Genomic DNA, 144179 nt, shown 5'->3' with positions numbered 1-144179 from the left:
GAAGATGTGGGATATATATACAATGGAATACTACTCAGACATGAGAAAAGACAAAATCGTCCCATTTGCAACATCATACATGGACCTTGAGAGTATGATGCTAAGTGAAATAAGCCAGACAGAGAAAGACGAATGCTGCATGATGTCACTCATATGTGGAAGATAACAAATACATGGATAAAGAGAACAGATTAGTGGTTACCAGAGAGGAAGGGGGTTCGGGAGTGAGTGAAAGGGGTAAAGGGGTACCTGTGTACAATGACGGACAAAAATGAGACTACTGGTGTTGAACATGATGAAGTATATTCAGAAATTAATAAATAATATTGTACAACAGAAATTACACAGTTATAAAAGATTATGATCTCAATAAAATTACTGAGAAAAAATCAATAAAACCGAGAGTTGGTTTTTTGAAAGGATAAACAAAATTACCAAACTTTTTCCAGACTAGGAGCAAAAGAGAAAAGACAATATTATAAATGAAACAGGAGACATTAAAGGAGATATCACAGAAATACAAAGAATTGTAACAGAGTACTATGAACAATTATACATCAACAAATTCAATAACCTAGAAGAAATGGATAAATTTTTAGAAACATACAACCTACCAAGAATGAATCATGAATAAAGAGAAAAGTTGAACAAAACAATAATGAGTAAGGATACTGAATCAGTAATCAAAGTTCTCTCAGCAAAGAAAAGTCCATGGCCAGATGGCTTTCCTGGTGACTTCTTCGAAACATTTAAGGAAGAATTAATGCCAATCTTGCTCAAACTCTTCCAAAAAATTGAAGAGGAATAAACACTTCCAAACTGATTTTAAGAGGCCAGCATTACACTGATTCCAAAGCCAAACAAGGATACTATAAGAAAAGAAAATTACAGGCCAAGATCCCTGGTAAACATAGATGCAAAAATTCTCAACCAAATAGTAACAATTTGAATTTAACAGCACATTAAAAGGATTATACACCATGATCAAGTGGGATTTATCCTTAGGATGCAAGGACGTTTCGTTTCAACATACACAAATCAACAAATGTGATACACCACATTAATAGAATGAAAGAGAAAAACCATCTGATCATCAAATAAATGCAAAAAAAAAGCATTTGGCAAAATTCAACATCATTTCACAATAAGAACTCTTAACAAATTAGGTATAGAAGTGTACCTTAATATAATAAAAGCCATATATGAAAAGCCCATAGCTCATATCATACACGAGTTTGAAAAAAATTCAAAGATTTTCCTCTAACATTAGGAACAAGGCAAAGATACCCACTCTTGCCACTTCTATACAGCATAGTACTGGAAGTTCTAGCCAGAATAATAAGGCAAGAAAAAAAATGAATGTCACCCAAATTGGAAAAGAAGAATGAAAATTATCTCTGTTTGCAGATGGCATGACCTTATATATGGAAAACCCTATTACCTCTACAAAAAAAACTAAGATTAATACATGAATTCAGGGAAGTTGCAGGATATAAAATCGATACACAAGATCAGTCACATTTCTATATCCTAACAACAAATTATCCAAAACAGACAATAAGAAAACAATTCCATTTGCAATAGCATGTAAAAACATAAAATATCTAGGGATAAATTTAACCAAGGAGGTAAAAGATCTTTACACAGAAAGCTATAAAACATTGATGAAAGAAATTAAAGAAGACACAAACAAATGAAAAGTTATCCTGTGTTCATGGATTAGAAGAATTAATATTGTTAAAATGTCCATCCTACCCAAATCCATCTACAGATTAAATGCAATCCCTATAAAAATCCCAATGGCATTCTTCACTGAAATAGGAAAAAACATTCCTAAAATTCATATGGAACCACAAAAGACACCCAATAGCTAAAATTGTCTTGACCAAGAAGAACAAGGCTGGAAGCACCACGCTTCCTGACTTCAAACTATACTAAAAATCTATAGTAATCAAACCATATGGTATTGGCATATTAACAGATACATAGATCAATGGATCAGAATAGAGAGCCCAGAAATAAACCCACATGTATACACTAAACTATTTTTTGGCAGAGTTGCCAAAAATATACAATGGGAAAAGAATGGTCTCTTCAACAAACGGTGTTGGAAAAACTGGATATCCACATTCAAAAGAATGAAATTGGACACTTATTTTACACCATACACAAAAATAAACTCAAAATGGATTAAAGACTTAAACATAAGACATGAAACTTCTGGAAGTAACGTTGGGGGAAAGCTCCAAGACATTGGTCTTGGCAATGATATTTTTGGATATGAAATCAAAAGCACAGGTAACAAAGGTAAAAATAAACAAGTGTGAATACGTCAAACTAAAAATTTCTGCACAGCAAAAGAATAAATAAACAAAATGAAAAACAATTTATGGAATGGGAGAAAATATTTGCAAACTATATATCTGATAAAGGGTTAATATCTGAAACATACAAGGAACTCATGCAATTCAATAGTAAAAAACAAATAACCCGATTTTAAAAATGGGCAAAATACCTGACTGGACATTTTTCCGGAGAAGACATACAAATGTCCAACAGATATATGAAAAGATGTTCAGCATCTCTAATCATCAGGGAAATGCAAATTGAAACTAAAATTAGCTATCACCACGCATCTGTTAGGATGGCTATTATGAAAATGTCAAGAAGTAACAAGTGATAGCAAGAACATGGAGAAAAGGGACCCCTTGTGCACGATTGGTAGGGATGTAAATGGTACAGCCACTATGGAGAATAGTGTGGAGGGTTCTCAACAAATTACAAGGGTAATTTGGTATGGTAGTTCTATCTACCATATGATCTAGTAATCCCACTTCTGTGTATATATCCAAATGCAATAAAATCACTATCCCAAGGAGATATCTGCACACTCATGTTCATTGAGTGTTATTCACAGTAGTCAAAATCTGGAAACAACATAAATGTCCATTAACCGAAGAATGGACAAAGAAATGTGGTATATACATACAAGGGAATATTCAGCCATAAAAAAAAGGAAATCCTTCCTTTTGCGACAACATGGATAAACCTGGAGGACATCATGCTAAGTGAAACAAGCCAGACACAGAAAGACAAATATCACATGATCACACTTATAAGTAAAATTAACAAAAAAAGTTGTACTCATACTAATAGAGTATAGAATAGTGGTTACCTTAGTCTAATGGGTGAGGGAAATGGGGAAATGTTGATCAAAGGGTACAAAGTTCCAGTCAGATTAATAAATTCTGGAGACAATGTACAGCAGGGTAACGATAGTTAATAATAATATATTGTATTCTTGAAATTTGCTAAGAGTGTAGATTTCAAGTATTCTCCCCAGAAAAAAAAAAGGTAGCTATGGGATGGGATGTGATGGATTTGTTAGTTTGATTGTGACAATTATTTCACAATGTCTACATATTTCAAAACTTCACATTGTATACCTTAAATATATACAAGTTTTTATTTCTCAAAAAACCCCCAGAAAATATAAAGTCAGTTTCTTGTAGACAAAAACAAATAAAAAATAAACAAACAAAAATAACTTTAAAGCACCAGAGATGTGATTATGGCCTGAAAATAACTCTTATTATAAAATAAAGATTAAAGATTCAGGTGAGTTTAAAGATGGATTCTCCTCAGGTCTCAGGCTAAAATGAGGGTCATCATGTCTCCTTATTCTCTTTCAATTTGTGACAATCTTTCCTTGCTTTTAATGACTTTGACTATTTGGGAGAGTATTGGACAGTTATTTTGTAGACTATTGTTTATTATTTGTCTGATATTTCCTCATGGAAATGTCAATAACATAATGGTCACAATATCATTTTCTAAACTTCTATGGGGTATTGGACCATTTCAAGTAATCTTTTTCTTAGGTCATAGGGTTCCATATGTAGTGTTTATCGTTATATTTGTTAAAACACATAATTGTCCATGAGAGAATCCCCAAATTAACTGAAAGGAAGGAAGGAATGGAGAAAAGAAAGAAAGGAGGGAGGGAAGAGAGACAGACAACCGTAGAGAAAGGTAGAGAAAGGGAGAGAGAGAGAGAGATTCAACATAACACAAATTCTCAAGTTATCATTATTTTAGTCAACATGTGAATTCAAAATAATCACTGGTATTTTGCAAATGGACTATTCTTAAGGATGTCTTATTGCTTTGATTTTTGGAGTGAAAGAAGCTTTATAAATCTGCAGATTTTAATTGCAGATTGCTCATCTTAATCCCCTATACTTTAAGATTCATAACCATTCTGCATAGAATTATCTTTTAATTACTTGAGATAATATTAAGTATTAACATTGAAATGAACTAAGAAGTTGGATATTTAACTCCATGTGGGTTATATGGATTATCTGTATTCTTGGACTCTATTTATATCTGTCACTGATCTAAAATCAGTCTATGAGCACAACTTGATGAGCTCTCTTTTATTCAGGGAAACTAAGTGGTGTGTGACTTGTCAAATAAAAAGAAATCTAGACTTCAATAGGGAGTTACTTTATTCAGAAGAAAGTCTATTGCAACAGGAAAAAATTTCCAATCTCAGAAAGTTTCTCAAAATCAAACAGAAAAAGGTTTTTCTTTTATAGGGTAAGGATGGGTAAGCAAAGATTAGCAAAAATTTTTAAGGAAAATTCTGTCAAACCATAGGAAATAACCAGTGGGTTCTGACAGGAAAAGTGTCTTGCTGTAGTCAGCTGATTCTCAGGATAAACTGAAAAGGGAGAATATTGCACTTTTTAATGCTGGCTCAGCCTTGAGAGCAAGTAGAGTTTAGGAGCCTAAAAGAAAGAGAGACGACTGACTCGAGTTTGGCCAAGAAAAAGCAGAGGGTAAGAAATGGGCAATTGTGAACACTTGGTCTGTTCCCCTGTTGTTTAAGATGGGGGTTTGTCCTTAAACACTATTAGGGATGGAATAAGAGTCATTGCAAGTTTGAGGTTTGTCCAAATAGTTTTCAGGAGTGGACTGGTCTTCAAGTTCATATTGGCCCTAAAGGACTTGCTTTATTATCTGTTGAGTATGCTGTCAGTCTGACAGCTGGCAGAGAGTTTTAGATATCAGGCATTTAACGAGAAATACAACAAATACCTTGAAATACAACAAAAAGAGGAATTATTAAAGGTTGACTAAGGGAGTAAAACCAAGATTTGAGGTTTGAAGGAGCCAATTGAGGAGATTGCTGGACACTGGACTTGAAGCATCCTTACATCACCATGGAACGACAACAGCAGTGTTGATCTGATGAATTTCTTAGTTTGAGATCTAATGACTTTTGGTGATGGTATACACATCAGAGAGGTTTCAGGGAACATATGCACACCAGTCACTTCAGGCACTGTACAAGTGCCCCCACTGGAAACCAAAATCATGTCCAATGTTGGAGGATTGTAGAGAACTGGCCACTGCGATTTCTGTAGTTCTCTGGTGATGCTGTTGGTGGTTTGGCAAGATTGTCCACAGTCCTGGTTATTTCTAGAGCAGAACATGGAAATTGTGGGAGTTCTAGAGAAATTTTTATGTGTCACAGCAGCAGCTTTAAGCATAGAGGTTACCAGACATGATCTGCTGAATCAGTCAAATATTTTTGGTTTACTTCCAACATTTTAACCTCTTATTTAATGTTTCTTGAGAACTTTGTGAGAAATAAAGGCTGCAACCTGCTTCCTGGACTAGTAGTCTGCACCCAAACTTGTCCTAACATGCTTTATTGGAACTTTTGGATCATCTACTGCCTGAAAAACTTAAGTCAAAGTTAATAGAATAGTTAAGGTGAGAAAAAGAAGGCATTGAGTTAAAGATTTGATAAGGGCTAATAAGATATGTTAGAGAAAAGGATACAAACCAGTTAACAGGAAGATACCAATAACCATGGTTACCACATAGAAAATATGTTTCATTGGGGGCTAGCTAAGGTTTTAGAAATAATTGTCCCATTGATTTGTATTTTAGAGATTTTATGAACCTTTTTTTTGAAAAGTATTGAGGTTTAAGGAGGTCGCTTTTGAAGTCTATTGAGAAATGCAAAAGGGCCCCCAAGTGTTAACATAATGGTCTTCCTTAAATCTGAAATAGGTATTGAAACTTTGGGGAAACTGAAATCTTTCAAAGGAAAGGGAGTTCATAACCAGCAATCAAAAGTAGGGTTATTAAATTGCGCTATGAGATGAATGAAGGAATGTCATAGATTTGGGGGTCTTTGCAAGGATGAAAGAATCACTAAAGGCAAAACAGCTTGGATGAGGGGGAAAGATATAATACAAGTAATGCTCATTACAGGAGGCTACGGTTGCAATAGGGCAAATTAAGTGGATAGCAACGGAGATACTGGAGGAGATAGAGAAGAAGGAGGACACAGGAAAGAAGGATGGTATAAATGGTGAGGATGGAAGTAGACAAGGGTATCTTGGGGGTCTTGTTCCAATATCCTGTGCACAAACTGACTATCTTATCATTTCATCTGCTTGGTATGGAGTTCTTGGGAAAGCTGTCTACCTCATGGTGCCATTTACTTCTGGGGGATTTCTGGAAAGCCTCAGTTTAAGGTCTTCAATCGGGATGACTTCCATTCAGAGGAGCTTTTGTACCATTTTAGTTGAGAGACGTAAACCCAGGGTTGAATCTCCTGAGGTTTGGCAGCAAAGTCATTGGTAAATAGAATGACATAAAGTCACTTCCAATGAGTTTAACATTAGTTTTCTGCTGGTGTCACTTCCTGAGAACTAAGCCTGGAGGAAAAGCAGCTTCAGTTTGTTGATAAATATGGGTAAAATTAATGAGTCTCTTTCAGTATTTTAGGATTTCTGAATTGATCAGGTCAGAATCTTCAAGAGCCCAGACAAAATAGGCAATTCTTGGTGACTATGTCATATGGCTGGCTGGTGTGTCACCAGTAGGAGAGGACTAGAGGGCAACCAGTGCTAATGATAAAATCTTGGGCCATCAGAGATTCAGGTGTTTGTTGTTGTGGTTGTTGATTTAGCAAGCTTTAGTTTTAATGGCTTTCTCTATTATTTTAGATGACTTGGGATAAACAGGAAAATATCATTTTGGGGATAAAGGAAGAACTCACTGAATTTCTTGGATGATTTTACCATTGAAATTAGTCCCTCAATCATTCAAAAGAACTAAGGAATTTCTTCTCGTGGAGAACCCTCTTTCTGATCAAAGTTTAGCAACAGTAGTGGCAGTGGCCCTTTTATAAGACAAACTTTCAATTCAGTGAGAAACCATGTAAGAACATATTATAATCATGATATTTAGGGAGGTGAATAAAATGTAATTGTAAGTGAAGAAATGCTTCCAGATATGTATATACTAAGATTTTATAGGTAAGTGTTGTGAATCCCCAGTTTAAAACAATTGGTCCAGAATATACTGGATTTAAGTTAAAAAAAATTGTGACCAAGTAATCATTTAAAAAAATAATTGAAATTATGGCTGATAACATTGTACTGTTGCCTAATATCATTAAAGGCATCACCGTGACTTGTATGAACAGAAAAATATCATGAACATTGAAAAATTTCTAGGAAATTTATATAATTTTTTAAATATTCATGTTAATAAAATTTTAACCACACATATGTCATCCAAGAAAGAGTAAGCATGTTTTATTTGATGATGCTTCTCACACAATTTATATAACATAAAATAAACATTAATTTTTAGCACATCTCTTTTTACCAGACAAAAAATAAACATGTATTTTACGATTTTAGAAGCTATCTAAAAAATTCCATAGACAATTTGAGATTTAAAAACATCCTTAAGGATTTGATTTTGGGAAGGCAAAATGTCAAAATTTGTTAGGAGGTTTGAATGTGTGGTTAAGTAAGAACATAGGTCAGTGAGAAACAATACTTGGCTACTGAATTAACCAAAGTGAGAACAAAACATTTTAAAAGTAAATATGGGAGGTAACATGATTGTAAAAAAAAATAAAAATAAAAAACAAAACCTTAGCTCTTTGAAAAGTGAGAAGGCTTGGTTCTCTTAGATAATCAAGGATATGATAAAGTCAACATAAAGGACAGGAAATTATTCTGATAAAACATGGAATAATTGCCATCTAGGTGAATTACTCAGAAGGTAAAGAAAAACCTTTTACAACCTCTAATTAAAAATAGACCAATAATCCAAGAAAAATTTGTCATTTTAACAGAGAGAAAACCAAATTTTAGTTTTGTAACAGTATACTGTTTGATACTAAAGCTATTTTTTGTTTAATCTTATAAACAAAACCATCAAATTTTACCCAGCCTTGACAACAAGTAATGAAATTCCTTTTCTGTGAACCTTCTACTTTCTATATCCACTCAGCTTTTGTACTTCATTTTCCTCTTTCTCATTGTGGAACAAGAAGTCATTTTACCTTAGGAAAAAATTACTCTTTTCTTTAACAAAAACACATCCTGCATAACTTATATACTTAAATTAGCATAAGTCTAAGGTTTTAAGTTACCAATGTTAAAAAGAAACAACAGGCCCAAAATGGAGTCACTTATGCTAAGCCCCAGCAAGACTTAATACCTAACTTAATTGCCGATTCAGCCTCTCCAAGGAGTGGGATTTTATACCAATCAATCTGAAATTTCCTGATCAACACTAGTGAGGTAATCTGGCTGATAAAACGCCCTGCCTTCCCCTAAGAGAAGGTGACCTTGCCTGAGATAATCTACTCTTTTAACTTCTTTGTCTCATCCTATTTCTACCTATAGAAACTTTCCACTTTGTATAACTCCTCAGAGCTCCTACTTGTTGAATGGGATGCTGCCAGATTCACAAATCACTGAATAAAGCCAATTAGATCTTTAAATTTACTCAGTTGAATTTTTGTTCTTCAACACCAGAAAGATCTTGGAAACTGTCTTTAAACCGACTTATTATACAATTTTTTAATTTGTCAATTATACCTCAATAAAGATGGGGAAAAAACTTGTGTAACTAGAAATAAAGGAAGAGTAGATGAGAATTATTAAAAAATAAGCTGAAATATTATAAATCATAATTACCGTTGAATAAAGTTTGTCAGAATAATGACTCAATTTGGATAAATACACATACATTCACATATAGGCAGCCAGAAATAAAGAGCTTATAGCTTTAAGTTTTAAATTTCAGCCATGAGTCAGGCATACACCCAGGAATAGAAAATTCACTAATTTATATTTAAAAACTGACTCTCATCTTTTCCTCACTTTCATATTTTACTAAGATTGTGTACTAAACTGTCCTTATCAATATTTCTGAAGGAGACTTTTAAGACTTTCTTTGCCCTGATGTGTAATCTTATGGAGGCTGTGGGCTAAATTTTAGGAAAGTAAGGCTATACCAAGCAGTCATCTGGGTGTCTCTAAAACTTATAGGAGTGAACAAAATATCTAATGTGTTTCCAATTAGTATTTTCAGCCATACATCATTGCTTTTGGGATCCTTGAGAGCCCCCAAAAGGGATAGGGAGCCCTAAGGTTATAGTGACTACCGAGAGTAAGAAGGGAAAGGTTTGGCATTGGTATATTGAGAGGTGGAGAAGGTAGGGGTGTTGAAAAGGATAGATCAAAGGATTCAAGGGAGCTGGAGGGAAGGTTGAGGTTTCAGGTATAAGAGAATAAGGGGGAGAGGAAGTGATGGGAGAAAGAGTTAGATAAGCCAGTTTAGGGAGATCTGAAGTTTCTCAAATAGGGCATTGAAATTCCAAATTATTCTTTGTGAAATTTGCCATTTTTCAAGACATTGTACAGAATGAGTGCAATAGTGTCAGAGCATATAGTCAGTAAAGGAGGAGAAGGGTCACCCAGTAGATTGAGAGTTACCTATTGGAGGAGAAAAGTCAAGTAGAGAAAGAGGCCAGGCAGAAAAAACTCTCACTAGAAACTTTTATGCACAATACTCTTCTGGGCATCAAAGGATTGTCTCACTCAATTTTCACTGAGGATCTAATAGACCCACTCTGGATAATCCCTAGATGAGGAGTCAGGAAAAATAAGCAGGCCCAGATTTCCTGCTCAACAGTTAGGGAGTACATCCCCACTCAAAAAGAGCCAGGAAAACTTCCATCTAGGAACGTTCTTGTTTGTGTAGAAAAGAGCCAAAAAGTGTCATGCTTAATAGAAAAGAACTGGTAAGAGGCTTGTTTAGTATAATTAAAACGACTTCCAATCATGCTACAATGTCCAGAACACTGGATTAGAAGTTGTGAATAACCATTGTGGATCCCCATCTCCCCATCCAAAAACAACACAAAGTGTCTGAGTAGTTGCATGAATATGTGGGTGAACACAGTGGAGTCCAAGGGGTTGTCAGGACTTCTTAGAGTCTGGGTACCAGAAAACCACCCAATAAAAGTAATTCCTGACTTAGATAGGAAGAGATTGTATTCAGAAGCAAGACTGTTGCAATAGGGAGAAGGCTCCATCTCAAAAATCTGCAAGTGTCTCAAAATGTAACAGAAAAATAGACTTTTCTTTTATCAGGTAAGGAGAGGTAAGCAAAGATCACAAGAAATTTTTAAGGGCAAATTGGGCAAGAAAGGGGAAACGACCAGTGTAATTTGACAAAAAATGTCTCTCTGTGGTCAGCGTTGCCAGGAGAAACTAATAAAGGGGCACATTGCACTTTTTTTATTGATGTTTTCATGGTTTCTAACATTGTGAAATTTTGGGTTGTACATTTTTGTCCATCACCATGTATATGACTTCCCTCACCCGTTGTGACCACCCCCCATCCCCACTGCCCCTGGTAACCACAGTCCAGTTTTCTCTGTCCATGTGTTGGTTTATAATCCACATATGAGTGAGATCACACAGTGTTTGTCTTTCTCTTTCTGGCTTATTTCACTTAACATAATACGCTCCAGGCCCATCCATGTTGTTGCAAATGGGATTATTTTCTCTTTTTTTATGGCTGAGTAGTATTCCATTGTACATATATACCACATTTTCTTAATCCAATCGTCAGTCAAGGGACACTTAGGTTGCTTCCACTTCTTGGCTATGGTGAATAATGCTGCAATGAACATAGGGGTGCATAAGCCTCTTTGGATTGTTGATTTCAGGTTCGTTGGATAGATTCCCAGTAGTGGGATGGATGGATCATAGGGCATCTCTATTTTTAATTATTTGAGGAATCTCCATACTGTTTTCCATAGAGGCTGCACCAATTTGCATTCCCACCAGCTGTGTATGAAGGTTCCTGTTTCTCCACATCCTCTCCAACATTTGTTGTTTTTTGTCTTGGTGATTATAGCCATTCTAACGGGCGTGAGGTGGTATCTTAGTGTTGTTTTGATTTGCATTTCCCTGATGATTAGTGATGTTGAGCATCTTTTCATGTGCCTATTGGCCATCTGTATATCTTCCTTGGATAAGTGTCTGTTCATTTCCTCTGCCCATTTTTTGATCGGGTTGTTTGTTGTTTTGTTGTTCAGTTGTGTGAGTTCTTTATATATTATGGAGATCAACCCCTTGTCAGATGTATGTGTTGCAAATATTCTCTCCCAGCTGGTTGGTTTTCTGTTCATCTTGATTCTGGTTTCATTTGTCTTATAAAAGCTCTTTAATCTGATAAAGTCCCACTTCTTAATTTTTTCTTTAGTTTCCCTAGTCTGGGTAGGCATGTCATCCGAAAAGATTCCTTTAAAACCAATGTCAAATAGTGTGTTGCCTATATTTTCTTCTATGAGTTTTATAGTTTCAGGTCTCACCTTCAGGTCTTTGATCCATTTTGAGTTAATTTTTGTGAGTCGCAATAGCACATGGTCGACTATCATTCTTTTGCATGTGGCTGTCCAGTTTTCCCAACACCATTTATTGAAGAGACTTTCTTTTCTCCATTGCACATTCTTAGCACCTTTGTCGAAAATTAGCTGTCCGTATATGTGTGGTTTTATTTCTGGGCTTTCAATTCTGTTCCATTGATCTGTGTGTCTGTTTTTGTACCAGTACCATGCTGTTTTGATTACTATTGCTTTGTAGTATGTTTTGAAGTCAGGGATTGTTATGCCTCCTGCTTTCTTCTTTTTTCTTAGGATTTCTTTAGCTATTCAGGGTCTTTTGTTGCCCCATATAAATTTTAGTATTCTTTTTTCTATTTCTGTGAAGAATGTCATTGGGATTCTGATTGGGATTGCATTGAATCTGTAGATTGCTTTAGGTAATATAGACATTTTAACTATGTTTATTCTTCCAATCCACGTGCATGGGATATCTTTCCATTTCTTTATGTCATCTTGGATTTCTTTCAATAATGTCTTGTAGTTCTCATTGTATAGGTCCTTCACCTCCTGGGTAAGATTTATTCCTAGGTATTTTATTCTTTTTGATGCAATTGTAAATGGTATTATCTTTTTCAGCTCTCTTTCAGTTAGTTCATTATTAGCATACAGAAATGCAACTGATTTTTGTAGATTGATTTTGTACCCTGCAACTTTGCTGTAGTTGTTGATTGTTTCTAATAGTTTTCCAACAGATTCTTTAGGGTTTTCTATATATACAATCATGCCATCTGCAAATAGTGAGAGTTTCACTTCTTTGTTACCTATTTGGATTCCTTTTATTCCTTTTTCTTGCCTAATTGCTCTGGCCAAAACCTCCAGGACTATGTTGAACAGGAGTGGTGAGAGTGGGCAGCCCTGCCTCGTTCCTGTTCTCAGAGGAATGGCTTTCAGTCTTTCCCCGTTGAGTATGATGTTGGCTGTGGGTTTGTCATATATGGCCTTTATTATGTTGAGGTACTTTCCTTCTATTCCCATTTTATTGAGAGTTTTTATCATAAATGGATGTTGTATCTTGTCAAATGCCTTCTCTGCGTCTATTGAGATGATCATGTGGTTTTTATTCTTTGTTATATTGATGTGATGTATCACGTTGATTGATTTGCGGATGTTGAACCATCCCTGCGTCACTACTATAAATGCCACTTGATCATGATGTATGATCTTTTTAATGTATTGTTGTATTCGGTTTGCCAATATTTTGTTGAGGATTTTTGCATCAATGTTCATCAGCGATATTGGCCTGTAATTTTCTTTCTTTGTATTGTCTTTGGTTTTGGTATCAGGGTGATGTTGGCCTCGTAGAATGATTTCGGAAGGGTTCCATTTTCCTCTATTTTTTGGAATAGTTTGAGAAGGATGGGTATTAAATCTTCTTTGAATGTTTGGTAAAATTCACTGGAGAAGCCATCTGGTCCTGGACTTTTAATTTTTGGGAGGTTTTTGATTACTATTTCAATCTCTTTACTTGTTATTGGTCTATTCAGATTCTCCATTTCTTCTTGGCTCAATTTTGGGAGGTTGTATAAGTCTAAGAATTTATCCATTTCTTCTAGATTGTCCAATTTGTTGGCATATAATTTCTCATAGTATTCTCTTATAATCCTCTGTATTTCCGTGGTATCCGTTGTAATTTCTCCTCTTTCATTTCTAATTTTATTTACTTGAGCCTTTTCTCTTTTTTTCTTAGTAAGCCTGGCTAAGGGTTTGTCGATTTTGTTTATCTTCTCGAAGAACCAACTCTTTGTTTCATTAATCCTTTCTACTGTTTTTTTGGTCTCAATTTCATTTATTTCTGCTCTGATTTTTATTATTTCTCTCCTTCTGCTGGCTTTGGGCTTTGTTTGTTCTTCTTTTTCTACTTCTGTTAGGTGTAATTTAAGGTTGCCTATTTGGGCTTTTTCTTGTTTGTTAAGGTGGGCTTGTATCGTTATGAGTTTCCCTCTCAGGACAGCTTTTGCTGCATCCCATATGGTTTGATATGGCATATTATCATTTTCCTTTGTTTCCAGATAGTTTTTGATTTCTCCTTTAATTTCATCAATGATCCATTGGTTGTTCAGTGGCATGTTGTTTAATCTCCACATTTTTGTCACTTTCCCAGTTTTTTTTTCATGGTTCATTTCCAGTTTCATAGCCTTATTGTCTGAAAAGATGCTTGTTATGATTTCAATCTTCTTAAATTTATTGAGGCTTGCTTTGTTTCCCAACATATGGTCTATCTTAGAGAATGTTCCATCCACGCTTGAGAAGACTGTGTAATCAGCTGTTTTTGGATGGAGTGCTCTGCATATGTCTACTATGTCCATCTCGTCCAGTTTTTCATTTAAGTCTACTATTTCTTTATTGACTTTTTGTCTGGATGAATTATCCATTGTTGTAAGTGGGGTGTTAAGATCCCCTACTATTATTGTGTTGTTGTTGATGTCTCCTTTTAGGTTTGTTAATAGTTGCTTTATGTACATTGGTGTTCCTATGTTGGGTGCATATATATTTATAAGTGATATGTCTTCTTGATGGAGTATCCCTTTTATCATTATATATTTTGCTTCTTTGTCTTTCTTAAACTGTTTTATCTTGAAGTTTACTTTGTCGGATATGAGTATGGCAACACCTGCTTTCTTTTGTTTACCATTAGCTTGGAGTATTGTCTTCCATCCTTTCACTCTGAGCCTGTGCTTGTCTTTAGTGCTCAGATGTGTTTCCTGAAGTCAGCATATTGTTGGGTCTTGCTTTTTAATCCATCCTGCCACTCTGTATCTTTTGATTGGAGAGTTCAATCCATTTACATTTAGGGTAATTATTGATATATGAGGGCTTAATGTTGCTGTTTTGTCACTTATTTTCTGGTTCTTTTGCATTTCCTTTGTTTCTTGTCCCATTTGTTTTAGACTGCTAATTCAGTTTGGTTGTTCTGTCTTATGACTCTTCTAGTTTTCTCTTTGTTTAGCATATGTGGTTGTGTTTTGATTATTTTTTAGTGGTTACCTTGAGTTTTGGGCAAAAAATATTGTGTATGAGATAGTCCATTATCTGATGGCCTCCTATTTCCTTATTCTAAGTCAATTCAATCACTTTCCTCTTCCCCTTCTAAGTTGTTCTTGTTATACCTTATTCTATCTTGTGTTGTGGCTGTGTGTTTACAGTGATGAGGTTAAATTTATTTTTGGTGAGTTTCTTCCTTTGATCTTTGAGTTTAGTATTTAAGTGGTTGGTAACCTATTCCGGTAAAGATCTACTATTTCTCTGATTTTGTCTACCTACTTTTCTCCTTCCTCCAAGCTTTGTGTTCCCTTTCTCTTCTTGTTTTCAGGCCTGAGGGCCTTCTTGAGTATTTCTTGTAGTGGCTGTCTCATGGCCATGAACTCCCTTAGCTTTTGTTTATCTGGGAGAGTTACTATTTCTCTACCATATTTGAAGGATATTTTTGCTGGATAGAGTATTCTTGGCTGAAAGATTTTGTCTTTTAGTATTTTGAACATATCATTCCAGTCTCTTCTAGCCTGTAAAGTTTCTGTTGAGAAATCCGCTGAGAGCCTGATGGGAGTTCCTTTGTACGTTATTTTTTGTTTTTGTCTAGCTGCCCTTAATATTGTTTCTTTGTCGTTGACCCTGGCTAGCCTTACCACTAGGTGTCGTGGTGAAGGCCTTTGTCTGTTAATATATATAGGTGTCCTGTTGGCTTCGCTTACTGGTATTTCCTGCCCCTTCCCCAGATTTGGGAAATTCTCAGCTATTATTTCCTTGAATAGGCTCTCTTTTCCTCTTTCCCTCTCTTGTCCCTCAGGAATACCTATAATTCTTATGTTACATTTTCTAATCGAGTCAGATATTTCTCGAAGTCTTTCTTCATTTCTTTTTAGTCTTACTTTTCTCTCCTCTTCCATCTGGAGTATATCTGTATTCCTATTCTCTAAAGTGCTAATTCTTTCCTCCATGTTGTCAGCTCTGTTCTTTAAAGATTCCAGATTCTCCTTTATCTCCTCCATTGTGTTCTTCATCTCCATCAGCACTGATTGGTTTTTCTTTATGATTTCAATCTCTTTTGTGATGAAACTCCTAATCTCATTGAATTGTTTGTCTGTGTTGTCTCGTATTTCGTTGAGTGTTTTTATGATAGCTATTTTGAAATATCTGTCTTAGATTATGGATTTCTGTGTCTTCGTGGTTGATTTCTGGGTGCTTGTCATTTTGTTTCTGGTCTGGTGATTTCATATATTTTTGCATTGTGGTTCCTGTGTTGGTTTTGTTTTTCCTCATCCTGGAAATCTCTGGTTGCAATTTCCACCTGCCGCCACTGTCTGGTGGTAAAGGGCTGTGTAGTCTAAGTCCCCTGCACTCTGCCCTGGTTTTACTGCTGCGATCCGCAGTTTTTTTTTTTTTTTTTTTTTTTTTTCCTGCTGCTTCCACAGGTCCGGTCATTTGATCAGGTCTGCCGTGGATTGCTTGGTCTGGTCTGTCGCGGATCTGTTGGTCTGGTCTGCCGCGGATCGCTAGGTCTGGTCTGGTCGGTTGAGCTGCAGGGTCCGGTTTGCGGGGAGGGGGGAGGTCTCGTTTTTGCCCTCTGTGTCCCTGATGTGGGAGGCTTCTCGTTTTCCCCTCTTTATCTGCTCTCTTGGGTGCTCTGATGTTGATGGTAGCCCTGTGGCTCTTCTGAGTCCTCTGTGCAGGAGTTTCCCACTGGCTGAGAGAGTCTGAAGAGCTACCGTTTCCCCTCCGAGGGCCGCTCCTCCCCCCTCTCTGGGAGCCACGGGGACCTGGATCGCTGATCTGATGGGGAGGGAGAGGAGTTATCCTTACTTCTCCCCACTTCCTCCGGGGGCCCAGCACGTTCCCCTCTCAGATGTGTGGCAGTGTGGATCTTTCCGCTCTAGCTTTTCACTGTCTGGGATTCCGTTGTTGGTCTGTGACTGTTCCTTTTGTTGTATCTTGTCAGGGGAAGAGTTCACGGGAAAGCTCACTCCGCCATGACGCTGACGTCACTCCCACATTACACTTTTTAATGCCTGCTCAGGCTTGAGGGCATATAGAGTTCAAGGGCCTGAAGGAAGAGAGGCTTGTAGAAGGTAAGAAATGAAAAATTGTGAATACTTTGGTCAGATCAATATCATCACTACAGCTCAAGAATGAATATAGAAAATGGCCATATCAAGAGTGAGAAATAATTTCATAGGAATCTAGGATATCCTGTGTTAATGTAAATCATAGTGTATATGTTCATGTCATAAGTCATACAATATTTGAATTTCAAGCCACTGGCATTTTAGAGCAAGGATTCAGCGTTAACCAAAATTTTCTTGTACTATTAGCTGTATCCAAGACATCAGAATTTTCTTAGGTTGAGTGATTATATTTATCTAGAAGTAGAAGCAAAACATTAATTTCCTAATTAGTCTTCCTTTCTGCAAAGACAGAATCCATTCCTCAGCAACAATTTTTTCATTGGTGGGAACATTTTTTCTCCATAGCTTTCCATCACAAAACCTGTTTCTTCTTCTGAGAAGTAAACTGATAGACTTATGGCATTTCTTGTTTTGTAACTTGTTGCCTTTTTCTTGCAGCTTTTAGGATTCTGTCTTTATCTTAAATTCTTGACATTTTAATTATATGTCTTGGTGTTCATCTTGGGTTCATCTTGTTTGCTGCCCCAAACAAGGGGCACCTGAGCCTAGCAACCAGCCATGCTGGGGGCCTACTCACTTAACAGCACAATAGCAGCGGGTATGTGCTATTACACCTTGCAGTCAACTGTGCTGGGGCTCCCCTCACCCAATAAAGTGACTAAAGGGACCATAGCAGCCACCCGTAACTGAACCTTACAACCAGCCTGCCAGGGGGACATCCTAGACTTCCTGTGTACCTGCAGTAAGAGCAATCCCACCACAGAAGGACACATGTAGCCCACACAAGGGTCACTCCTAGAACATTTGGATCTGGTGACAAGAGGGAAGCGTATTGCTAGGACTCATAAGGCATCTCTTACATAAGGCCAATTCTCCAAGATTGGGAGATGTATCGAATCTACCTAATACATAGATATAAGCACAGAGATATAGACAAAATGAAGAGACAAAGGAATATGTTCCAAATAAGGGAATAAAACAAATCTTCAGAAAAAGAACTAAATGAAACAGAGATAAACAATCTACCTGATAAAGAGTACAAACTAATAGTCAAAAGGATGCTCACTGATCTTGGGAGAAGAATAGATGAACAAGATGAACACAGTGAGAACTTATACAAAGAATTGGAAAATATAAAAAAAGCAATAAGAACTGAAGAATAAAATAATGGAAATGAAATATTCACTAAAGGGGCCAGCCCAGTGGCACAGCAGTTGGGTTCACACATTCCGCTTTGGTGGCCCTGTGTTCACTGGTCTGGATCCTGGGCACGGGCCTACTCACTGCTGATTAAGCCATGCTGAGGTGACGTCTCTCATAGAAGAACTAGAGAAACCTGCAACTAGGATATGCAACTATGTACTGGGGCTTTAGGGAGAAAAGAAAAGAAAAAAAATTCACTAGAGGGAATGAATAGCAGAGTAGATGATACAGAAGACTTGGTCAGCGAGCTGGACAAAAGACTAGAGGAAAGCACCCAAGCTGAACAGAAAACGAATTAAAAAGAATGAGGTCAGTCTAAGTGACCTTTGGGACAACATCGCGCATAATAACATCTGTATTATAGGTGTTCCAGAAGGAGAAGAGAGAGAAAAATGTGCAGAGAACCGATTTTAAGAAATGATAGCTGAAAACTTTCTTAACCTAAAGAAAGAAACAGACATCCAGGTAGAGGGAGCACAAGGAGCACCAAACAAGATGAACCCAAGATGAACACCAAGAAAGAGGCCATTGGCCTCTGGCCTGTGAGGCTGTTGTCAGCTCTTTCAGGAGTGAAGCTGGGTGGAGCTGGCCCCAGGCATGGCAGTATACAATTGTTTCAGGCTTTGGGAGGTGGGGGGGATCCCCTATGTGGATGTTTGAGAAGCACAAGCCCCACTTCCCACAAGCCCCCACACCCTGTCCAAACAGTCCAGCCCCATGTGCACACCTAGCCCCATTGAAGTGGACCCAGTCACCCTGCTGCAGAGGTCTCACACACCCCACTTATGTGGGCCCACAAGTTGCCTGAGGGCTTGCTGGTGGTAAGGCCAGTCCCTAGGGCAGGCTGCTTGCCCTGGCTAAGTTGGAGTAAATTGGTGCTCTAGTGAGTGGGGCAAATCCTTGGGCTAACAGGCCAGGGGAAGAAATCCAATGGCATCTGCCAGTGTCTGTGTCAGCACGCTTGTACTACGTGACAATAATGGCTGCTGCCAATGTCTCAGCCCCTGTAGATGTGGTGCCATCCACCTCCTGCCTCCCTGAGATGTGCCCAGATCCTATCAAGTGAGTCTCTTTCACCAAAGGACTGTGCAACTTCCTTTCTGGTGATTTTTTGTTGCTTTCTGGAACGGGTGAATTTGTATGTGGGCTCTTTAAGAGCAGGCTTTTCTTTCTCTTATGTTTGATAGCTTTTCTGGGGGCATTCCCCATTGTTTTTAACAGCCAGCAAAGCCAGATATTATGACACTCATCTCAGTTGTGCTGAGTTCAAAAGCTGCTTATTGTGGCAAAGCACTCCTGCTCAGATCCCCCAGTCCTCCAGGAAAAGCTTCATACCTTAAGATTGCTCCCAGCCATGAAGTGCTGCTGTTAGAATGTGGCTTTTTCCTCTTCAGAAAGGTATTTATGCCTCTACCATCTCAGTCAGTGCTGTTGCTTGCTGTGGGGATTCTTTTTATCCAGTGTCTGGTTCTCTCTCAGGGGTAATTTTTCCAGGGGTAGTTGTAAAATTGTTGTGTCTGTGGGAGAAGGTGACTTCAGAGTCCTCCTACACCACCATATTCCAGCAACCTAAAGAAAAACTTGTTTCTTCTGGATGTCCATTCATCCACTGCTTTTTCACTGTTACTATTCTCTATTATGTCATATTTTTTCTTATTCACCAACTTGTATATCAGTATTTTTCAAATTGCGGTTTGCAGCCCTTTAGTTAGTCATTGCTGTAGGTAGAATTTTAAGATGACCCTCAAGATTCCTGGACCCCGTTTTACACACATCTTATCCTACTTATTCACTAAAACACTAATTTAGGTGATACTGTCAAGGGATCTTGTGTATATAATTAAGGCCTTAAATTAGTTCACCTTAAAATAGGGAAATTATCTTGGTTAGCCTGACTTAGTCAGTGAGCCCAACTGGAATCTTTCTGGTGAAGAGACTCAAAGCCAGAGATGTTCTCCTTCTGGCCTTGAAGGAGAAAATTGCCATTGTTTAAAAGAGTGCTACATAGCAGTTGTGGAAACTAATAAACAGAAACCTCATTAAAATGGAATTGGGAAGCCAAAATGGGGAGTTCTCATGCCCTATGTCAATAGCAGAGCACAATAGGAAGAAGAAAGGCTTCCTCTTCTTGACCAGCAAGAAGCTCAGACAATGAGAGACTGTCACAACTCAGCTAATGAAAAGTTACTACATTTTGAACACCTAGTCTTCTCCAATGGACTCTTTGTTTACAATAGCCCTCCCACCTTCTACTTCCCCTCTATAAAACAGTTTCTCCTCCCCTTGCTGGTTGGAAATTGTGCATGGCTCGCCATTGTTGCAGACCCCAAATTGCAATTCTTTGTGGACCCTTAACAAACCCATATTTTTTTGGCTGGAGAAATAACTATCTCTTTGTTTAAGGCCAACGTTTTTATGACCTGTACAGGGATCCAGAGAAGACCCCCAATGACTCTGAGGCTGATGAGCAAAGAGTTTCAGTATCCACAATAAAGCTCATTGAGTCCACTGCTTTTCCTGCTGACCCTGGAGTTTGAGGGTAAGTCTTTTCTCCTGGAGCCATCCTCTCTGTGCATCCACCTTCTTTGCATTTGAGGTTCTCCAGGCTTTATTTGAGATCTATTTTAAGATTTTGTCCTTCTCTGGTTAAGGCCTTGTTTGTCTGTGAGTACTTGGTTGGCACTTCAGTCTGTTTCATTTGAAATCAAGCTGTTTATGTGAGAACTGTGTTAAGGCTTTGGTCTGTTTCCTTTGGAAGCAGACTGTTCCTACTTTGAATGGAGCTGGCACTTTGGCCTGACTCTTTGAGAGCAGGCTGTTCCATTGTAACTGCATTGATCAAGCTTCAGTTCCAAGCTTCTGTTTGGAAACGGGCTGTTCCATTGGAAATGCATTGATTCAACCTTTGGTCCACCTCACTGAAATCAGACTGTTCCTTTTGGAACTGGCTGGTATTAAGTCTGCAGGCTCTTTGAGCTGTTCAAAATGTTTGATCTTTGAGCTATTTAGGCTGTATGAGAATTATTTTTTCCTCTAGAGAAAAACCTCTACGAAATGGGATTGCACTTATTTAAGTATTTTCAGGGTGTCTTCCATAGGGACACAGGCTGATTTTATTTGTAAAAACTGTGCTCAGACATCAGCACCATAGTAGAGTGAGTTGTTCCCTTTGTCTTTCTTCTCTAACTTACAACCAATCAGACAGCCATTGACCAATAGAAGATTCCCTACACAGCACAACAGAATGCATAAGAGATCCATGAATCTTTACATCTGACTTGGGTGGAATGGAACCCTGGCAGACAGTGGAACTAGGGAAACAGACCCCTCCACCTCCCCCAGCAGCAGAGATTCAGGGTGCAGATCTTTACATCAGCACACGAGCCTGTGAGCAGTCACTGAGAGTGGAGCAGAAATGACGGGCACAGTGGCTCACACAATTGTGAGTGGAGCAGAAATGGTGGATATTGTGGCTCACATGACTGCAAACAGACGTTGTGGGAGCAAAAACAATAGGTGTCCCTGCCTGTCTCCCAATGGATACAACATGTGTGCTCCCTTCCCCTCCCCAACAGTGGCCAGGTCTTTCCAACAGTGGGGAGAGTATAAAAAACTTGGATTTTCTCAGCTGGGGCAGAACACATTGACCTGAGTTTTCAAAACACACCAGCTAGCACCAGAGACCAAAGGCCACATGAGTGAGTAGCAAAAACAATCTCTCCTAGCTGAGCCCCTGTTCTCCACTCACAGTGGTGACAGGTGGAACCTGGGACCAGAGGCTTCAGGAACCACAGCAGAACTGGTGACCAAGCCAACAGTGGTAGCACCCCTACACCATCTCCACCAGAAGTAGGGGCTGCATACAAGTACATGGGTCCCTGAACCCCCAGCAGTGAAAGTGACACCCATAAACCCAGCACCCTTGGCAGTGATGCAACCAGCACCCCAAACAAGCCAGGAGTAGCAACACAGGTGGTGAATGGGGAAGCAGCATCCAAGCCCATGGAGAACCTGCAGAAAGCCAGAAGAGGAATACAAAACCCAGGTGACCCCAGAAGCAACAGAAGTGCTCACAGCCTGATGACCCCAGTGGTAACACCTGAGACTGCAGTGACATCATGAGCAGCAAAGCACAACCTCAGAGGCACAAGGAGCACCAGGAGGGCACTGATGACTAGCAAAGTCAGCAGAGGAAGAAAAGTGCAGACTCTCAAATAAAACCAGAAGTAGATCAGAACAAACATAACCATAGCTGTACCCAAATAAGAAAGGTGGTTACTACAACAAAGGCTCTGGCAGAGGATCAATTCATCAAATATCATGAAGAAATACAGTAACATGGCAGAAAGGAAAGAGAATGACAACTCTTGAGAAAACAAACTTGAAGTCACAGAAGACTACACTCTAACTTATGGAGAATTCAAAATAGCTGTCATAAAGAAACTCAATGAGGTACATGAAAACTCAGAAAGACAGTTCAATGAGCTCAAGTAATAAACTTAATGAATTGAAGGAGTACTTCACCAAAGAGAATGAAACTGTAAAAAAAAGCTAACAGATTCTGGAGATGAAGAACACAATTAATGAGATGAAAAATAATGTAAAAACCATTAAAAATAAAGCAGATCATATGGAAGAGAGAATTAGTTAGCTTGAAGATAGAGACCTAGAAATGATTCAGGTGGAGGAGAACAGAAAACTAAGATTTTTAAAAATTGAAGATATTCTGAAAGAAATATCCAACTCAATTGGAAAAATAACAAAGATAATATGTATCACAGAAGGAGAAGAGAGGGAGACAGGAACAGAGATCTTATTTAAAGAAATAATAGCTGAGAACTTCTAAAATTTTGGAAAGGAACTGGACATAAAAGTACATGAAGCTAAAAGAACTCCTAATTACCTCAATGCAAAAAGACCTTCTCCAAGGCATATAATTTTAAAACTGTCAAAATTCAATGACAAAAATAATATTCAGGGCAACAGGAAAGAAGAAAATAACATACAAAGGAACCCTCATCTGGCTTTCAGCAGACTTCTCAGCAGAAACCCTATAAGCTGGAAGAGAGTGTAATAATATATTCAAAATACTGACAGACAAAAACTATCAACAAAGAATACTCTATCCAGTGAAATTATCCTTCAGGTATGATGGAGAAATAAAAGCTCTCCTAGACAAACAAAAGCTGAGGAAGTTCAATGCCACTAGACCTGCCTTACAAGAAATGTTAAAAGGAGTTCTCCTACCTGGAACAGAAAGGCAACGGTTTACAAAGATTAGAGCAAGGAGATCAATAGACAGAATCAAAAAATTGCAGCTCTATATGAGAATAGGTTGGTAAACATTTAATTATAACATAAAGGTAAAGGGGAAAGAAAGCATTAAAAAATAATTATAACCACTTCAATTTGCTAATGAACTCAAAACATAAAAAAGGATAATTTGTGAACAACAAAAACATAGAAGGGGAAGCGGAAACAGATGGAAACTCCAGAGGCTAATGGATTCAAGAGGCTATAAGAAAAAGTACTATCTCATCTATGAGATCTTTTATACAAACCACACGGTAACCACCAAACAGAAAACCAGAGCAGAGTAAAAAATCATAAATAAAGAGAAAACTGAGAAAAACATCACAGCAAACCACCAAACTGAAATAGCAGACCGAAATACAAGGGAAAAGAAACAATGAAAATGTAGAACAATGAGAAAACAAAAGATAAAATGGCAGTATTAAGCCCTCATATATCAATAATCACTCTAAATGTAAATGGATTTAATTCACCAATCAAAAGACACAGAGTGGCTAGATGGATTAAAAAACAAGACCCAACAACATGCTGCCTCCAGCACACCCATCTCAGCTCTAAAGACAAACATGAGTTAAGAGCGAAGTGTTGGAAAATGCTTGGATACTCCAAGCAAATGGCAACCACAAGAAAGCAGGTATAGTCACTTATAGCCCTTTTTATATCAGAAAAAATAGACTTCAAGACAAAAATGATAACAAGAGACAAAAATAGACCATATATAATGAAAAAAGGGACCTTCTTCCAAGAAGGCATTACACTTATTAATATATATGCAGCTAACACAGGAACACCAAATTATAGAGAGAAACGATTATCAGACCTAAAGGGAGAAATTGACAGCAACACAATAATAGTAAGGGACATTAACACCCCACTTACATAAATGGATAGATTATCCAGATAGAAAGTCAACAAGGAAATAGTGGCCTTCAATGAAACACGGGACCAGCTAGACTTACTAGATATATATAGACCATTCTATCCAGGAATTCCATCAGCAGAGTACACATTCTTCTCAAGTGCACATGGAAATTTCTCAAAGATAGACCATATGTTGGGAAATAAAGCAAGCCTCAATGAATTTAAGATTGAAATCATATCAAGTATCATTTCTGACCAGAATGGTATGAAACTAGAAATGAACAACAAGTAAAAGAGCTGGAATAGTCAAAAATATGTGAAGACTAAACAAGATGTTATTAAACACTATTGAATCAATGAGGAAATCAAAAAATAACTGGAAAGAGATAAAAATGAAAACTCAACATACCAAAAATTATGGGGTGCAGCAGAAGCAGTACTGAGAGGGAAGCTTATAAAAATACAGGCCTTCCTTAGGAAACCAGAAAAATCTCAAACAATCTAAAACTATACCTAAAAGAACTAGAAAAAGGAGAATAAATCCCAAAGTCAGTAAAAGGAAGGAAATAATAAAAACCAGAGCGGAAATAAATGAAATAGGGACTACAAAAAATAATAGAAAGGATCAAAGTAAGAGTTTAAGAAGATAAACAAAATTGAGAAACCCTGAGCCAGATGTACTAAGAAAAAAAGAGAGAAGGCTCAAATAAATAAAATCAGAAATGAAAGAGGAGAAACTACAACAGGTACCACAGAACTACAAAGGACTATAACAGAATACTATGAAAAGCTATATGTCAAAAAATTGGATAACCTAGAAGAAATGGATAAATTCTTAGAAGCATACAACCTCTCAAAACCGAATCAAGAAGAAATAGAGAATCTGAATAGATCAATCACAAGTAAGGAGATTGAAACAGCAGTCAAAAACCTCCCAAAAAATCAAGACCCCAGGACCAAGTGGCTTCTCTGGTGAATTCTACCAAACTTCCAAAGAAGATTTTGTACCTATCCTTCTCAAATTCTTCTGAAAAATTGAAGAGTACAGGACGCTTCCTAACTCATTTTATGAGTCTGACATTACCCGGATACCATAACCAGACAAAGACAACACAAAAGCGGAAAATTACAGGCCAATATCCCTGATGAACATAGATGTAAAACTATTCAACAAAATATTAACAAATCGAATACAACAATACATTAAAAGGATCATACATCATGATCAAGTGGGATTTATTCCAGGGATGCAGGGATGGTTCAACACCCACAAATCAATCAACATGATACCTCACATTAACAAAATGAAAAATAAAAATGACATGATCATCACAATAGATGCAGAGAAAGCATTTTACAAGATCCAACATCCATTTATGATAAAAAATCTCAATAAAATGGTTATAGAAGAAAGGTACCTCAACATAATAAAGGCCATATATCAAAACCCACAGCCAACATCATACTTAATGGTGAAAAAACAAAAACTATTCCCCTGAGAACAAGAACAAGTATGCTCACACTCACCACGCTTATTCAACTTAGTAGTAGAAGTTTTAGCCATAGAAATTCAGCAAGAAAAGGAAATAAAAGAGTTACAAATTGGAAGGAAGAAGTAAAACTGTCACTATTTGCAGATGACATAATTCTATATATAGAAAACCCTGAAGAATCCACCAAAAAACTATTAGAAATAATCAACAAACACAGGAAACTTACACTGTACAAAATCAACATACAAAAATCAATTGCATTTCTATACATTAATAACAAACTAGCAGAAAGAGAAATCAAGAATACAATCCCATTTACAATCACAACAAAAAGAAAAAAATACCAAGGAATAAATGTAACCAAGGAGCTGAAAGACCTATGCACTGAAAAGTATAAGATACTGTTGAAAGAAATTGAAGAAGACATAAAGAAATGGAAACATATTCTATGCTCATGGAATGGAATAATTAACATAGTTAAAAGTCCATTTTACCTAAAGCAATCTACAGATTCAATGCAATCTCAATTATAATCTCAACGACATTTTTTATGGAAATGAAACAAAGAATTCTAAAATGTATATGGAACAACAAAAGATCCTGAATAGCCAAAGCAATCCTCAGAGAAAAAAGAACAAAATTGGAGGTATCACACTCCTTGTTTTCAAAATATATTACAAAGCTATAGGAATCAAAAAAAGCATGCTACTGGCACAAAAACAGACACACAGATCAATGGAACAGAATTGAGATCCCCAAAATAATCTTCTACATCTATGGACAGCTAATTTTCTTCAAAGGAGTCAGGAACATACAATGGAGAAAAGAGTGTCTCTTTAATAAATGGTGCTGGGAAAACTGGACAGCCACATGTGAAAGAATGAAAAGAGCACATTATCTTCCACCATATACAAAAATTAACTCCAAATGGATTAAAGACTTGAATGTAAGACTGGAAACCATAAAATTCGCAGGAGAAAACATAAGCAGTATGTTCTTTGACATTGGTCTTAGCAGTATCTTTTAGAATATGTCTCCTCAGGCAAGGTAAACACAAAAAAATAAACAAACAGAACTATATCAAGCTAAAAGTCTTCTGAATGGCAAAGGAAACCAGCAACAAAACAAAAAGACAGCCTACCAAATTGGAGAAAATATTTGCAAGTTATATCTCTAACAAGGGGCTAATTTCAAAAATATATAAAGAACCCATTCAACTTAATAAAAAAATTAAAAACCCAATCAATAAATGGGCAAAAGATATGAACAGACATTTTTCCAAAGCAGATATACAGATGGCCAACAGGCACATGAAAAGATGTTCAACATCACTAATTATTAGGGAAATAGAAATCAAAACTACAAGGAGATATCATCTCACACCTGTCAGAATGTCTATAGTTAATAAGACAAGAAATAACAAGAGCTGGAGAGGCTATGGAGAAAAAGGAACCCTTATACACTGCTGGTGGGAATGCAAACTGGTGCAGCCACCATGGAAAACAGTATGTAGATTCTTCAAAAAATTAAAAATAGAAATACCATATGATCCAGCTATTCCACTACTGGGTATTTATGCAAAGAATGTTTAATCAATAATTCAAAAAGATTTATGCACCCCTATGTTCACTGCAGCATTATTTTCAATATCCAATATGTGGAAGCCTCCCAAGTGCCCATCAATGAAAGAATGGATAAAGAAGATGAATGGATAAGGTATACACAATGGACTACTACTCAACCATAAGAAAGACAAAATTCCACCATTTGCAACAACATGGATGGACCTTGAGGGTATTATGCTAAGTGAAGTAAGTCAGACAGAGAAGGACAAAAGCCATGTGATTTCACTTATATGTGAAAGATAAACAAACAAACACATAGATAAGGAGAAAAGATTGGTGATTTTCAGAGGGGAAGGGGATGGGGGAGGGCGAAAAAGGTAAAGGGGCACATACGTATGGTGACGGATAAAAACTAGACTATTCGTGGCGATCACAAGGCAATCTATACAGAAACTTAAATATAATAATATACACCTGAAATTTACATGATATTATAAGCCAATATGACCGCAATAAAATATTTTTTTTTTTTAAAAAGAACAAAACATGTAAATATCTGAGAAGCACAATATGGGAAGTGCAATGAAAAGAAAAAAAAAAACACTGTGGTCATTCCTCATGTGCATTTCTAAATAAATGGACTGACTTAACGAAAAGTAATTTACAATACCAATGTCTGTTGTGGGGAACTTTAGAACTCTCCAAACTTACTTTTCTTAAAACCGAATTGGACAAGTATAGTTCTGCAGTTTCCAAAACTGAAGGGAATGCCTAGTTTGATTGGAATTTTGAGGCTTCCAAATGTTACCAAGAGTCTAAAATTGCCTCTGTGCAAAATAAAATTTTAAGATTAACTGAGGCAAACAAATGATTCAAGAAAGATAAAATGGCTTCTGAAGATTCTTGTTCCTCTTCCTCAGCTTCTTTGTCTCAGGCTCCCCCTTCAGCACCATCACATCTCTTCCCCAGGTGCTTATGATCTGCCCCAGCCTCTGGAGCCATCTTCTTCCTTTCCTGCTATACTGCCTACACCTCCCCTACACCCTCAGTTCCCCCATACAAACTCTCTTGCTGAGCTTCCCCTTTTCTCTAAACCTCTCCCCACTGAACATATCAGAACTTGTCCCTTGATTTATTCATTTATTTACTTAGTTTTTGGTTTATTGTGGTAACATTGGCTTACAACATTGTATAAATTTCAGGTGTACATCATTAAACTTTTATTTCTGCATGGATTACATCATCATCTCATGTTAACCAACCAAATACTAATTACAACCCATCACCACACATGTGCCAAATTATCCTTTTCACCCTCCTCCCTCCCCACTTCCCCTCTGATAACCACCAATCCAATCATTGTCTCTATATGTTAGCTTGTTGTTATTATCTATTACTTAATGAGTGAGATCATACGGTATTTGATCTTCTCCCTCTGACTTATTTCTCTTGGCATAATACCCTCAATGTCCATCCATGTTGTCACAAATGGCTGGATTTCATCATTTCTTATGGCTGAGTAGTATTTCATTGTGTGTAAATACCACTTCTTCTTTATCCATTCTTCCCATGATGGGCACTTAGGTTGCTTCCATGTCTTGGTTATTGTGAATAACGTTGCAATGAACACAGGGGTGCATGTATCTTTACACATTGGTGTTTTCAAGTTCTTTGGGTAAATACCCAGCAGTGGAATAGCTGGATCATATGGTAGTTCTACCCTTAATTTTTTGAGAAATCTCCATACTGTTTTCCATAGTGGCTGCACCAGTTTGCACTCCCACCAGCAGTGTATGAGAGTTCCCATCTCTCCACATCCTCTTCAACACTTGTTGTTTCCTCTCTTGTTGATTATAGCCATTCTGACGGGCATGAGGTGATATCTCACTGTAGTTTTGATTTGCATTTCCCTGATAATTAATGATGATGAACATCTTTTCATGTGCCTGTTGGCCATCTGTATATCATCTTTGGATAAATGTCTGTTCATCTCTTTTGTCTATTTTTTAATTGGGTTGTTAGATTTTTTTGTTGTTGAGATGCATGTGTTCTTTATATATTTTGGAGATTAAACCCTTATCAGATGTATGGTGTGCAAATATCTTCTCCCAGTTGTTAGGTTGTCTTTTCGTTTTGTTGATGGATTCCTTTGCGGTGCAGAAGCTTTTAAGTTTGATGTGGTCCCATTTGTTTATTTTTTCTATCGTTTCTCTTGCCCGGTCAGACCTGGTGCTTGAAAATATGTTGGTAAGACTGATGTCGAAGAGTGTACTGCCTACGTTTTCTTCTAGAAGTTTCATTGTTTCAGGTCTTACATTCAAGTCTTTAATACATTTTGTGTTAATATTTGTGTATGGTGTAAGGTAATGGTCTATTTTCATTTTTTTGCATGTGGCTGTCCAGTTTTCCCAATGCCCTTTGTTGAAGCGACTTTCATTTCTTTATTGTATGTTGTTGGCTCCTTTGTTGAAGATTAGCTGTTCACAGATGTGTGGGATTATTTCTGAGTTTCGATTCTATTCCATTGATCTGTATGTCTGTTTTTGTGCCAGGACCATGCTGTCTTGGTTACTATAGCCCTGTAGTATATTTTGAAATCAGGAAGTGTGATACCTCCAGCTTCATTCTGTTTTCTCAGGATTCCTTTTGCTATTCGGGATTTTCCATTGTTCCATAAAAATTTTACGATTCTTTGCTCTATTTCTGTGAAAAATGTTGTTGGTATTTTGATAGGGATTGCATTGAATCTATAGATTGCTTTAGGAAGTCTGGACATCTTAATTATGTTAATTCTTCCAATCCAAGAGCAGGGAATACCTTTCCAATTCTTTTTGTCTTCTTCAATTTCTTTCAGCAATGTTTTATAGTTTTCGGTGTACAGATCTTTTACCTCTTTGGTTCAATTTATTCCTAGGTATTTTGTGCATCTGTATCCATTACCCTCTTATCATGGGAATAGATAACTTTTCCTATTTGTTGTCTTCTCTTTTCCCATTAAATAAGTCCCCTTAGCATTTCTTGCAGTACTGGTTTCTTGGTGACAAACTCCTTTAATTTTTGCTTGTCTGGGAAACTTTTTATCTCTCCTTCCATTTTGAATGATAACCTTGCCGGGTAGAGTATTCTTGACTGTAAGTTTTTTCCTTTCTGCACTTTAAATATATCATGCCACTCTCTTCTAGCCTATAAGGTTTCTGCTGAGAAGTCAGCTGACATCCTTATGGGATTTCCTTTGTATGTAACTTGTTTTCTCTTGCGGCTTTTAGGATTCTCTCTTTAATTCAGGACATTTTAATCATGATGTGTCTTGGTGTGGGCCTCTTTGGGTTTATCTTGTTTGGTGCTCTCTGTGCTTCCTGTACCTGGATGTCTGTTTCCTTCCTTAGGTTAGGGACGTTTTCAGCTATTATTTCTTCAAATAGATTCTCTGCCCCTTTGTCTCTCTCTTCTCCTTGGACACTTATAACACGGATGTTAGTGCACTTGATGTTGTCCCAGAGGTCCCTTAGACTGTCTTCACTCTTTTTAATTCTTTTTTCTTTTACCTGTTTAGCTTGGATGATTTCTTGTAGTCTTTCATCCAGCTTGCAGATCCTTTTTTCTGTATCCTCTACTCTGCTTTTGAGTCCCTCTAGTGAATTTTTCATTTCCAGTATTGTATTCATCATTTCTGATTGGTTCCTTTTTTTTTTAATTTTTTGTTTATTGCAGTAACATTGGTTTATAACATTGTATAAGTTTCAGGTGTACATCATTATACTTCTATTTCTGCATAGATTACATCATGTTCACCACCCAAATACTAACTACAACCCATCACCACACACTTATGCCGAATTATCCCTTTCGCCCTCCTCCCTCCCCCCTTCCCCTCTGGTAACAACCAATCCAATCTCTGTTTCTATGTGTTTGTTTGTTGTTGTTTTTTATATCTTCCATTTCTTTGTTGACATTATAACTGAGTTCATTCATTCTTCTCCCAAGATCAGTGAGCATCTTTAACACTCTTTGTTTGAACTGTCGGGTAGGTTGCTCATTTCTGTTTCACTTAGTTCCTTTTCTGGGGGTTTGTCCTCTTCCCTTACTTGGAACATATTACTTTTCCTCCTCATTTTACCTCTTTCTCTGTGCTTGTGTCTATGTATTATGTGGGTCAGCTACGTCTTGTGCTCTCGGAGAGGTGACCTTATCTAAGTGATGCCTTAGGAGGCCTGGCAGTTTGCTTCCCTCTCCTTTCCAGTTTCAAATCTTCCAGGAGTGACCCCTGTGTGGGATATGGGTGTCCTTTTGTTGTGGTGGGGTTGTTCTTCCCGTAGTTGTCCAGGGAGGCTGAGCTATTCTACTGGCCACCTCTTGTAATGCTCAGCTGCATGTAGTTGTTGTGGGCCTTTCAGTCGCTTTATCAGGTGTGGTGTGTAGCAGCACACTTGGCTGCAAGGTCTAATAGCACATTCCTGTTGCTGCATTTCTATTAAGTGAGTAGGCCCCCAGCATGGTAGGTTGTTAGGCTCAGGGGCTTACAATTGCTATAAGCCTCTCGCCTTTAGGTTCCTTGTCAGCTCTCTGAGGGTTGCAGTCCCGTTGGGCTGGCCTCAGGCATGGGAACACCCAATTGTTTCAGGCTTTGCAAGGTGGGGCCAACCCCCATTTCATTCTTTGTCACTCTTAGAGAAGCACCAGTCTTCTGCAGCTGACAAGCCCCACTGCCTACAGGTCCACACCCAGTCAATACAGTCCTGCCCTGTGGGCATGCCCCGACCACCTGAAGTGGACCCAGTCTCTCCAAGGTGGGAGCCCCACACTCTCCACTCACTCCTTGAACACACCCTGCCCTACAGAGGCAGACCCAGTCACCAGGCTGTGGAGAATCCAGGCAGCTCACTTAGCAGGGACACAAGTTGCCTGAGGTCCTGTTGTTGGGTGGGGCCAGTCCCTAGGGTGGGCTGCCTGTCCTGGCTGAGCTGGATTAAATTGCTGCTCTAGTGGGTGGGGCAGACCCTGGGCTAGCAGGCCCCAGGGAGAACTCCAATGGTGTCTGCCAGTGTCTGTGTCATTACCCCCACACCAGGCCACCACAATGGCCACCACCAATGTCCCAGTCCCTGGAGAGGTCTCACCTCTCAGCAAGATGCACTCAGAGCCTATCAGGTGAGTCTCTTTTCCCCAAAGGGCTGTGCACTTTTCTTTCTGCTGATTTTAGGTTGCTTTCTGAAACGGGTGAGTTTGTGCATGGGCCCTTTAAGAGCCGGTTTTAATTTCTGTGTGAACCAGCTTTTCTGGGGGTACCCCCTAATGTTTTAGTAGCAAGCAAAGTCAGATATTATGCCACTCATCTTGATTGTGCTGAGTCTAAAAAAATGCCTACATTGGGGGCACTCCCCGGCTCAGGGCCCCGCTCAGCCGGGGAGGGCTGCATACCTTTGGGCTGTTGCCGGGCAGCCGTCAGGTGCTGTGCCTTGTGAAGGCGGTGTTTTTCCTCTCCAGAAGGGAATTTCTGCCTCTTCCACCTCAATTAGGATTGTTGTTTGTTGCAGGAGGTCCTCTTATCCAGTTTTCAATTCTCTCTCAGAACTAATTTTTCCAAGAGTAGTTGTAAATTGGCTGTGTCCACGGGAGGAGGTGAGTTCAGAGTCTGCCTATGCCACCATCTTGACTTCTCCCAGAACTTGTCCCTTGAAAATTAAGCCTTCTGAGGATCCAAAGGCTAAACCCTTAATTTCTTATACTCTTTGGACTAACACTGAACTGCAAGCCATATTCTAAGATATTGCTTAAGTAACTGATGACCTGCATGGATTTGCTAATGAACTTAATATAGCCATTCAAACTTATCAATCTGGTTTCTGTCACTTATATCAGCTATTTCATATGCTTATCAGTAAAGTCCAGGCCCAGCATTGGATGAAAACTGCTAATTTGGAAAATTCCGGAAAGTCTCCAGAATTACAACCAGGAGACCAACTGCCGATGTGTCGTATGATCAGGCTTGGGCAATCACTAGATGACTTTATTGTGCAATTCCTAGGGTTTTCCCAAAGCCTAGTAATTGGAACAAAATTCAGGTTGTGTACAAAAAACTGACGAACATGTTCATGACTATTACAATTGACTTCAAATTGTTTTTAAGGAAGATTCTAGTCTTCTTTCAGATGTCGAGTACACCCTGGTAGCTTTTAACTCTATGTTTATTAATGAGCTTAACTGGGACCTTTCCCTTCTGGTAAAACGGACCAAGGTAGATGGGAAACTATGTCCACTCCAGATTTAGTTAATTTGGCAAACCAGCTCTCTCATACTCTAGAGGAGTCACCTAAAAGAAAGACTGCTAAAATTCTTAATCTTCAACTCCAGCAAAGGAAAGCCCCTAAATGAAACCAAAAACCTCCTAGTTTCTGCTATTATTACAAAGAACCAGGACATTGGAAGAGAAAATGTTACTAATTTAAGCCCTTTGGGCACCTTCACCCTTCTAACCAGCCTTTCCAATGTCCTCCAAATTCTCAATGATGAGATTCCAGGGAACCACAAAGGGCTCTTCTCAATCCTCCCTCTTAATCTACTTGGAGAAACATTTTTCCAAATTGGAGATAAATCTCTTTCTGTCCTTATTGACACTGGAGCCACAGTCTCAGTGCTTGACCCCACTACTATGAAGCAACCCCTTTCTTGGAGTACTAAATCATTTCAAATAGTGGGGATCTGTAATAAACTTCAAAAGGCTCCCGTCTTGGAACCTATTCCCTTTTGTTCAGGCCCTTTGAGAGATACACACTCTTTTCTCCTTAGTTCCTCCACCCCTATCGATCTATGAGGCCAAGACTTTTGGAAAAGTATCATCCCAGGATTTCTTTGTCCCAAAAGGGGAAAATAATTCTAGAATTTGACAGTAGCTATCGTGACAGCCAACCAAGTGAATTAAATGACCTTTCAACATCTTTTATTTGCTCTGTCTCTGACAATCTTAGAGCTGATTCTGGAAATATTGATCATTTGTCCCTATTAAACCAGCTACCACCCTCCTTATGGGCAAAATCTGCAACTGATATTGGTAAAATTCACAGCACATCTCCCAACAAGATTCAAATAGATCCCTCAAAACTTCTCCCCAGAATTAATCAATACCCTATAAGTAAAGAAGTCCTTCAAGGTATAAAGCCTGTAATAGAAAATTACAAGGTTCAAAGCCCCATTATCCCTTACTAGTCTCTGTAATACTCCTATTTTACCTGTGAGAAAAGTCAAGAGCTGAGGTTGGAGGTTTGTCCAGGACCTTGGAGCAATAAACAACGTTGTTATCATTTGACACCCTGTTGTTCCTAACCCTCATACACTACTAACATCCATTCCCACCGGAAGTAAATTATTTACTGTAACTGATTTATACAGTGCATTCTTTAGTATTCCAGATGATGAAGCTAGTCAATACCTTTTTGCCTTCACATGGGAAGGGAAACAATTGACCTGGACAGTAATGCCTCAGGGTTTTACTGAAAGCCCTTCTTATTTTTCACAAATCCTGAAGGCTGATCTGTATGATGTAAAGTTCCCTAGGGGTTCCACTTTGTTGCAATATATGGATGATCTGCTTCCTTGCTCTCCCTCCCAATCTCCTCACAGGATGACAGCATCCACTTGCTAAAGCTTTTAGCCTTAAAGGGACACAAATTCACCAAGGAAAAATTGCAGTTTGCCCAAACCCAGGTTTGATATTTAAGGCATCTAATATCAGAACAAGGGCTACACTTAGATTCAGATAGGCTTCATAGTGTCCTAAATTTCCCAAAACCCAAAACTAAGCATCAACTGTGAGTTTTTTTGGGCTAGTTGGTTGTTAACAAAATTGGACTCTAAATTTCTCTATTATGGTCAGATTTCCATATACTTTATTAAAGGACAACAACCTCGACCCAATTTTATGGGAAGAACCAGACAACATATCCTTTAATGCCTTAAAGGAGAGTTTGATGAACCCACCTTCCCTTAGACATTCCAATTATCATATTGCCTTTTTCCTTTCTTTATACGAAAATGAATGGAATGACTCGTGGTACTCCTCCGAAAACATGAGGACCACCATTGACTTACAGGATATTATAGCCAGCAACCAGACCCTGTGGCAAGTGGATACTCCCCTTGCTTTAGAGCCATTACTGCCACTGGTTAATGCCACTGAGAAAATCATTGTGGGATCCCTTTTAACCATTTTTGTACCTCATGTTGTGGAAGACCTCCTGAATTCTCATCACACTCAACATTTTTCAGCCAGCCGCCTTACCTCTTATAAAATGCTTTTGTTAACTGCTCCTCACATAACTCTTTTATGTTGTAATAACCATAACTCTGATACTCTTCTCCCTTCTGTTACTGACAAAGTCCCTCACAACTGGTTAATACTGATGAATCATGTCCTGACTCCTCAGGATGATCTGCAGGAAACTTTTTCAGGTAATGCTGACTTCTCATGGTTTACTGACGGTTATTATTTAAAGGGTGACAATGTCAAATATTGTGCTTGGTATGCTATTGCAAGGCTTTTTGATATTGTTGAGGCAGCACATTTACCTATGGCTACTTTGATCCAAGAAGCTGAATTACACACTTTTACATGTGCTTACATTTTAGCCAAGGACAAAACTGCCAATACTCATACTGATGGTAGATATGCTTTCAGAGTAGCTCATGATTTGAGAATGTTGTGCAAACAACGTAGCTTACTTACTTCTAATGGGAATAAAATTTAAAATGGCCCCTATGTTCAAAAATTATATAACACTATACTTTCACCTGCCCCTTTAGCTATTATTAAGATCCCAGGGCATTCTAAACTTGACTCTCTGGAAGCTAAAGGAAATCACATTGCTGACATTTCCACAAGGAATGCAGTCCTTAAAGGAACCAGTAGCAGCCAAACTTCTGTCATTTTCAAAGGTATATTTCCCCAAATAATACTGGCTAGAGAAGCCCAACAATTGACCTCCGAAAAAGAAAGAGTGAAAACTTAACAACTATTGGTTTCATAAAAAGAGAATGCTCTGGTTCAGATCAAAGAACAACTCAGTCCTACCACAGACTCTAAAATTTCCACTCCTAACCACTATACATGCATTAAACCATTGGTCTACTGACAAAATGATAGCATTCATGAATCAATATTGGTGGGGAAATATTAACAAGGCCACAAAGAGCGCCTACCTCACTTGTCCCAATTGTCCAAACTATAACCCAGGGAAGCCTGTTAGTACTGCTCCTGGACATTTAAAACTGCCTAATGGACCATTCAAGCTTTGGCAAATGGATTTCACACAACTTCCTTCATCTCATGGATATAAATATGTTTTAGTCATGGTTTCTATGTTTTCTTAGTGGATTGAAGCCTTCCCTTGCAGACAGGCTACTGACTTCTGTGGCTAAAGTCCTTTTGGAAAAGATTATCTCTATCTGGGGAACTTGTCTAAAGCTTCATAGTGATCAAAAAACCCACTTTACAGATCAGATACTTCAACAAGTGTGTGCTGTTTGGCTGGTTTTACAACACTTTCACTGTACTTACCACCCTCAATCTTTTGGTTTAGTTGAATGCACTAATGGTATTACTAAGACTCAATTGGCAAAATTTGTAGAGACCCTCCAAATACCTTGGCCAAAAGCATTGTTATTTGTCCTTCTAAATTTCAGATCCACTCCCTTTAGAACCCATAAACTCTTACCCTTAGAGATAGTCACAGGATCCCCAATGCACTTGGCTCCTTCCTCTTTTGACCCACAGCTGATAAAAGGGGATATACTCTAATATTGCAAAGGCCTAATTGCTTCTATTAAAAATAATGATATTTTGGTACAGAAATCTTTTCACAATGTGCTCTTGATAGACAGAGACCTTAAGGATCACACTTTGCAATCTGGAGATTTTGTCTATTGTAAAAGACACCTCCATAAGGACTCTCTTCAACCTCACCAGAAAGGCCCCTACCAGGTACTGCTAACTAACCATTGTGCCACCAAACCCCAGGGAATAGAGTTTTGGATTCATGTGACACACCTAGAGAAAGCCCCAAACCCTGACTGGACCTGCACATCATCTGCTAAGTTGAAAGTAAAAATTTGTCAAAATTGAAGCAGATGACATATAATGAGACAGCTTTCTCAAGATGTCTGGACCAGGCCTGTTGGAAGTTTGTTTACCAAACCTCTGATGATGACATAACACTTCAGGTGATCTCCAATGCCTATGATCTTGATAACATATGGACTTTAGAAAATAAAAATGCCTGAGAATTCTCCCTCCTACCCCTCCTTCTTACTAAAATGTGGCCACAATAGGTTTCCAATCTGTGCACTTTCCCTCTGATGTGGGACATATCCAGGAAAGGTCATTCTTGGAATCAAGAGACAAAAGGCTGACAAAACCAGAAAAACCTGACTCTTGATCAGTGATGCTTTCACAGAAAGATCTTGATCTAAAGGGGAAAATGTGGAAATTAATAAACAGAAACATCATTAAAATGGAGTTGGAAGGCCAAAATTGGTGGTGGGGGGGAACTCTTATGCTCTACATCAAGAAAGAGTCCAACAACAAAAAGAAAGACTTCCTCTTCTTGACCAGCAAGAAGCTCAGCCAATGAGAGATCATCACAACTCAGCCAATGAAAAGCCACTACACTTTGAACTCCCAGTCTTCTCCAATAACTCTTTGTTTACAATAGCACTCCCAACTTCCTCTTTCCCTCTATAAAAGAGTTTATCCTCCCCTTGCTGCTTGGGACTTGCCTGCTGCTTGCCATGGTTGCAGACCTTGAATTGCAATTCTTTGCTGATCCCAAATAAATCCACTTTTTGCTGGAGAAATAACTGGCTGTCTAGTTATTTAAGGTCAACAGAGGGAACAGTTGCAACCACAGGAGCCAAAAATAGGCACCAGTTGACAGCCAACATGGAAGCAAGGACCTCAGTCTACAACCACAAGGAAGTGAATTCTGAAACACACACCCACATACACACTCACACACACACCTGAAAGAGGACCCTGACCTTCAGATGAGATCACAGCCCTGGCTGACACCTTGATTTCAGTCTCATGACCCCTGAGCAAAGAGCCCAGCTTCACCATGCCCAGACTTCTGACCTACAGAAACTGAGATATTAAATAGACATTATTTTAAGCCACTAAGTTTCTGGTGATTTGTTATGCAGTAATAGAAAACTAATGCAGATTTTGGCACCTGGAATTAGAGTGTTACTGCAACAAATACTTAAAAATGTGGGAATGGCTATGGAACTGGACAGTAGTCAGAAGCTGGAGGAATACAGAGGATCATGACAGAAAAAGCTTATATTGCCTTGAACAGACTGTCAATACAAATCTGAACGTAAAGACATTGCTGGTGAGGGCTAATAAACTGCTAGTAGAAATCTGGACTTGGAAGATACTGCAAAGTGAGGGCATACGAAGAAATAAGGAATATGCTATTGGGAAATGTTACACAGTAGAAGAATGATTAGTGAAATTGCATCCTGCAATTATATGAAAAGCAGAATTTCTAAATAATAAACTTGGTTATTTAGCGAAAGCATGGCTGAAACTTACAAACAAAATGTTGAGAAAAATTAGTCAAACACAAACAGAACACACATCATAAATCTTAAAAATAATCCAAACTAATCTATGGTTTTAATATACTTACCCAAAAACTTGTACACAACTGTTCATAGCAGCATTATTCATAATAGCCAAAAAGTGGAAACAACCCAAATGTCCATCAACTGATGAATAAATAAACAAAATGTGGTATATTCATATAATGGAATATTATTCAGCCATAAAAAGAATGAAGTACTGATACATACTACAACATAGATGAACATTGAAAACATTATATTGTTTAAAAAGCCAGACACAAAAGGTCACGTATTGTATAATTCTATTCATATGAAATATGCAGACTAGGCAAATCCATAGATGCAGAAAGTAAGTCAGTGGTTTCCAGGGAATGAGAGGAATGGCGGATGGCTGCTTAATGAGTATGGACTTTCTTTTTGGGGTGATGAAAATGTTCTGGAATTAGATAGTTGTGATGGTTCCACAACATTGTGAATATACTAAAAACCACTGAATTGTACAATTTAAGATGGTTAAAATAGTGAATTTTATGTTATGTCAATTTTATCTCAATAATAATGAAAAAACATAAAAACCCAACAAAGCTCCTAATCTATGGTTTTAGAAGTCAACATAATATTTACATTTGGTTCTGGCTGGTAGCTTTGAGGTCCTGGTAGTATTCTATTTTTGATCTGGGTAGTGGTTACATGGACATATTCACTTTGTGAAAATTCATGGAGCTATATCCTTATGATCTGTTTGTACTACATGTTATGTTTCAATTAAAAATTATAAAAAATAATAAATTTTTAAATAAAATGTTTCATAGAGCCAGTTATAATTCAATATATGGTAGCTTAAAAATTAAAGCAAGGAATGATTAAAATATACAACACAGCCTCAAAACTGATAACCTACAGCTTGTTATCTGAATGCTTATTGAATTGAATAATCCATCAATCCTGCAAAGGAAAATCCAATAAAAAATAAATTAGCAACTTTAATCACATGAATCAAATACTGACATTTAGTTTCAAAATACCTTAAAGAATATTTGGAGTAGAAATAGTTAAAAAGCATCAAATACTAAGATTATATGTCATGTAAAATAATCCAACAGCATCTAACTTGATCATATTTTGGCATTTCATAGGCAGGGCCTATATTTGAAAAACTTTTCTCTTCACTTCTTACTATCTTCATGGAACTTCTGAAAGCCAGAGGGTAACAGACAGATGACCAATGCTGTAATAACATCTATTTAAAGGTTTTATATTGCTAACTGTAACTGGAAAATACTGAGCATGTTTCAAAATTGCCATTGTGCTTTTATCCAGACGTTGTCAACCAAAGACACTTAGGAAGAGGCAAAACACTCGGCTATAGAGCAAATTAACCTCTTTTTGTTGTTGTTGTTTAAATTTTATTTTGTCATTTCTGTTTTGGGGAAGAATCTTTGATGATTTTTGTAAATCCAGGTAACATTTTATCTTTGAGGAATTTTTTGCCCCAAACTAATACCGTAAAGACAGCCAGAATCATTTGCAAATAAGATTCTATGCAGTGATTTTTTACCATATTCAGTAGATTTGGTACATAAATTTAACAGTGAAAAGGACTATCCAATGCCTAGTATCAAAATTAAATATAATACAAGTCAGCCAAATTTTTAAGGTCTCATCTAAAGACTCAATCCTGTAGATAGTCTTCTAAAAATGGACCATAATATGCTGTAAAATATACAAGATTAACCAGCAAGATTGATAAATACAAAATCTGATTTAATAACAGAAATGAATCTTTTTTCCCAATGAATTTCTATAAGCCATCTCTGTTATCTCAGAAAGTAAAAGAGCTAGCCTAGGTTTCTCCATTTTCAAGATAGCCAAATTTCTAGTTATACTTGCAAACGCTTATTTAACAATGCCTTCAAGTCCTATTGCTTTCTAAGTACATAAATGACAGTGACATACCCAAGTGGGAAAGTGAGTCCTCAAATTTAAAAACAAGAGAATAAGAAGTTTTACTTAATCAACAACATTTTGAAAAGTGAGGCAAAAAAAAATAAATATATTACATCTCTTTTTCTGTTAGTATGTCATGGCATCTGATACAGTTCTTATTGATATTGATAATTAACAATAAGATAATAATTAGCTCCAAGAAGCACAGGAACATAAGAAGACTTTAAGGGGAAAAATGTTGCATTTCCTTAGAAACACCAAGTGCTACTTTTAGCATTAAGTAACTAATGTCAACAGAAATTGGGAGGAAAAAAAATACTGTCTCCGTCCAACAACATGTATTCTAAAATTGGAACTATCCTGGAATGAACTGCTGCTCTATTCACTGAGTCATTGCTTGTGGAATTTCCATTTCAGCTCTCTGTTTTGGCTGATTTCCCCACAAACAGACATGTGACCAGCTTCCTTCTTCCACATTCAGCATAATGTAGTCTCATACTGCAGTTATATCCCTCTATTGTATGTGTAAACAGGAAAGGGAAATAGATCCTTATAAAGGTTAATAATTTATTGGCTTGATCCCAAAGTGAGAATGGCTGAGCGTTGAAATGTCTTTGTTTTTGATTCCATTTGTAATTGTTTTGTATCTTGGAAACTTAGTGTTGCTTGTCACTAAAAAGAGTTATTTTGCTATGTTGGACTTTGCTCCCCTTTATAAATGTGTTAAGGTAGTTACATTTTATTCAGAATCTCAAATGTTTGCTTGATGATTACCCTGACCTTCACCACATGATTGGTGAATTCTCAGGATTCTCCATGCTAAATTCTAGTTCTCAGTCCTAAAGAACATATGATTTATACACTTTTATTTTCAACTAGTATACCTATACGAAATAATTACTTTCTAATTAAAGTCCCTGTTTTTTTTGTTTCAGAAAATTAAAATTTGCTTTTCTGTCTAACATAAAGAAAGGAAATTTTATTTAGCTTAATCCCATTTATTTATATGATAGTTTTCTCATTTGAAAATAACATATTTGTCTTACATGATTTCCAAAAGATCACTTTCAGATACAACGCTTGCCACATCCAGGATTCTAATCTAGAATAAATAAAAATAAAGCATAATATAAAATTTATTTCCCAAAGGATTTTGCTATAATTAAAGCTACCACTCAAAATTCTGTTTAAATTTTAATTTATGATAGTTTTCCCTAATTCCTGTATCCCAGATTCAATTTTGGAGTCTTAGAAATTTCTAGTTTTTGATGATCTGTGCATTGAATTTTTCTTCATCACAATTTTTAGTCCATACTCTGAGCATGACAACTGCTATTCTATTCAAATCTGTATTATTCCAAAATGTAACCTCTTAGAACTTGATTATATATTATTTTTCAGTGTTTGATTTTGTCTGTCTAGATCATAATGTGTATGAACACAAGGACAGAACTTGTCAAATATTTGCTCAAAAATGTTTGAATGAATTGATGAAATGTACTTTTGTGTTATACCGCATAGTGCCTCCCACAGAGTAGGCACTCAATAATTACCAGCTGCTTAATAAGCTGGTATGAATAAGAGATATTATTAAGGGATTTATACCTAATTAGTGCTCTTAAGAATCATTATCTGCTTTGTTTAAAATATTGAATTATTTTCTGTAGGGCAAGTGACAGATAATATGTTTTTCAGGTCCATAAATGTCAGCAGAAAAGTAGAATGAGATAAAGTGTTCTGTTGAGAATGCAGGCCAGCAAACTCACCATCAAACAAAATGCAATCACCAGGCGATTACTTATGCTACTTATTTACTCTCTCTTTTTATTTGGACTCCATTCCTTCTGAGTTATCATCATTAATTGTAAGGGTAACAATAAAAAGGAGAAAATATGTTAGGTTATGTAGATAAAAAATGTGATTCCTGTGACTGAGTTACCCCCACACCATGTTAGCTAGTGACAGAGCAGATTATGAGTAAGAAGCCCTAAGTCACATGAAAGTTAGTTTTGGACAATCCTAATCCTGTCTTTTTCAATCTGAGAAAAATACAGGTAAAACTCGATCTAACAAAGTTTGTATTGAGAAACTACTGAAATTAATGACTAAGCTGCAACCCCCAAATTATAGAGAAATGCTTTATTATATTACTAAGTTCCACATAAAATATCTGTTAATGTCCATAGTAGGGAAGAGAGTGGTAATAAGAAAAAAATGTCAGACAGAGGTGACATAGCTCATTTTGATGCACAGTATTCTGGGAGGGTATTGTACGAGGTTGAAGAGGCCTGTAAATATGCAAGGGCAAACATGAGTGCAAACATTGTGAATCTGAGAACATATGAGGGAGCCAAGACAGAATCCCCATCAAATCCCCCATAAAATCCACATTGTACATGTCTACTATATTAAACTTTCTATATATTCTGTTTATGCATCATTTGACTTCCCTTCTTATATATCTTCATTGGCTCTTATTCATTTCCAGAACAAAGTCCTACCCACTGTGATTGGTTTTCGTAGCTCTCCAGAGTTTGGCTCCATACTGGCAGTCTAACACTAACACTCAGCATTTACCAAACATGAATCTTGCATTTAAGCTAGGCTGTTGCTCACAGAGTTGTGTGGCCAATTCCATTTTGAATTCTTTCCTTGTGCTTTTCTCTCTGGTTAAAACTTATCTACTCTCCTCTCTACATAACTAAATCTAACTATGCATTAAAGTATAGCTACTGTACCTCCTTTTCCTCCAAGCCATTAATTTCGTGTCTGAAAACATGTTTGCTGGTATTGTTTAGCTGGAAACATTTAAAATGTGAATTGCTATGCTCTCTCCAAAATTAAGATGTGGTTCTCATTTTACTCTTCTTATGCGTATCCCTAGTACTCTACCTTGTATTTTGTATGCAGTCAGTAAATTAACTTGATATATACAATGAGGTCCCTAGATTAAAAACTGTTACCAAAGACCGCATCAATTCAGATTTGACAAATATAAAATATTCATTTGTAATGAGTGCTTTATTATACGTAGTTCTGTTCCAACAAAGTTCTTAAATAATCTGTTCTCTAAATCTTCAACACATATTTTGCTTTTTAGAAAAACTGTTAAATCTTTTGTTCAAAAGCAATATATACATAAATTTCAGTTCAACCTTGTATTTCAATTGTCACATATTTCGAGTGAGCTGCATCTAAATTAGGTTTTATTATTACCAAATCATCGAGTGGATCTGTTTGATATCAGTAGTTACTAAGGAATTATGAGTATTCCCAGACAGGGAGTTAATCAACGCTTTATCTGGAATCAAGGAATAGTTATAAATACACTGTTATACCAAAACCTTCTCTTATTTTTCCTGGATGAGAATATGAAGCATTTAATCCACAAAGAAAAGTGATCTTCACATTCTACCAAGCTTCACTTCTACTACTCAAGGCTTTCAATTGCATAATAATGAGATAACAGTAAAAATGTAAAGATTAACATATTTTAACTCATGAGGAACATGATTAACAGAGTCCCGTGGATGCAAACCTCCCTGCAAAGCATTTTGTTAGAGGGTTTTCAATTGGCAAAATTTTAATAAACCAAGGACTGAAGATGCACAAAAGGCAAATGAAATAACATTCAGTCATGTCTCATTATTTTTTAAAAAATGGCAAATTTATGCCAACACTAATAGAAATGTAACCACTATTTTGTAGTCACACTCATGAGTGTAATTTCATGCCATTTTCACCATCGTGCTTGGAAAATGGTATTAAAACAGAAATCTTTTGAAAAAATTAACTGAAAGGAACCATGTGAGCCCATAAACAATTACAAGATTTTTATCTTCAAGAAAAGTAAAATTTGTCATTAAACAATTCCACAAAATATAACAAAAGTGTATTTTATAATAGTTTTCAGTGGGAGAAAATAGGACAGAGAGATTAAAGAAACAAAGTGATAGGATTTTAAAATATTTTTATGGTTATATATCTTAACAGATGCCTATGACCTGTGTGTTCACCTCAGGCCTCTGCATTTCTATCTGTAGAAAAGAAGAATAATCTATTTAAGAGGACTTAACTAATGACAACACATTTCTAAAACGGGCTTAAAATCTTTCCAAAGTGCTGAGGGAGAACTGTTAAATGGTTAGAAACAATCAAATTCTAAACATTTCTTTGAATTATAAATTTCTATATACTTTTTGCTTTTTCACTGAATGAGTACAACCAATTTAAAAATTAAAAAGACAGTACAGATGAATTTCAAAGTGGCAAATTATAAAGTGTACTGCTAAAGTGCTATGCTAATTGTTATCCACAAACATCTACATGCAAACAGTACTGGGTTAGAATGTTTCAGAGCAACTAATAGTGTTTGTTAGTACAACTACATGGTGAAAAATTTTAGAAAAGTAAAAGAAGTACGTCTCACTAAAACCTTATATAAAACATCCGTGTTACCATTTGATTCATATCTAAACACACTGACATCTAAATCCAGAAAATCATTTCTTAGTGCACACTCAGACTTGCAGTAAATATTGTGACTGAAAAATGTGCCATAATGAGAATGGCTGAGAGATGGTGACCATGAAAAAGACCTGTCTAAATAAAACTTAAAAAGAAGAGATCATGGTAAGGACTGGTGTGCACATGCTAGAGAATAGGTTGGAGAGAGAGCAGAGCTGGCAGAAGGTAACAGACATCAGTTAATGTGGAACAGAACAAGTGGTCATAGACACAAGCAATCATGAAACTCAGAAGAGGAGAATCAGATTTGATATATAGGGGTGTGTGTGTGTGTCTATGGGCACAGAGGGGAGAAAATCTCACTTTGGTCCATTCCCAGATTTTCTTGGAACCACAGGTTCTATAGTCACTTTATGGTCTGGCTTTGAATACAGAGCAAAGATACTATAATTTGGTCTAAAGGACATGTGGGCAATGTCACACAAGAATTGTGTGGAAAAAATATCCTTCTTAATCTGCGGAATTAAGACATTCTCTTCCACGCTTCTTAACTCTCATGTACCTTTATTTCCTGCACAAGTGCGATATCAAATTATGCTAAATTCTCCTTTTTGAGGAGGGAATAAGAGGGGCAGGAAAGGTGATAAAGATTCACCAAAACATGCCAAAACACATAACATTTTCCCTCCAAAACTAACTACGGGGATAGAAAAAGAAGTCTAAGATGCACCAGGTATGTGTACATTACAATGACCATTTTAGAGCTAGGAAACTGAGGCTTAGTGAGACTAAATGACTTATTTAAGGCCATTTATTCAATACCACAAAGTCAGTATTTCTGGGTCTGAGTCACATCAAATCCCTGGTACTTTCTACCACAACAGAGCCTTCCATCAAAAAAGAGGCTAAAAGATAAACATGTAAAAAGAACCAATCCATATTTTCAGCTTTCTTTTCTTTTAAGTTCTACCACTAGATTTTAGAAATTTTTTGGCATTATGTAAAATTTTCATTAAATTTTTAAAGTTAAACACCAGTTCCATGGTCTCTGATCATTAACTCTCAACATACTTTTCATTGCATTAGAAGAACATGGAAAAGTTAATCATTGTAAAACAACTTAAAATTTTCAAGAAAGCACAAAATCATGAAAATACAGAGCTGAAAACACCTTAGAAACAATCTGCTCAAACCACCTCATTTTATAAATAAGGAAATTAAGGCTCAGATAGGTGAAGTGACTTGCTCAGGGTCACACAACTTGTCAGTTCCAGACTCAAGATCAGAATTTAAATCTCCAAACTTGTAGCCCAGGGCTCTGTTCTTTTTCAAACCTATAAGTCATGACTGCATTTAAACGTTTAGTCCAGAATATCCTTACAATTGAGTGTAATTAGTAAAAGTAAGCCATGTGGCGGGGAATGAATAGAGTTAGTTCATACCAAAAAGGAGCTGCCAGTCACTGTGATAAGATCTGTTTCTTTCTGAGAACCATGGTTTCCTGCTGCATTGGAGAATCCAAACTGGGTTTCTTCCTCCTGTCCAAAGAAGTCAGAGTCAGGATGTATGTTCCATTCTGCTTTGGTTGGCGTCAGCAGATCTGAGACACTGTTTTCACAAAGGGTGCTTGAAGGAGTCAGAGCATCTGTGTCCACTGTTAGCTTACTGCTGGGGGTCAAAGTTTGGGGGTCTTGACTCGAGTTTTTCATAGCCAAAGAGCTCAGAGATCCCAACGGCCCAGCACTTAGACTTGAGACATCATCCATTTCTAAGGGGCTCTGCTGAAAACCGGCGGCTGTCGTTCCAAAAAAGAGAGAGGTATCCAGACTTTGAGGAAGGTCACTGGTGGCCATCAAGGCCCGAGGGTCCACAGTCTGCCCTAAGGAATTATTATTAGCGGGAAGGTTCCCTGCCAGAGTTGAGCTCACGGAAGCCACATCAATAGTCAAGATTCCAGAGTTCACCAATGCCGTGTCTAGCACCGCAGCAGAACTATTGCCAGGCACGTCAGAGAAGAGAGGCACTAGCTCTGCATCGCTGAGATCCCTCTGTCCCTGGCTGGCAAGTTCACTGCTGGGCGTAAGAGAATTTGCAGCTTCTAACTGAGCTAAGAGATCCTGGCCTAGGTTGTGCCTTTTGGCCATGTGGGTCTTCATGCTGTGCTTGGATGTGAAGAGTTTATTACAAGTGGAGACTGGGCAACGGCTTTTCCAAGTGTCCACATCCTGCAAGTGCTTCTTGGAGTGAATGTAGAGGCTACTTCGAGCAGAGAACCTGGCACAGCAGCCTTCCACGGGGCACACAAACGGCTTTGTTCCCAGGTGGGTTATGCTGTGGCCTTTCAGATGCTCGGCCCTCGTGAAAGATTTCCCACAGCCTTCCACAGGACACATGAACCTCCGGTCATCGTCGTGCTTCCTTTTGTGCCTTAAGAGTTTGGACATACTGGTGAAGTTCCAGCCACAGCCGTCAAAATCACAAAGGAAAGGTCTCTCGCCGGTGTGGCTCCGCAGGTGAATTTTCAGCCGACAAGCTTTGTCGTACTGTTTGCTGCAGCCAGGAAAGGAGCAGGAAAAGAGTTCCTGTTCCCTGAAGTGGGCACGGTTATGGGAAAACAGGGCACTCACTGTGATAAATGTCTTCTTGCAGCCAGAAAACGCGCACTGGTAGGGCCTCTCCGGCTCGAAGTGGCTGCGCTGGTGTGCGCTGAGCTTGGCCTGCGTGGGGAAGCTCTCCTCGCACACCTCGCATTTGAACGCGTTCTCCTGTTCATGGCCCTTCATGTGCGCCTTGAGGTTATACACGGTGGTGAAGCTCTTGCCACAGCCCTCCACCGGGCAGCCAAATGGCCGGAGTTTGTCGTGCGACTGCAGGTGCCTCTTGAGTTTGTACGACGTGGTGAAGGTCCAGCCGCAGCCGCCCAGGGGGCACTTGAAGGGCCGCTGGCCCTGGCTGCTGCTGTGCGTCAGCAGGTGCACCTTCAGCTGGTGCTTCTTGGCGAAGGTTTGTCCGCACTGTGCCTCGGGACACAGGTACAGCACCACGCCCGGGCCCGGGCCCAGCGGCCCGCGGGGACTCTCAGCGGCGGCCGGCCCCTCTGCCTCCTCCTCGGGCGGCGGGACGGGCGCAGGTTCGGCCGGCTCGGCCAGCAGGAGGTCGGGCGGCAGCTCGGGGCAGTCGCCGGGCTGCGCGGCGTGCGGGACCTCTGCTTGCGGGGCGATCAGACCCCCCGGCTGCGGGGCAGGCGCGACCCCAGGCTCCCAGGCTGGCGGCGGGGGCGTGGCCAGGGTGAGGACGCCGTTCTCGAAGCGCAACAGCAGGTTTTGGTTGTGGATAGTGACGGTGCCCGCGAAGGCCGCGGCGGGGCCCAGGCCTGGGGCAGGGATCGGGGCAGGGGCCTGGGCCGGGGCCCGGGCAGGGGCGGGGACTGCAGACAGGCAACGGGAGCCCAGCGCAGGGTGGCCCGTGGGGTTCGCGCTGCTCTCGCCCCCCTGGAGCCGTGAGCCCTGCTCGGCCTCCTCCCTCCATACAGGCCCTGAGGCCTGGCCGGCACCCGCGGTCTCCACGTCGCCACCCACCGGGTCCAGCAGCACCAGGAAGAAGTCGCCGCCGCCGCCGCCGCCGCCGCCGCCGCCGCCGCCGCCGCCAGCGTGATCGGGCCTCGGCGCCAACGGGCCCGGGCCAGGGCCCCGTGAGGCCGCGCGGGCCTCCTGGCGCCGCCGCCCGGGCCCGCCATCTTGCGGGCCCCGGAGCAGCAGGAGGCGGTGCGCGGGGGCCTGGCCAGCCCGCGGGTCAAGACCTTCGTGGACCCGGCCGCCGCCCGCGGAGCTGCCAGCGCCGCCGCCCTGTCGCGTCCCGCGAGCCGGGAGCAGCCTCGGGATTTCCATCTCCGCGTCGGTGAGGCTCCGCTGGAACCAGAGCCGCGGAGGAGGCGCAACCCCGCCCCCTGCCGCGGGCCCGAACACGTTCCTGAAAGGGAAGAAAAAAATGTGCAATGCGCAGAAACTGGCCCTATCAGATATTAAAACGTGTTTAACGCCACAGTGATTTAAATATTCTGGTACTGGGTCTCTGGGACAGAATAGAAAGCCCAGAGGCAGAGCCTGGTATGCAGAAGTAAGTTCCACAGTTAATATTAGTAGGAAATCGAAGAGGTCTTCCCAGGTAATGGGGAAATGACAGTTCATTCGGTAAATGGTGCTGGAATAAATGGTGCTACTTAAATCTGTACCTCACTGTATATACCAAAATAAACACACCCCCCAGCCCCTCCCAGTGCTAAGCATGGTGCTTAGCACTTTTCATGTGTTAAAAATTGTTTATTGGCTGGCTGGCTGGATTGATAGATGAGAGAAAATTCCCGAGAGAATACACTACGTGTCAACATTAAACTCCCATAGTGCTAGCGATTCCTCTTGAATACGATGTCCTTCGCCCCCTCCCCGCTGTTCCGCCAGACAACGTCCATACCCAGAACTGTCGTGAACAAGGTCCTCAGGAAAATTTGTCACGGAGTTAAATTTTTTGTCCTGCCGATGCAGAGATTAGAATGAATAAGAGGTGAGGCCAAAACAGATTAGCACTGTTCAGCCTAGAAATGCAAAGCCTGGAGGATGAAACAATTTATATTGAAATCTGGAAAACCCAACCCTCTCCTGGGTTGTACAGTGCACAACCTAAACCAACTCTTTGCCCTTCCACCATTGCTTGTGCCATGGTAAATTTCATGTCCAATCTCACAAGACAATGAGGACATTCCTCAGCTTACTCTAGATTTTCCAGCACATGGAGGTCTCTGGACAGGAGTACCAGTTAAATGTGATAAGGTTAAACCCTAAATCACTGAGCTGGACTCTCCCAAGAAAAATGCACAGATGACCATGTCCAATACCCCGGTGTGCCTGCTTGCACTTAAGTATGGTGGCCCGGTCTCGCTGTAATGGATTTGGCCAGTGATAGCTAGTGATCTTATTAATGATGATGATGATCCTCCAATTTGTCTGTCATCAGTGACTTGGGAATTGATATAAATATAGGGTGAAATATCTAGCAAGAGAAGGGTTTAGAGTGATGACTAGATTATGGGGTACCTATAGTTTAAATAATCCCTGCTTTCCCCCTCTTTTAATGATAATGGACACTTGCTGATCTTTTGATTAGAAGATCAAGTTTTTCATCCATGACAATTAAAACCTCATTAGAATTTCTACGTCACACATTTTTGTTTCTATTATGTTTTTTGGAGGAAGTGTTTCTCATGTCTGAGATACAGAGGAGTGCATAAAACATATCTGCCAGGTTTAGAGAATTTATAAAGGCAAACACACATGTAACCAGGACCAACGTCAAGCAATAGACCCCAGCCAGCCTTCCAAAATACAGCCGCTGTATTCCTGGCAATCACCACCCACACCCTCCTCTATGGATATAGTCATTATCCTGACTTTGTGATAATCATTTCAGTGCTTTTATTTATAGCTTTACCACTTTTGTACACATCCCTAAACAATATAGTTTATATGAAGTTACATAAATGGAATCATACTGCATGCTTCCTTTTATGGCTTGCCTCCTTCACTCTGTATCATATTTATTTGAGAGACTCATCCATGTTGTTCATAGTAGCTGTAGATCGTTTGTCTCCATTGTTGACTAGCATTCCAGTGTATGATTCTAGCAAAGTGATTATGATATGATTATACCATTCTACAGTGGATGGACACTGGGGTTGTTTCTACTTTTTGACTATCATTATGAACAATGCTGTAATGAACATTCTTGCACATTTCTCATGGGACACATGTGTAAAAGTCTCTTGGGTATACATCCAAGAGCAGAATCACTGGGCCATAGGATATGCGTATCTTCAGCTTTTCTAGATGATGCCAAATTGTTTTCTGTAGTGGTTGTACCAATTTACAATCCCACCAGTGGCATAGAGAGTTCCTGCTGCTATACATCTTCACCTACACCAAGTATTGCCAGAATTGAATTTCTTTTTTTTTTGCTATTACTAATAAGCTTTTGCACATTCTCATGTGTATGAGCCTTTTGGATTTTCTCCTCTGTGAAAGGCCTGTTCAAGTTCAACTCTTTCACCCATTTTTCTATTCTATTTTCCATATTGCACTTACTGATTTAATGAGTCCTTTATGTGTTTTAAATACGAGGCTTTTGGTGGTTATATGTGTGGCCAAAATATTCCCTTGCTCTGTTGTTTCTGTGGCAGAATATTCACTTGCTTTATGCTGTCCTTTGTGAACAGAGGATTTTAATTATAACATAGTCAAACGTATCTTTCTTTTCCTTACAGTTAGTGCTTTTCTGTTTTAGGAAACCTATCCCTGCCCTGGGGCCATGAAAATATTCTCTATATTGTCTTCTAAAATATTTATGGCTTTGCCTTTCACAGTTAGGTCTTCATCCACCTGCAAGTGATGTCTGTTTATGATGTTGAGTAGAGTTCCATTTTTTTTTTATGTGCATATCAGATTGTCTCAGTGAACCACTTATTGAGAAGTCTGCCCTTTGCCAACTGATTTGTAGTGCCATATGGGTCCTAAATCAAGTGTCTACCTATGGATGGTCTGGTTTTTATACTCTCTATTAAGTACCATGGCCCTATTTATCTGTCTATTTGAAATTCCACATATCAATATTAATTACTACAGATCTGTAGTCAATCCTGATATTGGATAAGGCCAGACAATTCTACCTTGCTCTTCAAAAGTGTCTTGGTTATTTTTGGCCTGTTTCAGTTCCATCTAAATTATCAATTCATCAGAAAGAGTCCAACCAAAAGCTTGTTAGAGGTTCTAATTAGGACTGTGTTGAATTTTTAGATTTGACTTCTTTTCAAGATTGAATGTATGATTCATGTATATGGTGCATCTCTAATTTTAATAAGAACTTTTATATTGTGTTCCAATAATATTTTACATTTTTCCCATAAGAGGACATTTTATCCTAGGTACTTCATATATTGCAAGTACTATCTTTAAAATTTTTATTTTCTAAATTTGTTGCCAGTAAATAGAATGCAGTTGGCGTTTGTATGTTGATTTAGAAACGTCTAAACTCTTTTGATTCTAACAATTTTTCTGTAAATATCTGTAGAATTTAATGTACACAATCACATCATCTGCAAATGATGCCAGTCTTATGTCTTCCTTTCCAAGCATTTTGTTCCTTTTTTTTCCCCTTACTGCTCTCTCTGGGTGATAGTGGACATCCTTACTATAGTATCTTGGGGCTGAGGGAGAGTACCCAAGGAAAGACAAACTTGGAATGGGGGCCTCTCCCCAAGGCTGGAGTTCACACTTCATTGGAGAAGGTATAGGAGAACTTAACTGGATGGTAGAGAAATTTGCTGGTTTGCCGGTGCCAGAGCTGGTCTACAGAACCAGAGCTGGTCTACAGTTGCAGGGTAAGCAGGAAGCAACCCTCTGGAGCACATGAGTGTGGACTAGCCACAGCTGATGGCCAATGTGTGGGTGTGTAGTAGGAGTAGGGGTCCTGGTGGAGTTGGAGGCCTGGAGCTAACAATGCCCTGTACACAGGATCAGGAGGGACTTGGTGTTCGGAAGGCTGCAGCGTTGGGAGAATTACAACAGCTAAACCTGGTGTTGATGAGGTGGGGTGGGAGAGCAAGCAAGCAGACAGAATCAGTGGGCAGGTGGCTTGGAGCACAGGATGTCCCCATGAAGAGGGCCACAGAACGCTGATCACCAGGCCACACCGGGATTGCACGTTCGACGAGGACAGTTGTTCTGGCTCATGCCTGAGGCAGAGCACCCAGGATATCCTCACACCCACAGCTCTGAGAACCAGAAATCACAGGAGAGCCACTTCCTCCTTCAGTGTCCCTGCAGCGTCTTCTACTGAGAAAGCATAGCATCGTGCTCACTTGAAAGGAGGGATGCTTAAAGGAATTCATCCATTATCGGAGAGCATATATTGAAGGGTGAATTTAGAGCGTGGAGGCAATACATTGATAATTGGCTTCATATCCTTTATCTGTCTAGGGGAATCTCTTCTATTCTTAGTTTGCATGAATAGTAGGCACCCCACCTGCCAGGGTTATTATTGTTAGCTCACCCCAGGAGGAGTATCTATTATCCTGTTGTTTCTCCAGCAAATTAATGATTAAAGCAGCTGACCGGCCATTTCAGGAGTTTTAATAGACTGCTGAGGATTTTTGGTGGAGCCAGGGTTCCCTGGCCTGAATTGAGTTTTGCTGCAAAACCCAGCGTTTTGCACAAAGGGGTGTCATGCGTTCAGGGCAGAGAGCTTGTGAGCTCTGCATTCTAGCCCTACGCAGGGCTTGCCTGCTTCACCTGCAAGGAGAGCCTTGGTGTGTGGTGAGATTATCTCTCCCACCATAAGTGTGAGTAGCACATGTTCTCCTCAGGAAGAGATTTATTTATACCTTAAATGCTGCTCTGCATTCCTGGTAGCTGCACCTGAGCTCAACAGGGAGAGAAGATGCTTGGATTTCATTTAAACTCATGCCCAACAGAGCCCTGTCCACGGAGGAGCATGGCAGAAGATTTCTGTGTTAGTGTTACAAAGTGTATATATTTACCAATGTTGGCAATTCGATTGCTTTAATTGCACTTTTCTCGATTTGCTTTAGGCTCCAAAATGGACAAAAGCTGATGGGAGAAAATGGCACTTTTTTTTTTTTGCCATTCTTAAGTGGCAAACAATCCATTCTTTAGTGATTGAACTGGCAACTTATATTGAGAAGGAAACTTGTCCACTAACAGGAAGAGCAGCTCTCTAGGCCTGGCACTTGGGAAGCTGTCACTGCTGAGCATCTAAGCAGGCACTCTCACTTCATAGAAATCACTGAGAGCCAGCTGTTGTGGAGACACACACCTCCAATCTGTGGTTTCTGAAGGTGGGCTATGTAGCTGAGGTGTGTCTCCCTGCAGGAGGAAGGGGAATTTGAGAGCTCCCCATGAGGCGGGGGCTAGGAGGGACCCGCCAAGGGTCATATCCTCCCATTGACAACTGGAGTAACCCCTGCTCTGTTATTCCTGAACTCCAGCGAAAGAGCAAAAGGGGAGAAAGGAGAAGGTGTCGACAGCACAAAAGTTCAGTCTTACTCTCTGTGTCTCTCACCCCAACCTACCATGCTCTGGCAGAGGATGCAGAATGAGAGCCAAGGTTTAGTAGTTCCTGAAAATTCAAGTAGTTGTTTCTCCCCGGTCCAACTGAGGGAAGAGGGGATGGGGCCGGGGTAAAATCTGTATTTATGCCTGGGGACCAGTTGCACTTTGGGTGAACTTTGACAACTACTGCACCACAGAAACCTTCCCCACGCCCTGCACCCACTCTCAGAATGTAATGCAGCTTGTGAAGATGCAAGATGCCCTGGCTATGTTATATCAAGTTCCAGTTTTCCCTCAAAACTTATATGGGTGTGAGGCTTTTCTTTCCCTCTCCATTTCTCCTTACTACAAACACCCCAAACCACACTCAGGGATTGCGTGGCCGTGTCAAGACTTTGCCCAGGCCCTGACTCCTTGCCATTTGCAAGCTTGGCACCTTCTGACTTCCTCACAGGAATCTGATCGCAAGAAACAGATTTGTCGGGACAATCCTCTCCCTAGAGAGGACACTCTGAACAGCATCTCTCTGAGACTAGAAAAAGCATCAGAGACTGATGGCCTGAGCCCTCCTCTGGAAAATTCCGCACTGTCTGCCAGCAGAGCACATGGCTGGGAAGGACTGTCTCGGTTATCTGCTCAGCAGGGTACTTTGCAGGATCTGACCTTCTACCCTCCAGATCCGTGGGAGGTCAACCCTCTTCGTGTCCTGAAGACAGTTTAACTTCTCAGAAAGATACATGCTACATTTCACTCGCCTTTTATCCATGTGATCTGGTGAGGAGAGAAACCACTACCTATCCACATTTATTTTCAACTTCTGTCCATTTCACTGGTGTCCTCACCTCGCTCCTGCCTCCTCTAGGAATATGGTCCCCAAGACCCCAAGCCACAGTTAGACTGTCTCACCTGGGTCTGGCTTTGGCTCTGAGTTCTCTGTGAGGTTAACTGTGGATTCAGACTCAATGCAGAAGGCAGGGCCTGGAGTGAAAAGAGGTTCACAAGCCAGATGGCTACTTTGGCCAGAAGAAAACCTTTTTCCTGCAGCCTGCTCGGCCAGGGAGTTATTGGTTTTCACATCATTTATCCCACACATGCAGATGCAAGGTCCCTGCTTCGAAGCCCAGAGGACTCATATGGTCATTTTTCTTCCTCAGCATCTCCCCAAATCTCCAGAATCAGGCTGATGAGAGCTCTTAGCTCCCAACCACCAGCAGCGTTTTGCCTAAGCCTGTCTTGCACGTGACTTACTTACCTTTCCAAGAAAAAGCACTTCTCCGAAGGTTTATTGTGGGCTGGTATGCAACCTCAGAGTGGGATCTTGAAGGATGAAGAGGTACTTGGAAAAGGAAGAACTGTGGACAGGAATTGGTTGGAATTTTTTCGTAATGGAACAATCTAACCCAGTTAGCATGTTTGAGTACTTGACTCATCAAGTGGTATTTGCAATAGATGCTCATCACTTATTCATTTTCCCAACAGCAGGTACCTAGTCCAGAGTGTTCCTTAAATATCAGACTTCTGACACATAATTGTGCCCCCAAGTGGCTCACATCAGAATCAGAGAGGCTCTTGGATCAAACTGAAAAGCAGGACCTTGCTTGAGATGTTCATTACTAACAGTGAAGAAAAAAAGTACACATATAGCACATGAAGAAATAGTTGGAAAATATGACCCAGAATGCAAAAAGCAATGGCACATTAAAATAAACAAAGAAAAAAAAGGCCTTGAAGATTTTGATTTATTATTCACTTTAAAGAAAAGCTAATTGGCTGATAAATTGTATAGATTTTATCTCTGCCTCTGTCAGTCAGATTAATCAGAGTGGCTAAGTGGCATACTGCTTTATAAGTGAGTTAAAGATGGCCTGTGTATATTGACCCCTATGTTGTTTACTTCTTCACAGCTGGCTAGGACCATTAGCTCAAAGCCCACCAGCACCAAACTCAAAGTTTCATGCATGCAATTGCTTTAAATACAGCCCAAATAAGCATGTTTTCAGCCATTTAGAGCTTGGCTTCTTTGTATACTTCACAAAACTGCACCCAACATATGCTAGCCATAGTTAAGACAAAGTGAGGGGCTATAAAACACCACTGCTTGCCTTCAGAGCTCTCTGACCCAGAGATTCCTCCTCTAGCTGCTGAGCCATATCACACAAACAAGTAAGCCCCTCTCATATTTCCCTCTCCCCCAAGGGTTGTCTTGTCCTCTTTCTTTTCTGGGTTGTGGCTGCAAGCTTCCCAAATTTGAGGAAAGACATGAATCTACATACCAAAGAGCTCATTGTACTCCAAGGAGGATAAACTCAAAGATATTCACACTGAGACACATTAAAATGAAAATGTTGAAAGCCAAAGGCAAAGAGAGATTCCTGTAAGCAGCTAGAGATAAGCAATTCATCGTGTACAATATATTTTCAATAAACATGTCAGTGGATTTCTCAGCAGAAAACTTGGTGGCCAGGAGTCAGTGGAATGATATATTCAAAGTGCTGAAAGAAGGGGGAAAAAACCTGTCAACTGAGAATTCTGTATCTAGGAAAATTGTCCTTCAAAGATGTGGGAGAAATGAAGATATTCCCAAATAACCAAAAGCTGAGGGAATCATTAAAACTAACACTAGACCCACTCTACAAGAAATGCTACAAGGAGTCCTTCAGATTGATATCGAAGGACCCCAGACAATAACATATAGACATACAAAGATAAAGAGATAAAGCCTGGTAAAGGCTGAAAAAAACAGTATTTTTGTAATTTTTGTTTGTAAATTCACTTTTTATTTTCTACAAGATTTGAAAGACAAATGTATAAAAATAAGTACGAATCTATGTTAGTGGGTTCACAATATATAGAGATGAAATTTGTAATATCAACAACATAAGTGGGGGAAGGATGGAGGTGTAAAAGTAGTAGAGCTTCTTTTTTGCAACTGAAGTTAAGTTGGGCTCAATTAAAAATAGATTGTTTTAACTTTAGGATGTTATATAATTTCTATAACAACCAGAAAGTAAATATCTATAGAACGTACACAAACGGAAATGTGAAGGGAATCAAAACGTGTCAGAATGAAAAACCAATTAAACAAAGGGAGGCAGCAATAGTGGCAACAAAGGACAAAAAAGCTACAAGACATACAGAAAACAACTAACAAAATGGCAAAAGTAAATCCTTTCCTATCAGTAAATACTTTAATTATAAATGGATTAAACTCCCCAATCAAATGGCAAAGATTGTTGGAACGGATTAAAAAAAAAGACCAAAAAACATGATCTTACAATATGCTGTCTATAAGAGAAGCACTTCAGATCTAAGGGCACACGTTGGTTGAAACTGAAAGGATGAAAAGATGTATTCCACACAAATTGTAACCAAAGGAGAGCTGGGGTGGCCATACTAATATCAGAGAAAATAGACATTACTGTAAAACTGTTACAAGAGAAAAAGAAGGAAGTTGTATATTGATAAAAGGGTCAATTCACCAAGAAGGTATAACAATTATAGAAATACATGAATAAAATGCCAGAACTCCAAAGTATACAAAGCAAACATTGAAAGAATTGAAGAGTGAAATAGTTTTACAAAAATGGTTGGGAACTTCAATACCTCACTTTCAGTAATGGATGGAACAACCAGACAAAAAATCAATGAGGAAATAGGAGACTTCAACAACACTATAAGTCAGTTGGGCTCAACAGATGTATAGAGAACACTGCACTCAACAATAGCAAAATACACATTTTTCTCAAGTGCACGTGGCTCATTCTCCAGGATAGACCATATGTTATGCCACAACACAATCTTAATAAATTTGAAAAATTTTAAATCATACAAAGCATTTTTCCAACCACAATTGAATGAAAATAAAAATCAATAGCAGAAGGAAAACTGGAAAATTCACAAATATGTGGAAATTAAACAACACACTTTTAAACAGTCAATGGTCAAGGAAGAAATCAAAATGGAATTTAGAAAATATGTTTAGACAAATGACAAAGCCACAACATACCAAAACTTATGGGATGCAGTGAAAACAGTGCTGTGAGGGATATTTATAGTGAAAAACACTTACTTTAAAAAAGAAGAAAGATCTCTAATCAACAAACTAATTTTATAACTTAAGGAACTAAGAAACAAAGAACAAACTAAACCCAAACCTAGCAGAAGAAATGAAATAATAATGATTAGGTCAGATATGAATAAAAAAGAGAATAGAAAGATAACAGAAAATCAATGAAACTGAAAGTTGACTCTTTGAAAACATAACAAAATTGACAAATTTTTAGCTAGATTGAAAAACAGAGAAGACTCAAATTACTAAAATCAGAAATGAAAGTGGGGCATCACATTGATTTTACATAAATACAAAGAGTGTAGAGAGTGGTGTTAAGAACAACAAATAATATGCCAAGACATTGTAGAACCTAGATGAAATGGACAAAATCTTAGAAATAAACAGCCTATGAACACTACTGAATCATGAAGAAATAAAAAGTCTGAACAAATCTATAATGAGTAAGGAGATTGAATCGATCAAAAAGGAGATTGAGTAATCAAAAATCTCCCAACAAAGAGAAGCCCTGGACCAGAGGGCATCACTGTGAATTTCCCCAAACATGTAAAGAATAATTAACGTGAATCTTTCTCAAACTATTCCAAATAATTGAAGAGGAGGGAACACTTTTTAATTCATTCTATGATGCCAACATTACCCCAATACAAAGAAACTACAAGAAAAGAAAACTATAGACCAATACCCCGGATGGATATTGATGCAAAAATGCTCAACAAAATACTAGCAATCAGAATTTAAAAGGATATTAAAAGGACTATACACTATGACCAAGTGTGATTTATTCCTGCAATGAAAGATGGTTCAACATGTGAAAATCAATCAATGGAATACACCACTGTAACGGAATGAAGCGAAAAACCAACATGATCATCTCAATTGATGAAGGAAACATTTGACAAAATTCACCAAGTTTTCATGATAAAAAACCCTCAATACATTAGGAATAGAAGGGAACTTCCTCAACATAATAAAAACCATATATGAGAAACTCATAGTTAACATCATACTCATTTGTGAAAAAATGAAAGCTTTCTCTCTAAGATCAAGAACAAGAGAACTATCCCACTTTTACCACTTCTAATAAACATAGTCCTGTAAGTTCTAGCCAGAGCATTTAGGCAAGTAAAAGACAGAAAGCATCGAAATTGGAGAGGAAGATATAAAGTTATCTCTTTTTTCGGTTGACATAATCTAGAAATGTAGAAAACCCTAAAGATTGCACACACAAGATTTAGAGCTAATATCTTAATTCACCAAAGTTGCAGGATACAAAGTCGACACAAAAAATCAGATGTGATTCTGTACACTAACAATGAATGATTTGCAAGGGAGATTAAGAAAACAATTTCATTTACAACAGCTTCAAAACAAATAAAATACCTAAGAATACACTTAACCAAGGAGATGAAAGACACGCACACTGAAAACTACAAAACGTTGCTGAAAGAAATTAAAGACATAAATCCATGGAAAGGCATCTTGTGTTTATGGATTGGAAGACTTAATATTGTTACGATGTCAATACTACCCAAAGCGATCTTCAGATTCAATGATATCCCTAACAAATTCCAACAATGTCTTTTGTGGAAATAGAAACATCCATTCTAAAATTTGTATAGATTGTCAATGGATCCCAAATAGCCAAAAGAAACTTCAAAAAGAAAAGAAAGTTGGAGGACTCACGCTTCCTGATTTCAAAACTTACTCCAAAGCCGCAGTAATCAAAACTCGTAGTATTTGCATAAAGGCGGATATATAGACCAACAGATTAGAATAGAGAGCTCAGAAATAAAACTTCGCAGACATGGTCAAATAATTTTTTACAAGAGTGGCAACATCATTCAAGGGGGAAAAGGCAGTGTTTTCAACAAATTATGCTGGGAAAATTAATATCTACATACAAAAGAGTGAAGTTAAACTCTTTCTTTACACTCAAAATAGATTAACGACCTATTAGAGCTAAAAGTATTAGAAAAAGAACACAGATAAGAGGAAAACTGGTGATGTAGGAGAATCCAGCCTCCCCGTCCCCCCACAAAGAACAACAATTGGACAGCTAGCCACAAAGAAAAGCAGCTCTGGGAGGCTTGTAGAGTCCATTAAGCAAGGTATAGCAATACAGTGGAACAAAAACCTGACAATAATCATGTAAGAAGAGAAGGAAGACAACTTTATTTTGCCTACATTATCCCATTCCCCAAGCCAGCATTGTTCAGCACCAAGAAGGAACTTCCCAGCTAGAAAGAGTTCCTCTTGCCTGAAAAGGAAGAGCAGGGTAAGCCACCAGCTTCTCCAGCCCTTTGGGGCACTGCACATAGGTCCCACTTCAGTTTCACCCGACCCAGACCAGCAAAAACGAGACATATAGAGCAGGCTAGGAACAAGAAAGAAAAGCAGGGGCTACTATTAGCAGACACACAGCGTGAACAATCATTGTTCACAGAGACATGCCTTGCAGACAAACTAAGCAGATTCCACCACTGAGGAAGCCAACAGCCAGCACAGCCACTGCAGACCCCCAGAAATTTCACCAGCTTTTGCCCCACAGGTATTCACGTTCATTGACACCAGCCACCTGAGTCCTACCTAATCCCCTCTACCTCCACGCCCAAAGGAACCAAAGAACTGCACTGGCAGCCAGCTCAGGCCTCTGTAGCTGCACTAGTGTAAAATACCAGCCACCTGAATCCCTCCCAACCCACACTGGAGACCATGAGCCACATCAGCAGCCAGCTCAGAGCTCTGCAGCTGTGTGAATAAAGGAGGCCAGCCACCTGAGTCTCACCTCTGCTTCCTCTGCCCCTGCCCCTGCCAGAGCCCAGGAACTGATGGGCAGCCATCTCTGGCCTTTGTGGTGGTACTAAGATGCCAGCCACCTGAGTACCTCCCTGTCCTTGCTGGAGCCTGGGAGCCACTTTGGCAGCCAGCTTGGGGCTCTGTGGCTGCACAAGTGCAAAATGCCAGCCTAAATCCCCTCAGCTGAACCCCGCTGCTGTGCCCACACTTGGGGCTAGTTGTGGACCTGCACACCACCAGCCAGGTGCCTGGTTGTTGGCCTCCACCAAAGCACACGATCCTAGTAGGAGAGTGTGTAACCACAGAAGAGCACACGAATATCTAGGGCCCCTGCAGCTGCTTGTGGGCCAGGATCAGGCCGTGCCTCCTGTCACTGCCTGGCACCACCACACCCACCTGTAACTAGCCCCTCCAGCTGTGCACCTGCACATCCCTGGCCTGAAACCCATCACCAGCCTCCACTGCAGTGTGCACACCCAGGGGGAGAGCATACAATGGGAGAGGATGTCTACAATCAGGTCCTCTGCAGCTTCCAGTGAGCCTGTAGTTGGCCCCAGGCCTCGCTACCTTCCCTGGCCCCTATCACTATGTGTGTGCATGCAACAGGCCCCTGACGCTACACAGACATCTGAAGCTGGCACCCACAGCTGAGTGTGTGCACACCACTGGCTCTGGCCACCACTGCTGCCTGCCCTGGTCTCTCATGCTGTATCTGGAGGTGCCACTGAGGAATTCAACAGTGCTTGCAGCCACTGCAGACCCCCTAAAGTACTCACAAAGGACCACACAGTTGTCAATGCTGTGGACCCCAGTGGCCTGAACTGAACATACATCATGCCACCCAGAGCAGGTGCCACCACACACCCCTGCACTTGGCACCCTGCACCAATAGCCCCATAGTCACAGCATGACCCAGCATGCCCCCACTCACAGTTGAAATATTTCCCTTACTGAACTCAGTCCATGAAATCTGGATGAGATGACTACTTCTTCAAATGCACAGACACCTACTGAAGGCTACAGGGATTATGAAGAATTAGGGAAACATGACTCCACCAAAGGGATACAGTAAACCTCTAGTAACTGGCCCCCAAAAAGGGGAGATCCATGAATTTGGCAACCAAAAATTCAAAATAATTCATCTAAACATACTCAGTGAGCTTGAAGAGAACACAGATAAATAATAACAGGAAAACAATATGAGAGCAAAATGAGAAGTTCAACAAAGAGACAGAAAACTTAAAAACGTACCAAACAGAAATTCTGGTACTGAAAATACAATGACTGAACTAAAAATATGCAACGGAGAGCTTCAATAGCAGACTGAAACAAGTAGAAAAGAGAATAAGTGAACTAGAAGACAGAAACATCGAAATGATCTAACCAGAGGAGAAAATTCAAAGAATGAAAAGGAATGAAGAAAGCTTATGGGGCTTATGGGACTTATCAGACACCATTAAGGGACATAATGTACACATCATTGGAGTCCCATAAATGGAAGAGAAGGAGAAAGGGGTAGAAATCTTATTTAAAGTAATAATGACTGAAAACTTCCCAAACCTGGGAGAGATTTGGACATCCAAGTTCATGAAGCTAATAGGTAACTCCAAAATTTTAATCTAAAGTGATATTCTCTAAGATACATAATAATAAACCTATATAAAAGGCAAAGCGAGAATTTCGAAAGCAGCAAGAGAAAAATAATTCTCGCATACAAGGGAGGCCCCATAAGATTATCAGTGGATTTCTGTGCAGAGCCCTTGCAGGCCAGGAGAGAATGGGATATAATAAAAGTGCCAAAAGAAAGAAACTGACAACCAAGAATACTTTACCCGGCAAAGTTGTCCTTCAGCAATGAAGGAGAGATAAAGACTTTCCCTTATAAATAAAAGCTGAAGGAATTCATCACCACTAAACCTGCCTTACAAGAAATGCTGAAAGCAGCTCGTCAAGCTGAAACAGAAAGATACTAATTAGTAACATGAAAACATATGCAAATATACAACGTATTGGTAAGATAGGCCTATGCTCAGAATCAGAATACCCTAATACTGTAATACGGTGAAGTGTTAACTACTTAACTGTAGTGTAAAGGTTAAAAGACAAACATATTAAAAATAGATATAGCTTTAACAATTTGTTAATGGATACACAATATAAAAAGAAGTAAATCCTGACATCAAAAACATAAAAGGGAGGGAGTAAAGAATAGAGTTTTACTATGCAATCGAAGCTAAACTGTTATCAGTATAAAATAGACTGTTATATGTATAAGATGTTTTATGTAAGCTTCATGGGAACCATAATGTGAAAACCTACCTTAGATTTACATAGCATAAGAGAAGGGAATCGAAGCATACCACTATGGAAAATCATCAATTTGCATGGGAAGGCAGCAAGAGAGAAAGAACGGAACCATAGAACTACAAAACAGAAAGAAAACAATAAGGACGGCACTAGTAAATCCTTACGTATCAATAATTAATCTAAATGTAAATGGATTGAATTCTCCAGTCAAAGCCACAGACTGGCTGGTTGCATAAAAAAAAGAAGACTCAAATATGTGCCGCCTGCAAGAGACTCACCTGAGCTTTATGGAGACACATAAGTACAAAGTGCAAGTATGACAAAAGATATCCCAAGTAAGTGGAACAAAAAGAGCAAGGGTAACTATACTTATATTAGACAAATAGACTTTAAGTCAAAAGGGTAACAAGGGACAAAGATGATCACTATATAATAAGAGGGTCAATTCATCAAGATATAATAAGCATAAATATATATGAACCTAACATCAGAGCAGCTAAAATATATTAAGCAAATACTAATAGATCTGAAGGGGCTATCAAAGAGAGAACAACACACAAGAGGCTCTTGCAGTTACCTTGCTTGAAACCAACAGTGGCACCAGAAACAGGCGGAAAGTTGCTTGGATTCCACGTTTCTGACACCAAATATGTCAACTTAAAAAGAAGAGGCAACTGCAAAACAAAAGGAAAGCTTTTATTCAGAGTCTTAGAATTGCAATCTGGGGAACACGGGTTCCAGCAGCAGCCAGAAAAGTATCCCCGTGAGGAGTAAAAGTCAGGAGTTTTTATTAGCAACAAGGAGAGCCCAGAACAATCACCTCAGTTGTTCGTTAGGGACAGTCAATTTATGTTACAGTTCGTTAGCTTACTCAAGGACATCGTGTTATTACCAGAAAAAGTTTATTTTTGCACAGTCCTTCAGAAAGTTCTTTCTCAGCAAATAACTCCCTTTTGGCAAGTCAGCAAGGTCAGCACGGTTTCATATTCTTAACAAGATGGAATCCAGGGTACTAAATGGAGCCACTGTTGTCAACTTATTTCACATTTCTCCCTTATGCTCATGAGTTTTCTGGAGGAAAACATCAGCAGAGCAACATTAGCCCCTTGATGCTGGAGTGGCTTCATTACCTGCTCTGATTCCATCCAGTACCTCAGTGGGGCCATCTTGTGAAAGAGTCAACAGCAATTTTCTCTAAACCTTCTGTTCCATAAAATTTGTCTCCATGAAGAGCATCTAACATGGTCATCTTGGCAAACATTAGCTGCATATCTGAGTGAGTTACAGCAGAGTTTGCAAGTTTTAGTAAGCACTTGAGTATCAAATGATGCATATTATTAAGATTAACAACAATAATCTAGTTTGTAATATCATTCTTAACCATGACCCTATTCCTGCTGGTAGCCAGCTAAAGAGATCAAAATACTCCCCACGTCCTGTCATGTGTCCCATTTCAACCAGGAAATTAATATTTTCCTTTATTGTTCTAGTTATTGTGTCACCTTGACAAATTGGTTAACATAAAAACATTTTTCTAGTAGGGCATAGTTACCTCCTTGTTGAGCTGTTTTAAGGTATCTTGTGCCCTTCTATTTTCTAGGACAAATTCTTCCAGGCTATCAATTTGGGTTTGTTAATTTTCAAATGCTTGAACAAAAGCATTGAAAGTAGTGGCCATGATAATAGAAAGGTTGTGGATTGCTTTTTCAAGATCGATTACTCTGAACCAAAGGAAATATACTCTGGTGAAAGCATGACCAATCCCCTTTCTATCTACAATTGGATTATTGTTTAGCATCCATCCAAAATTGTAACTATCAAAGCTTTGCCAATGTCTTTTTAGTTAATAAGAGATGGATCCTAGATTTCGTATGTAAGCAGTGGAGGAAAGAGTCTTTCTAATGGTGGTGTCAGGGGCAAGAACAACAACCCAGTAATGCCTTTTCCATTTAATAGAGAGAGTGGAGTAGATATCTGTGCCACATAATAAGAAATATCCAGAACTTTCTAAGGACAATGCATAAATCCCTTGCCCAGATTTATTAGTTTTAAAAGAAGAAACCTCATGGTCAAAAATATAACCATCCTCACACAGTGCATGATAACTTGTTTTACTGAAATTGTACGAGTGACTATAAGAACATCTCATATTTCTATACACTTGAAGTAGCAAATGAGTTTGACTTTTGTAAGTCAAATTCTGGCTAAGATACGGGAATTCTCTGGGGAACAGGGAGGCAGAACTAAGCTCTCACCTTTCTCCAGACTTTGATCAATTCTCTACATTGTTCCATTAAGGGGTGGCACTTCTGCTTTCTAGTGTTCAGTTGCATTATAGTTCTCATTGCCCCACCATAAGGATACATCATGACAAATTACGTTGTAGTCATATAGTCTCCAACGAGGAGTGAACTGATGATCATCTATATCATTTAAGAGTGTATAGTTACAAATATTCAATGGAAGGTAACAAAGTTTTTCCAGTCCGTTAATATTTTTGAAACAAAGGGAACAGTTTTTGGTAGTGTCCAAATCTGAGTAATGGGTATTCCCTTATCAGCAGGAGATACCTAGTGTAAGATGGTAACATTGGGGGCTTGTTTTCCAGAGGAAGCTTGTTCCTGGATTCAAAAACTCCAAAGGAGAAGCCAGAATTACGACCAGATAAATTTCTCCATCCTTGTAAGGATAGTGGCCAAGCCACTAATTCAGGTGTATCATGAGTGTTATTTGCTCTAGCACAAATCCAAAAATCAGTGAGATTTATGGAATCAGAAAGTTTTTTCAAGGTAGGGACAAAAGGGTGTGATAAAGCATGACAGTTGGTAATGAGAGTTCTGAAGAAAAATAAAAGGCCAACCTGTGAGTCATAATTATCCTTAATAACAAAAGACTCTGTGAGAAGAACTTAAAGAAAGGTGGTTTGATATGTTGACTAAGCAAGAGGTTTGATCCACACATCAATAATCAATATAATGGCAGTGAGTTCTCCTAATTTTATAGGGTTTTACTACCATCTAAGAATTCCTACTGTGTGCATTAGAACAAAAAGCATTAAGATACCTATCAGGGCAAATAATAGCCCAAATACTTCAATCCAACAATCCTTCATGTCCAGCCTTCCAAAGGATCCATGAGATGCTTTCTAGGTTAAGAAGCCAAACATAAAACCCATTCTTGGAATTCTTCATTTTGTGTAAAGAGATCCACAAGGAGGAATACAAAGATACAAATTACAAATAATGACATGTGTTTTAAGTAGGTGAAAGGATTCTCCCAATAGGATGATTAACAGAAAAGTACAAAGGGAATAACAAATTGTTTGGTGACAAAGGACATAAAACAATATACAGGCCTGGTCCAGAACCTTGGGAAAGCTGTTTTCTCAGCTGTCATCTGCTTCAATTCCTGGAAATATTACTTAAGATCACCAGTTGGTGTGGAGGTCCAGTCAGGGTTTGAGACTTCCTTTAATGTAACAAGTGAATTGAAGAGTTTATTCTTTGGAGTTTAGTGACGCAAGAGTTGATTAACAGTACCTGATAAAGTCCCTTCCATTGAGGTCTAGGGAGTCTTTCTAAGGGTGTCTTTTCCAGTAGACAAAAGCTCTGGGCTGCTGATTATGAGGTCTGGTGATTTTGTCTCCTGGGAGTACACTATGGAAAGATTGTTCTACAAAAGTATGATTACGCTTTATGGATTTGATTGGGCCTTTGCAAAATTGAAATATATTTCCTTTATCAGCTGCAGATCAAAGGAGCAGGGGATAGGTGCATTGGCCATCCCATTATAAAGAGAAGACATTCTTATTGATCTTATGCAAATACATATATTGTCATAAAAATCAGAATATTTAAGAGTTTCAGATTTCTGAAGGGGTCAGCTAGGAAGAAAAAGCTAAATGCTTCAAACTTTGATACAAAGATACACTTTACCCAATTGCTGTAAGTTATAGATAGCTTAAAGGAGAGGAGAAAAAGGGGTGCTGTAAATCTGGAAAATAAAATATCAAAGCAGTAAGTTTCCCATTAGGATTTTAGAAATTCCCACCAACTTCAGTGTTATGTTCCTAAAGTTATCAAAAACCTGTATTCTCGAGTACTTATCTAGCTCTTTTCTATGAATCTCCTTGAAGATGAGGCACTTTTGCAGGCACAATTTTTGCCAAAGCATCAGAGCAAAACAATAATTGACTATGAATGGCAAAAGACTAAAAAATGCCCATTATTAAAGATCTGATCAGAGTTCATTATATGAAATTGACAATGTAATTTGGGTATTTTTGTGACATATAAGATTTTAAAATAATAATTAGAGTTATGATTGATAACATTATATTAGGACATATCAGATTTCCAGGAATTTTACATAATTTCTGGAAGACTTATGACATATCCCTATATAGACACAATGTAAAGAAGGCTTAGTATTAATTCTTATTTGACAATGTTTCCTATGTAATTCAACATATCAAATCAGCCTAATTAGTTTAATATCCCTCATGTCAAAATGACTTTATTTAGAATTTGAATTTTGGAAGTTTGTCAAAAAATATGGAAATGGTTTTAAAATATTTGATCAAAAAGGATCACAGATTTTTATGAAACAATACTTAATTACCAATTTAACTAAAGTGACAAAGAGATTTTAGGTAATTGGACATTTTAACTATGTTTATTCTTCAAATCCATGAGCATGAAACATCTTTCCATTTCTTTATGTCATCTTTGATTTCTTTCAATAATGTCTTATAGTTTTCTGTGTATAGATCTTTCGCCTCCTAAGTTAAACTTATTCCCAGATATTTTATTCTTTTTGTTGTGATTGTAAGAGGGATTATATTCTTGATTTCTCTTTCTGCTAGTTTGTTATTAGTGTATAGAAATGCAACTGATTTTTGTATGTTTACTTTGTACCCTGCAACTTTGCTCTGGTTGTTGATTATTTCTAATAGTTTTCTGATGGATTCTTTAGGGTCTTCTATATATAGAATCATGTCATCTGCAAATAGTGACAATTTTACTTCTTCCTTTCCAATTTGGAGCACTTTTGTTTCTTTTTCTTGCCTAATTTCTCTGGCCAAATCTTCCAGTGCTATGATGAATAATAGTGGTGAGAGTGAGCATCCTTGTCTTGTTCCTGTTCTCAGAGGAATGGCTTTCAACTTTTCACCATTAAATATGATGCTGGCTGGTGGGTTTGTCATATACGGCCTTTATTATGTTGAAATAATTTCCTTCTAGAGCAATTTTATTGAGAGTTTTTATCATAAATGGAGTTGGATTGGTCAAATGCTGTCTCTGCATCTATTGTGATGATCATGTGATTTTTATTCCTCATTTTGTTAATGCGGTGTATCACATTGATTTATTTGTGGATGTTGAACCATCCCTGCATCACTGGAATAAAACCTACTTAATCATGGTGTATGATCCCTTTAATGTATTGCTGTATTTGGTTTGCTAATCTTTCGTTGAGGATTTTTGCCTCTATGTTCATCAGCAATGTTGGCCTGTAATTTTCCTAATTTGTGTTGTCTTTGTCTGGTTTTGATATCAGCGTGATGTTGGCCTCACAGAATGAGTTAGGAAGTGTCCCATCTTCTTCACTATTTAAGAAGGTTTTAAGAAGGATAAGTATTAAATATTCTTTGAATATTTGATAGAATTCACCAGAGAAACCATCTGGTCCTGGACTTTTATTTTTTGGGAGGGTTTGGATGCTATTTCAATCTATTTCCTTGTGATTGGACTACTCAGATTCTCTATTTCTTCTTGATTCAGTTTTGGGAGGCTGTATGAGTCTAAAAATTTATGCATTTCTCCTAGATTGTCCAATTTGTGGGCATATAACTTGTCACAGTATTCTTGTATAATCCTTTGTATTTCCATGGTATCTGTTGTAATTTCTCCTCTTTCATTTGTAATTTTATTTATTTATTTATTTTTTGTTTATTGCAGTAACATTGGTTTATAACATTGTAAAAAATTTCAGGTGTACATCATTGTACTTCTATTTCTGCATAGATTACATCACGTTCACCACCAAAATACTAATTACAACCTATCACCACACACATGTACCGAATTATCCCTTTCACCCTCCTCCCTCCCCCCTTCCCCTCTGGTAACCATCAATCCAATCTCTGTCCCTATGTGTTTGTTTACTGTTGTTATTATCTACTATTTAATGAAGGAAATCATACGGTATTTGACCTTCTCCCTCTGACTTATTTCACTTTTCATAATACCCTCAATGTCCATCCATGTTGTCACAAATGGCTGGATTTCATCGTTTCTTATGGCTGAGTAGTATTCCATTGTGTATATATGCTACATCTTCTTTATCCATTAGTCCAAAAACAGTATGTAATTTTATTTATTTGAGTATTCTCTCTTTTTTTCTTGGTGAGTCTGGCTAAGGGTTTGTCAATTTTGTTTATCTTCTGAAAGAACCAGCTCTTAGTTCTGTTGATCCTTTCTACTGTTTTTTTAATCTCTACTTGATTTATTTCTACTCTGATTTTATTATTTCCTTCCTTCTACTGACTTTGGGCTTTGTTTGTTCTTCTTTCTCTAGTTCTTTTAGGTGTAGTTTAAGATTACTTATTTGAGGTTTTTCTTGTTTGTTGAGGTAGGCCCGTGTTGCTATAAATTTCCCCTGTGGGAGTGGTCTCAGCAATATGGCAGAATGAGCTGTCCCCTTTGTCTCTCCCCCTCTGAACTACAATTAAATGGGCATTCATTGACCTATGGAGGATACCTACACAGCACAACAAGATGCCTGAGAGACCCATGCAGCTATATGTCTGAAGGTGGATGAACTGGGTCCCCATGAAGCAGTGGAGATGTGTGAGCACTCTCCTACACCTCCCCATTAGTGGCAAGCCAGGTCGTTGGCCCTCATGCAGCAACTGGCACTACTCTAAGATGAGGTGGGGACAGCACAGAATGCAGGTGAATGTTATCCTGGCCTACAGGAGTGTACACTATGCTGCAGTGGCTCCACCAGAGGGTACATGCCACAGTATGACTATAAGAAGAGGCAGTGACAGCCCTGTGCATGTACATGAATGCTTTCCTGGCCAGCAGGAGCACCCACCACGCTGCTGTAGCCCCACCAGTGGGAACACACCTTGGCCTACTGTAAGAAGAGGCAGCAACAGTGGTGTGTGCACACATGTGTGCTTTCCTGGCAGGCAGGACCACCCACCATGCTACTGTGGCCCTGCCAGTGGAACACGCCTCAGTGTGACTGTAAGAAGAGATGATGACAGTCCTGCATGCACAAGTGAATGTTTTCCTGGCTGGCAGTAGTGCCCACTATGCCACCATGGCCCCAACAAGTGGCCATGGCTCAGACTCTACAAAGAAGCCCCATCCACCAAACATAGTGGTGGGGAAGATTGTAAGCAGATGTAGCAGCAGCCCAGTGCATGCGCAAATGCTTTCATGACCTGTGGGAGCACCCACCATACCACACAACTTCCAGAAGATGGGGTGGGATCAGAAACACAACTGCTTTCCCCCAGTGGTTGCAGGTGGAATCTGCCATCTGATACTACAACAAATGCACCAGCAAAGAATTAGTGCATCAAACACTATGAAAAACTACAATAACAATTCAGAGAAGAAGGAAAATGACAAGTCTCTGGAAACCAACCCTGAAGTCACAGAAATTTACAATCTAAACGACAGATAATTCAAAATAGCTGTCATAAATAAACTCAGCAAGTTACAAGAAAAATCAGAAAGACAGTTCAATGATCTCAGGAATAAAATGAATAAGCAGAAAGAATAATTTACCTATGAGATTGAAACTATGAAAAAAATCTAAAGAGAAATTCTGGATATTTAGAACACAATTAATCAGATAAAAATAGTCTAGAATCCTTAAAAACTAGAGCTGATGTTATGGAGGACAGAATTAGTGATTTAGAGGATAGAAATGTAGAAATGCTTTAGGTGGAGAAAGAGAGAGAACTATGATTTAAAAAGATGAAAAAATTCTTTGAGAAACATCTGACCAATTAAGTAAAGCAACATAACGATTATAGGTATTCCAGAGGGAGAAGAGAGAGAGAAAGGAGCAGAGAGCTTGTTGAAGGAAATAATAGCTGAGAACCTCCCAAAACTAGGGAAGGAACTGGACTTACATATACATGAAGCCAATAGAACTCCTATTTACATCAACACAAAAAGACCTTCTCCAAGGCATATAATTGTAAAACTGGCAAAAGTCAATGACATAGAAAAATGTTAAGGGCAACAAGACAGAAGAAAATAATCTACAAAGGATCCCCTATCAAGCTTTCAGCAGATTTCTTGGCAGAAACCTTACAGGCTAGGAGATAATGGAATGGTATATTCAAAAATCTGAAAGATGAAATTTTCAGCCAACAATTCTCTATCCAGTGAAACTATCCTTCAGATATGATGGAGAAATAAAAGCTTTCCCAGATGAACAAAAGCTGAGCGTGTCCATATCCACTAAACAAAAGCTAAGGGCATTCATCACCACTAAACCTCCCTTACAAGAAAAGATAAAGGAAACCCTCATACCTGAAAAGAAAAGGCAAAGACCTACACAGATTTGAGCAAGGAGATAAATAGACCAACAAAATCAGAAAAGTGCAGCTCTCTATCAGAACATGTTAGTAAACACTTAGTTATAACATACAAGATAAAGGGAAGGAAAGCATCAAAAATAACTATAAACACTTCAATTTAGTCACAAAATCACAACAAAAAAAGAATAATTTGTGACAATAATAAATCAGAAGAGGAAAGTGAGGGAACCTGCTTAGGCTAATGGAGATAAGAGACTATCAGAAAATAGATATCTCATCTATGAGATCTTTTACATAAACCTCATGGTAAACACTAAACAAAAAATCAGAGTAGATCCACAATTCATAAACAAAGAGAAAACTGAGAAAACCACCACAGAAAACCGCCAAACTGAAATGGCAGTCATAAATACAAGAGAAGAAAAACAATGGAAATTTAGAACAACCAGAAAACAGGAGATAAAATGGCAGTATTAAGCCCTCATATATAAATAATCATTCTAAATGTAAATGGATTGAATTCTGTGATCAAAAGACACAGAGTATGTGGATGGATTAAAAAACAAAACCCAACAATGTGCTGCCCCCAGGAAAAGCATCTCAGATCTAAAGACAAACATAGACTCATGAAGGGATGGAAGACAATACTCCAAACAAATGACAAGCCAAAAAAAGCAGGTGTTGCCATACTTATATCTGACAAAGCAGACTTCAAGATAAGAAAGACAATGAGAGACAAACAAGGGAAGTATATAAGGATAAAAGGGACTTTCCACCAAGAGGACATAAAATTTATGAATATATACGCACCTAACACTGGAGCACCAATGTATATAAAGCAACTATTAACAGACCTAAAGGGAGAAATTAACAGCAACACAGTAATAGTAGGGAACATCAACACCCCACTTACATAAATGGATAGATCATCCAGACAGAAAGTCAGCAAGGAAAGAGCAGATTTAAATGAAACACTTCATCAGATGGACTTAATAGATATACGTAGACTATTCCATCCAAAAACAGCAGAATACACATTCTTCTCAAGTTCACATGGAAAAATTCTCAAAGACAGACATATGTTGGGAAACAAAGCAAGCCTCAATAAATTTAAGATGATTGAAATCATATCAAGCATCTTTTCAGAACACAATGTTATGAAACTAGAAATTCACTGCAAGAAAAAAGCTGGGAAAATGACAAATACGTGAAGACTAAACAACGTGGTACTGAACAACCATTGGATTATTTCAGAAATTGAAGAATAAAATTAAAATACCTGGAGACAAATGAAAATGAAATTACATCATACCAACTCTTAGGGGTGCAGCAAAAACAGTTCTAAGAGGGAAATTCATAACAATACAGGCCCACCTCAATAAACAAGAAAAACATCAAAAAAGTAATCTTAAACTACACCTAACAGAACAAGAAAAAGAAGAACAAACGAAGCCCAAAGTCAGCAAAGGAGGAAATAATACAAATTAGAGCAGAAAAAAGATGAAATAGAAACTAAAAAAAAAGAGTAGATAAGATCAATGAAAATAAGAGCTGGATCTTGGAGAACATAAACAAAATTGACAAACCCTTAGCCAGATTCACTGAGAAAAAAAGAGAGAAGGCTGAAATAAAATCAGAAGTTAAAAAGGAGAAATTACAAGAGATACTACAGTGATACAAAGGATTATAAGAGAATACTACGAAAAACTGTATACCAACAAATTGGATATCCTAGAAGAATTGAATAAATTCTTAGACTCAAACAACCTCCCAAAACTGGATCAAAAAGAAATAGACAATCTGAGTAGACCAATCAAAAGTAAGGAGATTGAAACAGTAATCAAAAACCTCCCAAACAATAAAAGTACTGGACTTCTCAGGAAATACTACCAAACATTCAAATAAGATTTAATACCTATCCTTCTCAAACTGTTCCAAAAAATTGAAGAAAATGGAACACTTCCTAACTGATTCTATGAGGCCAATATTACTCTGATATGAAAAAAATGCAAGGAAAACACAGAGAAGGAAAATTACAGGCCAATATCGCTGTGGAACATAGAGGCAAAAATCCTGAATCAAATATGGGCAAACTGAATACATCAATACATTAAAAGGATCATACACCATGATCAAGTGAGATTTATTCCAGGGATGCAGGGATGGCACAACATCTGCAAATCAATCAATGTGATACACCACATTAACAAAATGAGGAAGAAAAATCACATGATCATCACAATCGATGCAGAGGAAGCACTTGACAAGGTCCAACATACATTTATGATGAAAACTCTCAATAAAATTGATATAGAAGGAAATTACCTCAGCATAAGAAAAGCCATATACGACAAACTCACAGCCAACATCATACTTAACCATGACAAATTGAAAGCCATTCCTCTGATAAGGAGAACAAGACAAAGATTCCCACTCTCACCACACCTATTCGATATAGTACAGAAGTTTTTTGGCCAGAGCAATTAGGCAAGAAAAAGAAATAAAAGGTATCCAAATTGGAAAGGCAGAAGTGAAACTCTCACAGTTTGCAGATGACATGTTACTATATATAGAACACCCTAAAGAATCCATCAGAAAACTATTAGAAATAATCAACAACTACAGCAAAGTTGCAGGGTACAAAATGAACAATTAAAAATCATTTGCATTTCTATACACTAATAACGAACTAGCAGAAAGAGAAGTCAAGAACATTATTCCATTTACATTCAAAACAAAAGAATAAAATATCTAGGAATAAATTGAAGCAAAGAAGTGAAAGACCTATACACTGAAAACTATAAGATGAAATTATTGAAAGAAATCAAGGATGACATAAAGAAATGGAATGATATTCCATGCCCATGGATTGGAAGAATAAATATTGTTAAAATGTCCATATTACCTAAAGCAATCTACAGATTCAATGCAATCCAAATCAGAATCCCCATGACATTCTTCACAGAGATTGAATAAAGAATCCTATAATTTATATAGAACAAAAAAAGACTCCAAATAGCCAAAGCAATCCTGAAAAAAAAAATAAATAAAAAAGAATAATGCTGGAGGTATCAAAATCCCTGACTTCAAAAATATACTACAAAGCTATTGTAATTAAAACAACATGGTACTGGCACAAAAACAGACACACAGGACAATGGGACAGAATTGAAAGCCCAGAAATAAAACCACACATCTATAGACAGCTAATCTTTGACAAAGGAGCCAAGAACATTCAATGGAGAAAAGAAAGTCTCTTCAATAAGTGGTGATGGGAAAACTGGACAGCCACATACAAAAGAATGAAAGTAAACCATTATCTTACACCATACACAAAAATTAACTCAAAAATGGATTAAAGAATTGAATGTAAGACCTGAAACCTTAAAACTCCTAGAAGAAAATATAGGCAGTACCCTCTTTGACATTGGTTTTAGCAGCATCTTTTCGAAAACCATGTCTACTCAGGCAAGGAAAACAAACAAAAAAAATGAACAAGTGTGACTACATCAGACTAAAATGCTTCTGCAAGGCAAAGGAAACCATGAACAAAATGAAAAGACAACCCACCAATTGGGAGAAAATATTTGCAAATCATATATCTGACAAGGGGTCAATTTCCAAAATGTATAAAAGACTCGTACAACTCTACAACAAAAAAAATGACCAACCCGATGAAAAAATTGGTAGGTGATATGAACAGACATTTTTCCAAAGAAGATATACAGCTGGGCAACAGGCACATGAAAAGATGTTCAACATTACTAATTATTAGGGAAATGCAAATCAAAACTATAGTGAGATATCACCTCACACCCGTCAGAATGGCTGTAATTAACAAGATAAGAAATAACAAATGCAGAGGATTGGAGAAAAAGGAACCCTCATACACTGCTGGTGTGAATGCAAACTGGGGCAGCCACTATGGAAAACAGTACCGAGATTTCTCAAAAAATTAAAAATAGAAATACCATATGATCCAGCTATTCCACTAGTGGGTATTTACCAAAGAACTTGAAATCAACAATTCAAAGATATTTTTGCTCATCCCTATGTTCATCACAGCATTGTTCACAATAGCCAAGATGTGGAAACAACTCAAGTGCCCATCAACTGATGAATGGATAAAGATCTGGTATATATATACAATGGAATACTACTCAGCCATTAAAAAAAGACAAAATCGTCCCATTTGAAACACGGATGGACCTTGAGGGTATTATGCTAAGCGAAATAAGCCAGACAGAGAAAGACAGATATCATATGATTTCACTCATATGTGAAAGATAAACAAACATGTAGATAAGGAAAACAGATTAACTTTTACCAGAGTGGAAGGAGGTACAGGATGGCAAAAGGAGTAGAAAGGCACATATATATGGTTACAGATAAAAACTAGACTATTGGTGGTGAACAGAATGCAGTCTATGCAGAAACTGATATATAATAATGGACACCTGAAATTTTACACAATGTTATAAGCCAATATTACCTCAATAAAATATTTTTTTAAGTGGAAACAACTCAAACGTCCATCAGCTGGTGAATGGATAAAGAAATTCAGTATATCCTTACAATGGAATATTGTTCAGCCATAAAAAGAATTAAATACTAATAAAGCTAAAAAAAAAAAACACAGAGAGAGAGATTTTAAAGGCAAATACAGAAGGTTACATAGTTCTGAGCAAAATCTAGCTCTTTGCATACTGAGAAAACTCAGCTTTTGTAAGTAATTGAAGATAAAGACAAATAGAGAATCTTTATTTCCTAGGAAGATTATATTAAAGGCAAAGAAACTATGTTTAAAATTTCTTATTAATAGGAAACCAATAATTTGAGAAGACTTTGACCTTTTAATAGAGTGAAAAACCAAATTCTAATTTTGCACCAGTGTGCTTTTGATATTGAAATTCATTTTTTTGTTGTTGTTGTTTATTGCAGTAACATTGGTTTATAACATTGTAAAAATTTCAGGTGTACATCATTATATTTCTATTTCTGCATAGATTACATCAAGTTCACCACCAAAATACTAATTACAACCCATCACCACACACATGGACCGAATTATCCCTTTCACCCTCCTCCCTCCCCCCTTCCCTTCTGGTAACCACCAATCCAATCTCTGTCCCTATGTGTTTGTTTATTGTTGTTATTATCTACTACTTAATGAAGGAAATCATACGATATTTGACCTTCTCCCTCTGACTTATTTCGCTTTGCATTATACCCTCAATGTCCATCCATGTTGTCACAAATGGCTGGATATTGAAATTCATTTTTTAATAAATTCATTTTAATCTTAGCCAGCTTGACCACATGTTAAAATTTCTTTTTAAAGATTCCCTTTTCATAAAACTTGTACAACTTTCTATGTCTATTTAGGTTTTGTTCTATTTTTTTCTTTCTTATTTAGGAAAAATCATTTTATTTTAAGACAAAATTACTCACTTGTTTTCCTTTAACAGACCTGCATCTACATTCTTTAAACCTACATTATTTTAAACCTATACTCTTTAAACCTTGTCTTGTTTTCCTTTAACAAAACTGCATCTACATTCTTTAAATCTTACCAAAAACTCATATCCTACTTTCCTTTTCTACCTTTTATATATAGTCATTTTCTCAATTTCAAAACCTTACCAAGTTTATCCAGAAAAGAAATAATGCAAGGCAATTGTTACAAAATAATTATAGATTTTACTCTTAGAGAATAGCGTACTTGCCTATCCATTACATTCAATGAATATAAACTCTTTCTATATAATATAGTTAAAATAAACCATATGCTTTTTGGAAATTACCGTATGAAATTCACTTGTGTCTATAGGTTAATCCTGACATTACTCTGTCAAACTGAGAATAATAGAACAGGCAGAGGCAACAAGATCCCCACATTATTGCTGGAGAGGGTTGCTCTAAGTTGAATAGGGAGAATGAAGATTTGAAAGATGGAACAACAACTTCTAAACTGAGGGCAGAGCTATAAGTATCTGGGAAGCCACCACAAGAATTCTCAGCCTTGCAAGTAGTCATAAGAAATGAGGAAATTTCTTTTAAACAAAGATTGCTGGCTGGCTGTAAATTTGAAAAGACAAGGCAAAAAAATATTATCCTATGAGAAAGTGCTAACAGCCTCGCCTTGAGGAGTTATCATTGTGTCTGTACAGGACAGAAAGGGTGGTGGTTCTTGCATTGGCCTCTCCATCTGGCTGCATAGACTCTTCTGTTGCTCAATTTACTGTGGTATAAAAGCAGTGGCTTTTAAACATGTTGGATCGTTCCACAGCAAAAAATATAGTGTATATTATGGTCCAGCATATACCTACTTATATAAAACCATATAAATACTGAAATAAAAATTTAAAATTCTGACATGTTTTTCCTATTTTTCATATATGCATTCTATTTTGCATTTTATGAAGTTATTTTCTTTCTATATATAATAAATTTATAATACATGGTACATATGTCTATGAATTATAGATAAAATAGAAGATATATATTATCCATTTATCTATATTGATAAATGTAGATACCATATACATTTTCTATTTAAATAAATGTTAATCATAATTTATCAATGGTCTGTGACCATAGTTTGAAAAATAAGAAGTTACAGTAAATCCTTTCATAGTAGGAGAAAGTTCTCATGAGAGTTTCATTGCTTTTCATCTTTCAAAGGGGCATCTGCTGGTTTGCCTGCATTCTTTCAGCATAAATTCACACAGTTTGCATAGAGTTACTTTATGTTTATTACTCTAAGTGTTTTGACATTTTCTCTTTGGTTCATTTTGTATTCTCAGCTCTTCTTCCAACGTTTTCAACTATTTGTAATCTTTGCTTTTCAATGAAAAGTAGGATGCAGGCAATTGTGAACTGTCTATAATATATTAGCAAACTGTAGTAGATTAGCAAACCCATAAACACATTTCATAATTTCTAGAATCATATTTCTCTTTACAGCAAACTTTTTAATGTGATACAAAACGTGTCTTTTGACAGACCCAAGTATCATTTGTCTCCATGTAAAAAATTTAGAAAGCCAAAACTAGACATACTTAAGTTTAGCAATGTCTCATTATACCATCCCATCTGGAAATGACAAAAATAACAAATGTTGGAGAGGATGTGGAGAAAAGGAACCCTCATCTACTGGTTTCTCTCAGTATAAATTTGTTTGTGTTTTATACAACTTACACAATTTCAATCAGCATTAAATACTTTTTTGTCTTCTGTTTCTCAGCATAATTATTTTGAGATTTATCCCTGCTGTTATATTTATCAATAGTTTATTTTTATTGTTGTATAGTCTAGTTTTTGTCTATTCCAAATCAAGCCATTATGAACATTCATCAACAAGTCTGTGTGTGGAACTATGATTTAACTTATCTTGGGTAAAAACATAAGAGTGGTCATATGGGTTTATGGGTTTTTTGACAGCTTTGTTGAGGTATAATTCACACACCATACAATTTGCTCATTTAAAATGTACGATTCAATGTTTTTTAGTATACTTATAGATGATGTCAGGCATCTTTTTACGTGTTTACTAAACATCTGTATATTTTACTTGAACAAATATCTATTCAAATCCTTTGGCCATTTTAAAAATTATGTTGTCTTTTTCTTATTGATTTTTAAGTGTTCTTTATATATTCTCGCTACAAGTCCCTTATCAGTTATACCATTCTTAAATATTTTCTTTTATTCTGTGGATTTTCTTTTCACTTTATTGATGGTGTTCTTTGATCACAAATGTTTTTAATTTTGATGAATTCCAATTTATCTATTTTTTCTTATTGCTCATGCTTTTGGTGTCATATATAAGAATTGTTTGCCAAATCCAAGGTTATGAACATTTACCCTATGTTTTATTCTAAGTGTTTTATAGTTTTAGCTCTTACATTTAGTTTTGATACATTTCGAGTTTTTTTTTTTTTAATACGATGTGGTGCAAGTGGCTTCATTCTATTGCATGTGGCCAAGCAGTTGTTCCGAAACAGTTTGTTGAAAAGACTATTCTTTACCCATTGAAAGGTTTTGGTACTCTTGTGGATTCTCACTTGACCTTAGACGTGTGGGTTGATTTCTGGACTTTCAATTTTATTCCATTTATCTATCTATCTATCTATCTATCTATCTATCTATCTATCTATCTATCTATCTATCTATCTGTCTATCATCAATCATCTTTGGCCCAGTACCACACTGTCTTGATTACCATTGCTTTGTAGTATGTTTTGCAATCAGGATGTGATTCTACTTGGTATTTTTCAGGATTGTTTGGCTATTCTGGAACCCTCACAATTCCATATGAATTTAAAATCAGTTTGTAAAATTCTACAAAAAGTAAGCTAGGATTCTGATTGAAATTGCATTAAATCTGTAGATCATTTGGGGAAGTATTGCCATCTTAACAATGTTACATCTTCTGATGCATGAACAGAGGATGATTTTACATTTATTTAGATCTTTAACTTCTATCAACAATATTATGTAGTTTTTAGAGCATAAGTCTTGTTCTTCTTTCAGTAAGTTTATTTTTGAGTATTTTGGTCTGTTCATTGCAAGTGTACAAAAAAAGTTGATTTTTATATATTGATCTTGTGTCCTGTAAACTTACTTAACTCATTTATTAATTTAATAGTTTTATAGTTTTTAGTTTTTTAGTAGTTTCCTATACTAACTTGTATATAGGTTTTCTATATACAAGATCATTTCATCAGTGAACAGAGATAGTTTTACTCCTTTTCAATCTTAATGTCATTTCTTCCTTTCTTCCATTTTTGCCTTCTTCCCTCCCTACCTTTTTCTCTCCCTCTCTCTCTCTCTCTTTTTTCGTTGTTGTCTAATCTACTGACTACATCCTCAAGTGCAATTGGAATAGAATTGGCATGAGCAGACATCCTCATCTTCTTCCTGGTCCTAGGATGAAAGTATTCACTTTTTATAAACAATTATGATTTAAATTATGGGTTTTCCTTAGACGTCCCCTTTTAGTTTGAGTATGTTTTATTCTAGTCTTACTTTAAGTGTTTTTATCATGAAATAGTGTTGTATTTGTCAAATGCTTTTTCTACATCTATTGAGATGATCATGTAATTTTTTCTCTTTATTCTATAGATATAATGTATTAAATTAATTGATTTCTGGAAGTTGAACCAACCTTTTATTCCTGGAATAAATTACACTTTATCATGGTATATACTTCTTTCTACATATTGTTGGATTTGGATTGCTAGTACTTTTTGAGGATTTTTAAGACTATATTCATAAAATATGTTGATCTGTAGTATTCTTTTTGTGTGATGTCTTTGTCTCCTTTAGGTATTAAGGTAATATTGGCCTCATAATATGAGTTGCGATTTGTTCCCTTCTCTTCTAGTTTTTGAAAGAATTTCTAAACAAATGTTATTAATTCTTCTTGAAAGTTTGGTGGAATATAGTTGTGTCATCATCTGGATCTGGGTTTTTCTTTGTAGGTAGTTTTTTGGTTACTAATTTGATCTTTTCACTTGTTACAAATCTAGTAAAACTGTCTATTTCTTCTTGAGTCAGTTTCAGTCGTTTATGTCTTTCTAGAATTTGTGCATTTCATGTAAGTTACCTAATTTGTTGGTAAAGAATTGCTCAGAGTACTCCTTTGTAATACTTTTTATTTCTATATGGTCAATGGTAATGTCCCCTCTTATATTTTTGATTGCAATAATTTGTAGTGTTTTTTTTCCTGGTCAATCTAGTTGAAGTTTTTTTTTTTTTTTTTTTTTTTACTGATCTTTTTAATAAACTAACTTTTGGTACCAAAGCGTCTCTATGGTTTTGCTATTCTTTATTTTATATGTTTCTGCTATAATCTTTTAATTTCCTCCCTTCTGTTATCTTTGCATTTAAATTGCTCTTTTTTATAGTTTCTTATGGTGAAAGTTTAGGTTATTGATTTGAATTCTTCTTTCTTAATGTAGCCATTTACAGCAATAAATTACCCTCTAAGCATTGCTTTAGATGCATCACATAATTTTTGATATGTTGTGTTTTCATTTTCATTCATCTCAAAGCATTGTTAAATTTCCCTTTGGATATCTTCTTTAGTCCATTAATTGTTAAAGAATGTGTTTTCTAATTTTCACAAGTTTGTGATTTTTCCATTTTTTCTACAATTATTTCTATTTCATCCATTGTGATAGGAGAACATGCTTTGTATTAGTTCTATCCTTTTAATTTTACTGTGGTTGGTTTTGTGCCATAGCATATGTCTTTTCGGGATAATGTTCCTTGTCAACTAAGGGAGAATGCATATTCTGTTTTTTCTGGGTGGAGTGATATATAGATGTTTGTTAGGTCTAATTGGTTTATAGTATTCTTCAAGTCTTCATTTCCTTGTTGATCTTCTGTATAGTTGCTGTATTCATATTGAAAGTGGGCTATGGAAATCTTCAAATGTTTTTCTTGCATTATCAGTTTCTCCCTCCATGTCTGTTAGTTTTTGCTTCATTCATTTTGATACTCTATTATTAGATGCATATATGTTTATAATTTTTATGTCTCCCTTTATTTACCTTTTTATCATTATCGAATGTCACTCTTTATATCTAATAATATTTTTCTTTTAAAGTTTATTTTGCTTGGTATTAATATAGCTACTCCAGCTTTTCTGTGGTTGCTGCTTGCATAATATACCTTTTTCCATGTAGACACTTTCTATGTCTTTTTTGTTCCTCTATTTCTCCTTTATTGCTTTATTTTGTATTAAATGAACATTTGCTAACATAACATTTTACATTTTTTAATGCTTTTTTTACTATATTTTTTTCACTTTTTAGGGGTTTCACTCTAGTTAACAAAATATATCTTACCTTATCAGAATCAACTTTAAAGTTGTACTAGCTTATTTCTAGTTATATATAGAAGCATTACTACTATATAGCTCTATTCCATTTTTCTTTGTTTTTGTGGATTAATTGATATACATGTAACATGTACTAAAGTGACAAAATCAACAGTACATTGTTATAACTATTACTTTACCCTCTCTAGTAGTTTCTTTGGCACAACAGAGCTTGGATCACACCAACCCACTTTGTGCTGTTATGGGCAAACATATTATACAAATATTACATTTCTATATGTTATAAGGCCCAAAATACACTATACACATATAATTTTATACAATTTCCTTTTACAATCCATTATGATGAGAAAGAAGAAAATATGCATTTGCAGTTTTTTGTAATTATATAATATTTTTTCATGTGGATTCAGACTACCATATTGAATGATATAAGATTCTTGCTTGACAATTTTTTATTGAACACTTTGAATATGTTATCCCACTGCATTCTAGCTTCCCTTGTTTCTGCTGAGAAGTCAAATGTTAATCGTATTGATGTTCTTTTGTAAGAGACAAGTCATTTTTCTCTTGCTGTTTTCAAGATTTTCTCCATATCTTTCACTTTCATCACTATTACTATACGTTTGTGGATCATTTTGCATTTATCCTACTTGGAGTTTGTTGAGCTTTCTGCATTTGTAAGTTATTGCTTTTACATAAATTTGGGAATTTTTATGCCATTGTTTTTCCAATATTTTTTCTTCTCATTCTATCTTCTCTCCTGCTGGTATTCTCAATATTTTGGCATGCTTAATGTTGTCTTATATATTTTGAGACTCTCTGATGGTTAACTTTATGTATTAATTGGATAGACAATATTGCCCAGTTTTTGGGTCGAACACAAGTCTATATGTTGTGACAGATTTTTAAATGTGATTAATATTAAATCAGTAGACTTTGAGTAAAACATATTACCATCCTCAATGTAGGTAAGTCTCATCCAATCACTTGAAGATCTTAAGAGAAAAACAAATCCCAGAAAAGGAAGGAATTTTACTCTGAGGCTGCCATTGGACTCAAGATTACAATATCAACTCTTGCTAGAATTTCCAGCCTGATGACCTGATATTTGGATTTCAGACTTGCCAACACCCACAAATTCATGAGTCAATTTCATCCTATTGGGTCTGTTTAGAACCCCAGCTAACATATTTTGGTACTGATAGTGGTTCTAGAAGAATAGAATTTTAAAGATGGAGTTTTCTGAATTGTTTCTAATGTTTCTAGAATAAGCTACCTAATATTATTATATTGAAAGACTTTAATGACTCTATTTCCAGTAGTAAATAAAGCACTGATAGTCCATGGCACAATATGGCAATAGAGATATGCAAAAATATCACCATTGGGTACTCCTTATCAAAGCTCTGGATGACCATGCATTTAATACCTTAAAAAATGTTTGTCACACTAACAACTATAATGAGATTGGATGGTTGCTTCTACTTGCATTAGACAAGTGGGGAAAGAAATGGATGAACTCAGAAATTCAAGCACTGAATAAATGACCCTAATTTATTTATGTTTTTATTAAAATGAACCTCTATTTCCCATAACTACAGAGCTGATATTGCTAAAAACCAAACACAGATTCTCTTTCTGTGAGTGACTGGACCACAATACAAATTGAATTCTCAAACTCACAGAGTATTTTCTATTAAAATAAGGTCATTGGGAAGGAATGAGATCCTCAACATTGATATGGGCATATATGGGAAGATCTTGATGAAGCTAGTGATATTGAACTCCTAAAATATGCTGAGTATTTTTGGCCAGTAGAAGCAGCCATTCCACCCTAATCTGACAATATTAACACTATATTGCCTGAGAAACTTGCAATGGCCTCCCTTGTGGTAGTTGTCTTGAAAAACACTGCTATTCTCCTCAGGGTCCAGCCCCACCATCCCTCTTTGCTTTTAGACCTATAACTAAATTCAAGTCTCAGCAGGCCTCGAAAGGTGAGATATAAAGTATGACCCATAAGAAGGTGCACTACACTCCAAAAGAACTGTGTGATTTTCCCAATTTATACAAACATAGTCTGGGGAATATATGCAGAAATAGATATTAAGGTTGCAGGATAATATTGGAAGAAAATAATGTTCGATAAGCTAGAATTTATGGATATTAACCTAGTAAGTAGAGATTCCAGATTTAATGTTACAGCTTGGAGGCATTAGAAGGGGCTTGAACAGTTTGTTTGTTTGGCTGGCTGAAGCACGAACCAAAAAGTAGCCTGTACTAAATAAAATTGAAATGCCAGAACTACTTTGGCATACTGTAGAGGAAGGAATCCATAGGCTTGGGAGATCAGAATGTTAGAGTGCATTTATCATTTAAGACCTGTCACTCACCCACCCAGTGGGGTCTAGAAGATATACCTTTTATCTCAACTGTGAGAAATATGTGAGGGGTGCCCCAGCATCTTGGAAGTGTTCTTTGGTCACTCTTCTCTATAGGTCAGAAATTAGAGTGGGAAATGTAGTCATTAATTTGGGAAATCTAAGTGCAGTGGGGATATTTGGTACCCAGGGTAACAGGGGCCAAGTGGCAGCACTTAATAGACAAAAAGAAGATGAGCATTGTTGTCGTGATGGATAACAGAGTCAAGGACGTAATCAGAATAATCTGACTCAGGGAGATGTATGGCATCGGCTTGATAATCATGGTGTTCCTAGTAGTGAAATAGATAGGTAGTCTAATAAATTCTTAATTGATTTTTTAAGATGAAAATTTCTAGGTCAAGTGAATAAATATCTAACTTGAATCACAAAAACAGAGAGTCATGGCCCCTCCATTAATTCCTAGACTTAAATCAGTTTACTGATGTAGAACTCCTTGAATGAAGAGGAAGCCAGTTCCCCTTGAGGAAGAACCCTGCTTCACTGCCATAAATTTATATTGTTAATCTGTTTCCCAGGCTTCCCCAAAGAGATTTATGGCCTTTTACCAGGGTGACTGTACATAAGGAAAAAGGAAATAATTTGACTTTTGGGTGATTACTTGGACACTGGCCCTGAACTGATAAGTAATTGTAGGAGAAGCAAACCATCACTGTTGTCCACAGTCGGAGTAGAGACTTACAAAGGTGAGGTGATCAACAAGTTTTAGCACAATTGCATCTCACAATGGGTCCAGTGGATCCCGAACCCATCCTAGGTTATTTCTCAGTTTCAGAATGCATAATTGCAATAGTTATACTCCAAAACTGGAAACTGGAAGATTTATCACACTGGTTCCCTGATCTGTGTATTGAGGGCTATTTTGGTGATAAAGGCCAAAAGGAAGCCACTAGAACTTCCTGTACCTAGAAAAATAGTAAAGCAAAAGCAATACCACATTCTTAGAAATTACAGATGTGAGTGCCCCCACGAAAAACTTGAAGAATGGTAATTTCCACCAGATCCCTATTCAACTCACCTATTTGGGCTGGGCAGGAAGTGGATGGACCTTGGAGAATGACACTATATTATCATAGGCTTAACCAGATGGTTAACGGAACTCAAAATTCAGCTGAACCAGAGCTCAAATTTCAGCTGCTATATCGGATGTGATTTTATTGCTTGTACAAAGTAACACATCTCCTGGTACCTGGCATGCAGTTATTAATATGGCAAATGCCTTGATAACCAGGGCAGTTTATTTTCAGCTGGCAAGGCCAGAAATCTACCTTCACTGTTCTATCTCAGGGGTATATTAACTATCCATCCTTTGTCATAATTAAACTCACATAAAACTTGATCACCTTTGCCTTCCAGAAGACGTCACACTGCTCCATTACATTGATGGCATTATGTTGACTGGACCTAGTGAGCAAGAAGTAGCAACTTCTCTAGACTTGTTTGTAACACATTTTCATGTCAGAGGTTGGGAACTAAATCTGACAAAAATTCAGAGAACTTCTCGACAGTGAAAATTCTAGGGGCCCAGTGGTGTGGGGTATGTCAAATATCTATTTATCTGTCATCTATGTATGTATGTATCTATCTATCTATCTAATCATCTGTTATCTATCTATTCATCTACATCTTATTGGTTCTCTTTTTCTGCGCAATTCTAATGCAAGCTTTGTTCATTTTTCTTTTTTTTTTTTTTTTTTTTGTGAGGAGATCAGCCCTGAGCTAACATCCGCCAATCCTCCTCTTTTTTTGCTGAGGAAGACGGCCCTGGGCTAACATCTGTGCCTATCTTCCTCCACTTTATATGGGACGCCGCCACAGCATGACCTACCAAGCAGTGCGTCGGTGCGCGCCCGGGATCCGAACCAGCGAAGCCCGGGCCGCCGCAGCGGAGCGCGCGCACTTAACCGCTTGCGCCACCGGGCCGGCCCCTGTTCATTTTTCTTCATTCGTATTTTACCCTCTGTTTGTTGACATTCATTATCTCTATTGATCTATCTTCAAGTTCAATAATTATTTCTTCCTCTAGTTAAAATATTCTGTTGAGTTCCTCTAGTGATTTTTTTTTTATTTCAGTTATTGTACTGAAATAAAATCTGCAGAATTTTCAACTCCATATCCAGAATTACTACTTCAGAATTTGAACTCCAGAATTGGTTTGATTCTGTTTCATAGATTCTATTTCTTTATTGATATTGTCTATTTGATGTGAACTTGTCATCATACCCTCTTTTACTTTTTAAATCATGCTTTGCTTCAGTTATGTGCACCTATTTATAATGGCTATTTGAAACTTTTGTTGCTAAATCTAGGATCTGATTGCTTTCATTGGCGATCTGTGTTGCCTGCCTTTCTTTCTTTCTTTTTTTTTTTTTTTTTTTTTTTTTTTTTTTTTTTTTTTTTGTGAGGAGATCAGCCCTGAGCTAACATCCGCCAATCCGCCTCCTTTTTTGCTGAGGAAGACGGCCCTGGGCTAACATCGGTGCCCATCTTCCTCCACTTTATATGGGACGCCGCCACAGCATGGCTTACCAAGCAGTGCGTCGGTGCGCGCCCGGGATCCGAACCAGCGAACCCCGGGCCGCCGCAGCGGAGCGCGCGCACTCAACCGCCTGCGCCACCGGGCCGGCCCCTTTCTTTTTTTTTTTTTTTTTTTTTTTTTTTTTTGTTGTTGTGTGTGTATGTGCAATATTTTCCTGTTACTTTGCATGCTTTGTAATTTTTGCTTGAAATTGGACATTTTAGATAATTTATTGTAACAACTCCGGTTTCTGGTCACCCCCCTCTCTTGGGCTTATTCTTGTTTTTTGCTTCTTTTATTTGTGTGTGAGCAAGATTAGCCCTGAGCTAACATCCTATGCCAATCCTCCTCTTTTTGCTGAGGAAGATTGACCCTAGGCTAACATCCATGCCCATCTTCCTCCACTTTACATGGGACACCACCATAGCATGGCTTGCCAAGCAGTGCGTCGGTGCACGCCCAGGATCCGAACTGGTGAACCCTGGGCCACCACAGCGGAGTGCACGCACTTAACTGCTTGTGCCACCAGGCCGGCCCCAGGCATGAACTTCTTTTTTTTTTTTTAATTTTTTGTTTATTGCAGTAACATTGGTTTATAACATTGTATAAATTTCAGGTGTACATCATTATACTTCTATTTCTGCATAGATTACATCATGTTCACCACCAAAATACTAATTGCAACCCATCACCACACACATGTGTCAAATTATCCCTTTCGCCCTCCTCCCTCCCCCCTTCCCCTCTGGTAACCACCAATCCAATCTCTGTCTCTATGTGTTTGTTATTGAACTTCTTGACTCTCTGTTTCAAATGAAGTTGGTTTCTTTAGAAAGATATTTAGAGCTATCTGTTTTACATCCACTTTTCCTATCCCCGAAGGCAAAAATTTCTAAGCCAGACCTCTGGAGCTGCGGGTTGGGACCATGACAAACTTCTCCATGAGTGATATAACCATTCTAGTAGCCTGACCCCTCCTCTATAGTGTATCTCCCTTTGTCCAGAAAGTGTTAGGGCTCTGGTCTTCTTCCTTTCTGTCTCTTGAATCCCTTCACTGCTCTGCTTCACAGTAATTGGTGTTTATGAACACCTCTATATATAATACCCCTCCCCCAATGGCACCAGGTAGGATAGTGTCTTAGGGGCCTATATCCAACAAGGTTATAAAAATTTGAGCCACTGCTCTTTCTGAAGGTCCTCACAAGGCACATGCATTTTAGACATCAGCACAGAGAGATCTCAGCCTAACTCCTAGTTATATTTTTCTTAAAGCAGCTGAGGTCAAGGAAGAGAAAAAGCCAGACATCAGGAAGTGCATATGGAAAGAAAGACTCTGTACCAGTCAGCAAGACACGTTTACTTTAGCTTTTTAGAAGCCAGCAGCCCACTTCAACCAAAGAGATTTCTTAATGGTGTTGGTGTACTAAAATCTCTGTATTCTCATACCTGACACCATTTGTTTCATGTTTAGTGACTCATTGACTCAGCATCACAGTATCATCCCTTCCTCCTCCCTCCCAAAGGAGCATAAAAAAAACAAAGCAGCTTGTTTTATTCCTGCATCCTGCATCTCAGCTTCAATAAGATGTTGGAGGGTGAGGACCTTACACCACTCTGTGCCAATACACTTGGGCAAGACCATTTGCTCTCTAATCCCAGGGAGTCTTCTCATATCATCTAATCACGCCTCTGAAGTTCCCTGGTCCTTTTATTTTCCAGAGAGCCATGTCTCATCCTTGTTACTAAAATTGTCAAGAATTGTGAAGTTTGATATTTTACCCTAACTTGTAAGCTAACAAACATTCTTGGTATAATTTTGTAGATATTGACAGATGATATGAAACTGTTTGGTCAAAGTTCATATTTGTTTACATTTGTATTATTGTCCCTGTCCCAACAAGTCCCACAGGAATAATGCAGAGCAGCAGTCCAATGTTTCTGTACAACATTCTTGAAAAGATAGTCAGGGACAAAAGCTGTTAAAAGAAAAGTAGACAAGTCATGGAGAATTACCCCTACAATACCTACCCTTTGTTTCTACACTGTCTTGGCTTCTGGCAAATTTTCTAGTAAATATGTAACTCATCAGCCACTTTGATTAATCAGAATGACAGGGACTCATCCAATTTGTACTATCAACAGGACTCTAAAGCAGCAAGATGAGATCAATCTGCAGTGTTGACCTCGTTCATGTCCTGCACCCCAGGATCCTAGCTGAACAAAGTCAATCAACTCTCATGGTCTGCTTAAATAAGCCAAGAGGATTTAAATTTCATTGTTAAGATTTCCAATTTGCTCAAGGCATTAATTCAGGAATAGCAGGATATATTAGCAATTGCACAGGCCCCACCTTGGCCCACAAGCAGGAAGTCTATGGAAATTCTCTCATTCATAACAAAGCTGATATGAAAGCCTTCTGAGGCTGAAGTGGAGTTTCCTTAAATATTTTGAAAGCCTTTTATGAGCACCATTTGTGTACAAGTCAGAGTGTTTTTTGGGAGGGAGGCAAGTTAATGCTTGACTTTCATACAAATAAAATCCTGAGAGCTTTGGTTTGTCACCTAGGAGTGGGGCATATCTAGGCAAATGACAAGTTGATTAGGCTGAAATTGTTAATTCAAATAGCTATTAATAATGGAGAGTGTCCTTAACCTATTGAATGGGCCGGAGTTTTTGAGAAGAATAGAAATTATTTCAAGTCTGAGATTGGTGTGTATGGGCAAAGAGCTCTTTGGAAGAATGTAGGTGGTGAAACTTGCAGTCAACTGCATTGAGAGTACTCTGAAGCAGACATTTTCTAAAATCCAGTAAAAATGATTGTGATTCAGATGAGAGAGATAAAAATTCAGCTATGATCAGAAACTATCAACAAATAATTGCACATTAAAAATGGAAATGAATTTTCTCTACATTGAAATCATTCCTCTTCTGTGACTTTAGAATTCTGTGTTATGTGGCAGTCTATAATGGGGATGGTTTGGTTTAGGCAACATAAATTTATAGGGCATTTGCTCTGCCTCTAATGAAGAAGTGGCACCTTTTCTATGCCATCTTACTTACGGTAATGGATAATCAGTCTAGGTATTTGAAATGTCACAAGGCAGACCAGTACAGGAGAATTTTATTTTTTTCAGTGTAAGTTGGTTTGTTTAAATTGGATGCTTGTGGGTACAGAGTTGACACAGATTCTCTTCTTGACCAAACTTTAGTCAAAGTCCTCTGAGCTCAGCTAACACCCTTGGGTATATCGTCCAACAGCCCAGTTTTACCAAGAATCCTGCTAAGTCAGTTTAGCCAGAATCCCATACCTTCAATATCTGATCATCCTTAATATCTGATCATTCTCTACATCCTCCACCATTCCCCAGGTGATGTCTGATCACTCTGGCCTACCTCTAGCAAGAAACCTGTTAGATCAGTTTATCAAGAATTACCCTGCACTTTTAGTAATTTTTCATCCACCAACCTGCTTCACTCTTCTCCTCAGCTATAATTCCCACTTTTTCTTGTTGGATTTGGAGTTAGACCAATCTCTCTCCCCTGCTGCAAAACCCCATTGCAGTAGTCCCTTTAGCTATTACAATAGCTCTGAATAAATTCTGCCTTACTGTTTTAACAAATGTCATAAAATTTTTTCTTTTAACAGAGTAAATATTTATACCTCTGGAATTTCCATTAAGCTTTCAAGTACTTTGGGGGAACTCTGAGAACCTCATTTCAATGGAGGTATCTTGAAGTTTGTAGTGTCATTGGAAAAACCAAGAGATATCTTTAGAATCGTGATTTGCTGCAAATCAAGAAATAAGTCCATCAGAGTATAGAATATATATATTTTTTACCAAATTGTCAATATAAATGATGCAAAACATTTCCAGAATATAATGATGACATGAGAGAGATAATAGAGGAAGGAAGGTAAGTGATGTTTAATGAATTGGTTGATCCATAAAAATTAGTGGAAGTACATGTAAAAATTGATGCAATTTTATATACGTGTGTTTTGGATACATGTGTATTTTTTAGAATAACTTTGGTATTGTACATATTGGAGCCTATTTTATATAACTGCCATAAATATATATATAACTATATAACTACACATCTCGAGAGCCCAAGAAGGGAGATTATTGAATAATAGTAAAATGATGCACATCTAGTGTAATAATTTGCCCTTTGTTGTTAATATTTGACTTCTCAGGACTGGTGGCCTTATAAAGTTTAACAATCAGCTCTTTGGGACTGGTTTCTTTTGAGTAAAAACAAAATAAAAATAAAAACAACAAAATCTGTTTTGTGGGCTCTTGGGCCAAAAATAGTATAGCAGCTAGTGAAAAGGAAATATTGTATGAAAAAGAAATATTCTCTATATTCATGGAGAGCATTAGGAGACAGTAGAAAATGATGATTTTCCTGACAGATTGAAAAATCATCACCATCGGGTAAGGGCAATATTCCCCAAGAGTTGGGTTGTAACACTGAGATCAAAACATCTAAATGTGCATTTGCTGTGTCCATCCAGTATAGTTGGGTTTTGGAGATGTTAGAGCCTACTTTTGGCAACTGTGTGTCAAGAACTGTGAAAGGTCTGAGATTTCCCCTTACTTGAAAGCTGAAGCAGTTTCATAGACGCTAGAAGATAACACAAGTCTTTTGGATCAGGCACAAAGGGCAGTTTATTACTTATGCCACAACAAGCAGCATGAACTTATTGTTTGCATTAGTTCCTCCTGCAACCCCATTCTCATGCTGGCAATGAGGAGCATTGCAGGCGGATGATATACACACAGTGGGTTTGCATTACAGCTCAAGAAACCAAAGCTTAGAAAATTCTTATCTTTTAAAGAGGCTTCCAGTAAACCTCCCTAGAGGGAGATTCATGATCCTGAAAAGCAAATAAATACACCCTCTGTGCCAGAAGAAGACACAATTTCTTTCTCTCAAGGATGTTTGCTATACAAACAGCATTGAAAATTAGTCCAGAATAAAAGCTGTTAGTGCCTCTGCTCATAATTCAAGCAGAAATGTGAGAAACTTATGAAGAATTGCCTCTCAACAATAGCAAGATCTTTCTAAGGCTTATGTGGAAATGCATTTCCAGAATGTCCAAAAGAGAATTGAAAAACAATAACAATGCTGTAGAACTTATACATGATAGTGTTATGAAGAACTGGTGCTAGTAAAATTCGACATCCAAAAGTTAAAAGAAATGATACAAAATCCTTACCTTTCACTATATAAAAAATTAAAATGGATATTAGAACTAAAGCGAGAGCTTGTGCTTTTAGTGTCATAGCTAAATAAGCAATGTCAGATCCAAGGACATGAAGATTTAGTTCTGTGTTTTCTCCTAAGATTTTTATAGTTTTAGCTCTTTTATTTAGGTCTTTGATCTATTTTGAGTTAACTTTTGTACATGTTGTGAGGTAAGGATTCAGTTTAATTCTTTTTCATGTGAATATACAGTTGTCCCAGCATTGTTTGTTACAGAGATTTGTCAGAAGCTCAGCTGAGCTGAGAGAAAGAGTGAAGTAAACTGCCAGGTGCTGGAGTAGCTAATTAAAGCAATAAGCTAAAAATAAGAGTTAAGCCTATAATTATTTACTGTGATCATATAAGCAAATGTCTAAAAGTGGAAGAAACACCAACTCCCTGTTTTTTATTTTCCCCCATGAAATGGGGCAATAGTCAAGGATCAGGTGGATCAGTGCAGGATTAGGCATAGACTCAATGTTGTGGGAACCTCAAGCACAAGGCTCTGGCAGTTTTGCGAACTTTAGAGGGGACAGGGGAAGGGTGAGGGTGAAAGACTTACAGTGGAAAAGTACTGGTGGCTAAGTCAGAGTTGGAAGAAAGTATCTTCAATATTTCCCCTTCCCACCTTGCCTAAACAGGATTTCAGAGGTAACTTAAGAGGACTTCACACAAAGGCCTCAGATGAAGAGACCTAGGAAAAAAGGCACACCAGGACTAGGAATGCAAAACATGTATAAGAGCATGACCAGCCAGAGAGGCCTGAGACTTGGACTACAATGCCCTTCAGAGACCGCTATGCACTGGCTGTGCAACAGTTCTGGTGTGGAGAGGGCGGGTTTCCCCCATGAGGCCTGAGAGCTAGAGCCTTTGTAATTGCCTACAGTCAGGCCTGAAAAATCACAAATAGGTTTTCAACCAGGAGCTGGACTCCTCAAGACTATTTTTCTTCATTGAATGCCATATACCGTTGCAATATATCAATTCACCAAGGCCATTTGGGTTTATTTCTAGGCTTTCAATTTTATTCTATTGATGTGTATGCCTTTCCTTATGCTAGTAAGATACTATTTTGATTACTGAAAATTTATAGTCAATTTTGGAATCAGCAAGTATGCGTTTTCCAATTTTGTTATTCTTTTTCAAGATTGTTTTAACTATTCAGAGTATTTAGTAATTTCATAAAAATTTTAGGATCAGCATTTCTATTTCTACGAAAAGGTTATTGGGATTTTGGTAGGGATTGCATCGAATCTGAAGATTATTTTGGAAAGTATTACCATCTTGACAATATTAAATCTTCCAATCCATGAACATCGGATGGGTTTCTATTAATTTAGATCTTATTACTTTAAGTAGGATTTTGTAGTTCAGTGTACAAGTCTTAAATTACCTCCTTGGTTAAATTTATTCATCAAAATTTTATTATCTTTTATGCTATTATAAATGGATTTGTTTTCTTAATTTCCTCTTTGTATTGTTCATTGATTGTGCATCAAAATACAATTAATTTTTAATGATGATCTTGTACTCTGAAAATTTGTTGTACTCATTTATTATCTCTAATAGTTTTTGGTGGAATCTTTATAATTTTTATTTGTACAATTATTCCATCTGTAAATAGATATAGGCTAACCTCTTTCTTTCCAATTTGTATGATTTTTATTACAATTTCTTGCCTAATAAGTCTTCAGTACAGTGTTGAATAGTGGTGGCAAAATGGGCATGCTTGCCTTTTTCCTGATCTTAGGTGAAAAGCCTCCAGTCTTTTATCACCAAGTATAATATTAGCTTTGGGTTTTTGGTGGATGCTCTTTATCAAGTTGAGGAAATTTCCTTTTCTTTTCTAGTACATTGAGTGGTTTTATCATCATTTTTAAAATTTTGTCAAATGCTTTTTCCTGAAATGATCATGGTTTCTTATTCCTTCATTCTATTAATATGGTATATTCCATTCATTGATTTTTGAATGTTGAACCATCTTTAAATTCCTAGAATAAATCCCACTTTGTCATAGTGTATAAACCTTTTAATATGCTGCTTTATTTAGTTTGGTAATATTTTGTTGAAGGTTTTTAAATCTCTATTGATAAGGGATGTTGGTCTGTAGTTTTCTATACTCTAATGTCTTTGCCTGGATTTTGTGCCAGGCTACTGCTAGCCTCATATAATGATTTAAGAAGTGTTCCCTCTTTCTCTATTTTTGGGAGGGTTTGATAAGTACTGGTGCAAATTTGTCTTTAAATGTTTGGTAAACATCTGGTCCTGGACGTTTCTTTGTCATGAGTTTTTTTTTGTTGTTGTTACCGAATCAATCATTTTACTTGTTAAACAGTCAATCCTCATTATTCATATATTCCATATTTGTGGATTTGTCTACTGACCAATATTTATTTGTGACCTCAAAATGAACACTTGTAACACTTTTGTAGCATTTCCTCATAATGCAAAGAGTTGCAAAAGATTTGAGTCACCTGACACACATGTTACCAGTACAGGCTAAACAAGATGACATTCTCCATTCTTTTTCTTGTTTTCCTTTTGCTTTTTTAAAAAACAGATTTTGAGGCATAATTGACATACTAAGAAAAACTGCACATGATTAATGTGTATAATTTGATGAGTTTGAACATATGTATACACCCATGATTGTATCATCACAATCAAGATTATAAATATATCCATCACTTCCAAATTTCCTTTTGTCTCTTTTTTTTGTATGTATAGTAAGAATGCTTAACATGAGATCTACATTTTTAACAAATTTTAAGTACACAACATTGTGTTATTAACTTTAAGGACTATGTTGTACAGCAGATATGGAGAACTTATTTTTTTTGTATAACTGCAACTTTATACTATTGAATAACTCCTCATTTCCCATTTCCCACAGGCAACCACCGTTCTATGCTCTGCCTCTATAAGGTTGACTATTTTAGATACCTCATATAAGTGGAATCTTTAAAGTATTTGTCATTCTGAGACTGGCTTACTCCACTTAACATAATATTCTCCTTGTTTATCCATGCTGTTGCAAATGGTAATATTTCCTTTATTTTTAAGAGTGAATAATATTCCACTGTATGGATATACTGCATTTTCTTTATCCATTCATCTGGCAATGGATATTTGGGTAGTTTCCATATCTCGGCTATTGTGAATAATGCTGCAATAAACATAAAAATGCAGAAATCTCTTTGAGATCCAATTTTCAACTTTTGGATATACACACAGAAGTGAAAATGCAGGGTCATGTGGTAGTTTTATTGTTAGGTTTTTGATAAACCTCCATAATGTTTTCCATAGTGACTGCACCATATTACATTCTCAACAACAGCGTACACGGGATCTAATTTTTTTACATCCTTACCAACACTTGTTATGTTTTGTCTTTTTTGATAATAGTCATCTTGATAAGTGTGAGGCGATATCTCATGGTGGTTTTGAGTTTCATTTCCCTGATGATTTGTGATGGTGTGTTTGTTTTTATATACCTGGTGGCCATTTGCATGTGCTCTTTGGAGGAGTGTCTGTTTAGGACACTTGCCCATTTTTAAATCAGATTATGATTATGATTATTTGCTGTTGAGTTGTAAGGATTTTTCATGTATTTTAGATATAACCCCTTATCAAATAAATGATTTACAAATATTTTCTGCCATTCCATAGGTTGCCTTTTTATTCTTCGGAATTCTTTTCTTGCTGTGCAGAACCTTTTTAGTTTTGTGTCTCACTTGCCTATTTTTGCTTTTGTTCTCTGTGCTTTTGGTGTCATATTTAAGAAATAATTGCCAAGACCAATGTCAAAAAGCTTTTTTCTTATGTTGTTGTAATTGTTGTTGTTGTTGTTTTGAGTTTTACATTTTCAGGTCTTATGTTTAACTCTTTAACCATTTTGAGTTTCTTTTTGTGTATGATGTAAGATAATGATGTAATTTCGTTCTTTTGCATAAGGATATTCAGTTTTCCCAACATCATTTGTTGAAGAGACTATTCTTTTCCCACTGTGTATTCCTGGCAACACTTGTTAAAGATCACTTGACAGTATATATATGAGTTTAATTCTGGGAATTTATTGTGTCCCATTAGTCTATATGTTTGTCTTTATGCTAGTGCCATTCTGTTTAATTACTGTAGCTTTGTAATATATTTTGAAATCAGGAAGTGTGATGCTTCCAGCTTTGTTCTTCTTTCTCAAGATCACTTTGACTATTAGGATCTTTTGTGGTTCCATATGAATTTTAGGATAATTTTTTCCATATCTGTAAAAAATGTTACTGGTATATCATTGGGGATTGCATTGTATCTGTATATCAATTTGGGTAGTATGGGTATTTTAACAGTAATATCTTCCAGTTTATAAACATAGGATATTTTTTTATTTACTTATGTCTTCTTTAATTAATTTCATTAATGTTTTGTAGTTTTCAGTGTGCAAGTATTTAAACTCCTTGGTTAAATTTATTCCTAAGTGTTTTATTTTTTTTTGATGCCATTGTAAATGAGATTTTTTTCTTAAATTCCTTTTCAGTTGGGTCATTGTTAGAATATAAAAACAGATCTGATTTTTTATGTTGATCTTTTTTCTCCTGCAACTTTAATGAATTTGTTTATTAGTTCTAACAATTTTTGAGAGTCTTTAGTGATTTCTGTATTTAGGGTCAAGTCATTTGCAAACAGAAGTAATTTTATTTCCCCCTTTCTGATTTGGATGCCTTTATTTCTTTTTCTTGCCTGATTGCTCTGGCTAAGACTTCAATTACTATGTTGAAAAGAAGTAGTGGGAGTGGGTACCTTTGGTTTGCTCCTGATCTTAGAGAAAAAGCTTTCAGTTTTTCACCATTGAGTATAATATTAGATATGGGATTATTATATATGGCTTTTATCATATTGAGATATATTCCTTCTATTTCTAGTTGTTGAGCATTTTTATCATAAAAGGATATTGAATTTTGTCCAATGCTTTTTCTGCATATATTAAAATGATTGTGTAATTTTTATACTTCATTCTATTGCTGTGTACCTCATTTATTGATTTGCATATGTTGAACTATCCTTGAATTACTGGGATAAACCCCACTTGATCATGTTGTATGATGCTTTTTATGTGTTGTTGAACTTAGTTTGCTAGTATTTTGTTGAAGATTTTTGCATCTATATACGTTAGGAATATTGGCCTTTACTTTTCTTTTGTAGTTTTCTTCTCTGGCTTTGGAATCAAAGTAATGTTGGTCTTGTAATTGAATTTCAAAGTGTTCCCTTTTTTCCAATTTTTTTTTGAAAGAATGTAAGGTTTGGCTTTAATTCTTCCTTAAATGTTTGGTAGAACTCACAAATAAAGCAATCTGGTCCTGAGCTTTACTTTCTTGGGAGATTTTTATTTACTAAATCAATCTCCTTACTTGTTATTGGTCTGTTCAGATTTTCTGTTTCTAAATGATGCATTCTTGGTAGGTTGTGTGTTTTTTAGGAATCTTCCAATTTTTCTAGGTTATCAAGCTTGTTGACATAAAACTGTTCATAGTAGTCTCTTATGATCATTTATATTTCTGTGGTATCAGTTGTAATTTCTTTTCTTTCATTTAAGATCTTATTTATTTGATTCTTCTTTCTTTTTTTCTTAGCCTACCTCAAAATTTGTCAATTTTGTTGTTTTTTAAAACCAAATCTTACTTTCCGTGATTTTTTTTCTTTTCTCTAGTTCATTGACTTCTGGTATAATGTTTATTATTTCCTTCCTTTTGCTGACTTGGAGCTTACTTTGTTCTTCTTTTTTCTAGTTCCTGAGGTGTAAATTTAGCTTTTTTTGGAGATCTTTCTCCTTTGTCTTTTAAAAAAATTTAATGTAGGTACATATTGCTATAAACTTTCCTCTTAATAGTGCCTTTGCTATATCATATGCTTGCTATGTAGTGTTTTTATTTTCATTTGTCTGAAGATATGTTATGATTTTCCTTTTGATTTCTTCTTGGATCCATTGGCTGCTCAGCAATGTGTTATTTAATTTAATTTTCATTTTATCATTGATCTAGTTTCATTTCTTTGTGCTTGAAAAACATTTTGTTTGATTTCAATCTAATTGAATATGTCCAGACTTGTTTTGTGACTTAACATTTGATCTGTACTGCAAAATGTTCTGTGCTTCAGAAGATTGTATGTTTCGTTGTTGTTGGGTAAAATATTCTGTATATGTCTGTAAGATCCATTTGATGTATAGTGTTGTTCAAATCTACTAATTCTTTACTGATTTCCTCTCTGGATATCCTATCCATTATAGACAGAGGTATATTGACATCTCTTATTATTATTTTATTGCAGTCTATTTCTCCCTTCAGTTCAGTCCATATTCGGTTTATGTATTTAGATGCTATGATGTTGAATGCATATATATTTATAATTGTTATGTCTTTGTGGTGATTTATTCACTTTGTCATCATATAAAGTCTTGCTTTGTCTTTTGTGACAGAATTTTACTTAAAGTCTATTTTCTCTGATACTAGTACAGCCACTCTTGCTTTTTTTTCACCATTTGCATGAAATATCTTTTCCATTCCTTCACTTTCACCCTATGTGTTTCCTTAAATATAAAGTGTGCACTTGTACACATTATATAGTTGGGTCTTGTTTTATACATTCAGCAACATTATGTGTTTTGATTGGGCAGTTTGATCCATTTCCATTTAAAGTAGTTTTTGATAGGGAAGGACTTAATTTTGCCATTTTGTTAATTATTTTCTGTCTGACTTGCAATTTGTTTGCTCCTCTTTTCTTGTCTTCCTTTGTTTCGTTTTTTTTTTTTGCAGTGATATTCTTTGATTCCTTTCTCTTTTCCTTTTGTTTATCTTCTGTAGGCATTTTCTTTTATAGTTATAATAGTTTATTTTAAGCTGTAATTAATATTTAAGTATTATGTAGATGTCAATTATATCCAGTTGATTGATAGTGCTGTTCAGTTCAGCTATATGCTTACTGATTTTCTGCCTGCTGGATCTGTCAATTATAGATAGAAGGCTGTTACAGTTTCAAACTATAATAGTGGATTCATCTATTTCTCCTTGCAGGTCTATCAGTTTATGTGCCACCTATATTCATGATCTATTGTTAGGTGAATATAAATAAGAATTTTTATGTCTTCATGGAGAATTGTCCCCTTTATCATTATGTAATGCCTTTTTTATCCCTGATGATTTTTCTTCCTTGAAAGTCTGCTCTGTCTGAAATTAATATGGCTATTTTATCTTTCTTTTGATTAGTGTCACTATGGTATCTTTCTCTATTTCTTTACTTATTAAAATATTTTATTTATAATTTCATAAATAAAAATTGCATATATTTAAAGTATACAACATGATATTTTCATATATTTATACATTATAAAATAATTACCACAAACTAATAAACATGTTGTTCAACTTCAGAGAGTGAGGTCACCAAGATGGCAAAATTCATTGTTTGTGACTTTGCTCCCCTTCACAAAAAGAAAAAAAAATACTAACAACTATTAATGAACAAGACACCACTGAGAATCCTAGAACATGAGATTGGGGCTAAAGCACCCCTTGCGCCACAGAGACAAGACAGACTGCATTAGAAAGGTAAGAGGAGTAGCTACATGCTGACCACATTGCCCCTTCCCCAGCCAGCACAGCACCACAACAAGAGGTCTCCCTTGAGACTACAGTCCCTCCAGTGGGAAAAGAGAGCCCAAGATGGACATCCAGCTTTCCAAGCATTGTGGGTCACATCTTGGGAGTCCCCACTCTGGTCTCACTTCTTGGAGACCTTAGTCATAGCGTCACCCTCTGCTGAGTTTAGCTCCTAGCCCAGCACAGACAGAAAACATGGCCAGAACACCTGGAAGCTACATGGCCCAGCAACACTCAAGTGGAGAGTATGTCAGGTAGATCTGATCATTTGCAAAGCAAAGCCAATGGAAAAGGTTAGCCAGGGAACTTGGGGTGCAGGTAGGCTTGAGTCAAGACCACAAAGTGCCTTGCTGGACTTGCAACCCATTCTTCAGCTCTGCCAAGGCAAGGGAGCTAGTTTGTAGCCCCACTGACTGCTAAGTGTAGCTCCTGGCCATGCCTAACCAGAAAACCTGATGGGAGCACCTGAAAGGCTACATGTAGCGAGCTTTCCCTCTCTGCCCAGGCAGGGAAGCTAATTCATACCTCCACCCACAGCTGAGTGTAGCTCCTAGCCCTGATCTAACAGAAAGCACTAGCAGAACAAATGGAAAGCTGAGTAGCCCAGCAATGCTCAAGCAGAAATTCCAGCAGGCAAAACTGATCATTTGTAGAACAAGATAGTGGACTTTTTCATCCAGGGAACTTGGAGCATGGGTTGGCTTGAGTTGAGACCAAAAACAAAGAGCTTTTATGGCTTAGAGCCAGTTTTCCCACTCTTCTCAGGCAGGGAAACTATTTCATAGTCCCACCTATTGCTGAATATAGCCTTCAGCCCATCCAGCCAGGGAACTTAACAAGAGAACAGAGGAAGCTACATAGCCTATCCAAGAGCCCTGTGCACAGTGCCACTTAGAGAACACAACTCACCGTTTTTCCTAACGGCAGATAAAAACCTGTGGCCCCTCTGGCCAGGGAATTTAGTGCACAGTATTGCCTAATTAGGGTCCCCAAACAGTAAGCTGTGAAGGCCTGGGGTCCTGTTCTACTGACTTTCCAAGACAGGAAAGCTAATTCATAGCCCTGCCAATTGCTGAGTATAGTACCCAGTCTGAATCATCTAGTAAGTCTGACAAGAGAACCCAGGAAACTTCAGAACCCATCCTACAGCCTCAGTTGAGCAGGGAACCAAGCCAGCCATCCTATCCAACTGTTCTCAGCCTGCAACAACGCCCCCAACCTCAGAGTGTGTGCAGTGTCCTCACCCAAACATGAACTCTGATATCAAATCCCACCTGCCCAAGCTTATTACCAGGTGATACATCCAAAACCCAAACTGAGCTGACTGAAGTATTGTCTCTGCCAAAGCAACTTGTAAAATCTGGAAGAGGAGACCACTCACTCCAGTGTGCAAATGCCAATGTAAGGAATCAAGGATCATGAAAAATTAAGTAAATATGACACCACCAAAGGAAACTAATAAAGTTTCAATGAATGACTCTAAAGTAATAGATTTCTATGAACTGTCAGACAAGGAATTCAGAATAATTCTCTTAAAGAAGTTTAGTGAACTAAACGAACACACAGACAGACAATTAAATAAAATTAGGAAAACAATGCATAAACAAAATGAGAAGTTCAGCAAAGAAATAGAAATCATAAAAAAAAACCAGTAATCCTAGACCTGAAAAATACAACGACTTAACTGAAAAACATAGTAGAAAGCTTCAAAATAGACTCAACCATGCAGAATAAAGAACCAGTGATCTAGAAGACAGCACATTTGAAATCATCCAGTCAAAGGAGCAAAAAAGAAAAAAGAATGAAAAAAAGTGAAGAAAGCCTATAGGATTTATTGGCCCCAACCAAAAGAAACAATATTCACATTATGGGAATTCCAGAAGGAAAAGAGAAAGATAAAGGGACAAAATGTACATATAAAACACTAATGGATAAAAACCCCAAACCTGGGGAGAGAAATGGACATCCAGATCCATGTGGCCCAAAGGAACCAAATAGGCTGAACCTGAATAGGGCTACACTGAGACATTACAATTAAATTGTCAAAAGTCAAAGACAAAACAAGAATTTTAAAAGCAGCAAGAGAAAAGAGAGTAGTTACATACAAAGGAACCCCATAAGATGATTGGTGGATTTCTCAACAGAAACTTTTCAGGTCAGGAAATAATGGGTAATAACACTCAAATATTGAAAGAAAGAAACTGTCAAGCAAAAATTCTATATCTGATAAAGCAGTCCTTCAGAAATGAAGGAGAGAGAAAGATTTTCCTGAACAAACAAAAACTGAGGGAGTTCATCACTACTAGGCCTGCCTTACAAGAAATACTAAAGGGGGTTCATTGAGTAGAAGTAAAAGGACTCTCATTAACATAATAAAAACATAAGGAGGTAGCATAAAACCCACCGGTAGTGGTAAATATATAACCAAAGTTAGATTCTGTAATATGGTAATGGTGGTGCTTAATTCCACTTACAGCTCTAGTTTCAAAGTTAAAAAACAGTAAAAATAACCATAACTACAATAATCTGGTTTCGGAAACACAATATAAAATGTATGTAGATGGTAACACCAATAACATAAAGTGTGAGGGGGAGGAGAAGCAAAAATTTAAAGTTCAGGAATGCTAAGTTAAGTTCTTATCATTTTCAAATAGTGTGCTATAATTTTAAGATATTTTATGTAAGCCTCATGGTAACAACAAGGAAAAAACCTGTAGTAATTACATAAAAGAGCATAATAAAAATGTCAAAGCATACCGATACCAAAAGACATCAAAACACAAAAAAGACAGTAGGATAAGGAGTAAGGAACAATGGATCTACAAAACAGCCAGAAAACAATTTACAAAATGGTGATAGTAAGTTCTTATGTATCATTAATTACCTTAAATGTAAACAGATTAAATTCTCCAATAAAAAGACATAGGATGGTTGAATGGATTAAAAAAGAAAACAAGATCCAATGATATGCTGCCTACAAGAGACTCACTTTAGCACCAACAACACACATAGACTGCGAGTAAAGGCATGGGAAAATGTAAATCATGCAAATGGTAACAAAAAAAATCAGGGATACCTACACTTAGACAAAATAAACTTTAAACTAAATATGGTAAGAAGAGACAAAGAACGTCATTATATAATGACAAAGGGGTCAACCCATCAAGAAGATATAACAATTGAAATATTTATGCAACTAACATTGAACCACCTAAATATAGAAAGCTAAAACTAACGTAACTTAAAGGAAAAATAAGCAGCATAATAATAGCTGGGGAATTTAATCCCCCCTCTCAACAACAGATAGATCATCCAGAGATTCATCCATAAGATAACAGTAGATTTGAATAATGTTATAGCACAAATAAACCTAACACACATATAGAAAACATTCTGTCAGAAAAAAACAGAACACACATTCTTCTCAAGTGTACATGGAACATTTTCTATAATAGACCATGTCTTGGGCTACAAAACAAGTCTCAGCAAATTCAAGATTGAAATCATACCAAGTATCTTCTTTGACCATAATGGTATGAAACTAGAAATCAATGACAGGAGGGCAAATGGAAAAGTCATGAATACATGGAAATTAAACAGCACTCTCCTGAATAACCAATAAATCAAAGAAATAATTAAAGGAGAAATAAAAAAGTATCTTGAGAAAAATGAAAATGGAAATAGAACATATCAAAACTTACAGGATGCAAGAAAAAGTTTTAAGAGAGACATATATAGCAATAAATACCTACATTAATAAATAAGATCTCAAATAAACAATCTAACTCTACACCTCAAGAAACTAGAGAAATAAGAAAAAACTGAGCCAAAAGTTAGCAGAAGGAAATAAATAATGAAGAGTACAGCATGAATAAAAGAAATAGGGAAAATGAAACAGTAGAAAACATTAATAAAATTAAAACTTGGTTCCTTGAAAAGATAAACAAAATTGACAAAACTTTGGCTAGCCTAAACAAGGAATAAAGAGAAGACCCAAATCAACAACATTATAAATGAAAGAGAAGACATTACGACTGATACCACAGAAATACAAAGGCTCATAAAAAGCTACTATTAACAACTATATACCAATAAACTGAACAACCTAGAAGAAATGGAAAAATTCTTAGAAACATAGAACCTACCAAGACTGAATCAGGAAGAAATGGGATTTCTGAACAGACCAATTACTAGTAATAAGAATGAACCAGTAATCAAAAATCTCTCAATGAAAAATAGCCTAAGACAAGATGTCTTCCCTGGTGAATTTTACTGAATATTTATAGAAGAATTAATACTAATGCTTAAACTCTTCCAAAAAATTGAAGAGGAGGGAACACACCCAAACTTTTTTTATGAGGCAAGTATTGTCCTGATAGCAAAATCAGACAGGGACACTACAAGATTAGGAAATTAAAGTCCAATATTTCTGATGAATATAGAGGTAAAAATTCTCAATAAAATATTCACACACTGAATTCATCAACATATTAAAAAGATCATTCACCATGGTCAATTGGAATTTATCTTTGGGATTCAAGGATGTTTCAACATATGCAAACCAATAAATGTGATACATCACATTAATAGAGTGAAAGAAAAAATCGTATGATCATCTTGATAGATGCAGAAAAAACATTTGACTAAATTCAAGACTACCTCCCACAGTGGCCATTTTTTGTGTGGTGAGGACACTTGAGATCTGCTTTCTTTGCAAATTTCACGTGTATAGTATATTATCATTCACTACAGGCACCATGCTGTTCATTAGGTTTCCAGAATTTATTTATAAGTTGAAGTTTGTACCCTTTGATCAATATCTCTGCTTTTTCCCCACACTCCAGGCTATGGTAACTATTATTCTATGTTATTACTAGATTGACTTTTTTTTTCTCATTTTTTAGATTCAGTATAAAATTGAGATCACGTAATGTTTGTCACTCCGTGTCTAACTTACTCATTAGCATGATGTGCTCCATGTACATCCATGTGGTCACAAATGGCAATCTTTCCTTCCTTTATAAGGCTGAATAATATTCCATTTTATACATATATGTATCACATTTTTTTAATCCATTCATCCTCTGATGGACATTTAGGTTGTTTTGACATCTTGGCTACTGTGTATAATGCTGCAATATACATGGTAGTGCAGCTATCTCTTCAAGATACTGATTTCATTATCCTTGGATATACTCAGAAGTGAGATTGGTGGATCATATGGTAGTTGTATTTTTAATATTTTGAGTAACCTCTGTACTGTTTTCCATAATGGCTGTACCAGTTTACATTTCCACCCACAGTGCACAATAGTTCCCTTTTTCCACACCCTTCCACTTATCTTTTGACATTTTCATGATAGCCGTTCTAACAGGTGTGAGGTGATATTTCATTTTGGATTTGATTTGCATTTCTCTGATGATTAGTGATGTCAAGCACCTTTTCATGTACCTGTTGACCATCAGATCCTTTCCCGTTTTAATAGGATTTTTTTGTTAGTTTTGTGAGTTCCTTATAAGTTTGGATATTAACCCATCTTCAGATATATGATTTGTAAATATATTCTCCCATTCAACAGAATGCCTTTTCATTTTGTTGTTTATCTTTTTTGTACAGACACTTTTTAATTTGTTCCAGTGGTTTATTTTTGCTTATATTTCTTGTGCTTTTGGTATCAATTCAAAAAATTGTTGCGAAAATGAATCTCAAGGAGTGTTTCTGCTATGTCTTCTAGGATTTTTTGGTTACAGTCTTCAATCCATTTTGAATTGATTTTGTGTATGGCGTTAATATAAGGGTCCAATTTCATTCTTTTGCTTGCGCATATCCCATTTCCCCTACATCATTTGTTGAAGATATTATCTTTTACCTATTGTATATTCTTGGCACCTTCGTTGAAAATTAGTTAACTGTATCTTTATGGGTTTATTTTTGGGTGCTCAATTCTGTTTCATTGGTCTATGTGTCTCCTTATATGACTGTATCATATGGTTTTGATTACTATAGCTTTGTAAGATAGTTTGAAGTCAGGAAGGGTGATGCCTCCAGATTTGTACTTTTTGATTGTTTGCTTTTGCTATTCAGAATCTTTTGTGGTCTCACACAAATTTAAATATTTTCCTATCATTGTGAAAAATGCCATTGGAATTTTAACAGAAATAGCATTACATCTTTAGGCCTCTTTGGATAGAATGGACATTTTAGCAATATTAATTCTTCCAATCCAAGAACATGTGATATTTTTCCATTTATTTGTGTCTTCTTCAATTTATTTTCTTTTTTATGAGAGAGATATAGGGCAACCTAATAAAGGATGAGATTGAAAAGTTAGATTGAGTCCATATTGTAAAAAACTGGATCCTAGGCAGTAAAGGTGATTTTAATTTTTATTCTACATGCCATGGAGTGTGTCTTCTTCAATTTCTCTCATCAATGTAATAGTCTTAAATGTTCAGGTCTTTCACCTCCTTGATAAATTTGTTCCTAAGTATCTTATTTTTTTTATTATTATTGTAAATGGGATTGTTTTCCTAATGTCATTTTCAAATAGTTTGTTCTTAGTGTATAGAAATGAAACTGATTTTTGCATGTTGATTTTGTATTCTGCATCTATACTGAACTCATTTATTAGTTGTAACAGTTTTTTCATAGAGTCTTTAGAGTTTTCTATGTTAGATCATGTCATCAGCAGAGATAATTGTATTTCTTCCTTTTTGATTTGGATGCTTTTATTATCTTTTCTTGCCTAATTGCTCTTTCAAAAAATTCCAGTACTATGTTGAATAAAAGTGATGAGATTTGGCATCCTTGTCTTGTTCCTGATCCTAGAGGAAAAGCGTCCAGCTTTTTACTGTTGAGTATGATGTTAGTTGTGGGCTTGCCATATATGGCCTTTATAGTGCTGAAGTATGTTCCTTCTATACCTAATTTGTTAAGAGTTTTTATCATGAAATGCTGTTGAATTTTGTCAAACAATTTTTCTGCATCTATTGGGATCATCATATGATTTTTATTTTTAATTTTTGTAATATGGTTTTAAATCACATTTATTGATTTGCATTTGTAGATATATCATCACATCCCATGGATATATCTAAATTGATAATGATGTGTAATCCTCTAAATGTGCTGTTTAATTTAGTTTCATAGTATTTTGTTGAAGATTTTTCCATTTACATTCATCAGGGATTTTGGCCTGTAATGTTTTTTCTTGTAGTTTCCCAGCCTACTTTGGCATCAAGGTATAATCTCCTCTTTCATTTCTGATTTTATTTATTTGAATCTTCTCTCTTTTTTTCTTAATCTGGCTAAACATTCGTCAATTTTCTTCACATATTCAAATCCAATTCTTCGTTTTGTTGATCTTTTCTTTTATCTTTCTAGTCATTATTTCTTTTATTTCTGCTCTGATCTTTGTTATTTTCTTCTAACTTTGTGCTTAGATGGTTCTTCTTTTTCTTATTCCTTGAGGTATAAATTGAGGTTGTTTATTTGACATCTTTCTTTTTCTTAAATGTAAGCATTTATTATTAATAATTTTCTTTTTACAGGTGCTTTGTCTGCATCCTATAAGTTTTGGTATGTTGTTTTTCTTTCTTGTTTGTCTCAAGATAATTTTGATTTTCCTTTTTGCATTTATTCTTTGACCCATTGCTTGTTCAGTAGCATATTGTTCAATCTCCACATATTTTTGAATTTTCTGGGTTTCCTCCTTTTATTGATTTCTAGTTTCATGCCATTGGGTTCAGAAAAGATACTTGATATATTTTAATCATCTTCTTGAATTTGTTAAGACTTGTTTTGTAGCGTAACATATGATATAGCCTAGAAAATATCTCATGATCTCTTAAGAATATGTGTTCTGCTGCTGTTGGATGGAATGTTCTCTATCTGTTACGTCCATTTGAACTAAATTATAGTTCAGGTTCAGTGTTTTTTTGATTGACTTTCAGCTGTATGATCTTTCCATTGTTATTAGGGGTTAATGAAATTCTCTACTATTATTACATTGCTCTCTATTTCTCCCTTCAGATCTGTTATTCATTGCTTTATATATTTAGGTGGTTGGATATTGAGTGCATATACATGTAGTGCTATTTCCTCTTGAGGAATCGACCACTTATTTATTATATTATGATCTTCTTTCTCTCTTATTACTGTCTTTGTCTTAAAATTTATTTTCTCGGACATAAGTATAGATACCCTTGCTCTCTTTTGGTTTCCATTTGCATGGAATATCTTCTTCAATACACTCACTTTGAGCCTATGTGTGTCATTAAATCTGGAGTGTGTCCACTGTAAGCAATATATGGTTATGTTTTGTTTTCTGTTCTTTTCTTTTTTATCCATTCAGCATCTATGTCCTCTGATTAGAGAATTTAGTCTATTTAGATTTAAGGGAATTATTAAGTAAGGACTTACTGTTGCCATTTTGTTTCCTGAGAGTTTTTTTAGATCGTTTGTTACTTTCTTCCTCTCTTGCTGACTTCTTTCACAATTTGATGAGTTTTTTATTGAAGAATGCTTTGATTCCTTTCACTTCACATTTGTGTATCTACTATATGTTTTGCTTTGTTACCATGAGGTTTCCATAAAACAGCTTACAGTTATAACATTCTATTTTTTTTACATCATTATACTTATATTTATGCATAGATTACATCATGTTCACCACCCAAATACTAATTACAACCAATCACCACACACATGTGCCGAATTATCCTTTTCGCCCTCCTCCCTCCCCCCTTCCCCTCTAGTAACCACCAATCCAATCTCTGTCTCTATGTGTTTGTTTATTGTATAACAGCTGATAACTTAACTTTGCATACAAATTTTCAACACTTTTATTCCTCTCAAACACATTTTATGTTTTTGGTGTCACAATTTACATTTTTATGCTGTGAATCCATTAACAAATTTTTGTAGCTTTAGATATTTTTGATTATTTTGTTTTTAGCCTTTATACTAGAGTTATAAGTGATTTATACACTACCATTACAATATTAGTGTATTCTCAATTTGACTATTTATTTATCTTTACTAAGTTAGTTTTTTACTTTCATATGATTTCATGTTACTAGTTAGCATCCTTTCTTTTAAGCTTATAGAACTCCCTTTAGCATTTCTTGTAAAGCAGGTCTAGTGGCAATAGACTCCCTTAGCTTTTGTTTCTCTGGAAACATCTTTTTCTCTCCTTCATTTCAGGATAGCTTTGCCAGGTAAGGTATCCTTGATGGGCAGTTTATTTTTTTCTTTCAGCTCTTCGAATATATCATTCCACTCTCTCCTGGCCTGTAGGTTTCTGCTGAGAAATCTGCTCATAGCCTTATATGAGTTCTATTTTATGACAAGCTTCTTTTATCTTACTGCTTTCAAGATTCTTTCTTTGCTTTGATTTTTGGCAGTTTTATTTTAATGTGTCTTGATAAAGTCTTCTTTGAGTTAAAGTTAATTTGGGATCATTAAGTTTCATGCTCATTGATGTTCATATATTTCTGCAGATTTGGAAAGTTTTCAGCCATTATTATTTTTTTTACATATGCTATCTTACCCATTCTCTCTCTCTTCTACTTCTGAGATTCCCATAATGCAAATATTTTTTAGTTTTTTGGTGTCCCATCGGCTTTCTTCATTCCTTTTCATTCTTTTATCTTTTATATCCTCTGGCTAATTTTAAATGATGTGTCTTCACCTTCACTGATTCTTCTATTTGATTGAATCTCTATTGCATTTTTAGTTAAATCATTCTATTCCTCAGCTCCTAAATTTCTGGGGTTTTTTAAAATATATTTTCTCTTACTAGAAGAATCATAAGACAGAACAACCAAACTGAATTGGCAGTCCAAAACAAATGGGACAAGAATCAAAGGAAATGCAAAAGAACCAGAAAATGAGTGACAAAACAGCAACTTTAAGCCCTCATATTTCAATAATTACCCTAAATGTAAATGGATTGAACTCTCCAATCAAAAGATACAGAGTGGCAGGATGGATTAAAAAGCAAGACCCAACAATATGCTGCCTTCAGGAAACACATGTTAGCACTAAAGACAAGCAAAGGCTCAGAGTGAAAGGATGGAAGACAATACTCCAACCGAATGGCAAACAAAAGAAAGCAGGTGTGGCCATACTCATATCAGACAAAGTAGACTTCAAGATAAAACAGGTTAAGAAAGACAAAGAAGGGAAATATATAATGATAAAAGGGACACTACATCAAGAAGACATATCACTTATAAATATATATGCACCCAACATAGGAGCACCAATGTACATAAAGCAACTATTAACAAACGTAAAAGGAGAAATCAACAACAACAGAATAATAGTAGGGAATCTTAACACCCCACTTACAGCAATGGATAGATCATCCAGACAAAAAGTTAATAAAGAAATATTAGACTTAAATGAAAAACTGGACGAGATGGACCTAGTAGACATATACAGAGCACTCCATCCAAAAACAGCTGACTACACATTCTTCTCAAGCGCGCATGGAACATTTTCTAGGATAGACCATATGTTGGGAAACAAAGCAAGCCTCAATAAATTTAAGAAGATTGAAATCATAGCAAGCATCTTTTTAGACCATAAGGCTATGAAACTGGAAATGAACCAGGAAAAAAAAACTGGGAAAGTGACAAAAATGTGGAGATTAAACAACATGCTACTGAACAACCAATGCATCATTGATGAAATTAAAGGAGAAATCAAAAACTATCTAGAAACAAATGAAAATGATAACATGCCATATCAAACCATATGGGATGCAGCAAAAGCGGTCCTGAGAGGGAAACTCATAGCGATACAAGCCCACCTTAACAAACAAGAAAAAGCCCAAATAGGCAACCTTAAATTACACCTAACAGAACTAGAAAAAGAAGAACAAACAAAGCCCAAAGCCAGCAGAAGGAGAGAAATAATAAAAATCAGAGCAGAAATAAATGATATTGAGACCAAAAAAACAGTAGAAATGATTAATGAAACAAAGAGTTGGTTCTTCGAGAAGATAAACAAAATAGACAAACCCTTAGCCAGGCTTACTAAGAAAAAAAGAGAAAAGGCTCAAGTAAATAAAATTAGAAATGAAAGAGGAGAAATTACAATGGATATCATGGAAATACAGAGGATTATAAGAGAATACTATGAGAAATTATATGCCAACAAAGTGGACAATCTAGAAGAAATGGATAAATTCTTAGACTTATACAACCTCCCAAAATTGAACCAAGAAGAAATGGAGAATCTGAATAGACTAATAACAAGTAAAGAGATTGAAATAGTAATCAAAAACCTCCCAAAAAATAAAAGTCCAGGACCAGATGGCTTCCCCAGTGAATTTTACCAAACATTCAAAGAAGATTTAATACCCATCCTTCTCAAACTATTCCAAAAATAGAGGAAGATGGAACACTTCCTAAATCATTCTATGAAGCCAACATCACCCTGATACCAAAACCAGACAAAGACAATACAAAGAAAGAAAATTACAGGCCAATATCGCTGATGAACATTGATGCAAAAATCCTCAACAAAATATTGGCAAACCAAATACAATACATTAAAAAGATAATACACCATGATCAAGTGGGATTTATACCAGAGACGCAGGGATGGTTCAACATCCGCAAATCAATCAACGTGATACATCACATCAACAAAACAAAGAATAAAAACCACATGATCATCTCAATAGACGCAGAGAAGGTATTTGACAAGATACAACATGCATTTATGATAAAAACTCTCAATAAAATGGGAATAGAAGGAAAGTACTTCAACATGATAAAGGCCATTTATGATAAACCCACAGCTAACATCATACTCAACGGGGAAAGACTGAAAGCCATTCCTCTGAGAACAGGAACGAGGCAGGGCTGCCCACTCTCACCACTCCTGTTCAACATAGTACTGGAGGTTTTGGCCAGAGCAATTAGGCAAGAAAAAGGAATAAAAGGAATCCAAATAGGTAACGAAGAAGTGAAACTCTCACCATTTGCAGATGACATGATTGTATATATAGACAACCCAAAAGAATCTGTTGGAAAACTATTAGAAACAATCAAAAACTACAGCAAAGTTGCAGGGTACAAAATCAATCTACAAAAATCAGTTGCATTTCTATATGCTAATAATGAACTAACAGAAAGAGAGCTCAAAAAGATAATACCATTTACAATTGCATCAAAAAGAATAAAATACCTAGGAAAAAATCTTACCAAGGAGGTGAAGGACCTATACAATGAGAACTACAAGACATTATTGAAAGAAATCCATGATGATATAAAGAAATGGAAAGATATCCCATGCACGTGGATTGGAAGAATAAACATAGTTAAAATGTCTATATTACCTAAAGCAATCTACAGATTCAATGCAATCCCAATCAGAATCCCAATGACATTCTTCACAGAAATAGAAAAAAGAATACTAAAATTTATATGGGGCAACAAAAGACCCCGAATAGCTAAAGAAATCCTAAAGAAAAAGAACAAAGCAGGAGGCATCACAATTCCTGACTTCAAAACATACTACAAAGCAATAGTAATCAAAACAGCATGGTACTGGTACAAAAAGAGACACACAGATCAATGGAACAGAATTGAAAGCCCAAAAATAAAACCACACATATACGGACAGCTAATTTTCGACAAAGGTGCTAAGAACATGCAATGGAGAAAGGAAAGTCTCTTCAATAAATGGTGCTGGGAAAACTGGACAGCCACATGCGAGAGAATGAAAGTGGACCATGTGCTATCACCATTCACAAAAATTAATCAAAATGGATCAAAGACCTGAAGGGGAGACCTGAAACTATAAAACTCATAGAAGAAAATATAGGCAACACACTATTTGACATTGGTTTTAAAGGAATCTTTTCGGATGACATGCCTACCCAGACTAGGGAAACTAAAGAAAAAATAAACAAGTGGGACTTTATCAGATTAAAGAGCTTTTATAAGACAAAGGAAAGCAGAATCAAGAAGAACAAACAACCAACCAGCCTGAGAGAATATTTGCAAAACATACATCTGACAAGGGGTTGATCTCCATAATATATAAAGAACTCACACAATTGAACAACAAAAAAACAAACAACCCGATCAAAAAATGGGCAGAGGAAATGAACAGACACTTCTCCAAGGAAGATATACAGATGGCCAATAGGCACATGAAAACATGCTCAACATCACTAATCATCAGGGAAATGCAAATCAAAACAACACTAAGATACCACCTCACGCCCGTTAGAATGGCTATAATCACCAAGACAAAAAACAACAAATGTTGGAGAGGATGTGGAGAAACAGGAACCCTCATACACAGCTGGTGGGAATGCAAATTGGTGCAGCCTCTATGGAAAATGGTATGGAGATTCCTCAAAGAATTAAAAATAGAGATGCCCTATGAGCCAGCCATCCCACTACTGGGAATCTATCCAACGCACCTGAAATCAACAATCCAAAGAGGCTTATGCACCCCTATGTTCACTGCAGCATTATTCACCATAGCCAAGAAGTGGAAGCAACCTAAGTGTCCCTCAACTGACGATTGGATTAAGAAAGTGTGGTATATATATACAATGGTATACTACTCAGCCATAAAAAAAGACAAAATCGTCCCATTTGCAACAACATGGATGGGCCTGGAGCGTATTATGTTAAGTGAAATAAGCCAGAAAGAGAAAGACAAGCACTGTATGATCTCACTCATATGTGGAATATAAACCAACACATGGACAGAGAAAACTGGACTGAGGTTACCAGGGCAGTGGGGGTGGGGGGTGGGCACAAGGGGTGAAGGGAGTCATATATGTGGTGATGGACAAACAAAAATGTACAACCCAAAATTTCACAATGTTAGAAACCATTAAAACATCAATAAAAAAAAAGAAAAAAAGGGAGAAGTCTCAAATAAATAAAATCAGAAATGAAAAAGGAGCAATTACAATGGATACCACCAATATACAACTGATTTTAAGAGAATACTATCACAGGTATGTCCCAACAAACTGGATAACCTAGAAGAAATAGATAAATTCTTAGAATCGTACAACTTCTCAAAACTGAATCAAGAAGAAACAGAAAATCTCAATAGACCAATCACAAGTAATGGGATTGAAACAGTAATCAAAATTTCACAAAAGACCAGAAGTCCAGGACCAGACGGCTTCTCTGGTCCATTCTACCAAACATTCAAAGAAGATTTAATACCTATCCTTCTCAAACTCTTCTGAAAAACTGAAGAGGAAGGGATGCTTCCTAACTCATTTTATGAGTCAAACATTACCCTGATACCAAAACCAGACAAGGACAACATAAAAAAGGAAAATTACAGGTAACTATCACTGATGAAGTGGAAGAAAAATTCTCAACAAAATGTTAGGAAATCGAATACGACAATACATTTAAAGGATCATACCGTGATCAAGTGGAATTTATTCCAGGGATGCATAGCTAGTTCACCATCCAGTAATCAAATAATGTGTTACACCACATTAACAAAATGTAAAATAAAAATCACATGCTAACCTCAATAGATACAGAGAATACATTTGACAAGATCCAACATCCAATTATGATAAAAACTCTCAATAAAATGTGTATAGAAGGAAAGTACCCAACATAATAAAGGCAATATATGACAAATTCACAGCCAATATCAGACTCAGTGGTGAAAAACAAAGCTATTCCTCTAAGAACAAGAATCAGACAAGATGCTGACTCTCACCACGCTTATTCAACATAGTATTGGAAGTCCTAGCCAGAGCAATGAAGGAAGAAAAAGAAATAAAAGGAATTCAAATTGGAAAGGAAAAAGTAAAACTGTTACTATTTGTGAATGACATCATTCTATATAAAGAAAACTCTAAGAAAGCATCAAAAAATGATTATAAATAATTAACAAGTACAGTAACGTTTCAGATACAAAATCATCATAGAAAAATCAGTTGCATTTCCATATACTAACAAGGAAATAGCAGAAAGAAAAATCAAGAATACAGGCCCACTTACAATTGCAACAAAAAGAATAAAATACATAGGAATAAATTTAACCAAGGAAGTGAAAGAGCTACACAGTAAAAACTATAAGATTTTACTGAGAGAAATTGAAGACATAAAGTAACAGAAAGATATTTTATGTTCATGGATTGGAAGAATAAACATAGTTAAAATGTCTATATTACCTAAAGCAATCTACAGATTCAATGCAATCCCAATCAGAATTCCAATGACATGTTTTTTGTGGGGAATATTAGCCCTGAGCTAACATCCAATGCCCAACTTCCTCTTTTTGCCGAGGAATATTGGCCCCAGGCTAACATCTGTGCCAATCTTCCTCTAATTTATATAGACCACCAGCACGGCATGGCTTGACAAGCAGTGTGTCAGTGTGCACCTGGGATCTGAACCCGTGAACCCCCGGCCGCCACAGCGGAGTGAACACTCTTAACCGCTACAGCACTGGGCCAGCCCTCCAATGCCATTTTTCATGGAAATAGATCAAGGAATCCTAAAATTTATATGGAACCACAAAAGACCCGAGCCGAAACAATCCTGAAAGAAAAGAACAAAGCTGGAGTTATCACACTCCATGATTTCCCAATATGCTACAAAGCTATAGTAATCAAATCAGCACGGTACTGGCAGGAAAACAGACACACAGATCAATGGAATAGAACTGAAAGCCTAGAAATAAAACCACACATCTATGGACAGCTAATATTTGACAAAGGAGCCAAGAACATACAATAGAGAAAGGAAAGTCTCTTCAGTAAGTGTTAGTGGGAAAATTGGACAGCCACATCCAAATGAATGACAGTAGATCATCATCTTACATCATACACAAAAAATAACTACAAATGGATTAAAGACTTGAATGTAAGACCTGAATCCATAAAACTCTTAGAAGAAAACATAGGCAGTACACTCTTTGACATCAATCTTAGCAGTATCTTTTCGAATACCATGTCTCCACAGGCAATGGAAGTAAAAGAAAAAATAAATGAGTGGGACTACATCAGACTAAAAAGCTTCTGTACTGCAAAAGAAACCATCAACAAAATGAAAAGACAAACCAACAACTGGAGGAAAATATTTGCAAATCATATATCCAACAAGGTGTTAATTTTCAAAATATATAAAGTACTCACAACTCAACAATAACAAAATGAATGGGTTGTTCAAAAAATCGGCAGAGGATCTGAATAGACATTTTTCCAAAGAAGAGATACAGACCGCCAATAGGCACATGAAAAGATGTTAAACATCAGTAATTATTAGGGAAATGCAAATAAAAACTACAATGAGATATCACGTCCCACCTGTAAGAATGGCTATAATTAACAAGAAAAGAAATAAGTGCTGGAGAGGATGTGGAGAAAATGGAACACTCATACACTGTTGGTGGGAATGCAAACTGGTGCAGACACTATGGAAAACAGTATTTAGATTTCTCGAAATATTAAAAAGAGAAATACCATATGATCCAGGTATTCTACTTCTGGGTATTAATTCAAAGAACACAATAAGTAATTCAAAAAGATATATCTACCACTATGTTCATTGCAGCATTATTCACAATAACAAAGACTTGATAGCAACCCAAATGATCATCAACAGGTCAATGGATAAAGAAGATGTTATACACACACACACACACACACAATGGAATACTACTCAGCCCATAAATAGGCAAATCGTGCCATTTGTGACAACAAGGATGGACCTTCAGCGTATTAAGTGAAATAAGTCAGGCAGAGAAAGACAAGTACCACATGCTTTCACTTTCGTGTGGAAGATAAGCAAACACATAGCTAAGGAGAACAGATTGGTGGTTACCAGAGGGGAAGGGGATTGGAGGAGTGAAAAACTGGTAAAGGGGTACTTACGTATCATGACAGATGGAAACTAGACTTTTGATGGTGAACACAATGTAGTCTATATAGAAGACAAAACACAATGATGTACACCTGAAATTTACACAATGATATTTATTTATTTATTTATTTATTTATTTAGTTAGTTTTCGTGAGGAAGATCAGCCCTGAGCTAACATCCATGCTAATCCTCCTCTTTTTGCTGAGGAAGACAGGCTCTGAGATAACATCTATTGCCAATCCTCCTCCTTTGTTTTTTCCCCCAAAGACCAAGCAGATAGTTGCATGTCACAGTTGCACATCCTTCCAGTCGCTACACATGTGACGTGGCCTCAGCATGGTCGGAGAAGCGGCGCGTCGGTGCATGCCCAGGAATGAACCTGGGCCGCCAGTAGCAGAGCGTGCGCACCCAACCGCCAAGCCACGGGGCCGGACTTATAGAATGTTATAAAACAATGTGACCTCCATAAAATAATTTAAACAATAAATTAAAAAAAATAAACTTTATACCAACAACAGAAACAAGAGACAAAGAAGGTAATTGTACAATGAAAAGGGAATCAATTAATCAAGAAGATTTAGGAGAAGTCAAGATGGTGGCATAAGTAGACTCTGAACTCACCTCCTCCCATGGACACAGCCAATTTACAACTATTCATGGAAAATTTTTCCCTGAGACAGAACTGAAAACTGGATAGAGGAACTCCTGCAACAATGGACAATCCTAATTGAGGTAGAAGAGGCAGAAACTCCCTTCTGGAGAGGAAAAACGCCACCTTCACAAGTGACAGCACCTTACGGCCGCCCAAGCAGACCACAGGTACGCAGCCCTCCCTGGAGGAGGGGGGCCCTGAGCCAGGAGCACCACTGCTGTGGGCAATTTGTGGACCCAGCACAATCCAGATGAGTGGAATAATATCTCAATTTGCCTGCTACTAAAACATTGGGGAGTACACCCAGAAAAGCTGGTTCACAAAGAAATTGAAACTGGATCCTAAAGGGCCCACATGCAAACTCACCCGTTTCAGAAAGCAACCTAAAATCACCAGAAAGAAAAAGGTGCACAGTGCTTTGGTAAAAAGAGACCTGAGTGAATCTCGGTGAGAGGTGAGACCTCGCCAAGGACTGGGACATTGGGCAATGGCCATTGTTGTGGCCTGGTGTGGGCGTGCTGACACAGAAGCCATTGGAATTGTCCCTGGGGCCTGCTAGCCCAGGGTCTGCCTCATGAACTAGAGCACCGATTTAATCCATCTCAGCCAAGGCAGACAGCCCACCCTAGAGACTGGCCCCACCCAACAACAAGTCCTCAGGCAACTGGTGGGCCTGCATAGATTGGTGACTGGATTCTCTGCAGCCTGGCAACTGAGCCAGCTTCAGTGGAGCAGGGCGTGCACAAGGAGAAGGTGGAGAGTGGGAAATGGTGGTGGAGTGTGTGGGGCACCCGCCGTGGAGAGACTGGGTGAGCTTTGGGAGGTCTGGGCGTGCACACGGGGTAGGACTGTGTTGAATGTGTGTGTGGACCTGTGGGCAGCAGGGCTTGTCAGCTGCAGAAGACTTGTGTTTCTCTAAGACCCACACAGGGGGTTTGCTCCACCTTCCAAAGCTTGAAACAATTGGGTGCTCCCATGGCTGAGGCCAATCCCAACTAGCTGCAATCGTCAGAGAGCTGACAAGAGACCTAAAGGCTGGAGGCTTATAGCGTTTTTAATGCCCTGAGCCTAGCAACCTGCCACACAGGGGCCCTAGTCACTTAAAAGAAATACTGCAACACAAATGTGGTATTAGAACTTTCAGCCAACAGTGCTGGGGCTCCGCACACCTGATAAAGAGACTGAAGGGCCCACAACAACTACAAGCAGCTGAGCATTACAACAGCTGGCCAGGAGCATAACTCGGCCTCCCTGGGTGCCCACAGGGAGAGCAAACAGCCTACAAGAGAAGGACACATGTAGCCCACATAGGGGTCACCTCTGGAACATTGAGAATTGAGGGAAGCACACTGCAGGCCACCTAAGGCATCACTTACATAAGGTCACCTATCCAAGAACAGGAGACGTAGCTGACCTACGTAATATGTAGACACAAGCACAGCGAAAGAACCAAAATGAGGAGGAAAAAGAATAAATTCCAAGTAAGGGAAAAGGACGAAAGCCCAGAAAAGGAACTAAGTGAAACAGAAATGAGCAACCTACCCGACTGAGAGTTCAAAATAAGAGTGTTAAGGATGCTCACTGATCTGGGGAGAAGAATAGATGAACTCAGTGAGAATGTCAACAAAGAAATGGAAGATATGAAAAAGAACCAATCAGAAATGAAGACTACAATACTGGAAATGAAAAATTCACTAGGGAGATTCAAAGGCAGAGTAGAGGATACAGAAGAAAGGATCTGCGAGCTGGACGAAAGACTAGAAGAAATTACCCAAGTTGAACAGCTAAAAGAGAAAAGAATTAAAAAGAGTGAGGACAGTCTAAGGGACCTCTTGGACAACATCAAGCGCACTAACATCCATGTTATAGATGTCCCGGAAGGAGAAGAGAGAGACAAAGGGGCAGAGAATATAATACAAAAAATAATAGATGAAAACTTCCCTAACCTAAGGAAGAAAACAGACATCCAGGTACAGGAAGCAGAGAGAGTCCCAAACAAGATAAACCCAAAGAGACCCACACCAAAACACATCATAATTAAAATATCCAGAATTAAAGATAAAGAGAGAATCCTAAAAGCTGCAAGATAAAGACAATTTACATACAAAGGAAACCCCATAAGGCTATCAGCTGACTTCTCAGCAGAAACCTTACAGGCTAGAAGAGAGTGGCATGATATATTTAAAGTGCTAAAAGGAAAAAACTTACAGCCAAGAATTCTCTACTCAGCAAGGTTATCATTCAAAATAGAAGGAGAGATCAAAAATTTCCCAGACAAGCAAAAATTAAAGTAGTTCGTCACCAAGAAACCAGTGTTACAAGAAATGTTAAAGGGACTGATTTAAGGGGAGAAGGGAAGGCCAGAAATAGGAAAAATTATCTATTTCCATGATAAGAGGGTAATGCATACAAATGCACAAAAAAAGAAGTTAGATATGATATCAAAAAGATAAAAGGCAAGAGGTGGGGAGTTAAAGAGTACAGCTTTCAGACAGAGGTCAAACTAAAGAGAGCATAAATTGTGTATAGAAGGATAAAGGAACAGAAAAGGACTACTAAAACACTGAGAAAACAAAAGTTAAAAAATGGCAGTAAGTACATACTTATCAATAGCTACTATAATGTAAATGGACTAAATGCCCCAATTAAAAGGCATAGGGTGGCTGATTGGATAAAACAACAAGACCCATATATATGCTTCATACAAGAGACACACTTCAGACCTAAAGACACTCACAAATTGAAAGTGAAGGGATGGAAAAAGATACTCGACGCAAATGGCAATGAAAAGAAAGCTGGGGTAGCAGTACTCATATCAGACAAAATAAACTTTAAAACAAAACTGTTAAAAGAGTAAATAAGGGCATTACATAATGATCAAGGGAACAATCCAACAAGAGGATAGAACACTTGTAAATATCTACACACCCAATGTAGGCGCACCTCAATATATAGGGCAATTATTAACAGACATAAAAACAGATATAGCCAGTAACACAACAACAGTAGGGGACTTTAACACTCCACTTACACCAACCGATAGATCATCAAAACAGAAGATCAATAAGGAAACATTGGCCTTAAAAGACACACTAGAACAGATGGACCTAGTAGATATATCCAGAGCATTCCATCCAAAAACCGAAGAATACACGTTCTTTTCAAATGCACATGGAACATTCTCCAGGATTGATCACATATTAGGCCACAAAACAAGTCTCCATATTTTGAGAAGATTGAAATAATACCAAGCATCTTTTGTGACCAGAACGGTATGAAACTGGAAATCAACTATATGAAGAAAATCAGAAAAGCCACAAATACTTGGATATTAAACAAAATCCTACTGAACAACGACTGGGTCAGTGAAGAAATCAAAGAAGAAATCAAAAAATACCTGGAGACAAATGAAAATGAAAATACGACATGCCAGAATTTTTGGGATTCAACAAAAGGGGTTCTAAGAGGGAAGTTTATAGCGATACAGGCCTATCTCAACAAACAATAAAAATCTCAAATAAACAATCTAACATTGTACCTAAAGGAACTGGAAAAAGAAGAAAAAACAAAGCCAAAATCAGTAGAAGCAGGGAAATAATAAGAATCAGAGCAGAAATAAATGAAATAGAAACCAAAAAAACAATAGAAAAAATTAATAAAACCAAGAGCTGGTTCTTTGAAAAGATCAACAAAATTGACAAACCATTAGCTAGACTCACCAAGAAAAAAAAGAGAGAAGGTACAAATAAGTAAAATCAGAAATGAAACAGGAGAAATTACAACAGACACCTCAGAAATACAAAAAGATTGTAAGAGAATACTATGAAATGCTATGCCAACCAATTCCACAATCGAGAAGAAATGGATAAATTCTTGGAATCATACAACCTACCAAAATTGGATCAAGAAGAAGTAGAGAATTTGAATAGACGAATCACCAGATCGAAACAGTAATCAAAAACCTCCCCCAAAATAAAAGTCCAGGACCAGACGGCTTCCATGGTCAATTCTACCAAGCACTCAAAGAAGACTTAAAAAAAAAATTCATCGAAAAAATTGAGGAGTGTGGGAAGCGCCCTAACTGATTCTAAGAAGCCGATATTACCCTGATACCAAAAGCAGACAAGAACAACACAAAAAAAGAAAAGTACAGGCCAATATCACTGATGAACATCGTTGTAAAAATCCTCAACATAATACAAGCAAATCACATACGACAATACGTTAAAAACATTATACAACATGATCAAGTGGGATTTATCTCAGGTATGCGGGGAAGATTTAACATTCGCAAATCAATCAACGTAATACACCACATTAATAAAATGAAGAATAAAAATCACATGATCATCTCAATAGATGCAGAGAAAGCATTTGACAAGATACAGCATTCATTTATGATAAACACTCTGAATAAAATGGGTATAGAAAGAAAGTACCTCAACATAATAAAGGCCATATATGAGAAACCCAGAGCTATTATCATCCTCAATGGTGAAAAACTGAAAGCTATCCCTCTAAGAACAGGAAACAGACAAAGATGCCTACTGTCACCACTCCTATTTAACGTAGTACTGGAAGTCCTAGCCAGAGCAATCAGGCAAGAGAAAGAAATAAAAGGGATCCAAATTGGAAAGGAAGAAGGGAAACTGTCACTATTTGCAGATGACAGGATTTTATATATAGAAAACCTTAAAGAATCTACCAGAAAACAGTTAGAAGTAATAAATGAATACGGTAAAGTTGCAGGATACAAAATAAACATACAAAAATCAGTTGGATTTCTATACATTAACAACAAAGTTGCAGCAAGAGAAATTAAGAATATCATCCTATTTACAATTGCAACAAAAAGAATAAAATACTTAGGAATAAACTTAACCCAAGAGGTGAAAGAGCTGTACATGGGGAACTATAAAACATTTCTGAAAGAAATTGAAAAAGACACAAAGAAATTGAAAGATATTCTGTGCTCTTGGATTGGAAGAATTGACATAGTTAACATGTCCATACGTCCTAAAGCAATCTATAGATTCAATGCAATCCCCATCAAAGTTCCAACAACACTTTTCAATGAAATAGAACAAAGAATCCGAAAATTTATATGGAATAACAAAAGACCGCGAATGGCTAGAGGAATCCTGAGAAAAAAGAACAAAGCTGGAGCTATCACACTACCTGATTTCAAAATATACTACAAACCTATAGTAACCAAAACAGCATGGTACTGGCACAAAAACAGATTCTGGAACAGAATCAAAAGCCCAGAAATAAACCCACACATCTATGGACAGCTAATCTTTGACAAAGGAGCCAAGAACATACAATGGAGTAAAGCAAGTCTCTTCAACAAATGATGTTGGGAAAACTGGATAGCCACATGCAAAAACATGAAAGCAGACCCTTACCTTACACCATACACAAAAATTAACTCCAAATGGATTAAAGACTTGAATGTAAGACCTGAAACTATGAAACTTCTAGAAGAAAACATAGGCCGTACGCTCTTCGACATCAGTCTTAGCAACATATTTTCAAGCACCATGTCTGACTGGGCAAGAGAAACAATAGAAAAAATAAACAAATGGGACTACATCAAACTAAAAAGCTTCTGCACAGCAAAGGAAACCATCAACAAAACGAAAAGACAACCTAACAATTGGGAGAAGATATTTGCAAACCATACATCTGATAAGGGCTTAATCTCCAAAATATATAAAGAACTCATGCATCTCAACAACAAAAAAACTACCAACCCAATTAAAAAATGGGCAAAAGACCTGAACAGACATATCTCCAAAGAAGATATACAGATGGTCAACAGACACATGAAAAGATGTTCAAAATCATTAATTATCAGGGAAATGCAAATCAAAACTACAATGAGATATCACCTCATGCCCGTCACAATGGCTATAATTAACAAGACAGGAAACAACAAGTGTTGGAGAGGATGTGGAGAGAAGGGAACTCTCATACACTGCTGGTGGGAGTGCAAACTGGTGCAGCCACTATGGAAAACAGTATGGAGATTCCTCTAAAAATCAAGGATAGAACTACCATATGATCCAGCTATTCCACTGCTGGGTATTTACCCAAAGAACTTGAAAACATCAATGCATAAAGATACATGCACCCTGTGTTCATTGCAGCGTGATTCACAATAGCCAAGACTTGGAAGCAACCTAAGTGCCCATCAAGGTACTAACGGATAAAGAAGCTGTTGAATATATACACAATGGAATACTACTCAGCCATAAGAAACGATGAAATCCAGCCATTTGTGACAACATGGATGGACATTGAGGGTATTATGCAAAGTGAAATAAGTCAGAGGGAGAAGGTCAAATACCATATGATTTCCTTCATTAAGTAGTATATAATCACAACAATAAACAAACACATAGAGACAGAGATTGGATTGGTGGTTACCAGAGGGGAAGTGGGGAGGGAGGAGGGCGAAAGAGACAATTCGGCACATATGTGTGGTGATGGGTTGTAATTGGTATTTTGGTGGTGAACATGATGTAATCTATGCAGAAATAGAAGTATAATGATGTTCACCTGACATTTATACAATGTTATAAAACAATGTTACTGTAATAAACAATAAATTAAAAAAATTATATAAAAAAAAAGAAGGAAACATCTGCAACACACCTAACTAACAACAAGGATGAAAAAGTATCTACAGCTATGCTGTCTGGTACAGTAGCTACTAAACACATGTGGCTGTTGAGTACTTAAAATGTAGGTAGGCCAAATTAAGATGTGCAGTAAATACAAAAGACATACGAGATTTTAAAGAGTTAGTACAAAAAAATTTTTATTGATTACATGTTGAAATGATAATATCTTGGTTAAGCAAATTGTATTATTAAGTAAAAAATATTATTAAAATTAAAAAAATGAAGATTTAACAATTGTAAATATATACACACCCAATATTTGAGCACCTAAATATATTCAATAAATACTAACAGATCTGAAGGGAGATAAAAACAAATACAATGAAATTTGGGGACTTAAATAGCAGACTTTTAACAATGCATAGATCATCCAATGACAAAATCAATAATGAAACATTGGACTTGAACTATGCTTTAGACCAATTGCATCTAACAGACATGTACAGAACATTACATCTAACAGTAGCAGAATACACATTCTTCTCAGGAACAGATGCAAAACCCTGAAAGATAGATCATATGTTAGTTCACAAAACAAGTCTTAGCAAATTTAGAAGATTAAAATCATACCGAGTATCTTTTCCAACTACAATGGTATGATACTAGAAATCAGTAACAGGTGAGAAACTGGAAAATCACAATTATGTGGAAATTAAACAACACACTCCTGAATAACCAATGGGTCAAAGAAGAAATATAAAGGGAAAAAAAATCTTGAACATGACAAAGGTGCCTGCTCTCCCCACTCTTATTCAACATAGTACTGGAAGTTCTACCCAGAACAATTAGGCAAGGAAAAGAAATAAATACATCATATGTACACCATAAATACACATATATAGGGTGATGGATAAAAAATAGAACCTGATGCAGTCTATAGAGAAACTGATATATAATAATGTACACCTGTTTTTAAACTGTTATAAGCCAATATGACTTCGATAAAACAATTTTAGGGCCAGACCCGTGGCTTAGCGGTTAAGTGCACACGCTCCAATGCTGGCGGCCCGGGTTCGGATCCCGGGCGCGCACGGACGCACTGCTTCTCCGGCCATGCTGAGGCTGCGTCCCACATACAGCAACTAGAAGGATGCGCAACTATGACATACAACTATCTGCTGGGGCTTTGTGGAAAAATAAATAAATAAATAAAATTATAAAAAAAACAACAATTTTAAAAAATAATAAATTAATTGTAATGGTACTATTTTATGCTAACACAGAGAGGAGATTGTAAGAACAAATACAAATTAAAAATAAGAGGCCTCAGCCTGTTAAAAATATTTTTTTTTCCTTTTCCTTTTTTTAGAGCATTTACTTTAGGAAAATTTTAATTGTAAGTTCTTTATCTCTCTCAAATATTGGTAAAATTTTTTAAAAGCTAAAAAGCCTTTCGCCAGTTTTACATACTAGGAATGTCTTTCTCAAGAACCTGGAAATCATCTCTTTGGAATATAATCTTTCAAAGAAGATAGTTCCCCTATCTCCCAGTTTCTGTGGAAGGGTAAGACCCTAACTTTAGTAGGTCCCTGCCTCCCAGGTGCAGAACTACTTCCTCTCATAAAGATAGGGAAATTTGTTTTCTTTATATAAAAACAGCTACTTAACACAGAAGGTCTCCCTAATTGCCATGTAAAATTAGGATGAACTATGTATAATAAATGGTGCTGCCAAGTCCTTTTACTTGAGGGTTAAATATTATTTATCTTCAAAACATGTATGTAATCAGGGTATTTTCTTCACTATATTAACAGGTGATTTCTTCCTGTCTTCACAATTTCCTAGCAGATTGACTGTGATGTCCATCACCTTCTGTTTTAATGTTTATTCAATAATGAAATAGGTTTCATTCTGTACCATCTTTGTGGAAAGATTGTCTAATTTGAGAAAAGATTTTCTTTTCAATTATATTTCTCTAACTTTAAGGATTAAATGCATTACCGTACGTAATACGTTCAGAGCAATGCCTGGAAGGTAGTAAATAGAATTTAAATGTTAGCCATTTTTGGAGATTTGGGGTCTCCAGTCTGGCATATAAGTAATTTGGAAGTCATCACTCTGTACAAACAACAAATAAAAGCTGAACAAACTGAAAATCAACAACTTTTCTTGGATCCACAAAGAACTGAAGTTACATGGAAAACCTCCAAAATTGGAGAGAAAGACAGGTGAATACAGAGCATCACAACTTACCAAAGCAGAAACCTATGAGCGGAAACCTCTGTGGGGAACCAATACCAAGGTAAAAAAAATAAAAAAAAAGAAACCTAAACTATAATTAATAAGTTGCTGGAGTCTCAGTGTCACCAAGTTAAAGAGTTAAAAACTCCAGCAGTGGGCCAGTCTCGGGGCACCCACGCGTTTGTGAGTTTTACCACCGGGAGATCTACAAAGTTCTCCTAGTGAATATGAGAGAAAAATCTCATTATGCTTCTGGAAGGCCTAGAGGAAAAGTTACTTTCAAATATGTCAAGGCATTCTACTATTTTTAACAAGGCTTGCCCTCAAGGAAAACTATTTTAGTACAGTCTAATATACTGGGGTTTTATCAGAGCCTAATAAAACTGGGGGAAACTTCAGCCCTTTCTATCCTTCTCTGTGGGAGAGGAGAAATGCCCAACTCCAGTTCCCTCTAGCCGTTCTGGCCTACCTAAGGTGATAAAAAAGATGAGAAGCACTCATGAAGTATACAATCCAGGGACACAAACTGAAATCTAATTATAGGATTATAGACACTTTCCCTCCCTCCACAACTTACAACTACATTACTACACGTGTAATGCCACAGTTCTTTTTTACCTGGTACATCATGTCTGCTTTCAACACAAAAATTACAAGGCATAGTAACAGGAAAAATAGTTTGGAGAGACAGAGCTAGTCCAGAAGCAGTATTAGATATGGGAGGGATGTTGGAATTATCAAACCAGTTTTTAAAAACCCTATAATTAATACACTAAGAGTTCTAATGGGAAAAGTAGACAACATGAAAGAACAAATAGGTAATATAAGAAGAGATATGAACATTCTAAGAAACAATTAAAAAGAAATGCTAGAGATCAAAAATATGGTAACAGAAATGAATAATGCATTTGATGGGCTAATTAGACAGAAAACAGCTGAAGAAAGAATCTTGGATTTGATATTCATCAGTAGAAATTTCTAAAACTAAAAAATCAAAGAGAAAAAAGCATGAAAAATTGGAAAAGAATATTCAAGAACTGTGGGACAAATACAAAAGGTGTAACATATATGAAATGGAAATACCAGAAGCAGAAGAAAGAAAGGATCAGAAGAAATTTTTGAAGCAATAATCACTGAAAATAAATTAATTAGACTATGCTTAAGCATATTCTATTCAAACTGCAGAAAATCAAAGATAAAGAAAAAATCTTGAAAGAAGCCAGAGATAAAAAAATATATTACATATAAAGGAGCAAAGATAAGAATTATATAAAACTTCTCCTCAGAAACCATGCAAGCAAGAAGAAATTGGAAAGAAATACTTAAAGTATTGAGAGGGAAAAAAAACCCACTAACCTAAAATTCTGAATCCTGCAAAAATTTCCTTCAAAAGTGTAGGAGACGGGCTGGTCCGGTTGCATAGTGGTTAAGTTTGCGTGCTCCATTTTGGCAGCCCAGGGTTGGCAGGTTCATATACCAGGCACAGTCCTATGCATCGCTTGTCAAGCCACGCTGTGGCAGGTGTCACACATATAAAGCAGAGGAAGATCTGCATGTTTGTTAGCCCAGAGTCAATCTTCCTCAGCAAAAAGAGGAGGATTGGCAATAGATGTTAGCTCAGGGCTAACCTTCTTCACCAGAAAAACCTACAAAAAGTGTAGGAGAAATAAAGACTTACTCAGAGAAACAAAAATTGAGGAAATTTGTTTCCAGTAGATCTGTCTTGCAAAGAATGTTAAAATAAGTTCTTCGGAAAGAAGGAAATTATATGTCAGAAACTCAGATCTACATAAAGAAAGGAAGAGCATCAAAGATGGAATAAGTGAAGGTAAAATAAATTTTTTATTTTTCTTATTTTTAATTGATCTAACAAGTAAGTTTCTTCAAACTAATAATGGCAACAAGATATTCAATGATTATTGATAATGTATAAGTGAAATGAATGACAGCAATGATACAAGGGACGGGAGGAAAGAATCAAAATATTTTGTAATTACAAGGTATTTGTAGTACCCATGAAGTGATATAGTGTCATTTGAAGGTGGACCAGGATTAGTTGTAAGTGTATATGCAAACTCTAGGACAACCACTAAAAAAAGTAGAAAAAAATAACATTTATATGCTAAGAAAGAAGAGAAAATGGAGTCATATAAAAAGCTCAATGAAAACCACAAAAGGCAGAAAAAAGTGGAAGAAAAAAAGAAAAAGGCAATGAATAGAAAATAGAAATAAATATGGTAGATATTAATCCAAATAGACCAATAATCACTTTAAATGTCAATGCTATAAATACACTAATTAAAAGGCAGAGATTATCAGTGTGGATCAAAAAACAAGACCCAATTATATGTTTTCTACGTGAAACCTACTTTAATTATAAAGTCATTATATTGGGGGTTAGGGCTTCAACATATAAATTTGGGGTAACAAAAACATTCAGTCCATAATGCCTTTCTATCAGTAATGGAAAGATCTAGCAGGCAGAAAATCAGTAAGGACACAACTGAACTCAACAGCACCATCAATCAACTGGATATAATTGACTTTTGAGAAGCTTTTTTCCCCTCCTGACACCAAATACATTGTGTCTTTTCCAATACCACTTCTCCAAATCTATGACACAAAATCTGAGTGTCCAACAATTCAATTCAATTCTGACACTATCTACCTGGAGTTACTATAAGGACTCACTAGTTAAAGTGGTAATTCCTGCTAGAGTGCCCCCACTTCAGGTATCAATCTCAAGTCCTGGGTCACTTTTACTTCTGACTAGCTATAAATTCAGGGGTTCCCATAACCCCCATGGTTTGATAGTTTACTAAGATGACTCATGCAACTTAGCAAAGTGCTTTACTTACTATTACCAGTTTATTATACAGGAAACAACTCAGGGACAGCCGATGGACAACCTGCATAGGGCAAGGTATGGGAGGGAGAGCACAGAGACTCCATGCCTTCTCTGGGCATACCATCCTCCCAACACATCAGTATGTTCACCAACCTGGAAGCTCTCCAAATACCATTGTTTAGAGGATTTTATAGAGGTTTCATTACATGGGCATGATTGATTAAATCATTGGCCATTGGTGATGGAACTCAATTTCCATACCTTCTACCTTACACAGAGGTCAAAGAGTGAGGTTGAAAGTTCCAACCATTTAATCCATGATTTGGTCTTTCTGGTGACCAGTTCACACCTTGAAGCTATCTAGGGATCTCCACCCCCAGTCCTCTCATTAGCATAAAAGAGACACTCATCACTCCAGAGATTCCAAGGGTGTTAGAATAATTGATCCCAAAACAGAAGAATGCATAGTCTTCTCAAGTATACATGGAACATTCACCATGATAGACTACATTCTGAGCCAAAAAACGCATCTTACAAATTTAAAATAATAGCAATCATACAAAGTATGTTGTCACACCACAATGGGATGAAACTAGAAATCAATAACAGAAAGATAACTGGAAAATGCCCAAATACATGGAGATTAAAAACATACTCCTAAATTACATGAGTCAAAGAAGAAAACTCAAGAAAAATTAAAAAATAGTTTGAACTAAATGAAAATGAAAATATAACTTACCAAAATTTGTGGAATGTAGCAAAAACAGTGCTTAGGGAAAAACTTTATAGTATTGAATGCATATATTACAAAAGAAGTTCAATAGTTTAAGGTTCTACCTTAGGAAACTAGAAAAAGAAGGACAAATCTAAAATAAGCAGATAAAAAGAAATGAAATTGAAAAGAGGAAATCAATAGAAAAATTGATGAAACCAAAAGCTTGTACTTGGAAAAGATAAAAAAGATCAATAAAATTGATAAGCCTCTAGCCAGGCTAACTTAGAAAGACAGAAAATATGAATTACAAATATCAGTAATAAAAGACGAGATATCATGACAAATCCCATGGACAATGAAAGGATAATAAAGGAACAATTTGAACAACTCTATGCGCAAAAAATTATAACCTACAGAAAATAAAGCAATTCCTTGAAAGACACAATCTGCCAAAACTCACACAATAAGAAATAGACAATCTTAATAGGCCTACATGTAGTAAAGAAATCGAATCAATAACTGTTTTGTTATTGTGGTAACATTAGTTTATAACATTATGTAAATTGTACATGTACATCATTATATTTTGATTTCTGTGTAGATTACATGTTCACCACTCAAAGACTAATTATAATCCATCATGTCACACATGTACTAATCACCCTTTACAACATCCTCCCTCCCCTTTTCCCCTCGGGAACCACCAATCCAATCTTTGTCTCTATGAGATGGTTTGTTTGTTTTTTTTGGTCTTGTACTTATGAGTCAGATAATACGGTATTTGACTTTCTCCCTCTGACTTATTTCGCTTAGCATAATACCCACAAGGTCAATCCAATGTTGGCAGAAATGGCCAGATTCCATTGTTTCTTATGGCTGAGTAGTATTCCATTGTGTATATATACCATATCTTCTTCATCATTTCGTGCCTTTATGGACACCTAGTTGCTTCCAAGTCTTGGCTATTGTGAATAATGCTGCAATGAACACAGGGGTGCGTGTATCTTTATGCATTGGTGTTTTCAAGTTCTTTGGATAAATACCCAGCAGTGGAATAGCTGGATCCTATGGTAGTTCTATCCTTGATTTTTTGAGGAATCTCCATACTGTTTTCCATAATGGCTGCACCAGTTTGCACTCCCACCAGAAGTGTATGAGAGTTCTCTTTTCTCCACATCCTCTCCAACATATGTTGTTTCCTTTCTTGTTAATTATAGCCATTCTGACGGGCGTGAGGTGATATCTCATTGTAGTTTTGATTTGCATTTCCCTAAGAGTTAATGATTTTGAACATCTTTCAATGTGTCTGTTGGCGATCTGTATATCTTCTTTGGAGAAATGTCTGTTCAGGTCTTTTGCCCATTTTTTAATTGGGTTGGTAGATTTTTGTTGTTGAGATCCATGAGTTATTTATATATTTTGGAGATTAAGCCCTTATCAGATGTGTGGTGTGCAAATATCTTCTCCCAATTGTTAGGTTGTCTTTTCGTTTTGTTGATGGTTTCCTTTGTTGTGCAGAAGCTTTTTAGTTTGAAGTAGTCCCATTTGTTTATTTTTTCTATTGTTTCTCTTGCCCAGTCAGACATGGTGCTTGAAAATATGCTACTAAGACCGATGTCGAAGAGCGTACGGCCTAAGTTTTCTTCTAGAGGTTTCGTAGTTTCAGGTCTTACATTCAAGTCTTTAATCCATTTGGAGTTAATTTTTGTGTATGGTGTAAGGTGAGGGTCTGCTTTCATTTTTTTGCATGTGGCTATCCAGTTTTCCCAACACAATTTGTTGAAGAGACTTTCTTTTCACCATTGTATGTTCTTGGCTCCTTTGTCAAAGATTAGCTGTCCATAGATGTGTGGGTTTATTTCTGGGCTTTTGATTCTATTCCATTGATCTATGTGTCTGTTTTTGTGCCAGTACCATGCTGTTTTGGTTACTATAGCTTTGTAGTATATTTTGAAATCAGAGAGTGTGATAGCTCCAGCTTTGTTCTTTTTTCTCAGGATTCCTTTAGCTATTCATGGTATTCTGTTGTTCCAAACAATGAATTTTAGGATTCATTGTTCTATTTCTGTGAAAAGTGTTGTTGGAAATTTGATAGGGATTGCATTGAATCTAGAGATTGCTTTAGGAAGTATGGACATCTTAACTATGTTAATTCTTCCAATCCAAGAGCATGGAATATCCTTCCATTTCTTTGTGTCTTCTCCTAGGTATTTTATTTATTTTGTTGTAAATGGGATTGTCTTCTTTCTGCTACTTCGTTGTTAGTGTATAGAAATACAACTGTTTTTTGTATGTTTATTTTGTATCCTGCAACTTAACCATATTCGTTTATTACTTATAACAGATTTCTGGTGGATTCTTTAGGGTTTTCTGTATATAAAATCATGTCATCTGCAAAGAGTGACAGTTTCACTTCTTCCTTTCCAATTTAGACCCCTATTATTTCTTTTTCTTGCCTGATTGCTCTGGCTAGGACTACAGTACTATGTTAAATAGGAATGGTGACAATGGGCATCCTTGTCTGATTCCTGTTCTTAGAGAGATAGCTTTCAGTTTTTCAACATTGAGGATGATATTAGCTCTGGGTTTCTCATCTATGTCCTTTATATGTTGAAGTACTTTCCTTCTATTCCCATTTTATTCAAAGTTTTTATCATAATTGGATCCTGTATTTTATCAAACGCTTTCTCTGCATCTATTCAGATGATCATGTGATTTTTAGTCTTCATTTTATTAATGTGGTGTATTACGTTGATTGATTTGCGAATATTGAATTATACCTGCATACCTGGAATAAATCCCACTTGATCATGGTATATAATGTTTTTAATGTATAGTTGTATGCGATTTGCTAGTATTTTGTTGAGGATTTTTACATCGATGTTCATCAGTGATATTGGCCTGTACTTTTCTTTTTTTTGTGTTGTCCTTGTCTGGTTTTGGTATCAGGGTAATATTGGCTTCTTAGAATGAGTTAGGGAACTTCCCCCCCTCCTCAATTTTTGGAAGAGTTTGACAAGTATAGGTATTAAGCCGTCTGCTCCTGGACTTTTATTTTTGGGGAGGTTTTTGATTACTGTCTCGATCTCTGTACTGGTGATTGGTCTATTCAAATTCTCTACTTCTTCTTGATCCAATTTTGGAAGGTTGTATGATTCTAAGAATTTATCCATTTCTTCCAGATTGTTGAATTTGTTGGCATATAGCATTTCATAGTATTCTCTTATAATTCTTTATATTTCTGAGGTGTCTGTTGTAATTTCTCCTCCTGCATTTCTGATTTTACTTATTTGTAACTTCTCTCTTTTTTTCTTGGTGAGTCTAGCTAAAGTTTTGTCAATTTTGTTGATCTTTTCAAAGAACCAGCTCTTGGTTTTATTAATCTTTTCTATTGCTTTTTTAGTCTCTATTTCCTTTATTTCTGCTCTGATTTTTATTATTTCCCCTCTTCTACTGATTTTGGGCTTTGTTTGTTCTTCTTTTTCCAGTTCTTTTAGGTACACTGTTAGATTGTTTATTTGATATTTTTCTTGTTTGTTGAGATAGGCCTGTATTTCTATAAGCTTCCCTCTTAGAACCGCTTTTCTTGTATCCCTTAAACTCTGGCATGTCGTATTTTCATTTTCATTTGTCTCCAGGTATTTTTTGATTTCTTCTTTGATTTCTTCACTGACCCAGTCGTTGTTCAGTAGCATTTTGTTTAATATCCAAGTATTTGTGGCTTTTCTGATTTTCTTCATATAGTTGATTTCCAGTTTCATACCGTTCTGGTCACAAAAGATGCTTGGTATTATTTCAATCTTCTCAAAATATGGAGACTTGTTTTGTGGCCTAATATGTGATCAATCCTGGAGAATGTTCTATGTGCATTTGAAAAGAACGTGTATTCTTCGGTTTTTGGATGGAATGCTCTGGATATATCTACTAGGTCCATCTGTTCTAGTGTGTCATTTAAGGCCAACGTTTCCTTATTGATCTTCTGTTTGGATGATCTATCGGTTGGTGTAAGTGGAGAGTTAAAGTCTCCTACTATTAGTGTGTTACGGTCTATTTCTGTTTTTATGTCTGTTAATAATTGCCCTATATATTTAGGTGCGCCTACATTGGGTGTGTAGATATTTACAAGTGTTCTATCCTCTTGTTGGATTGTTCCCTTGATCATTATGTAATGCCCTTTGTACCTTTTTCCAGTTTTTGTTTTAAAGTCTACTTTGTCTGATATGAGTACTGCTACAACAGCTTTCTTTTCATTGTCATTAGCGTGGAACATCTTTTCCATCCCTTCACTATCAGTTTGTGAGTGTCTTTAGGTCTGTAGTGTGTCTCTTGTAGGCAGCATACATATGGGTCTTGTTGTTTTATCCAATCAGCCACCCTATGCCTTTTAATTGGGGCATTTAGTCCATTTAGGTTTAATGTAGCTATTTTTAAGTATGCACTTACTGCCATATTTAACATTTTTTTCTCAGCGTTTTAGTAGTCCTTCTCTGTTCCTTTCTGCTTCTATAAAGAATTGATTGTCTCTTTAGTTGAACGTCTGTCTGAAAGCTCTACTCTTTAACTCCCCTCCTCCCTCCTTTTATGTTTTTGATATCCTATCTAACGTCTTTTTGGTGCATTTGTATGCATTAACCTCTTATCATGGAAATAGATCATTTTTCCTATTTTTGGTCTTCTCTTTTTCCCTTAAGTCAGTCCCTTTAACATTTCTTGTAGTACTGGTTTCTTGGGGACAGACTCCTTTAATTTTTGCTTGTCTGGTAAATTTTTGATCTCTCCTTCCATTTTGAATAATAACCTTGCTCGGTAGAGTATTCTTGGCTGTAGGTTTTTTCCTTTTAGCCTTTAAATATATCCTACCACTCTCTTCTAGCCCGTAAGGTTTCTGCTGAGAAGTCAGCTGATATCCTTATGGAGTTTCCTACGTATGTAACTTGTCTTTCTCTTGCAGCCTTTAGGATTCTCTCTTTCTCTTTAATTCTGGACATTTTAATTATGATCTGTCCTGGTGTGGGCTTCTTTGGGTTTATCTTGTTTGGGGCTCTCTGTGCTTCCTGTACCTGGATGTCTGTTTCCTTCCTTAGGTTAGGGAAGTTTTCATCTATTATTTCTTGAAATAGATTCTTGCCCCTTTGTCTCTCTCTTCTCCTTCCGTGACACCTATAACATGGATGTTAGTGTGCTTGATGTTGTCCCAGAGGCCCCTTAGACTGTCCTAACTCTTTTTAATTCTTTTTTCTTTTAGCTGTTCAACTTGGGTAATTTCTTCTAGTATTTCGTCCAGCTCGCAGATCCTTTCTTCTATATCTTCTACTCTGCTTTTGAGTCCCCCTAGTGAATTTTTCATTTCAGTATTGTATTCTTCATTTCTCATTGGTTCTTTTTTATATCTTCCATTTCTTTGTTGACATTCTCACTCAGTTCATCTATTCTTCTCCCCAGATCAGTGAGCATCCTTAACACTCTTAGTTTCAACTCTCTATTACGTAGCTTGCTCATTTCTGTTTCACTTAGTTCCTTTTCTGGGGTTTTGTCCTGTTCCCTTACTTGGAATGTATCCCTTTGCATCCTCATTTTGCCTCTTTCCCTGTGTTTGTGTCTACGTATTAGGTAGGTCAGCTACGTCTCCTGCTCTTGGATTGGTGACCTTATATAAGTGATGCATTAGGAGGCCTGCAGTGTGCTTCCCTCAATTCTAAATGTTCCAGGGTTGACCACTATGTGGGCTACATGTGTCCTTCTGTTTTGGCCTCTTTGCTCTCCCTGTATACACCCCGGTAGGCCAAGTTATGCTTCTGGTCAGCTGTTGTAATGTTCAGCTGTTGGTCGTTGTTGTAGACCCTTCAGTCTCTTTATCAGGTGTGTGGAGCCCCAGCACATTTGGCTGCAAGTTCTAACACCACATTTGTGTTGCAGTATTACTTTTAAGTAATTAGGCCCACAGTGTGGCAGTTTGTTAGGCTCAGGCGCTTACAGTTGCTATAAGTCTCCAGCCTTTTGGTCTCTTGTCATCTCTCTGAGGATTGCAGCTCGGTGGGGCTGGCCTCAGGCATGGGAGCACCCAATTGTTTCAAGCTTTGGAAAGTTGAGGAAACCCCCTATGTGCGTCTTTGAGAAGCACAAGTCTTCTGCAGCTGACAAGCCCTGCCACCCACAGGTCCACACACACAGTCAACACAGTCCTGCCCTGTGTGCGTGCCCTGACCTCCCGAAGCAGACCCAGTCTCTCCACGGTGGGAGCCCCACACACTCCACCACTGCCCCACACTCTCCAAGCACTCCTTGTGCAGGCCCTGCCCCACTGAAGTCAGCTCCTTCACCAGGCTGCAGAGAATCCAGTCACCAATCTATGTAGGCCCACCAGTTGCCTGAGGACTTGTTGGGTGGGGCCATTCTCTCAGGTGGGCTGCCTGCCCTGGATGAGCTGGATTAAATTCATGCTCTAGTGGATGGGGCAGACCTGGGCTAGCAGGCCCCAGGGAGAACTCCAATGGTGTCTGTGTCAGCACGCCCACACCAGGCCACAACAATGGCCACTGCCAATGTCCCAGTCCCTGAAGAGGTCTCACCTCTCACCGAGATGCACTCAGGGCCTATCAGGTGAGTCTCTTTTCACCAAAACACTATGCATCTTTCTTTCTGGTGATTTTAGGTTGCCTTCTGAAATGGGTGAGTTTGTGCCTGGGCCCTTTAAGAGCTGGTTTTAATTTCTTTGTGAACCAGCTTTTCTGGGGGTACTCCCCAATGTTTTAGCAACAGGCAAAGTCAGATATTATGCCACTTGTCTCGATTGTGCTGGGTCCACAAAATGTCCACAGCAGGGACGCTCCCCAGCTCAGGGCCCCACCCCTCCAGGGTGGGCTGCATACCTGTGGGCTGCTCCCGGGCAGCTGTGAAGTTGGCGGCTTGTGAATGTGTCATTTTTTTGTCTCCAGAAGGGAGTTTCTGCCTCTTCCACCTCAATTAGGATTGTCCTTTGTTGCAGGAGTTCCTCTTATCCAGTTTTCAGTCCTGTCTCAGAGGTAATTTTTCCTCGAATAGTTGTAAATTGGCCGTGTCTGTGGGAGGAAGTGAGTTCAGAGTCTGCTTACGCAGCCATCTTGACTAATCTTCCCCTCATTGCTTTTAATAGCCAGCAAAACCAGACATTATGGCACTTGTCGTGTTTGTGCTGAGTTCAAAATCTGCTTTTTGTGGCAAAACTCTCTTGCTCAGATTCCTCTCTCCTCCAGGAAAAGCTTTTCACCTTAAGATTTCTCCTGGCCATGAAGTGCTGTGGGTATAATGTGGCTTTTTCCTCTCTAGAAAATTCTTTCTGCCTCTTTCACCTCAATCACTGCTGTCCCTTCCTGTGGGGGTTCATTTTATCCAGTTCTGGTTCTCTCCTAGGCGTAATTGTTCCAAGGGTAGTTGTAAATTTCTTGTGTCCATGGGAAGAGGTGAGTTCAGAGTCCTCTTATGCTTCCATATTCCTGGGGATTCTCTATGGATTTTGACAAATGGATTCTAAAGTTTATGTCCAGAGGCAAAGACCCAGAATAGCCAACACAATATTAAATAAGAGCAACATTGGAGGACTCACACTACCCAACTTCAAGACTTATTATAAAGCTTTATAGTAATCAAGACTGTGTTATTGGTGAAAGCATAGACTAATAGATTGATGTAATCAAAGAGAGCCCAGAAATAGACCCACACAAATATAGTCAACTGATCTTTGACAAAGGAGCAAAGACAATATAATGGAGAAAAGATAGACTTTTCAACAAATGTTGCTCAAAAAACTAGATACCCACATGCAAATCACAGTGTATCTAGACACAGACATTACACACTTCAGAAACATTAACTCAAAATGGACCAAAACATTAACTCAAAATAGACTTAAATGTTAACTACAAAACTATAAAGCTCATAGAAAATAACATAGGAGAAAACATAGATGACCTTGAGTTTTCCAATGACTTTTTAGGCACACCAAAGGAACAATCCATGAAAGAAATAATTGAGAAACTGGACTTCATTAAAATTAAAACCGTCTGCTCTGTTAAAGACACTAACAAGTAAATGAGAAAACAAAGCATAAACTGGGCAAAAATATTTGCAGAAGACACATCTGATAAGGGACTCATCCAAAATATATAAAAAACTGTTAAAATTCAGCAATAAGAGAATAGGCAGGGCTGGCCCCGTGGCGTAGTGGTTAAGTGTACATGTTCCGCTGCTGGCAGCCTGGGTTCAGATTCCAGGTGCGCACTGATGAACCACTTGTCAGGCCATGCTGTGGTGGTGTCCTATATAAAGTGGAGGAAGATAGGCACAGATGTTATCCCATGGCTAGTCTTCCTCAGCAAAAAAGGAGGATTGGCATGATGTTAGGTCAGGGCTGATCTTCCTCACAAAAAAAAAAAGAGAATGGACAACTTGATTTTTAAAATGAATAAAGGATATAAAACAACACCTCATTGAAGAAAATATACAGATTACACACAGCATATGAAATTATGTTGGGCATCGTATATCATTAGGGAATTACAAATCAAAACAAGAGGCTATCACCACACACTTATTAGAATGGTGAAAATCCCAAACACTGACAATACCTAATGCTGCTGAGGACGTGGAGCAACAGAAACTCTCATTCATTGTGGTGGGAATGCAAAATGGTACAGCAACGTTGGAAGACAGATTGGCAGTTTCTTACAAAACTAAAGAAATTCTTAACTATACAATCCAGCAATCACACTTCTTGGAATTTACCCAAAGGAGTTGAAAACTTATATCCACACAAAAACCTGCACATAGATGCTTATAGCAGCTTTATTTATAGTTGCCAAAACTTGTAAGCAATTAAGATGTCCTTCAGTTAGGTGAATGATAAATAAGCCGTGGTACATCCATACTATGAAATATCTATCACTAAAAAGAAATAAGCTAACAAACCACAAAAGACATGGAGGAGCTTTAGATGCATAATAGCCAATCTGAAAATGTTACATACTGTATAATTCCAAACACATGAAATTCTGTAAAAGGCAAAACTATGGAGACAACAAAAATCTGTGGCTGCCAAAGGTGTGGTTGGGATGGATCAATAGACGGAGTAAAGAGTATTTTTAAGTCAGTGAATCTATTCCATATATTGCTATAATGGTGTATATATGTCATTATACATTTGTCAAAACACATACATAGTACAATACCAAAACTGAACCATAATGTAAACTATGGACTTTGGGAGGAAATAATCTGCCAACGTAGGTTCATAATTTGTAACAAATGAACCATTCTGGTGCAGGATTTGATAGTGGGGGTGATTGTGTATATGTAGAGGCAGGGGTATATGGTACTTCTCTGTACTTTCTACTCAATTTTACTGAGAACCTAAAACTTTTCTGAAAATGAAAGTCCATTTTAAAATACGGGGGAGAAATATAAACATTTCTAAAAAAAAAACAAAAAAGCTGAGGGATTTAATTTCAACTATACCTGACCTACAAGAAATGCTAAAAGGAAGGCTTCAATTTGAAATGAAAGGATGCTAGAGAGTAACTTAAAGCCATAGTAAAATACCTCCAGGAAAGGTAAATATATGGATAAATATAAAAACTGGTATTATTGTAATTTGGGATTGTATTGACAAGATGCCCTCTTTGACCTAAATCTAGCCAGGCTCCTTTAAGCCCTAAAAGCCCTCTAAGCCTTGACTTTGGGCTTCAGTGTCCATCCTTGTCAGGTCTGCATCTTCCAGTTTTAGCAAGAATCCTATTAAGTCAGTTTAGAGAGCACCCATCACCCTCAATATTTGATCAACCTCAATATCTGATCAAATTCCTCATCCCCCACCCTTGGTATGTGATCATTCTGGCTTGCCTTCAGCAAGAATCACATAAAATTTGTTTAGCTAGAATCCCCCTTTACATCTGATGTTTCCTCATATTAATTTTATATCCACTAATCTCCACTCTGCTCCTTGGCTATAAATCCCCACTTGTCCATACTGTATTCAGAATTTATCCCATCTCTATACTGAGGTCTTTTACACCACCAGACATTCCCCTTCTCTCTCCACCTCATCAACTCCCTACAGTAACTTAAATTTTAGGCTCCCGGCCCCCTCAGGGCTCTCAAGGGACTCAGGGACTCCCAAAAGCAATCTCATGAGACTAAAACAAAATAGATAAAAAGGCTAATTTGTAACATACTGGATATTTTATCCATTTTTATGAGCTTTGGAGAGATCTAGATACCTGTTCGATGTCCTCTCAGTTTATCAGGGAAAATGAAAAATCTCAAAAGTCTCTTCTACAAATATTAGTGAAAACTGTTAGCCTTCATATAGACTAGGTGACCTCAACTTGTCCTATTTGCCAAAAACACAATTTAGATAAAATATCAAAGATGATAATGTATTACTGTGTGTACCTGACTCACAAATAAAAGTTTAGAAACAAAGCTATAAAGTCCCTATTTCTGTCTGTCTGTATGTTTAAGAGTGTATATATGTGTGTAACTTATATGCGATATTTTTCTACAAACATATAGAACACTACATACAGCAGCAGAATACATATTTTTCTCAAGTGTACATGAAAGTTTCTTCAGGAAAGACTATATTTAGGCAACAAAACAAGTCTTAATAAATTTTAAAAGATTTAAACTATGCAAAGTATCTTTCCTGATCAAAATGAACAAAACTAGAAATCAATAGCAAGAAGGAAAAATGGAAAATCCACAAATATGTGAAAATTTTAAAAATACACTTTTAAATGACCAATAGATCAAAGACAAAACCACAAGGAAAATTAAAAATATCTTCATAAAAATGAAAATAAAAACACAACATATCAAACATATGGGATGTAGAGAAGAAAATTTATAGCTATAATCACTTACATTGAAAAAGGAAGAAAGATCTCAAATCAAGATCCTAACTTTACAGCATAAGGAACTCGATAAAGCAGAACAAACTAAACCCAAAGACAGCAGAATAAAGTAAATAATAAAGATTAGAGCAGAGATAAGCAAAATAGAAAAACAACAGAGAAAATCAATGAAACAAAAAGTTAGTTCTTCAAAAAGTTTAACAAAATTAACAAAACTTAACTAGACTGACTAAGAAAAAAAGACAGAAGACTCAAATTACTAAAATCATAAAATAAAATGAGACATTACTACTATTTTATGGAATTAAAAGGGATTATAAAATAGTACTATGAACAATTACATGCCAACAAAAAGGATAACCTACATAAAATGGTCAAATTCTGAGCCAGACCTGGTGGCCTAGTGGTTAAGTTCAGTGTGCTCTGCTTTGGTGGCCTGGGTTCAGTTCCTGGTGTGGACCTACACTAGTCATCTATCAATGGCCATGCTGTGACAGGGGCTCACATACAAAATAGAGGAATATTGGCAACAAATATTAGCTCAGGGTGAAGCTTCCTCAGCAAAAAATAAAAAGGACAAATGCCTAGAAATTCACAACATATGAAGACAGAATCATGAGTAAACGGAAAATTTGTTTACACCTATAACTAGTAAGGGTATTGAATTAGTAATAAAAAATCTGCCAATAAAGCAAAGCCCAGAATCAGATGGCTTTAATGGAGAATTCTATCAAACATTAAAAGAAAAATAAGCATCAATCTTTACCAAACTTTTCCAAAATATTGAAGAAGGGAACACATCCTAACTCATTCTATGAGCACAGCATCACCCTGATACCAATGCCAGAAAAAGATACTACAAGAAAAAAACAAACTATAGACCAATATGCCTTATGAATATTGATGTAAAAATCTTTAACAAAATACTATCAAATCAAATACAACACCACATTATAAAAATTATATATCATGACCAAGTGGAGTTTATTCCTGGAATTCAAGGATGGTTCAATATATGCAAACAAATGAATGTAATAAACTCCATTAACAAAATGAAGGAAAAAACTCATGATCATCTGAATTGATGTCATAAAAACCATGTCACCAAAAAAACTTTCATGATAAAAATACTCCAAAAGAAACTACCTCAACATAAAAAAGGCCATATACAAAAATCTCACAGCTAGTTTCATACTCAATGGTGCAAGATTGAAAGCTTTTCCTCTAATATTATGAACAAGAAAATGATGTCCACTTTTAACACTTTGACGTAGTACTGAAAGTTCTAACCAGAGCAATTAGGCAAGAAAAACAAATAAAGGGCATCAAAATTGTAATGGAAGAAGTAAAATTATCTGTTTGCAGAAAACATAATCTTATAGATAGAAAACTAAAGATTCTACAAAAGAAAACCTGTTGGAAGCAATATACAAACTTATTAAAATTGCAAGATATAAAATCGACATGCAAAAATCAATTGTATTTTTATACACTAACAATGAAAAATCAGAAAAAATATTAGACAAACAATTCTGTTTATAATATCAAAAGGATAAAATACTTAGAAATAAACTTAACCAAATAGGTAAAAAAAACTTTTACGCTGAAAAACTAAAAACATTGCTGAAAACAATTAAAGGCAGAAATAAATGCAAAGACATTCTATGTTCATGGATTATCAGACTTAATATTTTTAAGATATCAATAATACCCAGAGCAATCCACAGATTTAATGCAACAGGTATCAAAATGCCAATGATTTTTTGGCAGGAAGAGAAAAATCTATTTTAAAATTTATAAGGTATCTCAAGAAGCCCTCAATTGCCAAAACAATGTTGAAATAAATGGACAAATTTGGAAGTCTGACCCTTCTTGATTTCAAAAATTAATACAAATCTACCTAAATAAAAACAGTGTAATACTGGCATATTGATAGATATATAGACCAATGGAACAGAGTAGATAGCCCAAAAATAACCCCCCACATATATAGTCAAATAATTCTATGCAAGGATGCCACGACCATTCAATGGGCAAAGGACAGTCTTTTCAACAAATGGTGTTGGAAAATCTGGATATCCACATGCAATATAATGAAGTTGGACCCTGACCCTACACCACATACAAAAATTAACTCAAACTAAATCACAGAAGTACATGAAAGAGCTAAAACTATAAAACTCTCAGAAGAAAACATAGGAAAAAACATCATGAAATTGGATTTGGCAATAATTTCTTTGATATGATACCAAAAGCACAGTCAACAATAACAAAAAATAGATAAACAGACTTTATGAAGTAAAAACATTTGTGCATCAAAGGAGACTATCAGCAGAATGAAAATGCAACCCACAGAATGGGAGAAAATATTTGCAAATCATATATCTG

At 37.0% G+C, this 144179-nt stretch overlaps 1 protein-coding gene across 1 annotated transcript; it reads right to left on the bottom strand.

The window, feature by feature from the left end:
• Positions 1-45699: 45699 nt before the first annotated feature.
• LOC131401050 (zinc finger X-linked protein ZXDB) lies at positions 45700-49331 on the bottom strand. Its single transcript, XM_058535999.1, has one exon. The coding sequence runs from the start codon at positions 49258-49260 to the stop codon at positions 46810-46812; it is 2451 nt and encodes an 816-aa protein (XP_058391982.1). The 5' UTR covers positions 49261-49331; the 3' UTR covers positions 45700-46809.
• Positions 49332-144179: the final 94848 nt, after the last annotated feature.

Source organism: Diceros bicornis, chromosome X (assembly GCF_020826845.1).
Source record: "Diceros bicornis minor isolate mBicDic1 chromosome X, mDicBic1.mat.cur, whole genome shotgun sequence".
Lineage (NCBI taxonomy): Eukaryota > Metazoa > Chordata > Mammalia > Perissodactyla > Rhinocerotidae > Diceros > Diceros bicornis.
The sequence above is the reverse complement of the archived record's forward strand: the minus strand, read 5'-3'. Positions and strand labels throughout refer to the sequence as shown.

What these genes read in the sequence shown, in the direction of transcription:
- LOC131401050 (XM_058535999.1), bottom strand. Translation starts at nt 49,260, where the DNA reads ATGGAAATCCCGAGGCTGCTCCCGGCTCGCGGGACGCGACAGGGCGGC.